This window comes from Sebastes umbrosus, chromosome 10 (genome assembly GCF_015220745.1).
Source record: "Sebastes umbrosus isolate fSebUmb1 chromosome 10, fSebUmb1.pri, whole genome shotgun sequence".
NCBI classification, from domain to species: domain Eukaryota; kingdom Metazoa; phylum Chordata; class Actinopteri; order Perciformes; family Sebastidae; genus Sebastes; species Sebastes umbrosus.
Genome location: NC_051278.1, coordinates 14,966,126 through 15,068,764, shown reverse-complemented (window position 1 = coordinate 15,068,764; position 102,639 = coordinate 14,966,126). Strand labels below are relative to the sequence as shown.

The 102,639-nt window shown below is 42.8% G+C and overlaps 4 protein-coding genes and 1 long non-coding RNA gene across 8 annotated transcripts; 3 read left to right on the top strand and 2 right to left on the bottom strand.

Moving 5' to 3' along the window:
* The first annotated feature begins 23,737 nt into the window (after nt 1–23,737).
* Nucleotides 23,738–51,793, top strand: jag1b (jagged canonical Notch ligand 1b). Of its 2 annotated transcripts, XM_037783323.1 has the most exons (26): nt 23,738–24,108; nt 24,405–24,710; nt 31,016–31,067; nt 33,486–33,743; nt 34,237–34,297; nt 36,424–36,554; nt 36,651–36,770; nt 38,804–38,917; nt 39,005–39,118; nt 39,212–39,325; nt 39,730–39,776; nt 40,215–40,388; nt 40,785–40,935; nt 41,852–42,016; nt 42,136–42,249; nt 42,396–42,509; nt 42,689–42,802; nt 43,257–43,373; nt 44,147–44,174; nt 44,587–44,672; nt 45,259–45,372; nt 45,466–45,575; nt 47,968–48,207; nt 48,830–48,961; nt 49,212–49,353; nt 49,900–51,793. In XM_037783323.1, the coding sequence occupies exons 1-26, from the start codon at nt 24,052–24,054 to the stop codon at nt 50,373–50,375; spliced, it is 3,651 nt and encodes a 1,216-aa protein (XP_037639251.1). In that variant the 5' UTR covers nt 23,738–24,051; the 3' UTR covers nt 50,376–51,793. The 2 variants fall into 2 exon arrangements, with proteins under 2 accessions (XP_037639251.1, XP_037639252.1); XM_037783324.1 differs by lacking the exons at nt 23,738–24,108; nt 24,405–24,710 and adding an exon at nt 25,582–25,620.
* Nucleotides 51,794–52,448: 655 nt separating this feature from the next.
* Nucleotides 52,449–91,972, bottom strand: LOC119496199 (SLX4 interacting protein). Of its 2 annotated transcripts, none has more exons than XM_037783327.1 (8): nt 91,885–91,972; nt 90,499–90,559; nt 82,887–82,976; nt 82,082–82,208; nt 67,972–68,049; nt 65,214–65,302; nt 54,179–54,285; nt 52,449–54,084 (listed from the first exon to the last, which is right to left on the bottom strand). In XM_037783327.1, the coding sequence occupies exons 2-8, from the start codon at nt 90,523–90,525 to the stop codon at nt 53,334–53,336; spliced, it is 1,269 nt and encodes a 422-aa protein (XP_037639255.1). In that variant the 5' UTR covers nt 90,526–90,559; nt 91,885–91,972; the 3' UTR covers nt 52,449–53,333. The 2 variants fall into 2 exon arrangements, with proteins under 2 accessions (XP_037639255.1, XP_037639256.1); XM_037783328.1 differs by lacking the exon at nt 91,885–91,972 and adding an exon at nt 91,747–91,860.
* On the top strand, nt 58,262–87,665 carry LOC119496202. Its single transcript, XR_005208665.1, has 4 exons — nt 58,262–58,565; nt 84,242–84,418; nt 84,728–84,930; nt 87,421–87,665. It is a non-coding gene; the product is annotated as an uncharacterized LOC119496202 (long non-coding RNA).
* A 208-nt stretch (nt 91,973–92,180) lies between the features above and the next one.
* mkks (McKusick-Kaufman syndrome) lies at nt 92,181–96,444 on the top strand. Of its 2 annotated transcripts, none has more exons than XM_037783326.1 (4): nt 92,181–93,369; nt 93,728–93,909; nt 94,339–94,449; nt 95,333–95,513. In XM_037783326.1, exons 1-4 carry the CDS (start codon nt 92,382–92,384, stop codon nt 95,477–95,479), a joined length of 1,428 nt encoding a protein of 475 aa, XP_037639254.1. In that variant the 5' UTR covers nt 92,181–92,381; the 3' UTR covers nt 95,480–95,513. The 2 variants fall into 2 exon arrangements, with proteins under 2 accessions (XP_037639254.1, XP_037639253.1); XM_037783325.1 differs by lacking the exon at nt 95,333–95,513 and adding an exon at nt 95,541–96,444 and having other exon boundaries at nt 92,182–93,369.
* A 930-nt stretch (nt 96,445–97,374) lies between these two features.
* Nucleotides 97,375–102,358, bottom strand: srd5a2b (steroid-5-alpha-reductase, alpha polypeptide 2b). The gene is made up of 5 exons (XM_037783331.1): nt 101,046–102,358; nt 99,251–99,414; nt 98,300–98,401; nt 98,065–98,215; nt 97,375–97,961 (listed from the first exon to the last, which is right to left on the bottom strand). The coding sequence occupies exons 1-5, from the start codon at nt 101,321–101,323 to the stop codon at nt 97,895–97,897; spliced, it is 762 nt and encodes a 253-aa protein (XP_037639259.1). The 5' UTR covers nt 101,324–102,358; the 3' UTR covers nt 97,375–97,894.
* Nucleotides 102,359–102,639: the final 281 nt, after the last annotated feature.

Here is a 102,639-nt window from a genome sequence, read left to right as displayed (position 1 = left end):
CAAATAGACCATAAAGCAGGGTATGCTTTAGGGCGTGGCTACCTTGTGATTGACAGGTCGCTACCACGGCATTGTCCGGTCTGGGAGCTGTCCATGTTTTCATCTTACAACTTTAACTCTTTCACAAACCAATGGGTGACGGCTCGGTGACTACGTCCACTTCTTACATACAATTCTATGGTCGGAGGATTTTCACAACCACACTTAGTTTTGTATGTTAATTCCTTTTTCTTGTAGACCATTGGCATTTTTATCACCGTAACTCATAAACTGGTGGATAAGATAATGACCTAGGTGTTGCTTTTGTTCTTGTTCTACTACTGTATTATGCCTGTAGTGAACTGGCTTCCTTTTATCCTGTCACCATCCATTACAATCAATGTACTGATGTTTGCACTAAATCTCTCCTAACTGTGCACAGACAGCAGCAGAAAACCAACGTGGTTGAGCAGCAGACACTGACAGTTCTGTCCATGAGAGCCTGTGAGTGCTTACTCCAGGACTTTTGATGGTTTTATGTTGCGTCTAGACTTTAATAAGTGGTTGTGTTTTCCTGAAAGCACACCCCAAATCTCCCCTGAAAGTCCTATGGCGATGCTTTAGTAATAAAATACTACATGCATGTGTTGTTGAGCCGGACTCAAATAAACATGCTCCTAATAGACCCGAGTGTGGCAAACCTACAGAAAGTGCCTTGTCATCAGAAACACCACTCAGTGTGTGTGTGTTTTTCTGTGTTACTACATCCTAGCACATGCTTTGAAGAGGTTTTTTATGAAGTAGACGTCACATGGGAATACTACAATGTAGAAAGTTATTTCTTTCTTCTGAACTTTCTCTGTTTTTAACGTTTGAAGTCATCATGGGAGCATTGGGATGCATAAACAAACCTGCTTTTAATATTGAGCAACTGAAGTTCGACCTCTGATCTACTGCTTCGTAGCTTTAAAGCCAGACGTTGAAACTTTTGAAAGGACTGACACGTTCTTCGTCTTTCAGATGAAAAGTTTAATTCATAATTAATAAAACACTCTCTTGCTCTATTACTCTGGTGCAATCTAACTATAATGCGAGGAATCTCTGTCTGTCTGTCTTTCTGTATGTCCTTCGCATATCTCGAGAACCATTCTTCTGATCGACTTCATACTTGGCGGGTGTATTGCTCAGGACCCAAGGGAGTGCAATGTCGAATGTGGTGCAATTTGACAAGATGGTGGAGCTATAACAATGGACTTTACAATTTGGTCTGTAACTTCTTAACCATGGGTTCAGACGAATCTATCCACGTTTATTTGCGTCTAGATTGATTTTCTGCCATTTTAAATTGTGTCCAAATCCGATTTTTCGCTACTCCTCCTTCACATTTTGAGCAATCCTCACAAAATGTGGTGCAGATCATCTCTTGGCCAAGCCTGAAAAAGTTAGTATTTTGGATTGTTGTAGTTTCATACATTTTTGCTACTTGGTGGGTACAAGCAGCCATACCTTGGTTCTCGACAACACTGCAAGCAGCACTTGTGGGGGCCAAGCAATCATCCCATTCCGGACAAGCACGCACTCCAGACAGGACTGCAATAGTTTTAAATAATGTATGATCCATGAGAAAATAAAAAAAGCAAGTTAAATACTGTAAGCTGACTGCTTAGTTCAGATATAACCCTACAGCCTACTACCAGTAGTTTATGAATCATCATTATAGACAGACTGAGTGATACACATTCATCTACCATCTGTGGCTCACCTATGACCCAGTCCTATTATACCTTCTAACCAGATGGACCATCAGATAGCCCCTCTCCTGAGACTCTGTAAATGTATAGGCCTAAGTCCTCCATTCAGTGCTGACCTATCGTTAACCTGCGAGGATTTTCTTCAGTTGTCAGTGAAAAGTTTTTGAGTGGGTCAGATTGAATTTCTCCTTTTTCTGACATTCAAGTTCAAAGCAATCATGTCGAGTAGGTAGAGAGGTCCAAAAAATAATAGAATTTAAGAGGTGGTTTGAACATTTTTCAAAAGAACCACAATGGAGTTATGATGAAGCATAATGATCATTTCCTTGCCGCTCTAAGCTTTGAGGAGAAAAAAGCGGACTGAGCTCGTCCAAATTTTATTCCTTTTTGGCTTGGGTGAAACCTGTTGAGGTGCTAATAACAAGACGCAGACTGTCCACAGACTCGGTTTTGACAAGTCCGCAGTCTCCATTTCACTCAGAGGGTAGGTCACTGTAGAGATGAAAGCCGGGAGAGGAAAGGGGAGGCCTTTGGTGTTAATCAGGTGCTGATTGGCAGCTTAGGAGCCTTTAAGAGCTTTGAAAACCCGTAGAGAAAAGAGTCATTATCCACGAACATCACTGCATTTCCTCCTTATTGTTGTCAGTGGCAGCACTGGGATCAGGTGTTCCATCATTATCCTCTTTAGTTCAGCAACACCTATAGGGAGCTCCTGTTTCGTTAAAGTCAAACTGACATTTTGCTAAGAAATCAGTTTATATATTCTAGGTGTTTGTTGCAACTCATTTACTTAAGTCAAAAGTATATAGCGCCCCCTATATTAGTGTATGTGTGCATGAATTTTGGTTCTGCGGGGGAACCGGCTTAGGGGCCAACATAGTAAGTAGTTGCTTAACCCCATCTGTGATTTTAGCACTCCTTACAATGCTCTGTGACTCCAAACTTCACTCCTTGTGATTCACATCAGGGGGTAATGTGCTGAGGTTACAGGAAATCTTCTAGGAATAATTGTTTTGGGGAATATTTTGGCTGTCTGGTCATTTACTATCACCACATCTGGACCCTTGAAAGAGAGAACGCTAGCAAGCCATTGTTTCTGTAGTGCAGGACAAATACAACACTGAGTGTGCAGGATGACTCAGCAGATGTTGAAATAACATGAATGAAAAGTAACATCTAGTGGGAATCAGTGCTAATGCTAACTAGCTTCCATTTTGTGAGTGGAAGGCAAACTTAAGCTTAACAGAGTGTGCAAATGTTGACTGCTGTATAGCGACAGATTTCTTTAATCGTTCTTGGCTTAAATCGTAGCATTCTCAGGATATAACGTGTGACATCCAGTCAATAGTACCACATGTTGACAGCGTGTTTCCTATCAGTGCCGACCCCCAGATGTCAGACAACCATTGCCGTGGGAAACGCCCACCCAAAGGCTTGTAGCTTCAACGCTGTTTCCAACTTTTAAATCCCTTTCAAACCTGCAGGAAATTTAAATTTAAGTCTGACTCTTCTTTACTAACCCAAAACCTGAGGTGTAAAAAGATGTCTTCCTATGCTAAACCAAACCATCCAGCTAAACACTGTGACTGAACCTCAGCGGGGACAGGAAGATCACAGTCTTTCATGCCCAAATACAGCCCCGCTCCAATAAATATGTTCTCGAGATCTTTTAGGAAATGGGACACAAGTTGGCTAATTGGAGGGGTGGCAGGGGTTAAACACTTCCCTCAACGTTTCAATCTGTCACTCCACACTGCTGCATGCTGGGACTAAAGCCTGGACCAGAACGTGGGAGTCCATCTGAGCCTTTCCAAGGACACTAAATTGTAGACACCCCAGAGAGGCTGCCACTGCCGCCTCAGGAGAAACACACAAACCAGCTGTGTGTCACAGACACCCAATCCATCACCTCAGGCTACATCCACACTAAAACGATCTCTGTACACACAGGCGTTTTTGCACCGTTTTAGAAATAATCTCCGTCCATGACATGATTGTTTACATACATTGGACATGCCGGTGTAAACCGGAAGCAGAGTTGTCGACTCTTCAGTCACCATTTTATGTCCATCGCCCTCCTCAAAGCCACAAACCATGCCTTCAAAGGTCCGCTTCGTAGGGCTGATGACGCCGGTGTACTCGCAAATCGCTTGATTAATAGCTTGCTTCCTGCATGCAGGCAGTAGTAGCATTATAAAATGCAGAATTTAACTGCACAACAGCTGCTAGCATAGACAACAAGGTCAGCAACGTCTGTAATCCATTATCATTGTTGAATTAATCACTGGTAGTCGCACGGTAATCACGGCTGATGTATGTCATGTGATAGGGGCGTAACAAATCAGGAAAGGACACCTCGTGCGTGATGAGACTCAATCAAGAAGCGAACGTTGGTGTCTGCGTCATCGTTTTCAAAGTCTCAGTTTCTGCCTGTTCAGACTAAAGCGCAACCCCGGAGTTTTAAAACTAAAACGGCATCAGCAGCATTTTCAAACATCTCCGTTTTAGGAGTTCTAAATGCCGAAGTAATGTGGACGCTACGCAGTAACGTAGCAAAAGATATGTGTTTTAAAACAAAAAACGAACCGAAAAACGTATAACTGTGGATGTAGCCTCAGTCTTCATATCCCTTCACTGGTCTATATAAATTATATGTATTTATTTATTTATTTATTTATTTATTTATTTATTTATTTATTTATTTATTTATTTAATTTTTTCAAATTGTTAGCCACCATCATTTATGGTGAATGGTAAATGGACTTGCATTTATATCGCGCTTTTCTAGTCTTCTGACCACTCAAAGTGCTTTGCACTACATGTCAACATTCACCCATTCACACACATTCATCTGATCATTCAGGATCTAATCTAAATACTCATTCACACACCGATGGGTAAGCCTTCGGGAGCAATTTGGGGTTAAGCCACAGCCGCCCTAACCAATATATAACCAAGGTTAACAGGAAGGAAAATACATTTTTAAAAAAATGAATAAAGGACACACAACAAATAAAAAAAAACACTAAAAAGGCTACAGACATTATATCACAAAAAATAATAAAAGTGTAATAAAAACTTTAAAAAAAATACACAACCTTATATACCCTCCCTCATAACCCTCCTGTCTATTGAATTCATCATGCCATCACTATACTAAAATCTCAACTTAAAATGTGATTTCTCGATCGAAACCCCACAAACTGTAACGAACACATTTTCTCAATAATCGCTGTTTCATTTCCGTCTAAGCTAATGTCATTCACGATAGACTGCCAGCAGAGAGTTTTCCTCTTTATGCTGTTGGGGCCTCACACTGATTGAAGTCTTGTTCTTGTAGCTTAAGTCAGCCTGTTTTAACCCCAGGCCCTTGCAGGATATGGCATGAATTACATGTGCACACCTCACTGCTTAGATTGTAATCTTTTGATAATATACAGCCAATTTCCCCCGTGTTATATACAGCTGATTGGCACAGAGTTAGTGGAGCACATAGATATAAAGCCGTCCACGCCTTCCTTCACTATCACACTACTTTATGAATGTGGTAGAGTTTAAACAATCAAGTAATGAAGCCTCTCATCAAGATGCTCTGCATAGTTTTCTCCTACCCGCCCCTTTGTCTCACAGACTAATCATTGTTTCTCTTTTAATTAGGCAAACACAGTTCTTTGTATACACAATTATACATTTATAAATTACACTTTGATTAGTTTTCCACTAAGATGTTGCAAGAAAGCAGTGGAGATGGCTAAGGAGGGAGGGGGCTGTCACATATTTGCTGCTGTCTTTCAATACTAAATGAGGGGTGTTTTCTGTTTTTGGCAGTTTGTTTAACCACTTATATGATTGGATTGCTCATTAATTCTCATTCTGTCACGTCCCAGCATTAATCATTTTTTTAACTGAGCCTTTAAACTGCCACCCTCAACATCTATCTAATGATTTAATGTTGACATATTACACAGTGAGTTGTTTTTCCGCCACTGATGTATTCTGATGCTTTGATGCAGTGGAGCGTTGTAATTCATTTTAACCAAATTAGTGCTCCGCGTCATATTAGATTTGATATGGTGAGGCTCGGGCACATTCTCTGAGTAGCGTGTCCTGAAATGTGTGTGTGACCCTTAACTACAGTTTGTTTTTTGTGTGTTTTCAATGACCAAAACATGTAAAGTAATATACCAAAAAGTACTCTTTATTAGTAGGAAACACAATGACAACCAAGGCTGCTTAGTAAGACGTGAGAATGTCCAAGATCCTTATCGTTGTTATCATTAGCTTTCCCCCTCCCCACCGCAACACACCACTTATCTTGCTAAGCTGTCAACTTTGAATTGGCTTTCAGCATGAGGCCGAGGTAAAGAAAAGTCAGTATGTGCAGTTTTTTTGCTTCATACTGCTCTCTGTATGTGTTATTGTGCTATGATTTCCCAACTCTGTGGCCACTAGCCTCAATAGCCACAACCCAGCTGAGAACTGGTCACCACACCTATAGGAAACACACCCACAGGACATGCTTTACGCCTCAAAATATTGAAAACATTATTCACATCCTTGTGTTGGATAAACAAATATTTTACTGGCCAAAAAAATCCATCAACTTACGTTAAACATCCAGAGGCTTTTGCAACACAATTGCTACTGGCTTTGCTGTAACTCTGGTGAAACAAATAAGAGAGTGAAGGTCTTGCAGCTCTGCAAATCGTTGTTTACTTTTTGCTAATATGCAAACATTATCTCCTCATCTTTTCTCCCAAGAAATGTACAAACAGTGACAAATGCGCCTTCATTCATCTCACTTCATTTATCTCTGCAAATCTTTGTTTTTGCAAAGTTTACTTTTCTGCAATATTCAAACTGTTTGTCCTCACAACTAGACTAACATTTCCAGTCTGGTTTTCATATAGAACATTTATAATGCTCTTAAAGCAGGTGGAAACTCAAACCATTTTATGCCCACCAGGGGAGTTAGAAATGTACACACAGAGTCACAGCATGTTAAGGTCAACTCTGTCTCCAAAAAATTACATTCATAATCAAGTCAAGTCAATTTTATTTATACAGCTCAATATCACAAATCACAAATTTTACAGACAGGAGCCCTGTATTCTGAGAGCCTCACACGCATGGTAATCCTGCTAACAGACAGACAGACAAACCAACGCCTTCAAGGCGCTTGGCCTTGGCGGAGGCAATTATGTAAGTCATCAGAGGGACCTTAAAATCTGATCTGACACGGATCCGGAGCCAATGCAATGAAGCTAAAACTGGTGTAATATGGTAACATTTTGTAGTTGTAATTGAAGGTGCTAAATGCGAGATTGGGAGCATTTATATTGCCTCCACACGGCTCTCAACATGGCGACGGCTGAGCCCGGTGGCTCGCAGCTAACGGTACTAACAGTGCAAACAATGCAACAGTGCTGACAGAGCTAACTATTTACCTAAGGGGGAACCGGAGGGTGCGCAACGCTTCTGCTACGATGCCATCGGTCAGGACGGCGTTATCAGCTGTAAGCGCTGTATGAGAGCAGTGCAGAGCAGTGCAGAGCAGCGGCAGCGAGCTAGCCAGTGGAGCACTATGTCAACAAAGTGAGGAGAAGATCAGATTACAACACACACAGAGGGAGAGCGACTTCATTCTCTGCTCAGATAGACATTACTCCTCTATATCTTTGCAAAAGATATGGTGGAGTAGCAGCAAATAGTTGTTTGCTGTTATATTAATGCTCTGGATCCTGTATGGGGAACCTTTAAGATTCATGGAAACATGCTGCGATTACATGTTTTATTGTCAACACGAATTCTCAGCGGTATAAGAATGTTACACGGAACAAATTAAAGCCAGTGAACATAAATCAAACAGCAAATACATGTTTTCTCAAACATATTTGGCATTGTATTGTAAACGCTGTTGATTTGTTCATTTACAACTACTTCTCACTTGCATGTTCCAACTTTAAGACCAGTGTATGAATGGTTTGACACAGGGGAAGGACGTAGGCCAGCTGTGGTTCTGATCCAGCCGTTCACTTGTGTGGGTCCAGACAGATCAGTGTGAGGGAGGTGCTGCTGCTGCGAGGCTGCTCCACCTAATCCCAGGCTGCATTACTCAACCAGTCCAGTCAAACAGCACACAGACGCGGGGACTTCCCCTTCCCTCCAAAGACGTAGAGGAATACTGTATTGCCTCATGCACCACTGAGGTAATATCATTACTTCAGCAAAGTCTAACCTGAATATCGTCTTACTAAGTGTCCCAAACCAGATTGAGAGTATATATGCAAGGACCAATTTGTCCTAAGGAAGTCTAAAGCAATGACACTTGCATTATTGTTGCATCTAAATACATCTCACGGTGCTCTGTAGCAAAGTTTTCTCTGGTTGTAACATTAGCCTGCTGAGAGAAAGCTTTACTTTGACTCCTGCCAATAGTATCGAACAATGCTTTTAGTCATTTTTATGTTTTCCCCCAGACAGATACCAATCAAACCTTCTTGAGGGAAAATCTTTCACATGGGTGTGCAGCAGCTTCACGAGCTGTCTCTTGCACGCAACTCTAAAATTACTACTATCCAGTGTTACTGGCACTCCTTCAACACCTTCAGGGGGTTGAGGGGTGTCATTTCTAAACAGCTCAGAACTATGTTAGTAACAATATTCAAATCTGTTGAAATGTGGCTCATAAAATCCACCACCTCTCATCATATGCAGTTTATAGGGGCATTATTGTATGTAAGTGCGGTTTTTCTACTTTATTTTTAGCTTGAAGAAAGGTGAGAAGTCACAGTTTGAACAGAATCTGTTTTATAATCCTTTCCATGAAGAAATGTGACACTTAACAAACTTTCATATCGGATGTTACTGTGTGTAATAAAGACACTGGCAGGTTAATTCCTCTTCAGTGGCATAATGAGGGAAGAGACTGTGTAAAAAGTAGAAACTGGATCTGCACTGACATATTTCCCTCGATAGATAAATATGAACTTGAAGCAAAGCGTTGGGTCTATCTCTGAAAACAAACAGGGCCATATATTTCACTTGGAATAACAGAGATCAGCTGTATCAACACTGGTCCTCCTACTGCAGCCAGCCACCTCAAGTGAGAAACCATCGAGTCTGAGAACCGTCCTCTGAGTGCTTTTGAGCAGACGGCAAAGCTATTGTCATTCAGCTGAGTGAACTAATCATTGTTTGATACCAATGACTATCTGGTTTAATGACCAATCTCAACTCAATACAATAGAGAAATGTCCCGACAAAATAAAAGAATCTACAAAGAGACAGCTGAAGAGCACTTTACAGTTGTTATGATTTGATGGCAGTATTATGTTAGCGAGGTCTGCCTTACTTTTCACTCACAAATAATCTGACTGCTGTTTGCACTGGCACAGCTGTTTGCATTGCCTTTGTTCAGCTGTCTGTGCACTCCCTCCCTTTTCCCAGTTTGATAACATAATACTCTGAGTATGTTTCTAAAGGGTAATAAAATGAGAGGGAGCCGCTATCTGCTCTTTGATTGAGCAACACCACATTTAAACGCATCCCATGAACCTGGAACATTTTTACCAGCCAATGTTTTCTCTTTCTCTCATACATCCTGAAGACGTGGAGCGTGCAGCGGAGTTGAAAGGCTCAGAGAATTATTTTCTTTTTAAGGCAGAATCCACCCTCAAAGAGATTCAGATTTGTTCAGCCTTTGATGTTGAACATTTGTCATTTAATAACAGTAAAAATAGACTGCAACCATGTCAAAGAGCTACAAGAGAAACACCTAAAAAATTGTGTTAATAAAATTTGTTTGCATATCAAATGCATTTTGTTGTAACAGTGCAGCCCGGTCGCACGGAAAGGCGTGTGAACGATAATGCACAAGGCAAAAGCGTGTAATAACAATGCCATTCTTGCTTTAGGCATGTTATTTCCACACCATGTAGTCTGTACTTACTGCAATGTAAATGCATCCGTGTGAATATGCTACGCTCAGAGGCAGAGCTAGTGGCGTAGAATAAAAAGGGAGAAAGACCTTTTATGGCAGGCAGGAGGGTGGATGGATGGGTCCAACAAACACAGGACTTTCAACCAGGAGACTGGTGTTTGAGATAAGTGTTTGTTTTGTAAGTTACGTTAATAACGTTTGTGACTTGTTTGTAGGGACGTGTTTTCTGTACCGATGTTACGTTGTTTCCAACGGGACATTCAACCAGGAGGGCCGGTGTGTTCAAGACCAGTGTTTGTTTTGTAAATTACATTAGTGACTTTTGTCACACGTTTTGCAGTGATGTTTGTGACCTGTTTTCCGCACTGATGTTGCGTTGTTTCCATAAGGATTTGACTTAGTTTACATGCTTACGTATTTTAGGGCCAAAAATTACGTTTTTTTAAACCTAGCTAAGTGGTTTTGTTGCCTAAACCTAAGTGAGTGATTTTGTTGCCCCCTGCTGGTGCTGCACCTTCATACACGTGTGTCATATTCACGCCTCAGTGAGGCAAAATGTGACACTGACACACTATCCTGGACAGGCGGGTCTATTACACGCCTTGCCGTGACATCGGGTCATAATGCCAGAGATGTTTTTATCAACATAACAAGGAAGCATTTATATTTAATATGTGTGCAAACTTTTCACTTCCAACACAACATTTCACCAACAGGGTGGCCTTTTTTTGTGTTGTTTTTCTACCTTAAAAGACCAAGAAGTGTTCAAAAACCATGGGTAGCAATGTTCACATCTGTAGGAAACACAATGATTTTGCGAGACTGCTTAGTGTAAAGAATATCCAACTTTCACTGTGAGTCAGCAAGATCCTTACAATTATAATTATGTCTCCCCTCCCACCTCAACACACCACTTATCTTGATAAGCTGTCAACTTCAAAATCAGCATACTGCATGTGACCGAGGTGAAGGCACGCTAATCTTTGCTTCTTCTTTTTTTTTCTTTTGCTGCATTTGTTATTGTCTTATAAATTCCCAACTCTGCGGCCACTAGCCTCAATAGCCACAACCCAGCTGAGTGCTGGTCACCAGACCTATGGGAAACACACCCACAGGACATGCTTTATGCCTCAAAATATTGAAAATATTATCCACATTTGTGTGTTGGGTAAACAATATTCCAGTGGCCAAAAAGTGCATCAACTATACTGTTTATTATTCAGAGGGAGTTGCAGAAGAGCATTACTAGCTTTCCTCTAACTCTGGTACATCAGCGTAGGGAGGAGGTCAGGGTAGACGGGTGGGAACACCAGACTTTCTTCCAGGAGACAGGGGTTTGTATCCCGTTACCAGAAGTAAACGTTAATTTATTTGTCATGTAACTTCCGTACATAAGTTACGTCTCTTCCTGAGTTATTTTAACCCAAACCACGATCTTTTCCTAAACCTAACTAAGTCGTTTTGTTGCCTAAACTTAACCAAGTTGTTCGCTGTGAAGCCAGAAGTTTATTTTGAAAAGACTGGACGGAAATTGACACGTTGCTGGACAATTCGTAGGAAAACGCACGAAAAATGAGGAATAATTTTTCGTAAGATATCATACGAATCGTTGTATGAGGATACGTTGCATCATGACAATCTGTTGCTGCTTCCCACTTGTCTGTATCATGAAATAAGTGACACTGACAAATGATGTCATCTTGCTTATAGGGGACCTGTTTTGTCTTAAAGTCTGTAGGACTGAAATATTCACACCAACCCTGCAGAATGTATTTCATTTGTTTTCCCCCAACAATATCTGCTACTAAAGCATATTTCAGTTTTTAATGATAGTGTTTAGGCACAAGAACATCATACTCTCTGGATTGAAAAAAAAAAAACATTGCCAGTGATTATAATCCAGGTGTGGCAGAGCAAATTATAGTATATAAACTTACTTTATAGGAGACGGGGCTGCTCCTGGATGTGAATGGGGGAGATGGAGCTGATACACAAAAATTGCTTTTTATCTCATAGAAGGTCAAAGAATTGTGACCCAGCAGATCCACCTTTGACCTCACAAAATCATTGTTATTGTCAAGACTGTCTGGTCTTGTGTGCCATCAGTAAAGTTGCTGCAACATGTGTTGATTGATGACCGTGGACTCTATTTTAGAGTCTTATTTGTAGCTTTGGGAGTGAGTTGTTAATGTAAACACATCTAGACTAAACACATACAGTAAGAAAAGGGGCACAAATACTCAAACTTTGGGAGCTGCAGCCTTCATACAAGCATGACGGCGTGCTTAGTCACAGACCTGCAGGCTATAGTCTCGGGGGGGGGGGGACTCTGTGTTTTGTTTCAATCATCAAAGCTATTGGGTTTAGGGTCTCCTCTCTGTGCCTATCACTCAGCAACACTCATGGCCACTCGGACCCTGAAATTTTACTCCGGGCTGCTGAGAGGAGCGGGCGGTGGGGCTGAAGAAACGTCTCCTTGGCCTTGCTCTGCACTGCCGGGGGTCACTCTGCCATTCTTCTGTTACACAAAAGACTTCTTCAAGTGCCTGTCTGACAATGGCCTTTAGATCACTGGAGCGTAATGATTGCTGGTTAACGTGAATGCACTCCGTATTAATTGAGCCAGAATTAATATGAAGTTTTTAGTGTTTTTTATGAGTTGGCAAGGAAACTTGTTAATGGCGTCGCGTAACCATGACTAAATGTTCATGTTTTCTTTTTTTGCATAGCAGACATTATTGTGGTGGCCTCATTCTGAGCCCGTTAATGAGCGCAACCTCTCACTTTCAACCCGAAGATCTAACATAATGTCACTCGCAAGCGCCTCATAATGAAAGCGCACAAACCACATGTCCACAATAGCAGTGAAGCATGATTTCACAAGACATGCCTCTCAGTTAGCACAAAGGAATGTCAGATGTGCTGACACAAAAGATCTCCCTTCTCTCTCCCCCTCTTGATTTACATAAAGCATAATAATGCACCGAGGGAGATGAGACTTTCAAGAATTTGCACACCACATTAAAACACACTCAGGGATTCTTATTAGGTCAGAATGAAAAACATTATCAAATAAAAATAATTAGAACAAGATTTGGAGTCTATGGTTTCCAGACTGTTTTTGTTTAGCCGTCATCATAAACAGAGTTAGCTGTGTCTGTCAGTGAATTAAGAAAACACTGGGCCCCTTCTGCTGCGCCGACCTCGATTCACAGATCCTGTGAGACTTGCCAGCGGTTCGCTCTCTTTCAGCACAAGTCGACTCAGCCAGTGACAGACAGGCACCCTCATGTCAAAACACTGTCTGCTGCTGCCAACCTATAGGCCGCCCCAGACAGCATGCAGCGAAGCACAGTCACCCTCAACATCACTAACATATTTATGTATACAGTATGTTTGTGTGTATGACAACATATGCAATACATTAAAAAAGAAATATGTTGTAAGACAAGAAAGCAGCCAAGCCTAGTCAACAGTCATTTATGTATACTGTTAAATGGTTTGTGGTGCTCTTCCATGCACTGTTTTCTCTCAGCCTTTATCTTTTAGCTCCTCTTTCCAAAACTACTTTCACTTAAAAATTGAATCTGTGCATTTTAAAACTTTGAGTAATTTCATTAACATATGCGGCTTTGTCACGTTTTACTCATCAACATTTCAATATGATTTTTCTCTCCTTCCCGTGTGCTGCTAATTGGAGCACTTTGCTCGGGTGTTTTGGGCCATTTAGTGTGGAGTAACCACGAGAGGACAGAACCAGGCCGAGATGCCAGTTTGCTGCAAACTGACACCTCTTCAAAGGGCCGCGAGTCTGCCAAGCATGCAGAGGTATCCTCTTTCTGACCCGAGTTCAAAAGGCAAGACTCGCTCTCACACTTAAAGCTGATTGGATGTTTAGCTTGACAGCGCTATAAAGGAAGAAATAGCAACATGTTTTAGACTTTTAGACATGCTCAAGTTTCTTTTAATTCAAGATGAATTAATAGAGCAGGATACTGGAATACATTTGTACTCTTCAACTGTTTCTTTTTGTACCTGTGTACTCTGAAAGCAGCCAAACAAATGCAACCCATTTTCTGGGTGTCTATTTTATTCCCACTTCAACCACAGGAATGCTCTGAGGTATAGGAAGAAGGAAATTATGAGCCTGAACATTCCCATTTCTCACTTTTCATGGTGCCTTGGATGCAGCGCTGTTGTGCACAGAATTTCCCTGCCTTCACATGGTGTAGGAAAAATTATGTAGCCAACATGTTCAACGGCAGAAACATGGAGAATTGACTTGAGGATAAAGGAATTGGCAATTTTCTATCTTTAACAGTGCAGCCCGTTCGTACGAAAAGGTGTATGAATGCCACAATAATTCGCAAGGCATTTAGCGTGCAATAAGAACGCCTTTCTTGCTTTTGGCGTGTCGCCATGTATTCTGTATTGACTGCAGCGTTATGCCCAGCAGAGCTAATGACGTAGAATAAAAAGTGAGAAAGACCGCTTATGGCGGAAGGGAAGAGGTGGATGTGCCCAACAAACACTTTTAACCACAAGGCCGGTGTTTTGTTTTGTAAGTTACATTAGTGACGTTGTTTATGACATGTTTTCCGTACTGATGTTGTTTCCGTACATATTTTACATACAAACGACACGCAAAAAGCTTAAAATGCGTACTCATGAATTGTAATCTTTGCAATATTGTGGTATTTACACGCCTTCCTGTTAGACCGGGTTGAGTAGTGAGAGTTGAACTCATTTCCAGGTTAGCTAAAAAAGAATTAAAGAAGAAATATGTAGAAGAACTATGAAGAAGAACTGGGAACGAGATAGTAGTGTGCCAGTATTTTTTCATTCTTTTGAACCGATTATTTTTACCCAGAACCTGCGAAAAAATCATGGAGGTGCGTGTGTCCTCTAATGATTAGCTAAAAAGGTGAAAACTATGTATACCAACTTTGACCGCATGCCTTTTGAATTGAACGGGTGTATGATTAATTAACTATAACCTTGGACTCAATTTGCTCAGCCAATAAGATTAACAAGAACAAGACAGCAACCGCAATAGTCTAACCAGAGAGTTATTTTCTCTTACACCAACAAAACAAGCAGCCTGCAGAGTACAACCCAATGAGCCAAACTGATAATTTGAAGTATTACACATTGCAGTACAGTATGTTGTCTGTATGACACCCACGCATGCATTGCCTGCATACTATTTGTCATCATGCTGTGTGGAAAATATTGCTCCCACTGACAGTTTTATGATTACTTCACACAGCATTTTGAGAGTCATGGCCAAGAAAAAAAAGAGATGGCAATAAAACCCTCCTGTTGCCTATTAAGTTATAGTGAAATCTAACCATACTGAGGTTTACCATTGATCGTGTGTCACGGCTCCTATTGTACAGACTGAACAGAAGCATGACATTTTCTTTGTCTTCACAAACTTTTTGAAAAATGTCACATTTTTCTATAATACAGGATATGGTAACGACATAAAAGGTCTAAGTCTGTCAGCTCAAGTAAAAAAAAAATCAACAGTCAGATGTTAGTGTTGCAGCTTTCATAACTTGGCCGAGGCTGCACATTATTCAGTTGCAAGTTTGTTTAATGTCTTTGCCTGTCTGCAAACACAGTTTAAAATCAAATGAATGTGTTTCCTTATCGGCCTGTTTTTCATGTTTTGTCGTCAGACGTACATTAAAACTAAATTATAATTGAATTAACTGTTTTATCAATATATTGGGAAACTACAGTCACTGTATCCTGAAGGTAAGTGTGCTTTCACTTCAGTGGAGGAACACAAAACACATACATACTGAGCTGGAGATCCAACAAAGCATTAGTTAATCCAGTTTAAAGCAGTTATAATCAATATTTTTATATTAACAATGAATCCCGTGACTACTTGTATATGAAAGGTGTCACTTAGGGTGACGAACCCACACCATACCAAGTTATTACTGTGGGTGATGATTTCTCATATTCCCAAGTTGCCAAAAAAATCAGTTATTATAGCTCACGACAGGCCGTGGCATGTTGTGATTATCAGAGCTAAGGGGCGTTGTTCGGCCTGACGCGGCGTGATACTGAAAGTGCAAAGGTTAGATGCGTCATAGCAGTGGTATGTGGAAATTTTGTCACAGCTATGAATCAATCGGGTTGCTTGATTTGAGCTACCCGTTTTCATAAATTGTATTGTATGAAGCTAGTGCTAACAGTCGATTAGCTGGAAAAAGACTGGAAACAGGGAAACAGTTAACCTGGCTCTGTCAGTAGTAAAGTCAGCCTACCATCTCTAAAGCTCATTAATTAACACGTTACATCTCATTTGTTTAATCTGTTTTAGCGTATGTATAAGACGCACAGGGCTTTCAAGTAACTACAATATAAACACACCTGTGTCAATATTAAACGCTCAGAGAAGCGCTCCGGGAGTGTGACGACGTAGTTTAAAGAGCGAAAAAACACAGGGAGGGTTGGTGGCTCCAACAAAAACAAAAACACCGCTGTTTGTGTCACCTGTTCACAATGTTAAGTTTCATTTTCGCTTCACAAACGCTGTAATTTTTAAGCCAAACCATGTTGTTTTTTCCTAAACCTAACTAAGCGGTTTTGTTGGTTAAACCTAAGCAAATGTTTTTGTTTGAATCCACAATGTTAAGCACGTGTTTACTGCGACCGAAAAGTGACGCCGAGGGGTCTGACGAAGCGTCAGTATGTGACGAGTTGGAATGAGAACGCGTTGTCTGTACAAAAATATAAAAATGTAAAAAAGACAGTTTGACAGGCAGATTTTTTCAGCCTGCTTTATGCTAAGCTAAGCTAATTGCCTGTTGACTGTAGCTTCATATTTAGTGCACAGACATGAGAGTGGTATCAATCTTCTCGTCTAACTCCCGCCAAGAAAGAGAATAAGCGTATCTCCCAAAATATCAAACTATTTCTTTAAAGTTGTAACGGATGAGTGTTTCAGTATAGAAAAATTCGGACAAAGGAAACTGAGGATCCAACACATACTCAGCTCTGTTCTACCATTAGACCTTTTAAACTAGCAGCACATTCACAATGGGAATGAAAGTAGGCTCATTAGTTTAACATTAACAGGTAGTTGACATGCTCCAGTGAAGTGGACCCGTCCAATATTCAGCTTTGCCATGAGTCTTGTAAGTGAGCTGTTCCCACATCTTTCCCTGTTCTTTGTGACTGCTCCACTTCTCCTGCAGCGCCGTCAGACACACGTCTATAAACAAACTGAATATTGTCCTTCCCTTGTTAGTTGACACTGTATAATCTAATTGTCAGTATATTGACTCAGTAACTGTTAGCGTTGGGTCTGTGCCAAGCACTAAATATGACAAGAAATGAGTTTATTGTTGTATAAAAGCAGAGCACACTTGAACTATATTGTAATTAATTACTGTGAGGAAAAGCGCAAAGTAAACATTCTGACAGGCTCCTTCTATTGAATTCAAATCTCATATTGGTCATATTTCTACTTCCTAACACCGCATATTACTTTTTAATGTCATACATCCAGTTTCCTGAAATAACATTGTGGCTTTCAATCTGCAAACGTACAAAAACAACATCAATTCAAACCGCCTCACTCAAGAGTGAACAGATTGAACATGAAAACATATATCAGCTCGCAAATTCCTGTTCTATCTCAAGACTCATTCCTGGTGTGTGATCACACTTTCTGTACGTACGTGTGTGTGTGTGTGTGTGTGTGTGTGTGTGTGTGTGTGTGTGGGAGAGCCGGTGGATTTTGTTTACTTTAGAGGAAAGTGAAATGCCGAGGTCGCCTATATTAAAACTGACAGGCCCATTTGGAAGCAATCATCAAATGTGTCATGGAAAAACCGCTACGTCATGGTGCGAGGGACGTCAAGACGTTGCCAGCATCAATATTTTTCCTTCAAGCCTGGCAATGGATGTCGTTTTGACTGGGCTCATGTACATCAAGTTCTGCAGGTCATTTTTTTTCAATAAGAGGATTAATTGTCTCTCTTTCTTTTCTCTCTCAGACATGATCCAAAATGTAACGTGATCGACAAAGAGGGACAAAAGAGAGGAAGAGTTTTATCAGCGTCACCTCCTCCAGATAGGAAGTTCAGGTAATTAGCTGCACTCACCTCAAGCGAGGGCCAATATCCTGTTTGAAGAGAGCACTGTTCTGACTCACTGATCCTCAGGGCAACTCACACAGGCCCTTCGAACTCTGGGAGACCACCTTGGATGGTGTGATGGGCCAAGGATCTAATCTTCCTGCCTGAATAGTTTGCATCCTCCCACCTGAGACTTTGTCACATTGATCAATGATTTAAGCCGTAAACATTCCTCGGCTAGCTTGTTCACGAACCTTTTCCACAAAATCGAATCAAACACACTTTGACTTTACGCACACAAATCACTTCATCACATGATTACAACGGTCAGCTCAGCAGTATGAGACCTGGTATTGTTAGCACTGCAGCCCTCTGGCCTCTTCTCCCCTCAGAGGATCAAACACCTCCCTGGCCATTAAGGACACACACAGACTGATGATCCATTCAGCGGTTCTTTACGCAGCGTGCTGATCCAGTCTCTTGTGACGCTGTTGATGTGCACGCTCGAAAAAGTAAATCCATGACCTACAAATCAGGGGAAATATCCACGCTGAAGTACTTATATACATGGCCTTAAATATAGATCAATAAGATCACTTCCTGAACAGATTTCACAATCAGCAGATGGATTTATTAGTAGTTTTCGCTTTTGAAATCATGCTAAAATCACATATCTGCTGGTGGCTGGTTTGCTTGCTGTTACACCAGAAACGAACCGCACCAGAGTTCGCTTGGAAGCTGACCAAGACCCGGAATTTCAGGTGGACCAGAGTTTGGTTGTTTGATCCGCACTAGAGTTCGAATGAGCTTTCACACCAGCCCAAACAAACCGTAATAACCGGGCAAATGGACCTGGGATTGTTTTAACCAAACAAAACGGGTTATGTGTTAAAGCAACCTTAGTGACCTGTTTTGCTATAGCAACGGGAGTGAATGCAGAGAGAAAAAAGGCATAACTGTAATCCGCTCGCAGGAGCAATTGATGATGATTTTCTCCATTAGTTGGTCATACATGTATATCACGGCTAGTTAGCAATACAACCCAAATTTCTACCAAAGGTCAGTATCACTTTAACTGTGATTAGAGGTTACTGGCGACTCAGAACTTTATCCAGCGTTATCTCTGTCAATTTTACTGCTAATGAAAAGATGGAACGCTGAAGATCTTGCCGTTCTAAAGGTGTATTGGTTGTCATTCTATCATGAAGGCAAGGGGGTGACCCTGAATTGACTATGCTCCTTTTATTTGTTTTTTGAATTTTTCTCAGGTTAAACATTTTTTAAAAAGCACCCTTAGAAAATAAAGAGGGAAAAAATAGGTCTATGATTTAATCAGCTTGAGCACAATTTGCAGCACCCTGATTTCTACCGTAGATCTTTTCATATACATACATATACAACATATAAACCTATGTCTGCGCCAAATGTGTTGCTTTTATCGCAAAATGCACAATTGTTATGCTTAAATACCCTGCTAGTAGTTCTCCAGTGCCACTGACATGCATACCACTTTGGGAAGAAGAAAAATGAAAGAAAGACAAATAGAATAAACATGACATAAATGAGTCACCCACAGCATCACCACAGCAATTAAGCACAGTTTGAACCAATGAAAATCAAAACCCAACCTAACCTTCTATAATCCAATTTTTACTTAACGTAGCAGCTGGACTCCCTGCGCACTAACCGCATTGAGGTACTTACCACAAACACACTCAGACATCAAAATACCATCACCTCACAGAACGGGCTCTCGGATAAATGTTGAAAGTAACAAAGCGGCCACCTTTAACAGTGGAAAATAATATTTATCTGAGCGCCGATTGCTGATACCATCTGTGACACGTTCTGTAAAAGCAGCTCCCATAAACACACCATGTAAACACTGTGATACTTTTAAATGGCCCGACACTGAAATACAGAGAGATCCTCCCCGTCTGTCCTCCTCAGATGTGCTTCTTCACCTCGCACATTTTTCACTCACACGCAGACGGACTGACTTTACTGTGTAAATTCACTCTAATTCTTTATGCTCGCACATCTCTGGCTTTCCCACCATGACACTTAAACTGTATATCATCGTAGAATTTAGCTGTTGATCGTCATAACACCACCACAACACCAGATAGATGAGACGAACATTATTAGACCATGTCGTGCGTTCGCTGTAAACCTCAAGTGATAGTGTTTATCTCATTCACTTTGTTATAGAGAGTGGGGAGGATGGCGTTTTCACTGGAAATGGCTCCTTCTCCAACATAGAAAATTCCAGACTGACTTCCAAACTAGTTGTGATGTGTGACAGATCGGCTGACGCAGAAAAGTAAATTAGCCTTTTCTCTGTCACACGGTGCTTTCTTGTTTCTCACTGTTGACTGTCCACAATAGAAGTCCTTGTTGATGCAACATAGCGAATATAAGAATACAAGAGGGAATTACTCTGTTCTCTGTCTCTGGGATCCCAGGCAATAATGTGATTAAAATAAATGAGATAAGATTTAAATAGAAGGCCGGTGGTTGTAAATCTTTTTAGGAGAGAGTGCACCACAGATTTTAGTAAAGGTAGGGGGGAAGGGAACGCACACTAAGCACCTAATCCACCACATTCTTGTTAGGGGTCCGAGTCTGAATTCAGGCAGGCTTCAATGCCATGCACTGCGACAGGAGGGGTTGCAAAAGGCTGAGGTAATTGGATTGGAATACGGCATTGAGTGTCAGACAACAAAAGAGATCCATCTCTCTCATGGCCGTTCAGCTCTTTTGTTGCCGGCTGGAATTTATTTGGTCATTCACTCTACTCTTCCAAGCCCGGTGAGGACAGAAGAACAGGGGCAGGCCACCAGGACCGGCTCAGTCTGGTGGTCTCGTATGCGAGCCAGTGGAGTCACAGCGCCTGTGCAGCCGCTGTGCGAGGATGTGTGAACGCCACGGATCCCCCAAAGCCCAGGGGTCATTTGTGTGATCATTACCATAATCACATTAAGGCTGCAGGAGATTAGCACCATGGCCTCAGAGGAGAAACCCTGTCTGTGCTCCATGACGACTACAGACCATGCTTACAGGGAACAGTGAACATGCTGCTTGGATACCTAGAAGCTGTGTGATAGACGGGCAAAGAGGCAGTTAAGTGGAAGAGCTGGATAAAGCAAAGGAGGCATCTTTCCTTGGCTTGTCCTTTGTGCAAAATGTAGTTTTGCCAAAAACAGAGACACAATTAACTTTTTAAAAGTGTGTACGCACATTTTGTACGTATTGTATAAATATAAATGCAGGAAAATACTTTTTTGGTTAATATTGTGGTACTGAAACTCATGGTCAGGTCAGACATTTTCTCTCAGAAAAACAGGCTATCAAAATGTATCCTTCTTGCGGACCAATTGGGGCTGTCAAAGTTAACGTGATAATGCATTATAACAAATTAATTTTAACGCAACTTCCGTACCCAAGGAATCCATTGGTACCATCCATGTCATACTAGCTTGTTGCGAAGGAGGCTAAATAATGCATGACAATCATGCGATTTATAGCTTTTAAATATTTTAATTGATTGACAGCCCTATGATCAATAGATTAATTCAACAAGATGTCAAATGGTCCTTTTTCTTTCGCTTACGTTCATCGTCATCCCAACACGAGCATCATCCCGTCACATCCCCCCCTCAATCCATCTGCAATCTCTAGACTCAATTTTGGCTTTTGGCATCAAGGGGAAAAAAAGCTCCCAAGGGTTAAAAACTTCTCCAATTAACCCTAATTACCCGGAGAGAGCATTTCAATGAGCCCTGTAACCTGAGATGTCTATCAGTTCAGCGACTGAGGCAGGCGGAGAGGAAGCCGTACCTTTCATCTTGAAGTTCAACCACAGGAAACGTGACATTTGAATATTGACAGCAGTGATTTAAGAGCTTACAAGCTTTCCTCTTTGAATATAAATACATTTTACCACAATAATACTACACCTACTACTACTATTAAACAAGGTGTTTCAAGACATATACTTAAGGACATCTGGGGCTCTCCCTGCAGAAGCTATGCTTCACATCTTTGTGTCACTGAGGCATCTAAACTAAAGATAAGATAAGCTTTGCTGCCGCGGTGAAAACAATGAACTAGACCTTGGTAACTTGCACAGTTTCTAACAAAAATAGTAAATAAATGCCATACCTTTGTGCTTATCAGGTCCAATTGCATACAGGAGAGATGTGTGACACCGTCATAAACAGCTATAAAGTGTGATGGTGAAACATTACATAGTTACTGATTGATGCAGTCTTCTCTCTCTGCAATGCCACAGTTCCCAACTGTGTTTCCTTGATTGTGACCCATTGCATGACCTGCGTAATTGGTCCACACAAATCACTAACCACAGGGGCAGAGGGGGTTCTCATCCTCTCATATGGATGTTTGTGTGTGTGTGACTATGTGTGTGTGTAGTCACTGATCCAGTTCACAGATTACCTTCTTGCAGAGGTACACCCGGCCGCAATTGCCCTTTGACACCAAAAGGATACCGGGGAAATAATATATTTCAGCAGTCTGTTAGTCTGTTTCTCTCAGTTTAAACTGAGTTTAAGCTATAAATCTGGTCATTAGGGGTTATTATCCATCCTTGCGTTATGTTTGGCCATAAACTACTGGGTTGATTGTTTGAAACAGCCTCAGAAAAGTCATTTCAAATGTGTGGCATTCCTCAGGCAGGCATAAAACCTGCAGGTCTGCCACTCTTGGGCACTGTTGTGTGCACTCCTGATAACATCATGTTGACATTCAGAGTTTATTTATATTCCAAAAATGACAGTAATTTGTTGTTGAAACTGAAAAATATGCTGAAAATGTGCATTTTTCTACTATGGAATAAAATGTTCTTTATCCAGGGCTCGCATTACATGAGGAAAGATGTCTAACATACCATGCGTTTATCAAAATGCCCTTGACTCAGCCACTGGCCTTGATGCTCATTTTTGCAGTCCACATGATTTAGCGTGTTACCTCATGGTACAGAATAAAAAACAGCTAAACTCAGTCTACCTTTTAAACCTGCAGTAGTTAAAATGTTTTTGGCATCATTGGGTAAAAATTCCATAATAACCGTTCAGCATATTGTAATTCAAGTGTTCTGAGAGAAAACTAGACTTCGGCACATCCTCATGGCTCTGTTTTCAGGCTTTAAAACTTTGATCAAACGGTCAAACTAGGCAGCGCTGATCAAATATGAATCAATATTCTGTTACTGTAATGCCTATTTCTCACCTCAGATCAGCGCTGCCTAGTTTGACCGTTTGATCGGAGTTTGCGAGTGATTGATAGCTGCTCAGAGATGGCAAGGCTCCAGCTCAACTCTGATTGGTTGTTTTCCTCTGGTCTGTGAAATCTTGCACCGCTGGACACAGAGGCACATCATTTTTTTCAGATTATTTTTTTAATATATACATACATTTGCATAAAGCAAGTATATTTGTCCATTCCCATGTTGATAAGAGTATTAAAAACTTGACAAATCTCACTTTAAGGTACATTTTGAGCAGATAAAAATATATGCGATTAATTTGCGATTATTCAAGGACAATCGTGCAATTAATCGCGATTAAATATTTTAATCGATTGACAGCCCTACAAAAATATATTTTTTAAATTATATTTGCTCCTTTAATTTTTACCCACTGCAATAACAGCATAAACTGTGGTGAGTATAGTATGCAGGATGTAGGTAAGGTAAATTGATGCTTTTCTAAAAAATTAATTATGTTTAAGTTTGTGGTTGTAATGACTTGTGATTATCAATATGGCTGCAGGACATCTCCAGTGTTATTTTTCCACCACATCACTAAGGTTCAATCTGTGAGTGTATGATTATCCCCATAATGTGAGAGGAGGCGGTCTCTCTGGGTGCTGCTCATGAATATGGAGGCTCAGAGCTCTGCAGACACTCCCTCCCTGTTCAACTTGTGTATCCAGCTCCAGCTCTGGCCAGCAGTCAGTCAGTAAGTCAGTCAGTCAGCAGTGGGCTCGGCTGCCGCATGGCCACTGTGTAAAACTTTCTTCTTCAACAAACAACAAGGTGGAAAACTGTCTGGATAACGGAGAAGAGCAGAGCAGACGCTCAGGAAGAGCTTCAGGAAGTGGTCGTCTATGAATCTGCAACGTGTGCTCCGCTGATCAAAGTGTTTGTTTTCCTCACTCGTGCATGTTTAAACCAGAGAGAGAGAGCTCTGGTGCCGTGTGTCGGCCAGACGACTGACTACTAACAATCGAGTGGCAACAGCAGTCCGGAGGAGGCATGATTCTGAGACGGGGCTCAGTCGTTGCTGCCTTTTTACTCTGCTTTCTGGCCAAGGTATGTGGATCTCTGCAGGGTCATTCAGTTCAGCTGTTTGGATGCACTTTGGATGCATGTTTATGTACATGTAAACCCATGCGTAATGCAAAAACACACTGTGCGTAATGCAAAAACACACTGTGCGTAATGTAAAAACACACTGTGCGTAATGTAAAAACACACTGTGCGTAATGCAAAAACACACTGTGCGTAATGTAAAAACACACTGTGCGTAATTGTCTGCTAACCAACTTCTTCTTCTATATATATAATGAGGTTTTTTTCCATTGCATTCACTCTTGTGTCCTCAACAGGTGTCAGAGGGATCGGGACAATTCGAGTTGCAAATGTCCTCGATGCACAATGTGAACGGAGAGCTGCTGAACGGCCTGTGTTGTGATGGCGCTCGGAACACGGCGGATAGAAAGTGCACACGGGACGAGTGCGATACGTTTTTCAAAGTTTGCCTGAAGGAATACCAGTCGAGGGTTTCTGCTGCAGGGCCCTGCAGCTTCGGTATGGGATCTACGCCTGTCCTCGGAGGGAATACCTTTTCTTTCAGGAGCTCTGTGAGGAATGACAAATCCAGGATAATTTTGCCCTTCAGTTTTGCATGGCCGGTGAGTTGGACACTTTCTTTTTCTCTCTTCTTCTTGAAATGTTTGCAGGGCAGTTATGTGCAATTAGTCAGTCAGTCATTCCCACTCCCATGAAAAGTGGATCTGTGAATTACCCATTTGAAAGAAACGACCCCCTGGTCTCCTCATTATCTGCACCAATTAACCAGGTGCAGGTTTTTTGTTTTTCTCCACGCCTAGACCTGTCTCTTCTATCTAAATAGGGTGTTAAAAGGGCTTCACATCATCATAAACACATCAGTGTTAAGAATGTAGTGGGACATCTGAAAAGGTGGGTTAAAAACCACCATTCACCAATAAGATTAAATATTCTAGTTTATTTCCTCCACCATAAATACATTTTAAAAAAACATCATAAACACATCAGTGTTAAGAATGTAGTGGGACATCTGAAAAGGTGGGTTTCAAAACCACCACATTCACCAATAAGATTAAATGTTCTAGTTTATTCCCTCCACCATAAATACATTTTTTTGCAATGCAATCTTGAAAATGTTCCTCATAATAATTCCTCCTTGTCTGGCTCGACTCAACTAATAAAAAAAAAAAGTTGAGATAAAAAGCTGCATTTTCCCAGATTTCCTCCTCCTCCTCCTCCTCCTCCTCCTCCTCTGCCTCCCTGGCAGCTGCTCATGTTGCACAGTTCACTAACTCCAGAGTGAAAAACCCACTTTCTGGTTTCCTCAAGTGTCAGCTCTTCTTCGTAGAGTAAATAAATGGGCCTGACAGGCCTGTGGGAGAGTTGTAGCTCGGCGAGAAGATATGATTTGCCATGCTGGAGCACATTTCGATGCAGTGAAAAAAGCAGGGACTGTGCACAGACTGGCTGGCCCCACAGCTTGGCCCGCAAACTCCTCCACTGTGCCTGATGGGTGAAAGGCACAGTCCGCTGGTATGTGTGTGTCCAATTACATCAAGGCCTATTTTTACCTCAATCTTGATGGAAGTTCTTGTTGTAATTTCAAGCAGCGATGGCCTGAAACGGCCCGAATAAGTGAAAGAACTGGATGATGATTGCTTTTTAAGTTCATTTTTATGTGCGTTACCTGTGGGGCAGAACAGATCATTTAGATTTGTGTTTTTCCCTATGATCCGATCGCCAGTAAAAACAGTGTTCTCAGCAGGGTAGCATGCAATTTGATATGTTCTGTATTTTTTATTTGCTCTCCACTTAGACACTGGCGCCTCGCACCTTTTTTAAAAGACAAAGGTTTCTGTTTGTGTTCACGCCATGGCAGCACTAACTTGGCATGAACGCTCGGAGCCAGATTAGTTTCATCTTACAGGTTGAAAAGTCCTTCCTACTTGAAAACAGCACTTGTTGACATTGAAATTAAACCTGGTGCCGTTTGAGTTGTTTTTTGTACTCATTTCTTTTCGGTTATTTTGATAAAATGGCCTACATGTCCTAGACCTAACGGAGGATGTTCTTGTCATTAATGGCAGGAGATCCATGGAAAGACCAAATCTAGGAGGTTGTAGAAAAAGATGATGTGTTTTGTTGTAGTCAATTTCACATTTAGGCCTAAATAAATTAATTTATTTCAACTCTAGTGTAGGAAACGGGAGTTTGGAGCAGCCAGGCTGAGATTGGGTAAAGAGCAGATTCTCTCATCCTTCACTTCAAGTGCTTTACTTCAGTGCACATTAACAATCGTCAGGTTAGGTATGATATCACTCTTTGTCCTTTTCATCAGTTGATTGGCTGTTGTGGACAGATGGCAGTGTGGTGCAATTGGGTTGTCGGGTACTCCGAGTTCATGAAGCCTTTTTTGCCCCCCCCCCCCCCCCCCCCCCCCCCCCCCTTCATCCTCTCTTGTGAGCTGCATGAAGTTGGCCTCTTGTCCAGGCCAAGGGCTTTGTTTAAGTCACGCTCGGTTGGACCCCAGGCATTTCATCGCTTTAACCTTGCCACCCACAGTAACTGCTGCACTTAATGAGGCTACACACATGTGCTCCGATCAGGTAGGGCAAGAGCCAGGCGAGGCATCCATCTGAACGCCAGCGGCTGAACATCTTTAACGTTAATCGTTGTTTTAGAGCCCTGCGTGGATTAGCCGATGTCTGCTTGGTGCTTTTATTCCACAGAGAAGTGAGGGCCCTCGCAGTGTATCAAGCAGGGACAATGGTGTGCCCTCAGTGACTACAGTGAGGATTACAGAGCATAATAGAGGCAGTGCAGCTGTAATGCCAGCGCAGGGCAAGCAACAGGAAGCAGTTGTAGTAGACTCAGCAGTGATGAAGTTGGCTCTCAGGCACACTTTGCCTCTGTGGCCACCTCAGCATATTTGCCCACCTATACAAAGAAAGAGAAGACTTTTCTTAACTGGATTAGAGGAGCTTTTATAAACACTTCCCAACTAGTTTCTTTCTTGATTTATCTGGTCTTGCATCTCAAGCCCTAGTTGATCTGGCATCCCTGCTCGAATCTGATTAAATTATTACATTTAATAGCTTAATTTTCCTCCACCTTTTCACTTATGCAGGCGTGTTCTCACAGACACGTAGGCATCGCCGCGGTTTGATTTGTTGACAAGCCTGAGCGGCCTGAGAACTGTGATCAGGTGAGTCGCAGCAGTCAGACAACAATAGTCAGCTCAGCCCGGAGGGTAAACGCCGCCAGCAGCTCTGGGGTAATGACATGTTTGTATTATATAGTCTGCTCTGATGTGGCAGTTAAGTGCAAATTACTCCAGTGAAAGAGGGAAAATAAACGTGTTTTTATTTTTTCCACTCCCTACCTCACCCCGTCAAAGGACTTTTTTTAGTGTACTTGCAGTGTTGTGTCAGTGTGACGTTACATAATGGCTTCGCTGCTTATCACAGTTTTACCAAGCTGTATGGAAGCGTGACATGCATAGAAAATGCACTTAATTGGGGATCCACCTGTGCTTTGTTTTTTTTGTTTCCCTTGATGGTTAACAACCCTAAAAGACAGATGCTTGTTTAGTTAAATGCTCGATAACACTTTCATTCCTGGTCCCGAGTTCATGCTTTGATCTTTGTTTGCTCTGCGAGAGATCCAAAATCTGTTTGCCGCATCTGTTGTATTAGTTGGCAAAAGGTGAAACTCTTTCATCGGGGTGAGGTTGAGTCGTGTCCCTGTGCTGACGTACCTCGTTAATAAGCTGTTGTACACTCTTTCTCTCCAACTCTTGTTGTGATGAACATCTCTTGCCAAACAATGCATTCCTTCCCTCCCTCCCAGTCCGGCAGTGCAGCCAGTGGCTTTAATGGCGAATTATGAGTTGTCTTTTCATGACTGAGCCTGTGTTTTACGGCAAACAGGGGTGTGTTACTTAGAAGTCCCAATCATTGGTTAGATCTCAGTTTGATACCATTGAAGTGATTGACTCAGAGAAACTGATACAGAAGGTCAACATCCCTTTTGACTGTGCTGTTTACATTTCCTGTGTGCCGAGTGTAGGCCTAGATCAGTCTAATCTCTTGTGCCTTGCCTTTATTTAGAACTTTGGCTTTTGCCTGTTATTCCGTGAGACATGTCTCTCTTTTTATTTTGTTGGATTATCTTGTACCGGTACATCAGATGGCTTCATTTTCAGTTGAGGCCTGTTTCTCTGTGTGTGTGTGCGGGGGGGGGGAGGAATTCCCCTACTGAGAGGATTCAGTAGTGTTCTTTGGCAAGACATTGTGATTCGAACTGGAATGATCTTTATCGCTTATGTTACATGTCTGTTGGACAGTGTCTGCTTGGCCAAGAAAAGATAAGAAGACATATGGCCACACTTATTGCACTTGGACGTGTGTGTGTGGGTGTGTGCGTGAGGGAGTGTGTGCTCTGTAGTTCAAAGAGAAGTTGTGAGTCAGCTGGGAGCCTGGGAAAAGTGAACCTGGCAGTGGCAGACGGTTCCAAGCTGATAACCGCCGGAGAGTTATGGCGTGTTAGTGAATGAGGAGTCAGGCAGTATCTCACTCTCTGGAAGCAGTTATTCGGTCTGGAACTAAACATCCCAATAATGGCGAGGCTACTTGTTAGATCAAGCCACTACAACATCAATGTTGGATAATACAAAAGGCTGTGGATCTTAAGATGTAGTTTACTTCATGTGAACAGTAGGTGAATGGTAAACTTTCACCAAGGCCACTATGTTTTTAGAATTTGTGTGGGCCTCAATCATGTTTATGTGGTTCTAATACGTAATCAGTCTTTGATGATGCTGCAATAGCTTCCATGTTGAGGCAAGTCCAAATCGTGCAAGATATGGGTGTGTCATTTTGTTGCAGACCTGCCTTTTAAAGAAATAAACCAATAACCCATTACACTTTATGCCTCTTCTCTTGACAGCTTTCTACCACAAAATTATTTAATTTTTTTTTTTTTTTCCATCAATCCTGGACACGATGTGAAGTTTCGATGTGTAGCAGGTGAACCAGGCTTGTTGACATTTTCACTTGGCAGGGATCCATTGTTGCTGCCTGTAAACTGATAATGGGCTGTTAAAAAAAAAAAGAAAGATTGTTCGAGAGGTCATTGAAGGTGACTGTAGTAGGAAAAAAACGACGTCAATGTAATGTTGCAATGGTGACTAATATTAAAATTTCATACGCATTCAGTGATGTAGCGTTTGACTTCCCGTTTTTAGGATGAGCTCACCACGCTCACTGCGCCCCAACCCAAAAATATCAAAAAAATCTATGTAGTCATGCAGGTGGGTGTGCAGACACTGGAATGATGCATTCAAGTGCAGTTGCAAAGGCTGAGTAAATGACTCCCCTAATGGGAGTGTTGGACACATGACGTTAACACCAAAGACAGAGGACTCTTGTTCTTGGTGTTAATATAACTATCTGTAGGTTGGGTCCTAGTAGGGGGTGAGAAGGTATCACATTACCACTGACTCATTCCCTCTGTGTCAAGCGATTGCAGCCAATTGTGAATCAGGATCTCCTTTAAAGACTGCGTTGCTGATGAGCACTGCATTTCAAATAATAGCTGCCCTGATTACAGTGAAAAGCTGGCACAGGATGAGATAAATGCCTCCTGGAAAGATGGGAAGTTGAATGGCAAAACAAGGTAAAGCCATGAGAAACGTTCCAGGAGTGAATCATACTCCTGTTTTCTTTCTGTGGAAAGTGAACAGGGGGTTTCCTTCTAGTGAAGGTTTGTTTACCATGAAGTCATCGCAGCGAAGAGGGCCATAGTGGCAACGCAGAATATCTGAAATGCCTCCACGCAGCGCTGCTAGGAGCGAGCATGTGTGCGACTGTAACAAGTAGGTGTTTTCTAGTGGACGCTGGAGCACTTGTAAGTGGATTACACTTTCTCACAATCGCATACTTTCCCTCTGACTCTGTCCTGCGCGCTCGCAGACACATTGTTCGCTCCCTCATGACTGTGGCACAGGGCAGCGCGAATGTGTAAGCTGATATTGGTGTGAGCGCTACCGACCCTGAATCAGACAAAGCGTTTTTGGGAGTGCTGAAATCAAGACAGGTCCTCCAGAGTGTAGCACTCATTCAGTCTCTCTCTGCCTTTCTGCCTTTCACCATTCGCCACATACACTGTTTTTTTTGTCTCTTCATTTTTCTACCTGTCTTGACTTCGCCTATAAAGCAGCAGCCTTCAGCATTTGATTATTTACACCATTCTTAGCAGAGGGCACTAGAGGTTTATAAATTAGCGTTACATTGACAATCCCATATACATTGCAAAACAGTGTGCTTTGTCAGAACATTGGAGATCATCTACTGACTTCTCTCACCACATTTTATAAATATGTGGAAAACTATTTCTAAAGAGAGCGTGGCTAAGCTGAAGACATATTTTTGGCATTGCAGGGTTAAGTATCCTTTTCTTTTATGCTATTTGTTTTATTTTAACTTACTCTAGTCATTAGTCCAGTGCAGCGCTGCTATATCAGGCTGTTTTTTGGTGCATCAGACACCCTCCTGCTGGGTGGGTGTCCAGCTAGACCAGACCACAGAGACCTCTGCACCACCGCCAGCTTATCCTCACTTAATCAGATCAACAGGTCCTTTGTTAGAAGTTAACAGTTAGCAGCTTCTGTCCCGTTGTAAGCTACCTCAATGAGAGGGAGATGAAACTTCATTGGCAAGGCTGGTGGGAATCTGTTTCAAATTAGTTTGCACGGCTACTAACAAACAAAAGGTTGTTAACTGCTCTGTGGCTCTCTCGCACAATGAGTTTTATGAAATATTTATCACTTCATCATTAACGTTTATAGTTTTGTTTTATGATACAGTGATTGCTTGATGATCCTGCTCTTGGCTAACACTCTTTGTATCTCTTGTCTTGTCTTCCTCAGAGGTCTTACACTTTGATAGTGGAAGCCTTGGACTTCAACAATGAAACCAGTGGTGAGTATGTGTCCTTGTCTGGCATCTCCATCTTGCCTTCCCCTCTCTTTTCTGTCTCCCCCCCCTCCTCCCTCCCTCATGGCAACGTCTGGGAGGAGTCGTGTGTTGAAGGTCAGAGAAGGAAGTTTATTCTTCCTGAACCCCCTGCCCTCTTCCACATGGTCCACTGGGTGTGCATGTGTGTCTGTGTTAAGACAGTGTGTTGACAGGTGCCTGTAAGGCGGGAGAGCAGGACGGGGAAGCGAGGGGGACGAAGAAGAAGAAGAAGAAGGAGGAGGGGGTGCAGAAAGAGAGAAGGAAGTGTGGCGAGGTAGAAGAGGGGAGGAGTACAGAGGGGGCCGTGCTGCCCCCCTATGAAAATGTTTTCATTTAGCCGATGACTGATGGCAGGTGCTGCCAGCCAGGGTCGGGGTCACACTGTCTCACTGTCACTGAGGCGTGAAACACAGAGTTCATCCGGCCGCCCAGCCCGCCGCTGCAACTAGCCTACAGTCACAATGCCGGGGGGCCGAGGCCTCTGAGCTGTGCTCACCCGTAGGTTAAAGTTACCTCTGGCACAGGTGGGCTGCAGACTCAGCTCAGTGTAAGACTTTTAGTACTCGAAGACCGTGTGCGTTCTTCCCACGAACACGTTGTTAACATGCTGAATCTAAATTCTGGTTGCCGGGTTCGGTTTCTGCCGTTAACTATGCTGGGATTCCTGCTGGTTGGCGGTCAGATTGGCGACAGCGTGGTGAGGGAGGGCCCAATCCGATTCTTGTTTGCGCAGGTCCGTTCGAGGTCAACAAGGTTTCGGTCTTTTCTGCTGTATTTGCCGCTCCCCAGAGAGCTATTAGGGCATTGGTGTGAAAAGCCCCCTGAATGTACACAGTCAATGCTGGTTAAGCCCCTCTGAGCTCCACCAGGCTAGCTCACAGCTCCGATAGCTTCATATGTCTGTACTATCCTACCTGATGGTTAAATGGCAACTGATTCCTAATCACAATTAAAGGCTTGATTTTAGTTTTATGTAAATTTTAATATTTAAAAAAAAAAAATCCTATTCCAGACCACTTTTCTGTGAGTGTATATCCGGTGTTTGATAAAAGTAGTCCCTTTTTACAGCTTATAAATGTAGATTTTCTCAGTATAAAATGAATTTGATGCTCAAGCACGACCTCTCTAAGCTTCAAAAAGCTTGTCTGATTTATGTTTAGCTCCGAGCCAGGCAGCAGGTAGTAAGGATGTGCTACTCCTGACACCGCGGGTCAGCAGTCGGTAGAGAAATGCCACACAGCTGAGCTCTGGATTCCAGACCACTGCGAAATGTTACCGGGCACTGTGATTTCAGGACGCCAAACCCCCCGACCCCCCCCATACACAGCACAGCACAGTAAATAAATGACAGCAGGCCGTTCCCCCTCTGCATTACATTGCATCATACTACACAGAGGAGCGATTCACCCAGCGGTCAGCCACCTCTGCTCATGTGAGCGCAGTAAATAACAGCTTTGACATATTTTTCATTCTCTCCCAGGTGGAAGATTTAGATATCAGGTAGCGAGTGCTACGTGTGCGAGTGAATGAGTGGTGTTAATGCGCAGAGCTCATATATGTATGTGTACAGTGTAGTGTCTGGAGACTGGGCTGAGCGTGTTTGCTCAGTTTGAGTGTTTGCTCTGTGTGTGAAGCTCATTACAGCCCTTGGCTCCCAGGGCAGTCCTTGCCCGTTTGACAGAGCCGTGACCTCTTCTGTTTGACATGAAAATAAGTGGGTTTCTGGGTCCAGGTCTGTGTGTTTTGAAGTCTCCTTTGGTGTTGCACAGTCACAACATCGGCTCGGCCATCTGAAGTATAGATAGATACTTGTAAGTGTGTTGGCTCGAGGCCTTTTTGACTGCTGTTGCAAGAATGTATATGAAGAAAAAAAGTGCTGATGGCACACTGGCAGGCTTCCCAGCAGTGACTGTGGCATCGGTGTCCTCCTCACACTGTAATTTATGGCGGCTGCGGTTCTGTCCTCGCCTGAGCAGATGCAGAGGGCAGCATCCGAGACCAGTAATATCCTCAAGCTGTAAACCTGAGAATCAGAAACCAACTAGGGAGAGTTTGAAAGGGAGCGTGAGAAAAAAAGCAGTTAAGAGTGCTCATTACAGGCAGCCTTTTCCTTTTTTCTGCACTTCCTCCTTGTACTTTTCTTCCTCTCTAGTTGCTTTAATTACATATAATCTGCTATCTAAGAGATCTTCTGCAATTTGTGTCCGAATTTTTGGGGCATTTTTGGGTTCCCACTGTATGATCACGGAGAACATTGCACCTCCCAAATATGTAATGTAGGATGCTGCATTCCACTGTTCCCTCCCTGGCTCAAACATTTGATGAACATGGAGAGGAGGAAAAAAAATAAATAAATTTGTTATGTTGATTGTGATGTTTTAGGTGCAGATGGGAAGTTGATAGAGAAAGCCTCTCATTCCGGCATGATCAACCCCAGCCCGCATTGGCAGAAGCTGACCCACAACGGCCCCGTGGCCCAGTTTGAGTACCAGATCCGGGTCAGCTGTGACGAGCACTACTACGGCTTCGGCTGCAACAAGTTTTGTCGGCCCAGGGATGAGTTCTTTGGGCATTACACATGCGACTACAACGGCAACAAGACCTGTCTGGAAGGCTGGTCCGGACCTGACTGCAACACAGGTAAGCCGTGCTGAAATGGCAGCATGAAGTGATGGAAACACTGATGAAGACAGCAGCTCGAGACAAATTAGTATTTATGACTCTGAATGAGTCTTCTAAATCTAGCAGCCAGACTGTAATCTGTGATTCATGCTGATACACTGTCTGCTGCGTAGTTTGCGTTGAATGAAAGGCTTTGTTTCCCAACTCCCGCAGAATTTTTCCCTTTCCTTTTCCATTCAAATAAAGTCATTGCCTGTATGACCAGGAACAAACTTGTATCCCCAGGAAATCAGAGTGGGCAGCAGTCAATTCATTCTTATTAAATATCTTTACTGTGTTATGGCAGGGCAAGCTTGGCTGTCTGTTGATAGCAGTCTTTGTTCACGCAGGCTGAAATGTCATAGAGGGTTGTAATTATATCATTTACTGCTATAATTAAAACGTGCTAAAACACATGGAGCCAAGTTTGAATGTGGTTACCAGGCAGTGATTATTCTTCTTCCTCCTCTAGCAATATGTCGACAAGGCTGCAGCACTGAACATGGATCATGTAAGGAGCCAGGTGGATGCAAGTAAGTGTCTGTGTGATTTACAAGTCTGTTACCAATGATTTTGATGCAGTTTTACTATGTAAAATGTCAAACATGGTTTGCTCAAGTGCTTTTACTTATTATGGAGGCCCGTGCCAGAAGCCTGTGGTGTGGATTATTCCGATATGTAGGGATTGTGTCCAAGCACCAGTTCTGTCATGGCATGGATCTTTCCCTGTACATGCTCGGTTTTCTGGCCAAGAGACTATCAGTACCAGGGCTTTAGCAGAGATGCAGGCTGAGCTGCTTGTAAATCTCCCATGGAGCTTTGGACCGGAGCGGCCAGTCTGAGAAAAAGGGAGAGGCTCAACTGCCAAGACTCCCATGTTGGAAATGTAGCCTATGGGTTTCCCCCTAATGAGTGTTATCAGTCAAGTTTTCAGATGAGCATTAAAGTGTATTGTTTGTGTAGCTAATGGCTTCCTAATGCTGTTTATGCACACAGCCAGAGGAAAAGCCAGGCGCAGATGGATATCAGAGCTTGGGCATTGTGTTGCAGTAACAGTTGTATCTCATCCTCATCCTGGAGGAGGCCCTGCACTGCCCGACTCTTCCCACAGCTCAGGCATCGGTGGTTGCTTTCTTAGTTGTCTGATTTGGCCATAACTCAAGCACAGGGACGAACAGCTATGTTGTTTTTCCCAAGCTCTTGACATCATCAGGTTTCTTGTGAGTGCTTGTGTGGCCACTGGCAGAACAAGAGGTTGAATCGCTTTAGTCTCTGCACAGGTGTGGCTGTATTTAAAGCTCTGGGTTTAACTCTTGTTTATACGCACTCTGCCAACAAACTCTCCAAGCAAGCTCTACTACTGCTGTAGTCGGTGAGCAGTTTCCCATCGTTGGGCTGTGGCAGAGTGTTAAACAACAACAGTACATAGCAACATTGGCTGCCGCCTTGTCACTAAGTTTCTGTCAGCAACGCCACAGCTAATGACGCTCCATGGGATTTTCGTTTAGCCTGGAGTTTTTAGTGATACCCGCAGCTTTCATTGGTACTAGTAGAGTAATAACAGTGCAGCCGTGGACTTGCCACAGTATCAAAATGGTTTGAAAAGCATTAACTGCACGGCCACAACATGCATATTCTGAACAGAGGTCTGTTTTCATGTCCAGGGTTAAAAACTTTGTCACATTCCCCAGTAATTTGTCTGTGTAATAACCGTAAATGATTTGGGATCCTGCTCCGCTTCTCATGGAGAAGATTAGCACACTTTTAAGAATAGCCTCTTTAATCACAGACCAAGGTTTACTTAACCACCGCGTTTATTTTTACAGTCCGTCCGTTTCTTGGGGCTAATCAGTGCGCCGCTCCCCCCAGAGGGACACTGTTTCCTGTCGCTAGGCTCCACAGCAGCAACTGTATCGCCACCTCGCCACCTTTTTTAAAGAGCCGACTTATCAGTCAGGCTGGATTGCCGTCTTAATTATGGAGCCCTGGAAGAAAAGGGCAGCATTATCAGTGTAATTATGGACCTGGACATTTCAGTGGTCAGCAAAGCTGTGGTCCCCTCCTCGGCCTCGAGGCACAAGCCCGACTCCTGACTCATGGGAACCAGGATGAGCAGCAGTGTAACCCTCCTCTCTGCGAGGGACTGCCAAGCCACAGGCAGAGTGTTGTTAAAGGGAGCGTCTGGCCGCATGCTAATGTTAGCTGTGCTACAGGTCCCATTGGAGCTGTAATTTACTGTTTTGTTTTTTTCTGTTTGGTAACATGCTAAATACTCCTCTGTTTCCCTGTCCCCAAGTATTGTTTAAAAGCTGTTGCATAAACACCCTGCTGCTTAAGATTCATTTGTGGTCTTTTAAGACGCAGCCCAGTTGTTGTGAGGGCAAGAATACTGGCTCTTTGTTTGTTTCATTCGTGCAGCTCCATGCTGTATATGCTAATGTGCAGTTCATTAAGTTCAGATTATTGCTTGTGAAGGAATTTGGAATAAACAGAAGCTTAAGATATTAGCATTTTCAGGGATTATCTGATCTCGCTGTGTGATTGTTGTACATTTTCCTGAATGTTCTGCATGTGTCGCCGTGGCATGTGTATTTGGGCTGTTTTGTATTTGATGTCCCACCTCCGAGGCTGACGGCATGGCTCTCTGTGTGTCTTGCAGGTGTCTGTATGGCTGGCAGGGCCAGTACTGTGACAAGTGCATCCCCCACCCTGGCTGTGTACATGGCACCTGTGTAGAGCCCTGGCAGTGCCTGTGCGACACCAACTGGGGCGGCCACCTTTGCGATAAAGGTTAATACCCATCTCTAATTTCAGTTGCAGTCAGTTCAGGAGCGGCCCGTGTTGTGTCAAAACAAACTAAAGCCGTGTGAAATGCTCTTTTTGCAGATCTGAACTACTGTGGCACTCACCAGCCATGCCTGAATGGAGGGACGTGCATCAACACAGGACCTGACAAGTACCAGTGTACCTGCGCTGAGGGCTACTCTGGTGCCAACTGTGAAAGAGGTGAGTGTTGGTGATCTTCTGCAAGATAACTTTTAGCTGTGTTTGTTATTGTTGGCAAGCGTTAAAAGGCACTCCACCAGTTTTACAGATACAGTTAACTCGTCATAAGTACTCGTCAGCCTGTGAAAACAGTTTAATGTCTTCTGTAGCCAGGTTGAGAGCTTTCTAAAGTCTGAGAAAATAACCCTGATGACGGCATCATGGATAATCTAATATAAGAGGCTATCAAGTTGCATTGTGGGAAATGTAGAAACCAGTCTTTGTTAGGGCTGCACGATTTTGAAAATTGCGATTATTTTGACAGGTATTGCGATATGATTTGCGATATTAGAGGGTATGATCATTTTTACATCATTATTCTCATTTTCATTGAAAAACATATTAAAATGTTTATGGTGTGATTTTTGTGGGGATCTGTACCAAACAAAGATGTTTCTTAAGGCTGTAGAATATCATGTGTAGGCCAGGATATCTCTGCAGCGCGACACACATTTCTCCTCCTCATCCTGCGATTTGAAAATTGCATCAGGCCATATTGCCAAATTGTGCAGCCCTACTCTTTGTGGAGGTTGACTCATAAGAGAGACTAATGGTCACAGACATATTGTCCTCTGCTGCTTCTATTTTGAACACTTAATCTGTCTTTCGCAAGTCCCACAACTTTGTGGAAGTGCAATACTAAATCACCCGACTGCTCCTTTTAAGGCTATTTACATCTTCAGTGACTGAAATAAGTCATGTTGCTTTGGCTAAATCTTATTTATTTTTTTTAATTTTGCAAACAGAATGGAGGCTCCAAGATGGCCAGAACTTCCCTTTTTTATTTTATTTTTTTATTTATAAAACGATCTACATTTGGAAGCTAAAATCAAAAATGTATTCTCATGGGGTCTCAAACTCATGCTTGCAGTTATAATAAGTGGGCAGGTTCTGGGCTTTCTGAGCTTACAGACAAAAAGGTCAGAGGTGCCTTGAGTTTGTAATCAGAGGAGGTGGTAACTCGGCAATAATCTTGTTTCCACTCCAGCGTGAGTGGCCCCCAAGTCAGGTAATCCACCGGTTTGATCTTCAGGGGCCGGTCATCCCTCCGCTCCTCAGGCACTCGAGACAGATGGGTGTGGTGCTAAGGTTCAGCTGCTGCGAACACTTACCATGGAGATGATGGTTTTTTCCTCATTAAATCTGAGCCTCGCGGGGTGCTGACAGCTTAACTGCAGAGATGTCAGGAAACCGTGCCCTTCCTTAACAGGAGGTCCTCGGACCAGGGGAGACGGCAGGCTATTGTAGCCCAGAGGCCCCAGGGTGCAGCGCCGCATCCTCTCCCTCCTCCCCACGGCATACCAAGGCCCGTCCACTGATCACCTCCAACTGCCTAGTTATACCCACAGTGAATCATTCATTTTTGATTCATTTGGGACCCACTCATCCTTAACTCGTCCATAAAGGAGAAACTCCAGTGTAAAGCCCCCCCTCCCTCCCCTCTCTCCCGCTCGCCCTCCCGCCAGTCTCTCATCTTGTGCCGCCTCTCAGAAGAAGAATGGCGGGGAGTCAGAGGGAAGTCACGGTGCGTTGGTCAGGTCAACTTAGCATGAAAGATGATTTCCTGGTGGTGTGGTCTGCCGGGCGGGTAATGAGAGTGAGATGGGGGGATTTTGAGCGGTCTTTTGGGGCAGGGGAGGAGGAGAGGAGTAGGTGATGGGTGAGGGAAGTCGACCCCTGGGTGTGCTCTCTCTGCTGACAGAGCTGCCTGGCAGAGGAGTGCAGTTTTCCAGGAATGAGAGTCAGAAGCTTAAATGCATATTTGCATCTGATTTGTTTTTCTTGTGAATAATAGGTCAAATGTAGACCGCAGGATGTCACAGTGAAATATGCTCATGGCAGCTCCTCAATAGCCGAAAAACATCAATCTAAATATCAGATTATCAGCCAAAAAGGCTAAAATCACAGAATAAGTGTCATAAATTGACAAATTGAGTATCCAAATGTGGATTTTTCCTTTTTATAGTGACTCACATGGGTGTTTCTTTTTCTAGCTGAACATGCCTGTCTGTCCAATCCATGCTCTAATGGGGGGAGCTGTTCAGAAACCAGTCAAGGCTACGAGTGTCAGTGTGCGCCAGGCTGGAGCGGCCCCTCCTGCACTATCAGTACGATTGCACACTACCTGCACCCATTAAATGTCAGCACCCCTCATAGAGAAGATCAGGTTGAATAACTTGATTTCTTCTGTTTAGATGTTGACGACTGCTCTCCAAACCCCTGCAATCACAGAGGAACCTGCCAGGATCTGGTCAACGGTTTCAAGTGTCACTGTCCTTCACAGTGGACGGGGAAGACATGTCTGATCGGTGAGCCACACAGCCTCTGTTCCTCTTTCCACCACGTCACTCCTGTCAGCTGCACATGCAAATGCCACTAACCCCTTCTCTCTCCCTCTCTAGATGCCAACGAATGCGACAGCAAGCCTTGTGTCAATGCCAACTCATGCCGCAACCTGATTGGTGGATACTTCTGCGAGTGCGTCCCCGGTTGGACGGGGCAGAACTGCGACATCAGTGAGTTGAAAGCTGTCAGCTGCACCTGTCCAGCTCCTGAATCCTTTGTTTATTTATTTCTGTTCAATCAGTACAGGCTGAATTCAAGCTGTAATATGAAGGCGTAAAAGGCAAACAAGTGGAGCCTGCTGTGTAAATGAATCTGCTTTATCATCATTATTATTATTATTTAGTGTGTGGCCAAGGCTGCGATCACAATCCCAGGACTAGTTTCACTTGGCAGCAGACAGGATTGCTCAACACTGTGTGTTGCACTGATTGTGCAGCCACGTTATCCAACTCTCTCTACCTCTGACAATGTTTTTAAAGGCCCTTAGCATGGGAAACATAAAGCACAGGCTTGTTATCAAAGACAGACTACTCAGTCAAGCTGTTGAGAACTAATCCTCATATTTGTTTTGCAGATATTAACGACTGCAAGGACCAGTGCCAGAATGGGGGAACTTGCAAGGTATGTGTCGGGTCAAAACGCTTAATCTGGCATCGCTGCTTCGTTTGTGTTATTGTCTTTTTGTCGAAGCTCGAGACATTTACAGTCATTATATAAATAGCTGCTGTAAACCGTGCTCTCCAAACCGACAGTGGGATTGTTGTGGAATTCCTCTCTGAAATCAGATCTGAGGGGAGTGGGTTCAGGGGGGTTTCTAAGGGAGGGACACAATTCCTTGACCACACTAGATTGAATTACCATAAACATTATTGTGTTGAGCCCGTGCCAGGAAAATGTGTTGAAATAATTGCAGAGCTGTGATGATGTCCCTCCGAAGTTGGCGCATTCTCGCTCTGTTTTCTGGTTTGACAGTTATTGTTTGGACTCCACCCAGTCAAAGCAGTTAATCAAATGTGGTGCTGCATGAGGTTCACCCTGCTTTCTCTCTCTCTCTTTCAGGACTTGGTAAACGGCTATCGTTGCGTGTGCCCCCCTGGCTTCGCGGGAGAGCATTGCGAGAGGGACATCGATGAGTGTGCGAGCTCGCCGTGTCTGAACGCCGGGCGCTGTCAGGACGAAGTGAATGGTTTCCAGTGCCTGTGCCTGGCTGGCTTTTCAGGAAATCTCTGCCAGGTGAGACACAGCTCCAACCACTACCCCCCCCCCCCCCCCCCCCCCCCCCCCCCCCCTTTTCTGCCAGCATTGCTGTATCTTCGGGTTTGCTGTAAAGTTTTCCTGCCCCACCCTCTTAAATGGCTGTTGTTCCACAGTCCTCTTTTTAAAAGGGAGTGCTTTGTTGAAGCTGCTCCTGGCTACAGCGGGATACATTCCTCAGTGCTGAAGCCCAGACTCAGAGGACGGCTCCTATGTCTCTGCCTTGTTTTCCCCTTCCTCCAAGTGCTGTGCGTGTGTTGTTTCCTGGCACAGCCTGTACGGAGGATGCTGTGGGTTTTGCTCTGTTCAGTGTAGCAGAAACCATGTCAGCTATCAGGTTCACCACTCTCTATTCAATACCTTTTTCTGCCCTAGCTGGATATCGATTACTGCTCCCCTAACCCGTGTCAGAACGGAGCGCCCTGCTTCAACCTGGCCACAGACTACTACTGCGCTTGCTCCGAGGACTACGAAGGCAAAAACTGCTCTCACCTCAAAGACCACTGTCGCACCACCACGTGTAAAGGTACGTCTCCTGCCTGCAATAACCACAAGCTTTGCACTCGTTGTCTTTTTCCAGAACATTTTGGTAAGGCGATCTACATGGCGTGCTGTAGTAAAATGCTGAATAAGGCCAGGTCTTCACCATTTGCCTGAACACTTTGCCCACATTTTTCCCATGAGGGCAATACCTATATTTTAGTTTTGTGCGCTTAAGTTTCTTGGCCAAGGTGAGCAGGTTTTTTTTGAGTGTTGATTTTTTGATGAATGCCCCCCTCCATCTCCTCAGCAAAGCTTTTCCAATGATCCTCCCCTCCTCTGAGTTCCTTGAAAATCTGGCAAAAGGCTGATAGCACTGTGTGTGTTCTTGGTAATGGCTTGGTGGGCTACCTCTTCTCTCTTTTCCCCCTCAACGACTGCGCACATTTTTCTGTGTGTGTGTAATTAAGTGAGTGGACCAACCACGGAGTCAGATACCAGACGGTGAGATCCTCTCTGCTCTTGGCAAGAATTAAGTGATTACAGGGGAGAAAATTCACCCCGCTCTCCTAACCTGATCAGACAGGGGGAAAGGAAGGGATTTCAGTGCAGAATGAGAAAGATCACTCTGAATTGCTTATGAAAGCATAACAGCTTAACGCTGTTTCTCCTATCATTCATTTTTTTCTTACAGTGATACTGTTTTTCTCAGGGGATTTTTAACCAGCTTATTGGCGTTATCATCTGTAGATCTTAACATCTTCCTCTCTTGTTCACTCTTTGTCACTTGTTGGCTCTCACTCCTTTTTCAGTATAAACTAGCAGACGTTTGTTCTCATTTCATAACAGCGATCAATCAAATTCCCATCCGTCCTTATCACGCAACCACATTTTACGATTTGGAATGAGGATGTTTATTCAAACAAGGTTCGTTATTGTCTAACTGTCTCTCCTCTCCGCAGTGATTGACAGCTGCACAGTCGCAGTGGCGTCTAACAGCACGCCGGGGGGAGAGCGCTACATTTCTTCGAATGTGTGTGGACCTCACGGCCGGTGCCGGAGCCAGGCCGGTGGCCAGTTCAGCTGCGAGTGCCAGGAGGGCTTCAGAGGCACCTACTGCCACGAGAGTAAGACCAGACTCCACACAATACATAATACAAGGCACAGCTGACTGTGACAGATCAGATTGGCCTCTGCAAAAACACTCACAATTTTCTTGTCTTTCCAAAAAAAAAAAAAAAAACAGACATCAACGACTGCGAGAGCAACCCGTGCCGCAATGGAGGCACCTGCATCGACAAAGTCAGCGTGTACCAGTGTATCTGCGGCGACGGTTGGGAGGGCGACCACTGCGAGATAAGTGAGTAATCCATGACCTCCAAATAAACCTGCACCTCCCTCATGGGATAGAGCAGTCATCATCAACATTGTATGTGACATTATAAAAAGTGTGATGTGTTTGATATGCCGCCCATAAATCACACTCCCATCCAATGTCTTTACCAGACATCGATGACTGCAGCACCAACCCCTGTCATAATGGAGGGACATGTCGAGACCTGGTGACTGACTTCTTTTGCGAATGCAAGAATGGCTGGAAGGGAAAGACGTGCCACTCCCGTAAGAGCCTTTTTTTTGTTTTTTCCACACCCGTGTAGTCTGTCTGTGCAGGCTCATGGTATGCGCTTATGGCTGTATATAATTACTTCTATACCGCGCGTGTGTGTGTGTGTGTGTGAGTGTCTGTTCATTCTGAATAATGTGAGTACACACCTTAAGATTTTAAATGCTTCTTGCAGGTGAAAGTCAGTGCGATGAAGCCACATGTAACAACGGCGGCACCTGCCACGACGAGGGCGACACGTTCCAGTGCAAGTGTTCCCCAGGGTGGGAGGGTACGACATGTAACATAGGTGAGTCACACAGCCGCGGCGGTTTGCTTCAATGCTTCACACACACACACACACACACACACACACACAGAAGACTGCTTTGTGGGAGAGCTCCGTCTCAGATATTAATCAGATCTGTCAGATCTGCGAGGTCCACAAACAGTTTTTATCCCTTCACTCTGTCAACGCTGCCTCTCCTCCCATCTCCCTGCTTGCCCATTTCTCCCTCTCCCGTGAGTGCTGACAGATATCCGCTTAAAATCCCTGATTGCGCTGACAATACACTTCAAAGTCGTGGAATGCAGATTCCCTCAGAGAAAACGGAAACCCGATAGAAAAAAAAAAATAGCCAAACCAACAGCAGTCTCCTGTGACTGTTTTAAGGTTTATGAGCACTGATTTTACTGATAATCCTTAAAGATGGGGGAAAAAACTCACTGACAAAACCTTTTTTTTTTCCTTCTCTTTCTCTCAGCCAAAAACTCAAGTTGTCTTCCAAACCCGTGTGAGAACGGAGGTACCTGCGTGGTGACTGGGGAGTCGTTTACCTGCGTCTGCAAGGAAGGCTGGGAGGGTCCCACATGCACCCAGAGTAAGTGCTCTTTAAATTGTGTTTGGGATAAGGGTGGACAGTTACTGCTATTAAATGATGATAAACCTCCTGCTACCTAGTGCAGAGGTGAAGTCCTGCAACTGATTAAATCTGACTCTCCCATCCCCTCTTGATCCGTACCTTTTTTTTTTTATCTCTTTATTCTCCCTGGCTGCTGCCGGCCATGAGAGGAGAAAGGAGGAGGGAGAAAGGGGCTCAGGAAAGTGGAGACAGATGTTTCTCCCCCCCCACCCCCCCCTTCTCTCCTCCTCCTCGTCCAACACACACCCGTCTCTCCCCTCTCGTCGTTGCATTCCTGTCCAAACAGTGACATGTCGGCTTGTTCTACAGCCCTCCTCCATTTCCCTGGGATCCCTGCCCTTGTATGCATGTACTCCAAAACATAAATTCCCCGACTTTTGTAAGGGAGGGAGAAGCAGCCGTGGTGGGAATCTGGGTGTGGAGGTGTTGTCGGTGGTGGCGGCTGCGGTGGTGGTGGTGGTGGTGGGGGGGGGGGGGGAGCTGGAACTCATTTTTGAGGGTGAGAGTCGACTCGATTGTTTGCTCTGCGTTGTTAATAAGGCAGAGCAATCAGGCGGCGCGGAGTCCAGGCCCGACCGGCCCAACACGCCTTTGCACACACAAGCTCAGACGTGCTCTTTGCGTGTCATGTGCACTAAACACTCATACATGAGAGAAAAAACAACAACACACTCACTACTTTCTGTCTCTTCTCTCCCTTCTTTTCTCTCTATTTTTTTTCTCTCTCTCAGATACCAACGACTGCAGTCCCCACCCATGGTAAGTGGAAGCCTAACATTTCCTGTAGATTTTGACAGATGTAAACAGGGCGCTCCTCCTGTATCGTAGCCTCACCTGCGGGCTTTTTCTCTCTCGCCGTCTCAACGCTGAGAACCAAGCATACAACCCTTCCCTGTCATTCCTGGGATGCAATCAGCTAACTCTCTTTTGTGCACTCCCAGGCACAACTCATATTTAACCACATACCACAGAAGCTCACTCCCATGCACACTTGCACAATTAAAAGAACAAGTTTGATTGCCTTAGATGAGGAATTATTATGGTCTACTAACGCGACTATTTCCCATCCAAAATGTGTTGATATAAAAGAAGAGATGATAGATGAGTCTGTAAATAGCATGGGGGTATGCTGACGTACAAACTGACATCTCAATCACTTTTTTTTCTGCAGCTACAACAGCGGAACCTGCGTTGACGGGGATAACTGGTACCGCTGCGAATGCGCCCCAGGCTTCGCTGGTCCAGACTGTCGGATCAGTGAGTATTAAAAACTGGATCCCTGTTTGAGCCGTAAGTTAACGCAGACGCAGGCCGCGGGACCATCGCAGTCGCTCCAAATGGAGGGTCTAGCCGGCCAATTATCTGTGTGTTGGGCTGCAGGCCAGGCCGAGCCATTTCGGTGTCACTCCACCGGGCCCTGCTGCTGTCCCCGGGGGAAACCGGCTTAGCAGGCCAACAGCTAATCAGCCATGCTCTCTGACACTGATTACACAGATTGTTTTCCCTCTTAAAGGCTTTCAGATGGCCACATTCTTTCCCATTGCAAACCCTTTGTTCTGCTAAGTCCAGCCTTTAGCTCCTGCATACCTGCTAATGATGCTGCCTTTAATAAAGCTGCATGGGGCAAAAAAAAACGTCAAGGACTGATTTAAAGCATGTTTGCTTGTTTTTTATTAACTGGCGTGTATGTGTATGTACTGTTCAAATGACACATGACCTCCAGTCCATTTAGCCTAGGAATTAGATTTGTGTGCTTAACCCAATAGTTGTGCGCCGTCTGGCTGCGCTCTTTATTCCAAAAAGGAGCCACGTCTTAACCTCTCGCTCTTCTCCTCTGTGACAGATATTAACGAGTGCCAGTCCTCTCCATGTATCTTTGGCTCCACCTGTGTGGACGAGATCAACGGATATCGCTGCCTGTGTCCGCTAGACAGGACTGGACCCCACTGTCAAGAAGGTAGAAGTCTTCACAAGATGATAGAGCACAAATCTACATCACAAACACACCTTCTCTGATATATTTCTAATGCCGTGGTTCTATTTAACACAGTGACAAGAAGACCTTGCTCTGTTAATGGACACGCCACGCCTGATGGACTCAAATGGGAAGACGACTGCAACACTTGCCACTGTTCGAATGGGAAAGTTGTGTGCACAAAGGTAGGTCCAAACAAACTAACTCTGTATGCACTAAATGTAGAAGTAAGAAAAGTATTTATCAGGGCTGCCAAAGTTAATGCAATAATAACACGTTTACGCAAATTTGTTTTAACGTCACTAATTTCTTTAACGCAACTTGCAATTTTTAGGTTGTAGCGGGCTCAGTTTTAAAGCTAGAGTGGAGATACTGGTATCATATGAAACTAAAACACAAGGAATCAATTGATACCAACCATGTCATACTAATGTAGCTTGTAACTGCGAATGAGGTTAAACAATATTCCAAATTTATGCTAAATTTTGGTGAGGAAAAACTGGCATGGCCATTTTCAAAGGGGTCCCCTTGACCTTTGACCTCAAGATATGTGAAAGAAAATGGGTTCTATGGGTACCCATAAGTCTCCCCTTTACAGACATGCCCACTTTATGATAATCACATGCAGTTTTGGGCAAGTCTTAGACAGCTGTTGTTGCCTGTTTGGCTTGAGTTTGCCATATTATGATTTGAGCATATTTTTTATGCTAAATGCAGTACCTGTGAGGGTTTCTGGACAATATTTGTCATTGTTTTGTGTTGTTTATTGATTTCCAATAATAAATATATACATACATTTGCATAAAGCAAACATATTTGCCCACTCCCATGTTAAGACTATTAAATACTTTTACATTTTGAACAGATAAAAAATGTGCTATTAATTTGCGATTAATCGCGATTAAATATTTTAATCTATTGACAGCCATAGTATTTATGATGGCTCTGTACAGCTGTGAAGCACAATGTCATTGTTTACCAATGGGAGAAGGGCTGTGGAGAATAACCGTGCAATAAAGAGTTATAGACCCAAAGGTTGCGTGGGCGGTTGCGTCTCCACGATCCTCAGAGATCTCAGGTAGGGCCACAACAACAACTCTCTGTCACAGGGTGGAGTTGGCTTGGGAGTGTCAAATTCTATACAGAGATGATGCAGTTTGTTTTTGAAAGGAAACACAATGGCACCGTTGGAAATGGGTGTCAGATGCCAGTTCAGAATCTCCCGAAGTCACACTGGGCGAAGATTGGGTGATATACGGTAGAGGCCTGAAGTAGCGCTATCATTATCATGCTCGTCTAACCACCGGATGAACAATGGCGCCTCTCTGACTGATACTGCTGCCTTCAGGAACAAAATGCATCATGGGGTGAAAATGATCTATGGCTGTAAGGTACAGGCTGCCAGGTTAAACATAGTCTGATACGGGAACACAATTATATGTGGGGTTTTTACCGTACTTTTGCTGACAGTAGCTCGTATGTTTCATGCGGATTACTGAAGCATTTCCCTTGACATACAATGGGGGAAATAAATCTTTACAGAGCCGCTATTATCCTGAACTGGGACAAACTGGTGCCATTAATTATTTTTCTAATCTGTTTTCTGAGAAATATGTCAGCCGTTTGGCAATATTTCAAATCCAACAATGAAAACTGTATGTATTTGTTCATGTTTTACAAAGGGTTTAAACTGAGCCAGGCCATACAACAAAGATAGTAATCATATCACATTCATTCATGGTCAGTAGTAAACAGCTGTTAAATAATAATAATAATAACTATATATATCTTTTAGCACGCTGGTATCGGATGGGTACTCCGTATCGGCCGATATTGCAAGTTCAGGTATCGGTGTCGGGAAGGAAAAAATGGTATCAGAACATCTCGTTACTATTGCAAGCAAGCAGGTTTGGCGATTCAGTGGTCCTAACTTGCAAGTTACGTCATTCACGTGATGGGCAAGCTCAAACAAAGTGCTCTCAAAGCCGTTATTATTTTGCTCTTTAAATCCTTTCAGTTTTGGAGACCTTGTTTTTCTTCAAGTGTAATGTAGCCTCCATTTTAAAGGTGGTGTACATATTAAGAGCAATAATAAGGGCACGGTCCAAGGGCAAATGTTTTTTCACACTTTTGCTCGCGTAGAATGGAAGTTAACGGGAGGCAAGTACTAATTTTGCGTATGTGTGACCGCCCCATAAACTTCATTAATCCCCAAATTCTGACTTTTTTATTAACAGCATTTACTTGTACTTTTACTTTCAATACTTAAGTACATTTAATATCAGAAAATTACTTTTGATACTTAAAGACTTTTACTCAAGTAATATTCTAATAGGTGACTTTAACTTCTACTAAAGTCATTTTCTGGTTACATATCTGTACTTTTACTCAAGTGTGGCTTTCAGGTGCTTCATCCACCGCTGCTGCTTACAGTCTGGTTTAGAGCTGGGTGTTGAATCTCTAGTGTTCAAAGTGGTGAACCGACAGACCTTCATCAGCCCTGTTTTATATTTGTTTAATTAAAAAGGTCTGTGACATTACCTAACACTGTTTCCTCTGTCATGTTTTTCTCTCCAGATGTGGTGCGGCCCTCCATCATGCCACCTGGGTGCCAAAGGTCGAGGCGGGTGTCCTTCAGGCCAGAGCTGCATCCCCATCAGGGAGGGCCACTGCTTCGTGAAGCCGTGCCTCGGCCTCGGAGAGTGCTGGCGCTCCAACCCTCCCCCGCGTCCCACCAAATGCCACCCCAGCTCCAGTTACCAGGACAACAGCTGCGCCAACATCACCTTCACCTTCAACAAGGAGACCATGCCTCAAGTGAGTTACCTAGGCACCAGGGAGGGAGAGATTGAATTAAAGGGTTTCGGGGTCATTTTTCATGCCTCTCCCCCACCGCCACTCTTCAAATGAATGGGAGCAGCAAACTGTGAAAGATCAGGTTTTCAGAAGAGCTCAACCATCCCTCCCGGGCAAAAGGATTTCTCGTCTTAAGACTCCTGAACAATTCAGTCATGTATTTAAATGTGTTCCAGGAAGGAAAAAATGTGGGGATATTTCTTTCTTTTCTCCCTTTGTTTTTTGTTGACTGCATCCAAGTTTTGGTGTTCCTGAGAATCAGGCATTCCCGACTCCATGCCAATCCCCTCTTAACCCGACCGCACTGCGAGATTAATTTCAGGATCATATGGATTTGAGCTAAACAGGACCACTGGCGACTCTGTCACCACATAGGATCATCACTCGCCAGTTGCCTAACAAGCATGACAGCAGATTGTGACAAGCATACAAGCCCGTGGTTTTTAATCTAAATGAGGTGGATCCCAACCATGTTGAACCTGCTGCCAAAATGCAGGCCCAGTTCTTCCTTTTTCCTTCTTGATTGCCGTTTCTTTTTCCATGTGCGTTAACATTCGCTTCATTTCTTCTTCTCCGTGTCCAGAGCTTGACTGTGGAGGATGTGTGTAAGCAGCTGAGGCGCTTGTACGTAGTGAAGAATTTCTCCTTGGAGCATACTGTGTCCATAACCTGTGACCCCTCATTCTCAGCCAGCAACGAAATCCACGTCTGCATCGTAAGTACCTCCTCCCACTCCCAGTCTGCCATGTGTCTGTCTGCCTCTATTCAGACATACTCAAAAAATCCTCTTTGATTTATAGCCTGCAGCGTACATTCTTAGCAGCATTAAGACATGCTCTAATGAGATGTGTGGTTGATATAGGCTTGGTTTGTTTTGTGTCATCAGTAGACTGCATGTAAACACGATTAATGGCAGACGAGATGGAGCAATTAAACAGATTTCACTTTCTTCTTGGCACTTATAGTCTATGGAGGACCATCGTTTGGACCGGAGCCCCATTAAGGAGATCACAGACCGGATAATCGACCTGGTTAGCAAACGCAATGGGAACAACACCATCATCACCGCCATCGCAGAAGTGCGCGTGCCAAGCCCCAGCAAAACTGGTATGTACCGCCTCCGAACTCTGGTCGTTGCTTGTGAAGTTTCCCAGACTTGCACACAGTGGGTGGGAGGATTCTGCTTTTCTGAGACGATCAGATTAGATCGAGCCAAGCCCTTGAGTGTGACGGCGATGCCGAGCACCAAAGAAGTGAAAAAATATAACTCCCGCATAACTCAGGCCGCCCAGGTCTGCCATCTCATGTCAGTTGTAATGGAGCTTAGAAAGCTTCTAGCCAGGATGGAAAGAGCAGAGCTGCTTGGCTACCTGGCTTTAGATTGGCTCGTAGTGCGACTGGCTGGACTCGTAGTAAGACTCCCGCATGTGTCCGCCATTCATCAACGCGGTGACAGCAGACTGACGCCACGGCCAAATAGAAGCAGCCTCCTCCCTTGTCCAGGGCTCAGAGGTCAGGTTGCACTGGCAAAAAGCATGCTAATAATTTAGCGAGCTTGACGTAGTAATATATAATAGAACCCTTTGTGTGTTGTTTGACTTTTCACTTTTATACTCGTGGCGTCTCTTTGACCGTCTTCTTTTCTTCCGTCAGACTACCTAGTGCCCCTCCTCAGCTCCGTCTTCATCGTCATCTGGGTCCTCGTGCTGGTCTCCATTTTTCTGTGGTGCATGCGCCGCCGGCGGAAACAGAGCAACCACAACGGGACGACGGCCGTCAGCGCCGAGGACAACACGACCAACAACGTGCGGGAGCAGCTGAACCAGATCAAGAACCCTATAGAGAAGCACGTGGGCCTCACGGTGGCCATCAAAGACTACGAAAACAAGAACTCCATCATTGCCAAAATAAGGACAAATCATCCCGAGGGGGATGAGGACGACAAGGAGAGGCACTTGCAGAAGGGCCGCTTTGCCAAACAGCCAGCATACACACTGGTGGAGAGGGATGAGAAGACGCCCGTCTCCCAACCCAACCCCACATCCAAACACCCTAATTGGACTAATAAACAGGACAACAGAGACTTGGAGACAGCAAACAGCATAAACAGGATGGACTACATTGTATAGCAGACAGCTGTGTTGCTGTGCAACCAAGCCTTATGCCTTCACACCCCGGTGGTGGGTGAAACGGGGGAGCTTTGGCATGTGTAGTTAGCAAACTGTCGTGTCAGTCGTGACCCCACAGTATTTTCAGATATTCCCCGTGTTAATTTAAGTTTTGACAAGCTGGCTTACACTGGCAGTGACAGTTGCTTTGGTTGGCTGGAAACACAAGGCACTGGTATACATTTCACTGTAGAACTAGTCGCAAAAGTGTCCTCCTCTGCATTTCATTTCCCTTGTTTTTTAATTTAGTGGACACATGGAAGGGGCTCCTGGTGTAATTGTTGTACAATGACTAAAACTACCCGACGTGTTCAACGCTAGAGCTAATTATTTTTAGTATGTGTTTGAATTCTTTCCAGTTCTGTTTGGAGAAAGTGCCTTTTCAGCTTTAGACTTCAGCAACTGTCAAATGAGAAAAAAAGATCAACTTTATTATTTATTTTTATTTTTTGGGAGGGGGAGGGGGAGGGAAGGGTTCAATGTCAGCCGTTGCTGCCAATATGAAGAATTTATGTCGATTTAGAACATGTAGATATGTACATTTTTTTATTAATCATTGTGTATATTTGATTTATTAACTTAATAATCAAGAGCCTTAAGATATCATTCCTTTTTATTTATATGTTCTGTCTAGTTTGAAGGTTTTGATAGCTGTGGAAGCCTACCATTTCTTTCAATGACTTAATTTTCATTCTATAAAAGCCAAATTTCAAAGAATTTCAAAGAAGACAAAGGATGGGCACTTTTGGCCTGAAACACTTTTTTTTTTTTTTGTTTTTCCACACATTTGACATTTCATTACTTGTTGCCAGGACCTTGATTGAAGGCAAGTGAGGTTAGGACAACAAAAGATCACGGCTGCTGCGTGGGATGGACATAGTGGCAGACATATTGCTTGCCACTAATGGATAAATACTTAAGGGAACAAAAATCCTTCAGCGGCTTCAGTTCAACCCATTGACACATTTCAGAGGCTGTCAAAATCCACCAACTTGCAAGGCAAGTCACGTCAACATGACACGCCAGAATTCCCATCTGCTTTAGTCAGCGTAATATCCTAAACTAGGCCGTGAGTACTTGAACAGTCGGGGGGCAATGGGAACACTGTAGAATCAGATAAAATACACTGCCTTGCTCCGCAAGAGTCTGCTTCATTTCTGTGCAAATTAGTTTCTTTTTAAAAAAAGTGAGGCTCTTAAAAGACAAACATGTTTTATCTCATTTGTTAACCCTTTTGAGATCATGGCAACATTTTGTTCTATTTTTGACTTTGTGTTATGAACTTGAGAATTATGTGTTGATCTGGCAATATATTTTTGAAAGTCATATTTATTAAATATTTTGTATGAAAAGAGAATTAAAGTTGTCTTTGTTCTGGAGAGCGAGTGAAGAGTCAGTCTGTGATGCATCAAGCCGAACATGTCGGAGCGTATGAACGCCTTCTCATGCAGCTGACGTGGGAACTGCTGCTGGAGACACATCATAGACTTGTGCAAGATCTCTGTCCAAATGTGTTTACAGCTAATTACGTTGTATTAAGTCAATCCTGGAGACAAAATACCCTCGCTCCTCATGATCCTCAGACAATGTCACCCTTGTTGGTCTGGTTAAGTAGCGGGCTTAACTATAACCTTTCAAACTAGCAGACCTGAGAAGCCCACGTAGTAGAGATGAACTGATTTTACGTCTCTGCAGAATTTGTTTAAAAGGATTAAATCCAAAGCGAGAGATTATCGTCACCTCTTAAACCGTACAAGGACTTAAAACAGTAGGGTCAGGTTCACTAATCCACCGTGTTGTCTCTGTCTTGATAAGAACAGAATTGGCTCCTGCGAGTGACTCATCTCAGGTTACACCCGCTAATACAGACAGAGAAGTGCTGCTTTATTAGTAACATCACTGTTGGACAGACCTTCGATGTGAAATTGCCACGAGCATCAGCCAGTCTGGACTGTGTGGGAGGAAAACAATGTGCAGAGATCGACATGTTATTTCATGCTGGCTGTTTAAACAAAAATGATCCACAAAGATTTCTTTTTTTCTGGGGAAAAACAAATTTATTTATATCATAAAATGTCATTCCAGTAAAATAAAAATAAATCGGGAGTAATGTATTCAGGCATCATCAAGTGGAACATCTTGGGCTTTTTCATTGGGGTATGAGTTGGCCCCTAGTTGCCCCGTGCTCTATCTGGCCCAGGGCCAGTTGAGTTTTGGGGCGACGACAGCGGCTACATTTAAACCTGTGATACCGTAGACGTCCTTCTACTCCAAAATAAAACCACTAATATTTCAATACTGCTCTTATATCCACACATATTTGGTCCAAGTTCAATACAAAAGCTGCATAATACCCTCAAATTTAAAGATACATTTCAGGTGCTTAGCAACTCAGTATTGAGCAAATTGTATATGAATGAACTCTAACTACATTTTTGAGAATGGGGTGATGAAATAAATCTGGAAACGGCAATCAATCACACCAGAGCTTCAGCGGGGAAACTGGACAGTTTTCAGACACGTAGGAGCCAGTATTTTCAGACTGAAAGCCATGACGTACTGCGCGGCTCCTGCCTGTCTGAAATCCCCAATCTTTAACACAAAACCAAATCTAAACTCCAATTAAAGGTTTTTTGACTTTCATTCGCGAGCCTCTCTTGACCACCACTACTTATGGGTGGAGGCAAACTCTGTTTCAAGTATTTGACAAAGCGTAACTGAAAACGCTCATGTATCAATTGCCATAATGTGTTCGGCATTTGATCCGTGTGTGTGCAGCACATGTGAAAAGAACAGACGTTGTAGTAAAATGTGACACGCGTACAAATGCATGCCATGTGAGGTAAACATGTAGCCTGACACAATATCATGTCTATCTCTGTGGCGTCAGGCATCTTTACTGTAGCTTGTCTCTCCCCCTCAGGACCTCTTCAGTCGTCGTAATCTAGAGGTTCTGGGCGCATTTTCACTCCCCTCCTCTCCGAGTGTGGATCTGGAACTAATAGAGGAGCCTGAGGATGCAGGCTTGACAGATAGGCCCCTCAGACTTGCGGCCAGCCTGTTTTGGTTTGTCTGTGCCGTGTTATTGCTTGTGAGGGGGAGCCTCTGGGCCCGTTTCCCTGGAGTAAGCAGCTCTACTTCCAGTGTGGTTTTCTTGCGCTCGGAGACTGGGAAAGCCTTGGACTCTGCCTTGGCTTCGACTGGAGGAAGGGGCGGCAGAGGAAGAAGGTCATGCTTGGATGTTTGTGTGCAGCACTCGCTGGAGTGAGTTTGCGTTGTGGCTGGAGGTCTTCCAAGGCACGTCCTCTTGGCCCTCTGCGGGTGAGGGTCTTCCCCTTCATCGCTTGGCGTGCACCTCTTGCTCTTTCTTGTCTCCTGACTGATTTCATGTTGGCAGAAAACTACTGAGGCCCCGTTTGGGTTGATGCTGTCTGGAGGACTGCTCTCAGTCTGCTGCTCCCGGGTCAGGCCCTGCTTACGAGTATTCCCAATCTGAGCCACGGCTTCCTTTAAGGCACTGTGGGAAGGCACCTCGTGGTCCTCCTCTGGGAGGGCCTCCTGTCCGGGGCTCGATTCGGACTCTCCAGCTTCAAGTTCCCTTCTTTGGTTTTTGGGACAGGCTCTCTGGTCAATCTGCTGTCCATCACCCATGACACTCGCTTGTTTGGCTCTGAAAAAGTTAAAGAACAAGAGGATATGAACAGATACTCGAGTGTCCTCTCTGACCGGTGGGGTTGGAAAGTTCTGCATTAGATCATACTTACATCTTTTGAAGCACAGTCTTCTTTGTTTTCGTGGGGCTGTTTAAAGGCTCTTGGGTTTCTCCCGCTCTGGAAAAATATTCCGATCGGCTTTGTTCGCTCAGTTCAGTCTAGAGAGGACAAACAGAATCGGTGTAAACAAAAAATATTATTCCTGGCATCCCCTGGAAAGGTCTGGCTTCACAGCAGACTGCTGTCATCATCTGGCATTGTCGGACATTAAAAAACATCCACTACACTGCTGTAGAAATGATAAGGAATACAATTCAAATAATCCAATAAGATAAAAAGATAGTTTACAAATATTTTTGCATTACTATTGAACTAAACTATGATACAGTACAAGAGGAATGTCTAAGTTACACCCCAGATGGCACAAATAATTAGTCGCCCACTTAATACTGTCTCCACCTCAAAGGCTTCAGAAAGCAATCACCGGCCCGTCATAGTGACACGTGTTTCATAGTCTCCGCTGTCTGAGGCTTGGAGTGATGCTTCCAGCCTGAGGCAGGATTACTAAACACCATGTGACACCATGTTGACAAGTAAAAACAGTGATTAAAGAAGAATCTTTAATACGATGATGGGACCAGGCTGAGGAAAAATACAACGGAGACATGTGAATGGAAAAATGCAAAATAGAGAGGAGGACAGATGATAAGATAAATACAAGTTAGTGAAAGTAGCCTCGTGGTTAGTCGACTGTAGCAGCACTTTGAGTTGCTGGTTCAAAGTTCAACATGCCCTCATACCGAGGGGACCCACTGAGGCAGAACAGGGAACGGGCCAAAGATTGGATCTCACCAACGTGTGCCCTCAACAGGCCACTAATGAAGGTTAATCACAGGTCTGTTCCTTGGCTGACCTGGAACAGACTCTGGATTTATGAGAAGAGAACAAGAGACGCTGCTGGTAAATTGAGCAGAACTTAAAAGGTTGAGAGCCCGACAATTTATCGTAAATTAATACTGCATCAAAAAAGTTGGTGGGAGAATATCAGAGTAGCTCTGGTTTAGAGATTGAGCCTTTGTTCAACCAGAATAAGCAGACTGCAGGTGAAGAGCTTCATGATTTGAGTGACATGCTTTAAACTAACAAGACTAAAGGCCCTGACACACCAAGCCGACGGTCGGCTGTTGGACACTGTTGGCTAGTTTTTTCAGTGTGTTCCGCACCGTCGGCTCTAGTCTGCTCATGTCGGAGTTTTTTCGGCCGATTTAGCATGTTGGAGCTCGTCAGTGAGAGAAATCACTCTGATTGGCTGTGAGGAAAGCAAGCCTGCTGGTGCACTTGATTAAAGGTCATGGGTTCACCAAAGTCGTGAGGATTCATCCTTTCGCCACCATGAATGCCTGCACCAAATTTAAAGGCAACCCATCCGGCAGTTGTTAAAATACTTCTGTCTGGACCGACCAAATCGAGCTATCCACAAAGCCATGTCTAAAAACACTCTGTAGACTAATTGAAGTGGGAAAATACAACCAGACAGAAGTTAAATCTTGGAAAATTCGAGGTTGTGGCCACTATGTTTAAATATCAGCCATTTTTCACATCATTATTATTCCATAAACTGGTTGGTAATATGATCAATGTGCACTCTTAAGATGAGACAGAAAGTCGATGTGGTAAGCTCTGGCCTCAACCAGTCGCTGTGAAAAAATCATTAATGTCTCACATGTCATGATACCAGCGACAACATATGACCCGACAGACAAGGAGGAAGGAGTAATTGTCCCAAGCTGCAAGGGCAAGCTGGGGCATTGTGGCTTTGCCCTGGGTGTTGAGACGGAGCTGCACTCTGGTCTGTGGTGTGGCGGACGGAATAAAGAGGCCAGACGGAGGGAGGGTGGTGAATAAGGAGGATGGGCTACAGGGAAGTAGGCGGATACGACGAGAAAGAAAGGACAAGATACTACAGAATGAATTAGAGGGGAGTACAACAAAAGAAGAGGCACCCCCCAGAGTCATATCGTCTGACCTCAGCAGTCTCTCCAGCGTGCCCACAAACACAAGAATCCTCACACAGGAAGTCCTCCACAGGCCGCCCTTTGTGTAGCGATGGAGTCATGCTACAGTGTGGGCAGAGGTTTAGTCTTTACGCTCGTATCCAGAGCTACAGCGTCGGATTTGAGACAGTGACACACATACAAACATGCATTTTGCCTACGCACTCACACACCCACCCCAACAACAACAATACTGAGAAAGATGTGGGTTGCAATCATTTGCATTGTAAGGCCTTGATATGTATTCTCATCTGTTTAATATGAATAAATGCCGTTTGAAAATGAACTTGAAAGAAAAATCAACAAGAAGCCAATGGGAGGCTCTCTGGGAAAGTTTTGTGCCTTTCTGTTCCTGTCGGCAAGACTTCAAAAGAGCAACAGAGAGAGAGAGAGAGAGAGAGAGAGAGAGTGGTGGAAAAGGAAGAAGCATGAAGAGAGGAAGAGGTTGGATATACATAGAAAGTAGACGGAGAAAGTCAGACAGAGAGAGAGAGATGGTGCATGAATTATTATCACCAGGGGTCCCGGGGTCGGACTTTCTGTATATAGCAACTAGAGAAGAAAGTAGAGGGTTTAAAGATGGAGAAGGGAGGGAAAGAGAGAGAGAGAGAGCTTGAGCATGAACATTATAAGTATCACAAGCTATGTGGATAAAACAGTAAGTATTGTGTGGTCCAATCTCATACGGAATGATGCAAACTCGTTGGAGAGTATTCCATGAAACAGGAGGGAGTGTTGGTGGTAAATAAGAACTTCTACCCACCGCCGCCGCCGCCACCACCACCTCTCCCTCAGCAACAAGGGTTTAACCCCCTCTATCGCCAGCCAGTCTACTCGCCCCCACACAAAGCTGCAACATACTTCTCGTGATGCAACACGTAGAGCAGACCGACAGTGCCCTCCCCAGCCCCGGAGCCTCCAAAACAACACGGCTCCACCACGGGAGCTGCAACACGACGGCACATCTGGATGTCAGATTATAGAGATAAGCCTGGCAAAAGGGCGAGGAGAGCAGAGAGAGAATGAATCATTTGGTTTAAAAGGATACCGGTGCAGTTTCTCAAAGCTTGCCCCAAACTCTGAGTGACTCCTGGACACAACTTCAAAAAGATAACCAACTACAGGCTCCATAAAATACAGGGAATGAACTGTTTTCTCCTCTGCCATCTAAAATAAGGTCGGAACACAAGATAGGAAGATTATGTTAGTTATCTTTTAAGGCAGCTGCACTTGAAAGTAATGCACCGATACAGCCGAATAGTCTCTGAGTAGTCTAAAAATACTCCACTGCTGGGATGATAAAACCACTCTTAGTATCACTCACTATACATATATATCCTTTATTTAACCAGGTGAAGAGTCATTGAGATTAAAATCTCTTTTCCAAGAGCGACCTGGCCACTTACCGACTTTACCTTTATTTACCTCGATATACTTTACATACTGTTTTACAAACTCTTACACCTGTGTATATCTACATATTTACTACTTCACTTCACATACCAGCTACATTCCTGTCTACACCTCTGTGTGTATATATATATAGTACTTCTAGTACTACGTATATAGTACTTCTCATTATTACATACTACATCTGTGTACATATATTACTTCTCATCATGCATATACACACTACATCCTGTTTACAAAATTTACATTTACATTACTATATTATATTTAATTATGTTTATATTGAAGCCCAATATTTTAACTGCACTTTAGCTTTCACTTTGTATCATTTTATACTGCATTTTATGTCTTAGATTATCATTTTGCTTTTGCTTTAACTTGTGTAATTTCCCCTTTTATATAGAAATATTCTGAGTATTGTTGAAGGAACCTGAGACCAAATATTTTCATTGCCAATCAATGACTTGCTTTGCTGGAATTGGATGAATGACAGATAAAAAACCTTGAACCAAAGACATTTGCTTATGTAGTATCTTACTCTATGTTAACATACATCACGAGTTTGGTCTATATAATCTACATAAATATCCATGGACATCAGAAGTGGGCCCTTATTGTAGCTTTTATCCAATCAGATATCCATTCCTGTGCTGTTTCCTGTTGTTGATTGTCATGTTCTTCAACCAATCAGATTTCGAGTTTTCCATGTTGGGCGCATTCGTTGACACGCCGAAGCTACGTCGGCATTTTTCGTGTGGCGTCCGAGCGGACCCGAGTAGGACCGAGCGGACCCGAGGCGTTCCGAAGTAATACTAGCTAGCTAGCACGTGACGTAGCACTATGCCAAGTACAAGTTCTGGGGTTTATTTAAACTTTTACGTTTATACTTAGCTCTGTTTTACAGTGTTTTTTTATGGTAGTCATTGAACTCTAGAAAGGAGGATGGCCTTGTCTTGAATTGAGGAGCAGCTTTGGTGAGTTTAATGATCTTTTTATGTATCTTTATTAGCTAGTATTGCTTACTTTACATCGTCTCTGCTGGTGTGAATGAATTCAGATTCAGTGGCCTGGCTGTGTCTCTGAGTGTGCGTTTTGGCAGGTGTGTTTTGCTTGGTGGTCCTATATGATAGTGCTCTGGTATTTAGCACAAACACAACAATCCCACATGTCTCACCTGTGGTGCTGAAACAACAGCTTGTCACTGTCTGAATGAGCTGCATTCATATTTTAATACACATCCCTGTTTAATTGAGGTTTTCCAATGAAACTTGGGTGCGGCTTTGTGTGCAGTAAGCAGGAGAGCAGTGGTTTGGCCCTAGAGAAAATGTTGTTTTTGAAAGGCTAAACGCCAACAAATATAGATTGAAGCAGAATATTTCATTAGATAAAAACATGTTGTGAATTTTGTAAATGATTACATCTGTCGTTTTTCAATGGAGTGGACTGAGACTATTAAACTACAGAGATGAGGACTGATCGCTGAGACTAAGTCACATTATTCCTTTCTGTAAAGGTTACTTTCACTGTGAATAAGGTGTGGTTAACTTCGAATGACAATAGGAGTAACCGAGCTAGGCTTGCCGTGCGGTAGTCGGTGTTGCACGTGGTTGGGCATACACCGATTTCATTACTTGCTCACCACCCCCACCATCGTTTTGCTTTTTTTTCTATAGAAATCAAACCCATTTAGTTCATTATGGCGTATCAGCGGCATGTTATCAATATATAGTCGGATGACGGACGCTACAAACTGAAATTGAAAGTGTCTGCTCCGTATGGAGTCTCAGCACAGAGTAGCAGGAGGCAGATTTCCCACACAGAGAGTTGACAGACAAGACGATGGCGCAGGATTTGGTGTCAAAGCGAAAATCCAAAGCACCTATTTGGCAATACTTCGAATTTAAACCCGATGCTATAACAGAACCATAACATTAATGAGGCAATCGGCGTGCGGAGGACGGAGCGCTCACATCCAGTGTGCATGGCACCGCCGCTCCAGGTCAATCTGTGTAGCATGTGAGCTCGCCATGACCACCCGCTGCTTGGCTAGTTCTATATTTTGTGTGCAGAGAATGATGCTTTTGCCCACCAGTGCTAGGCACATGTGCCTTTGTTAACAAACACTGGTTGCACCTGTAGCCATAGCTCTAGTGTAATGGTGAGGTTATTCAAAGGCGATTTATTTGCAGGAGGATAGCACTGAAGGCCAAGGTCGAAAATAAACGGCCCGCCACTCTCTACAATATAATAACAATTTTACTGCGTAGAAACATTCAGCTTTTCAGGAACCAAGAATAAAAGGCTTTTTTGCAGTTTGACAACCATGTATTTTTAGTTTATCTAATGGGGTTTTGCAAGGGTTTTTTAAGAGCCAAAGAGGTCAGAGCTCTTTCTCAACCCATCATGGAGGCATTGCAAATGTTAACTTGAAGTTAAAACATGAAAATTACCAGGGAAAAACAGTCAGAAAACAGGTCAGCATGGAAAGCTCTGATCAACCATCAACTCATATATGCTTGTGTGATCCTCCACAGTAGATTGTTTGTTCTTGGATTACTCTAATGTCTTTGTATCTCATCCAACACACACAAAACCAGTGAGATGCCATTCTATAAAGCCAGCCATTCACTCATCTGTCACAAGATAATGATTCATACCACTTGAAATAATTGAATCCCCTAAAGTATTCGAGTTATAAAAATGAAATTATTCTCTCCACTGGAAAGCCTTTGAACAGCTCTATGATGGCACAACTAAGTATACAGAATCCTTAAACTGGCACCAAGAAACAACAACACTATTTAACTGTCAGGGCAGACATACCTCCTGCAGAGATGTTCATGAAAATAGTTCACAAATTCCCCCCCGTCTCCCTCCTCCCACCCTGCGCCCACAGAGGAAACATGCCCTGTTTGTCTAAGCTCACCACATCTTCCCTGAAACAAAGTCAACAAACACGCATGGGCACATACTTGTCTCAAAAAGAGGACAGTTTTTTTATCCCTGAACAATGACAAACCTTTTTGGATCCACCCATGTTTAAGGAATAAGTCAAGCTGTTAACTGTTTGGCCTCACTTCGTGGAAATCAATGACAGCAGCTTAAGACAGGATGGAATGAAGGGACGTGATCGTGTGCTGTAAAGAGATCACAGCCGTGTATCTGGCCTTGGTGCAGAGGAGATCAGCAGACACTGGAGGCTTGGGAAAGCGCTGCTCGCTAGCTGTTGCGAGCTGTGAAGAACAGAGACGTGCTGAGGTCATGAGTAAACACACTGGCTCGTCCACAGCTCAGAAGAGGGGGGGACTGGAAACACATCTGCTCTGCCTTTGATCCAAACTTCTGCGGCCCAGCACGCCACTCACCTCAGCTGCCCACTCTGTGCCTGACTAGAAAACATCGGCCACAATCCTAAACACTAGCTCTTCCTTCCCATGCTGCCCTCCACTCTGTTGGTGCTGACTCACAATAGGAGCAACTTTTTATGAGGGACTTAAATCTTCAAATGTCAAGAAGAAAAAACATTGAGATGCCTTTTGTTTGCTTCCCACGCAAACACAGTAGTTTCTACCTCTGCAGAGCAACAGTTGGTTCTCGGTTTCTGGGTTGTAACAGACCGAGTACATCAGGCTGATATTCGTCTCTTAATAAATCAAATATCCGACCGTTACTGTCGCCCCCCCCACAGATGAGATGGATGTCAGGATACATTTTACTCAGCAGCTCCAGACATGACAGTCATGACTTTAAATGTGTCAGCATGCTCAAACCAAAGCACTTGTCTGATGGTCGAACGGCATCTGAAACCCTCTCCTAGTTTCCAACATCAACAACTTCTGTAACTTTTGGTGCGTGAAGGGGAGAAAGTAAACAGGGTTCAGGGCTCCAGAGCGCGACCATTTTGGTTACATATGTGACTTAAAATCTGTCAAGTGAGACTAAACATTTTCATTGGTCACACGGGTGCACCTGACATTTAGCAGGTCTGTCTCTGTCTGTATGTGTGAAACAGCGCCCTGTACTCCTGGAGCGACTTCACAACCATAAAACATACCGATAATTCAAAATGAAGAGAACTATTGATTGGGTTTTTTTGCCAAGAAAAATGCTGCGGTGCCCGTTACCCCTGTCCTCGGCCCTGAACGGCCCAGCCAAGACCCAACATCATCGGCAGAGCACCACCTGTCTCCCCGGTCCCCGGTCCCTAGTAAGATGCCTGATCCTGATCAGAGGCAACTTAACCACTAATTTCTTCTCTGCTTTGATGTCTGGAGCCCCGAGGGTTACAACTTTTTTTCCATTGTTTACACAACTATTTCTTTCACTTTGCGTGTGAACAGCCTAGTGTAACACTAGAATGCCTTCCAGGAAAGACTGTCTGAGAGAACAATTAGCACGGCAGGCTTTTCACCCCAGTTTCAGGTTTGGAACAGCTAGAAACACAACGTGGTTTGGTGACATGGTTTGTTTTGAGCATAACCTCCTTAAGGCAACAAGCGACCTGTAAATCCATATATCCACATTTTATCACTTTTTAAGTTTTTATGGCAAACGTGTTAGCAGGTTAGAAAGTCCAAAATTCACTCTCTTTCTAGTTCTGTTGTTATCTCCACCAGCCCCTGAGGGGAACATTTCTTATTTGCTGCTAAATGCTCAAATATGTTCACCTGCAAATCGCTAAATTTGTCTGTCTGTTGTTTGGTGCTGGGCAGGTAGTGTACAGTGGGTCTATCGGAGCTTTTTGCTGAAAACAGATGCCTGCTTCTGCTGGAAATGGTGTTGATGAGAGCTGTGAGACTGAACCAAAACAGTAAAGTTGTGGCCGAAACGATATGCTGAAAGACACTCCGTACAGACAGATACTTCGTAGAGTTGAGAGTAAGGCTGCACGATTTTGGAAAAAATTGAATTGCGATTATTTGGCTGATATTTTAATTGTGATTTGATTTGCGATATTACAGGGAATTATAATTTTTACATCATTATTCTTATTTTCATTGAAAAACATATTAAAATGATTATGGTGCGATTTTTGCAGGGATCTGTACCAAACAAAGATGTTTTCGTAAGTCTGTAGAATAGGATCTGTAGGCCAGGACTACACTGCAGCACGACAATATTATATTTAAAATGGTATTTTGACAGACATTTTGCCTTTAACAATATTGCAACAATATTGCGATTTTAACAAATACTGCAATTTGAAAATTGCTGTAGGCTATATTGCGATTTTGATTAAAATTTGGATTAATTGTGCAGCCCTAGTTGAGGAGAACTGCGGAATTGGGTGATAATCTCGGTGGGTTCATCACTATGAGCAAGCCCGTTCACATTACACATAGTTATTTGATCCATGGTTGATATAAATTTAAATTGAATGCTGTTTCAGAGAAGATGTAGTAAATCTGCACAAAAAAATCTAAACCCAAAACCCAAATCCTCAACCCAAAAATGTAGGTTTCAGTATTGACTTTGAGTACTGAAAATCAATGATAATTGGTAACTTAGTTCCCTCTAGACTACTGGAAATGACTAAACCTCCCCATCTCCTCTTCAAACTGAACCACAGCTGAAAATATGACTAATAAGAGATACAAGAGGCTACAGCATGCTCCAGCGTGGGAGACATTGGACATTCACAGGACAAAAGGCCAACCATGATGTCACCTTAGTTAGTTCCCTCACAACATAACCCCCTGACCTTATGAGAAGTGCTAATTTGATGAGTCTACATTTCCACTGCGGTTGAGGATTTTTGTTAAACAAGTCACACAAACTGAATCCTAACTACAAAACCAAAACCTCCCTAAACACAGGGAAATGTGGCATTTTTTTGGGACTAGCGGGCTGGTGCTGTCAAGAGTTGTGGAATAAAAAAGCACTTATTAAGCACATGACCAACTTTGACATAGAACTCCAAAGGCCTCATTATTTTTAGACAGCAACATTATTATTACGTCTTACATCAGCTGTGACTCAATGCATACGATTTTTTTTTTTTCATTTAGATTTTCTACTTTTTTGGCAACGCTTAAAATGCAAAAACTCAGTTTCTGACAAATTAGAACAGAGCGAAGGAAGTAAACAAATAATTGTTTTTGTCATGTGAAAAACTTTAGCTCTGCTGTCTGGTATCTTTCCCTTAAAAACCACGTTCGAGGTTGGGCTAGTGAGAGCTCCACCACAAGACTCCCACCCTCCAATTCCCTCTGCTTGTACTGTATGAGCCCAGAGAACCACATCCTGAGGAGAGGAACGCAATCGACAGCAATGCCTCCTTGAACTGGAAAATTGGTTACACAATCTGAACTTTTCACTGACGACTGTGTTGCTCCACTAAAAATATTACAATCACTGCTTTCATTGGAAGCCAAGCTGTGGAGAGTGCAGAGACATTTCAAAGGGAAACAATAGCAAAAACCCCATAGAAAAACAGCAGGCCACTGATCATGGGATGTGATGGGAGAGATGTCTGTCCTTGATGTGAGTGCCAAGGTGAGAGGCTCCACCGCCATTTCCCACAATACTCTGGGGAGTTTGGGATCAAATGAGCACTGGCCAAAGGACATTTGTCCGTAATGGACAAAAAAGAACTACAGTCGAAGGTCTTATGACATGGGCAGTACACATAATATACAGAGCATGGACTCTTACAGGGAAATACCCACTGAACCCAACTTTATCCGAGTCTAATCAATCAAGGCACATGACATTTAACTGCACACAATCACATTAACTGAATTCTCCCTTAAAAATCCAATGTACTTGTACCAGAATGATGAAGCATGTTGTTGTAGTTAGAGCTGCAACGATTAATCGATTAGTTTACTCTTACTCCTCTATATCCGTAAACAAAACAAGACATTTGAAGTCATCGTGGGGTTTGGGAAACAATGATCGACATTTTTCTCCATTTTCTGACATTTTTAGACCAAACAACTAATCAATTAATTGAGAAAATAAGCGACAGATTAATCGATGATGAAAATAATCATTAGTTGCAGCCCATAGTTCTCTTGAACCACGAATAATATGCTGTCAAACCAGAATACAATGTATTAATGATATATTATATTAAGTGTATACTAAGTGTTTACACTTAAAGCGAGATGGTTAAAGGGTAGACAAAGTCCAGATTTTTATATAAGATGAATATTATGGTCTGACAATGTCAAGATTGACAGCAGAGCCACAATGAGCTTGGATAAAAGTTGAGTTGAAGTATATACACTTTCCCAAGAGCTAAAATGTACAAAATTAGTTTTGGCAATTTTTTCGACTACCCATTAATGTTGAGGTTTACAACAATCCCACGTTTGAGTTTGACCAAAAAAAACAACCTAAATTGTACAGCTGGGGTGAATAGACAGAATGTGGGAGCAGGAACTTTTTGAAGAAGGGGTGACTCTGCACATTTGGACCCCACCTCACTATCCAACCCCCTGCCATCCTCTCGTTTTCCTCCTCACAAGGCCCCCCCCCATCCCTCTGGTATCGAGGATCAGCATATATAAAGTGAGAGTACAATTTGGCAACACATCCCTATAATAACACACAGACCCACGCAGGAGTTTTTGCCAGGCGACTGGAAGAGGAAATAGAGGAGTATAAACAGCACTCACCGCGGCCAGGCTCGGGTTTCCATGGTGCGCTGAGGCATCCTCTGGACAGCTCACACACACAACGTAGCGTTCAGGAAACACACGCAAATCTGAAGTCAGGCAAAGAAACAACACAGACTATGCTAGTTAATAACGTGGGCTCACCTCTAATTATGAGTCAAAGAAGGAAATGTGGTGGAGGTTTGAATTTACATCTAGAAACAGTATTTACTATCCCTCAGACCAAAGAGAAAATGGCAGTTTACAGATAACTGTTGAGCTTTATGAGCTGCATAAACGGCATGAAATATTAGGAAATTTTATGTTAGCAACGACTCTTGGGAGCAATATGACTGTTTCATGTACTACAAAGACAAAGACCATTTACAACGACAATACTATAACATGTATTATATCATGATAATAAATCTAAGCGCTCCAGATTAACTGACTTCAACATATCACCTCAACTGGACAGCCAAACCGGCCAATATCTGATCTATGGCCTGTTATATAGTCTCCTGTATGTAAAGAGCTTGCATAGCGATGGAAGTGAACATTTTGAACATTAATGTGCATAATGAAAAATACTGATGAAGAAGTAACTTCCTGCGTGAACAAATAACAGGAGCATTACAACATACTCCGGTATTCTTTATCCACTCAGCTTACCACCCTCTATTCAAAGGGTTTACAGCTGTGGGTAATTTAGTCCGTAAAAGATCATATTCCTCCTCAGTGGCCATTTTTTAATACATTGGTTTTGCTTCACTTGTGTGTATCAGTGGTTAATAAACACAGCCAATACACACACTTTGGCTTGCATATATACCACACACTTGCATTGGTGTATGCACACCTGGTGGAGAGTATGTAACGAGGATGAATCAAGATGTCTATGTCGGTGGGAAGGTTTGGATGTCAACTGATTGCTCAACAACTACTTGCAAAATTACCATGAAATTTGCAGTAGAAATGATTGGCCTTTGAAGATGAATTCATCACATCCATTCATCCATAGAAATAAAATAGTAGTAGAAGGGTCATAGAACTGTTTGCTGTGGTAATTTGACTAGTACAAAAGAAAATGGCGATAGTTTTTAGTTGTTATGGTGACAACAGAACACACGTCAATGGGGCCGTAAAGTCTGTGGCCTGTAAGAGAATGGACGCAGCTCCCGTAGGACAGCTGGCTGGCTGGCTAGTTAGCTAGGTAACTTGTCCCCAGACCCGGTGCTGCCGCTGGACACCAGCCCACTGTTAGACTCGTTTTCTGTAATCAGTGTAGCACCAAAGCCTGGCGGAACCAGCCCAAGAGCTAACCAGCCATCCGTCCGCTATGCTACCTTGTTAAATTCCAGCATGCTTAAATGCCACACTGCTTACAGAAAACGAGCTGAACAACGTTGTCACTCATTTGGCGTTAACAATTTGCTTTCCTCCGCTGTGAGGTTGTTAATTTTGATTAATTTAGGTTTTCTATGTGCCTCGTAACGTTACTACTCCACTGCGCATTTACTCATTGTTACTGCAAAACTTCACCTCAGGGAGACTTGCTGCAATTCGGTTTATTTTATGCGGAAGTCAGCCCGCTGTCTTTATGGCAACGGTACACATAAAAATGGCCCCCGCTCTGACCATGCTGCTACGTTGATTTGAACGGGAATGTCCGTTCTACTCCTACTGTATATTCCATTTCTATGCATTCATCTATGTCTAAACAGACATGAAACTCTAATAGAAAGATTGTAATGAAATTTACTGAGCAAATTTGTGCTTTCCAGAGGATGAACCCTTTTGATTTTGGATATTCCACAAGCTTTTCTCTTGAGCCCCCTTACCCTAGTCAAATTTTAAAGTTTACTGAAATGATATCCCATAATCTAATAGACAGATTGCCGAGCATATTTATCTACAGAATAGAATAAACAACCCCCCCCCCCCATCCCGTTTTAATGAGCTCATGGCTGTTTCTGTAATGGCAACCATAGGACAAATTTTACAGTTTTTGTCCAACTGATAATAGCCTGAGAATAGAAAAAGTGTTGTTAGTTTGTGTTGTGGGGTGAAATGAATTTGAGCCATATCAGAAAATATCACTGCACTCTGATTGGCTAATTATAGTAAAAGTTTTAAAAAGTCTCATTGTGTTTTAGCCTCGTAGTCTTCCTAATAGGATTTAAATCGTACCATTTTGCCATGTATAACTAGCCAATCAGAATAAAGACTTTTGTGTTATAGCAGATTGAACATTTTTACATGACCTGTCTACTATGTACAGCTAACTCAGTGGACCGAATTACACAACCTTTGACCCCAGGAGACTGGGTATAATTTGATGTGTAACGGACCTGCTGAGAGAAGCCGTCATCTCAGCCTGCAGCAGGTCAGTGCTGCCTTAACATCCAGGCCCCCAGGGAACAGATATTAACTTTACTGACAGGAAGAGAGCCATGTTGGTCCCATGAAAAGGTGGCCAAGGGTCACAGGCACTAGATGGGCCATGGAGATAGATTCTCACTGCCCTCCATAGACAGCCCTCCAATCTCTCTCTCCCACTCTCAGTAGCCTCTCAAGGGAACCACTTAATGGCCGCCTGTTCTCAACAACACCCCGAGCAGGTAGGGACAGGACATAAAAACAAGTGAGGGGGAGAAAAATCAACATGCACACCACAGATGACTTTCTCTTTCTGTGGGAAAAGTACATGCTATTGATATGTCTATTTCTGATTCATTTAACTGGAAACTGATTCTTTGAAAAGATGGAGATTACGTACCACCATGGAGTTGCTTGACTGCACATCTGAGGTTGATGTGTCGCTTCAGAAAATTGGCAACCAGGTTGAAGTTTTTCCCTATAAAGAGAAAACAAAAAAGAAATATACTTACGGGTAAAAAAAAAAAAAAAAAAAAATGCAGAAAGATACCTAGGAAAAAATATTGTACGTGACACCATTTCCAAGGCTTGAAGATAAAGTAGATAAAGTGGTTAATCAAAGGACATACTATGCAAATGTTTTTAAACCCCTCATATGATGAATTCTACAATTGGCACTAGTTCCATCACATACTGTAGAAGCGAGGGCTCTGGGTTCAGATCATATCACGGTTTTGAGTCACGGATCGGATCAGTAGAAAAAAGGAAGTAGATATAACTATAAATATCGGCTGATAACGATCGGCAGTAAAACTTTATTTCACACTATGATGGTTTGAGAATGAACTGTGTAATTAATCCATGGTTCACATGCGTTCTGAACCGTGGGGGGGATCCCTAAGGATCACAGATCAACTACGGTCTGTTACACCACTAGTAGAAGCACACTTGGCTAGGCTATGCTGGACTTCAAGTGAATACAGGAATAAAGATCAAACCTGTAAAAATACAGCAGCTCTACTTCTTTAACATAAAAAAAAATAGAATTACCGCACTACGGTTGTATGCCTCCGCCAGACAGTCAAGTTGCAGTTTACATCCATGTCTGTCCAAAATGTCATCACTTCATCTTTTTATCCTATTGGACATTTGTGTAAAATTGTCATAATTAGCGTGTTTTGTGAGGTCACAGTGACCTTGACCTTTGACCACCAAAATCTAATCAGTTCATCCTTGAGTCCAAGTGGATGGACGTTTGTGCCAAATTTGAAGGAATTTGTTCAAGGCGTTCCTGAGATATCACGAGAACGGGACGGACGTGAGGTCACAGTGACGGCTGTTGCCGGCTCAGAGGCATAAACAATGCTCATTCCTACACATTATTATACTGTTAGCTCTATATGGTTCTAAATGCTTAAGATACATCTCATCAATTTCCTGCTAACCTTACTCAGTCCAAGGGCCAGTATACTACAAAACCAGCTAACTCATCCTTGGATTGACAAACTATTTATTCTGTTTTAACCGACCTCCCAGTTTGGAGCAAGCAGAGAAACCACCTCTGCTCTATTTGTCGTGGAATGTGTGTCACGGTATGTAAGATGTGCTGGGCAGAAACCGAGGCCTGTTGCCTAATCTGGTAGGAATTTGTTGACTTAAAGCAAAGGTCCTGCTAACACGCTATGCAGTTGTTCTTTGTAAACAGGACAACAGTTCTGGGAGGCTGACAGAGCCTGCTCACCCTTTGGTACTGTCTTGGTACCCTTTTCCTCTTCTTGTTAATGTGACTGTAAAACTATACCCTGCTTGACTTTACCACCACCTCTCCATTATTTTTTTTTCTTATTTGGCATTCTCATATTGCTGTAGTCGTGTGAACACCTCATTAAATGCTGACTATGGGGCTTTAAGTATTTTAACGTCAATTAAAGGATTATATGTTTTCTGTAGTTTGAGAAAATCCTGACCTCTTGCACTCAGAACTCCCTGGATAATGTCAGAAATGCACTGTCATCAAGCTTAAAACCAGGGCTTTCTTTGTCTCTGAAAAGCTGACATTTTGGGAGCGGGGAGGTTTTCACCCGTTGGCAACAACACTGACAGTCACTCATAAATAAAACTTAAAACAAACTTGAACAAGTCTCCTCTAAAAGTGTATCTACAACTGGAACAAACATGTTCCACACGATGCGTCAGCATACAACACACAGAGCAGACAGCAGGTTAACAGCGTTGGCCCTCGTGCCTTTGTGATCATTCCCCTTTCGCTGTTAGCTGATGTCATCTCAACACATAAACATCTTCAAAAAGAAGCCCTCTCGTGATTCTTTGGATAATGACATGCAATTACAGAGGCAGTGTGTCACAAAACTGCCACAGGTATACACTTACGTCCACTGGTCAGTGATTAATGGCACCACCATGGCTTTCTTTTTCTTTGTGTTTGTAGCTGCATTGACAACCAGGGCCCCCACTTTGGCAAACACAATTCATACTTACAAATATATACAAACATATAAATCAATATAACAGTCAGTCAAATCTATTTCAAAGAAACCAAGCTCAGTCTGTCAGATTACAGAATACAAACTTTACAGTTAAAAGTTAAGTCCAATTAAAATAAAAGGTGAGAAATCAAAGGGCTTTTGAAATATGGATACTCGTTTGTTGCTATGATACTAAGCAATTACAATCAATATTTTTCTGAAGATAATAGGGAAAACATTGGCACCTAGGTGACAGGCTATAACACTTGTCAGTTTAGTGCCTTTGGGAGTGCGTCTGATCTTCAAAAGCTATTATGTAGAAATTTTGCCTCCAGTAAAATTCATGTTCGACAGCGTAATCAAAATTTGTGAACATTCGTTAAAGTCTCTAATCTGCACAATAGAAGGGAGACTTCTAGGTCAGTGATGGCCTCGCCCTCTTTATTTTTTCATTCTAGCCATCTAATCAGGGACATTAACCTATACAAAACAAGTAGGGCTCCAGGAGCTTGACATTGGGAATCCCTGCCCGGCAGCAGTAGGACATTGCAATAGAAAGGCCATGAGACAGCTTTAGGTGAATGATAAATAGGGATTTGTAGGAATCATTTTACATCCTCTGTTTTGTCAACCAAGGGCTCAGGTAACTCTATAACTGTAACTCTATAAATACAGCACAGTCTGTAAGTATAATGGAAATGACGTGTGTAGTAACTGTCGTTTTTGTCCATAATGTAATTAAATAAATATACATAAGTGTGCAAGAAATAAAATGTTTCATATTTTGGTTTCGAGTCCTTTGTATAAGCCACGTACATTAGCTTGATAACTTCTCTGGTGGTGCTCTTCCAGGCCTCTAAAGGCCCTGACACACCAAGCTGACGGACGGCCGTTGGACAGTTTGGGGCCGTCGGTGAGCGTCTTCGGCTTAGTTTTCGTGGTGTGTCCCACACTGTCGGCTCTAGTCTACCCGTGTTGCAAGTTTTTCGGCCCATTCAGCATGTTTAATCGACGGCTTTAGGAGCTCAAGCCTGATCTTCAGCAAGTGAAACACATGTTGGATTGAAGTCAGGTGATTTACATGGCCACTGAACAACAACAAAAATGTGTCAAAGTCCAAATTCTTATGGACTATGCTGTACAGGGTGGATGTCTTGTTGAACTAGGAGACGCATGTTAATGTTAGATTCATGAGTACATATGCTGTTGATGTACCTCCCTCACTGAATTGTCTTTAGCGTTGGGGTCCGTGCTTAATTACTTCCAAAGGGAAATTGCATTAACACACTGTATGGTATGTCGAGCATGTTTGCAGTTAACAATAGCAGCATTCCTTTATTGGAAAAATTCTCATATCCTATTATTCTTTAAATAGCAAAGCAGCGGACATCTATCGCCCATTCTGGATGTCTACCCAGAGAGGAATGCAGATCTGTATCTCTGTTTTGTTTTCTCTGCCCATTCTGGGTGCAGGAGGGAAGCATCTTTCATTGCACATTCATGGCGTTCTATTTTTTCAGAAGCTTTGATTTTGTCCGTTAGTCTCTTTGGCCTCATTTCTAGCTCTACAACTATTCTCATTGCTTTCCCTGGTGGGCTGAGCTTGCCAATTCCCAGGACAAGTTTGACAGGGACGTCTGGACACAGAGTTGGGAACCAGTGCAAACACCGCGGCCCGAGACATCAGCTGTTGCTCCAACTTTATAACGTCCTGCACAGCGCAGAGTTGCTCTTGGCCCTCTGCCCGGGTTCTCTCGTGCTAAGCTTACATTCATGTTTCTCTCTCACAAACAGTTTGCTAGTGCCTCCTCTGGGAATGAGTGGCCCCTTTCTGTGGCAACTGTGGCCCACAGTGGTGCAATAGCCAAATCTGCAGAGTGGAGACTTTAAAAAGGTTTCATTTGTACTTCCTGCAAGAGAAGATGGTCTTGCTTAATTGTTTTGAAACCTGACGCACAACAATATCATGGCAGGTCAAACCGTAAACAAGCCAGCACGCCATGTTTTCAGAAATGTGGTAGATAATAACATAACCGCTTGTATGGAGACACTTATATCATCTTGTAATATACCACAGGACAACTGCAGAAAAAAGACACAGTCTCCACAAGGCTGGTGCCAAGGGTAGAATACTGTACTTTCGACACACATGCACACGCAAACACACACACACACACACACACACACACACACACACACACACACACACACACACACCCCTGCAGCTTTCACCGCTTCCTGGGAAAACAATGAGAGGAAAGAAAAGTCAACAAACCAAAAGGCATCCAGAGTGACTAGGACTGTAAAATGGAACAGACAGGGGTGAGAAGCATTCAGACCGGGGTCAAAGGTAACCCCCCATGGAACAGACTTCATTAACTTCAGTTATATCCTGAGGAGATCATTAAAACAGCCATAGAAAACATAGCCTTCTTCTTCTCGCCATCCGCATTCCTGGCGGCCCATACTGTTGTGACTCCTGCAGGAATCCATAAGGATTTCTGCTCTGATATAGGGGATTTTCTGGAGTTCCTAGCAGGTCTTGGCCCTGCATGAGCCTGACCATAGTATGGTCCAGGGCCTTTAAAGGCCTTGACACACCAAGCTGACATTCGGCCATCAGCCAATTTGTGGCCATCGGTTAGCGTCTGTCGGCCTAGTTGTTGCGGTGTGTCCCGCACCGTCGGCTCTAGTCTACCCATGTCGGAGATTTTTTGGCCGAAAAAGCATGTTGAATCAACATTGAGAGAAATCACTGATTGGCGGTTCAGCTTAAACGAATCAGTGCATGAGAAGAGAAATGGGAGTGAGGAAAGCAAGCCAACGAGTAAAGTCAAAAGATTTGACTCGAGATCTAAAGATCTCGTCTGGTCATTCCAATACACGGATATTTTCACAATGATATGGCCATCTAGAATGAAACTAAGTTGTGCGTGAGAGTGGTGTGAAAATGGTCGGCAAACGCCGCTTTATTTCATGTACGTATCATAATAACGGCTAGTATAGCTGCTGTCCTAGATCTTCCGGTTTCCCTTTTTTGAATGACGAATACAGACGACGCCACCTGCTGGTATGTTATGAGTTATTTCCTCTAAGGCAGGCTCAGAATGTACGTGTTAGTTGGTCATCGGCTGTAGTCTTTGCGGTGTGTTCAAGTGCAACTTTTTGGTCAAGACAAAGGCGACTTGAGGCGGCGCAACAGTCAGCCTTTTATTATCGACTCCGACCCAAGCCGTTCTGTGCTACTGTTGAAACATTGCGGTGTAACATGGCGGACTCTGTGGAGAGGGGACCCGCTCCCTATGTAAGTATGAAGGGCTCATTCTAAGCTAACGAAAACACAACAGTTCTTATTTTCAGGGGATTATACACTAATGAAAACATAGTTATGAATATTATATTCCATTTCTGCCAATAGATCCCCCTAAATGTTACACACTGGTCCTTTAAATCAAAGCCTTATTAAAATCAAAACTTAAATAAATAAGTCTAAATAAGATGGTTCCCACAGATGGAAGATTATTTTAGGGAAAAAATGACTCTCTGTCAGTTAGTCCAAATGTTTCCACCAAAAATGGAAAAAAGAAACCTCTTCAGGCTGCAGTATTATATATCATTAATGCGCTTAAATTATGCCAGCACCGCTTCAAAAACATGGCACTGAGAGGGAGAGAAATCTGATTACCCACCAGCTGCACGTAAACGCAGCTTTTACAGTAACCTGGTTATTGCAGTGCATGTAAAGGCATTCTCCGATTTCCGGCGGTAACCTGATTTCTCCCATTAACCATGTTTCTAGTGTGCGTGTAAATGTAGTGACTGTGTGTCAGGAGGATTGCTATTCCCACGCAACCCCTTTATGAACAGGAGTTGAATCAGCAGGACAGTCAGACATCAGTGCCTGAGAATCCTGCTCTTTTGACATCTCTGCTTTGATGTGGACCCCCTCCCTCCGTCCTCAAGTGTGGGTGGAGAGTTGGGGCTTAGAGCGAGAGAGAGGGGTGGAGTGGTGAAGGATGAGAGAGCTTGAGGAAGTTACCCATATGTAAGTGGGGGCTTTCCTGGAAGGACATCACTCTCTGTGTGTAACTGTAACTACGGCCGTAGCAGAGCACTGTGCCTTATCATCCTGCACAACGTCCACCTGAAACAATATTTGCACATGAGTGTTCAATTTAACATTTGGGTGACCCCTTCATCGCAGTTACAAAATACGCCGCAGCATGGTAGCTCAGGCCAACCCATAATGCAGCATGTGACTAAAGTGGTGGGGAGCATTTTGGAGCACAGAGCAATTATCGTGGGGAAAAAAATCTATTTCTCAGAAACATAATCTGATGAGAGAAATGCAGTCACAATACAAAATGTCACATTTAATCATCATTATATCTTAATTAGCCCAAGAAGCCACAAATCTCTTAAAGTGCTGCCTCTGTTTATATTAAAGAGCATTCAGGATGAGGAGGATGCAAACTGCTTATTCTGCATTAAGCTCCTTTGGATTAATGTTGTGCAGAGCAGTTTGTGGACTTGAGTTATGTACTGTGCTGGCCTTTTAAATCTCAGATCAGGATCTCATTGGAAGCAGGCTGTCTCTGCCTGCTGGGCCCTCTGCAAATCTGCTAGTCTGTGTTTATAAATCCAAATAGGTGAACCATGGCACACATGGCAATTCTATCTAGGTTTTGCTACCAGTGCCTAATGATAACAGGCTGGTTCAAGTTCTCAATTTGATCTTATTTTATGTAATTGATGTACGTCACTGACCTTATGCAAAAAAAAAAAGGGCCTGGAAAGCATTAGAGGTCTTATTGATAACTAGGGATGCACCGATACCGAATCGGATATCGGGCCGATACTGGCTCAAATAGCTGGATTGGATATTGGTGACAATGGGGCGGATTTATTCAATTCAATTTTATGTTTATATTCCATATACATTATATACTGGAATTTGAATTCCTGTTTAAGTTTTGACCTATTAGTTGATGCATTAAAAAGATTTACACCTGAATTGTAATTCCTGATTTTGAAGATTTTTTTACCAAGTTGCTGGTGTACGATTTATTATTTTAATAAATATCAATTCAGTAAATGTATATCTATGTATTTATTTGTTACATTTTAATTTACAAAGTTAGGAAAGCAATATTTAAGTCAAGCCTGATGTTGCCTTATACATTAAATAATGATCCCAGTCACTTCCACACAGTGAGGAATACAGCTTATAAATTAAACACTGGTAGCGGATTGGTACGCGGTATCAGCCGACACCCAAAGCCCAGGTATCGCTATCGGGACTGAAAAAGTTGGATCGGTGCATCCCTATTGATAACATTTTTATGTAGACGAATTTATAAAAAATAAAAATCTACAGAGCCTTTAGAAAGGTGCCAAATAAAAGTATGGCTTTCCCTAAAAAAAATTATGATTGTGAATTAATCATTTTAAAAAATTTGGCGAGTCCAAAATTAGCATTTTGTTTATCTCTGGAAGATATCCGATGTTTGGTTCCCACTTCTAAAAAGGCTTGTGAGCCAATAGTAAAAGGACGTTGGTATCACATGTTATCTCTGCGTCATCAGTTAATGTGGAAAAAACGATAATTAGCTGAGATTGATGGTAAGTGCCTGGCAACTACTTGTTGTGAAGTAAATGCAATGAAACGGGGGAGGGAGGATGTGACATCTAGTGGCTGAATGTTATCAGTAGCACCTTTAATGTCTGTGTTGCTTTTGTTAAGGCCATCCTAGGCTGGCCTTTCCTGACCACACAAGGCACATTTGGCACACAGCACTACAATGACATCTGTTCACAGGAAAAACCACAGAGCTCACAAAGAGCACAAGACCGAGGCCTGTTTCTCAAAGTGAAGCAAAGAGCAGAGGGAAACAACGACATCCTCTGAAACTTTTCAGAATTTCCTAAAACAAGGCATTCTGGACATGCTGAACACTTAGCATGAGTCCTAGAGAGTGTGTTTGCCATCTCCCAGACCAGATTGTGGTGAATGGGAACAGTCACATGAATGTGATCCGTGCTCAGGCTCAGGCTCAGGCCCTAATTATATGGGAAAAGAGTGTGGTGTGACAGCTATGGCGGGGATTGCGGTTGTGTCCTAAGAGACTGCAGCTGACCCTGCGGAGAAGGAGAGAAGGAGAGAAAGTGAGAAGACATAGAGACGACATGAGGAGAGCAGAGAAGAGCAGACACGGAGGGCACAGGAGAGGAGATAGTAGATAAATGTGTAAAAAGAGGAAGAAAAAGAACAAAAGTGTGTGTGTACTGTGCAGTAATAGGAAGGAGAGAGGGTTAACATTGGAGTCAGACTGTCCTCTGTGTTGCTGCTGAGTAAGGCCGGGGGCTTACAGAAAGGATTTAAAGAGCCACAGCAACACCACAAAGCACCAGGGGAAAGGGGGTTGCCCAGCAGGGGCCAGGGGAGGGAGGGCGAGCGGGGAGAGGGGCGGGCAGGACTGGCTGGAGTGGCTACTCTGATCAGGATCCATTTCCAGCCTGGGCCTTGGAATTCCTTTGTTCCTGTCACAGGTCTCCGTTTCCCCCTCGCCTTAATCCCAGCCTGCCTCACGCCCAGTAACACAGAGCAGGGCAGGTAACTCTGCCACATGCATGCCTCTCTATTTACAGACCAGTCCCTGCATAACAGACACTCACATAAATAGTAATAGCTGTGGTAGCACTGGGAAGAAACAAGGTGGGTTAATGCAGGTTGTCACTTCAAAAGTACTTCTGTGGGTTCAGAAAAGTGTCGGACGCTGAAAGGTTGGCATGTACCAATTCTGCCTAAAATGGACATCCAACACACATGGAACGGTTTTGATGTTTTTTGCATTTTGTATACAGAAAGTCTTAGTCACATTTCGACTGAATAGCTTTTCCGAATTTGTTTCGGCCTGGGGCTTCAAAGAGCCAGAGAAGCCAAACAAAGCTAAATGTATGACAGGGCAGTGCAAAAATTAACCATCTCCCTTTTAGTCTCTACACATCCTCCACATTCTTCACTGGGAGGGAGATGGTCATTCGTAAACACATTCTCCAACAGTAAAGCTATCCAGCAACACTTGTGCTTTTCCCGCAATGGCCGTGGCCAGGCTGCCTTAAGCCCCCTTCATGGGGCTGCCAAGAGGAGTCAGTGGTACACTGTGCAGCACTCGCAAAGCCCTCTCCCACGGCTATTAGTGACCATTCATCTGGGGAGCCTGGGAAAATGCCTCTCCAGCCTGCCGTGGCCATGGGGAAACAGGCTGGCAGGTGTTCCCTCCCCCTAAGCCCTGGCACCTGTGCAGGGAGAGGAAGAAGGAACCAGCTTTGCCATGGGCTAAAATGGACCCTAGGTACCACTTTGCCAGGGCTCCTCTAACTCCTCTCGCTGGTCGGAAGTTAGCCTCTCAAACACCAGGCAAAACTACACCCAAGCTCTGCCTCACATGGAGAGATCAATGAGGCTGTATCGATACGAGTAGTTGACGTAAGACATCTGGTAATGTGCTTTGGCAGTTTGAAATGGCATGTTAACTAAATCCGTGTAAAATGGGCCTTCTCAGTTTACACTCTACACATACACACAACTATATATGCCATTATGGACTACAAAATCAATATCCCCTTGAGGTAAAACAATACTTGACCAAATGAAAAAACAAGATGGGACACAATCAGCAGTTTAGTTAAACAAAATCTAATCTAATACAAAAAGTAGTGAAATACATCGGTGAGACAATCGCTTGGGGACGGCCATGTCTGAAGTGAAAAGCTTTGCTTTCTCGGATTGTTTCCTGCAGAGCAGTGGCATCTTCGTGAGGACAACTGTGACACTCTTTCTGTCTTAACCGCCAGCTTCATTAAGGCCGGCCCACACTAAAGGATTTTTCAAAACTGATACGATTTTGAAAAAAGTGAGAGACCCAACACATAACGACATGTTATGTTAAATTTGACAGTTCCTGTAGTGTGTGGTGAGCAACAATTTGGCTAAAACAGCACACCACACACAGTTTCCATTCATGAACGACAAAAGTCCTGACTAAAAAAAAAACACTCCTAACATACATCACACCACAGGCAGATCTGGAAAGATAATCTTTAGAACAAAAAATCAGTGCTTTGCTGACCATTGTCGGGAGGAAGGAATCAGGCCCAAAATTGGCTTAATTCCCGTGTAGTGTGTGCCCAGCATTACTCAGAATATCATATCAAATGACAAAAATGTATTCCTCAAAGCACAGAGAACCTATTATCTCCTCATTTCCAATCTGTAATTATTACTCTGAGAAATATGGGTGTGTTCAACTACACGGTCTACCAGGGAGAATGCAACAAGCCTCTCCCAAGCTCCCCTTCCTTTCCTGGGCTTCTAAAGTCCAGCATGTCCATCCTGCTTGTCCAGAGCCAAGATGTTTGGTGGGAAAAGTTCCCTCTGTTCATCTCTCTAAAAACATAAATAAATCACATCACTATGAGCTAATCATGAAGTCTCAAGTAGCCTGGGTAAAAAAAATAAGATAAGAGGGGGGCTGGGGGATGACAGTTGGAAATTAGCCTCTGCAGCTGAGATACAAAGAAAAGGATTTATGTTGGCAGAAGACATGGGATAAACTCCTCTCTGACCTGTTCACTGATGGGTGCTGTACACACACATATGCACCCAACACAGCATACATACATAAATAAATACAATAACCCATAGAGATAACTCCGATACAAACACTTGCACTGAAGGGCCTTGGAATACTAAAAGCTGTTGATGGCTCATTTGAAGTGCCAACAGCTGAGGCTGTTACGCTGTTCTTACTGCTGTCTGTTGGCGGAAGCCCCTGTGATTTCACACTGGCACCAGCTCAAACACCGCCTCATACAAGACCCACAATCCCCCCACCCATACCATCCCACACATAGCACCACACTCCATCCGCCTATTCTTGGCCCAGACATCAGTGCCACCCCGCCTGACACCTTTCTCTATGTGCAGCAACAACATGCATGAGCACGTGTTCCTGCACATACACAAGTCTCACACTCCAGGAGCTCAATTCTGCTCTCGTATAACATAATGCTGCACAGACACACAGACACAGCAAATAGGTCTTCTGCTGAAACAGATACACGCGGAAAACCAGCTTCCACTCCCTGCTATGGACAGTCCTGTGAGGATTAGCATGTTAGCGTTTGACCTGCTTGCAGAATAGACGACCCCAATACTTAATACCCGCCCTGAGGTTTGCTGGGCTTCCCTCCCTAAGCCTATAGTCTGTCCTTCCCTTTTTATGGCTCCTGCCTGCCTGCTTACTTCTCACAGTCACAGTCTCCACCTTTACTGCTACGCCGCCTCCCTCTCGTGGGACAATGAAAAGACCAAGAATGTGATTACACTCACTTAAGACCTTTAATAGGACTAGAGCACATGAACTGTGTGGGCCTGTTTGAGGCGCGATACCTTTTCATGTTGGGAGAGGGGAAAATTCTCCAGTATGGTGTGGAGTCATGTTCCACTGGTTACATTCTTTTTGGCAAAGCTGCGAGGAGCTTAATCATTTTTACATGCATATTTCACTGCTGGAATACTGATAGTCCCCTTGTTCACACAGCGGAGTGAATGTGTGCGCGTAAGTGTGTGTGTGTGGAGTCTGTGATCTCCATCATTAGAGATGTCTGTCTCTCCTCAGTCTGTCATGGGGAATATGAGACAGGCTTTTCAGTAACCATACACTGTCAGCCTGTTCACACCTAGCCCAGGGGGAGGATATACAGTATCTCTCCAACACACTGTCGCTGCTTTTGATTCGCTCTGTTTCGGACGTGTATCAGCATCTACTGTATGTGCATGCGCACACACATGCATGCAACCAGTATGCCTGCTTATGATGACTATAGAGCCGTGTTTCCACTGCATGGTACGGCTCTGCTCGACTCGACTCACTTTTGGTCCTTTTCTCTAACCGTGTTTCCACTGCGGATACGACCCCCTCAGTGTAGGCGGGATTCTCAGCTGATCGCTGTAGTGGCCGGAGCAGGAAACTGCCGTGACATCATCTTCAATGAGACACTCGCTGAATCCTTTCAACAGCAACCAAACAGAGAAATGTCTGCACTTCGTCAGTTGTACAGCGCAGTGTACTTTGTAGTTTTGCAAGCTGCCATTTTTTTAAATCTGGGTGGAGTGAATTAAAAATTGTGGTCGCTCTTGACGGCAGCTTGTTTATAGAGTGCTGCAGGGATGACGTATTTTTGTAGGCCAACCAGGAAGTTAGAATCACCCTGGGTTCCCTCGACAAAAAGCCAATGGGATTTTTCCATTGGATTTTGGATTATTGCAGAAAATACGCTCTGTGGCAAACACACATTTATGATGCTTATAATTTTAGTTTAGCAAAATAATCTCCACAAATGAACACCACTTTTATGATTTTTGGAGCATAAATGCAATCATCAGACGAAAAAGCTAACATTAGGCTATAAACGAACTACACCATGGTCGCATGAGGGCGAGCATACACAGCGAGACTGTAAAGGCGGATGAGTCGGCGTGATGACATTTAGTCATTTAGCCACTTGTTAGCAACCGCCTTTTTTATTCACGTACATATTTTATATTGTAGAATAAAACGTTAAAATCTCTTAAGCTTGTGTTAACCACAGACCTTATTTCAGGCATCTAACTAAAAAGCCATTGACTTCCAGACGAGGGAACCGGAAGGGCTAAAATGCTAACTCATTTCTGGGTTTTTGGACTCATATTCCTGCAGCCCTCTATTTATAAATCGCAGGTTTATACAGGATGTCCCGTGTCGCCGTACCAAAAATGGAGGAGTTGTATTGGTACCATCCACAACATTTGCTAATGGTAATGCAAAATAACCGTACTAATGTGTAACAAACTGATCTGAACTGGACTGCTTGGTGGAAACGTGCCATATGTTTATCAAGAATATAACAAAGGTTGAATAACATGTACATCTGTGTATGACAACAAATGCACATGTGATTGCACAGTATAAAAGTGGATGAGAGGACTAAAGTAGCGTGAGAGGCAGAGCTGCAGCCACAGGAGAAACTTTATGGAGCCAACTGCCCTGTAATCCCACTCTCAGTCAGGCCTGCCCTGCTGAGTGAGCCCAGTTTAACTGCCCTTAACTGCTACCTGTGACAAACCTGTCTGCCTTACAACACGCAGCTGGGGGTTCCTCTGAAGCTAGCCTTACACTGCTTCAAAGGCATGTGTGTGGGTGGCTGGGGGAATGTACTTGCATTGGATAAATAGGGATGAACCGAATTGGCCCACTCACATTGGAGCATGATTAATTGATTTTTCTCTCCGTGTATATGGTTGTATATCTGTCAGGGCAACTGTTTCGGGTGTCATCCAGTTAACTACAAGTACAGATAAACACAGGTGTGTCATTAAGGGTAACAAACATTAGCCATTTTGAATGGACTTAAATTCTGTGCCAAGTTAAACAGTTCAACACAATATAAAAACTCCTATCAGCTCTTGCCTCCAGGTCACACCCTGGGCGTAGAGCGCCACCGTGTCCCAACTGGTTCTGTTGTATTTCCTCCCACACTCCAAAAGGTAGCCATGAACTACTTTTCAGACTGTTGTTGTAACTCCATTCCCATCCTCTTCCTCAGAGCTCCGTGGCCCACCTCCATGCACACAGTCATACCTCTGCACTGAGTTCCAAGTAAATGAATTATGTTTTGAGCTCACAGCCAAAGTAAACCATTTTACTTATTCAAGAGTTGATGACAGACACACCTAAGACGTGGAAAGGGAAGACAAAGATGACTACATTCCAGAGGAATGAGCAACAGGGAAATCAAAACAGAATAAACAGAACTCCTACTCATTACCGAATAACCATTTCAACTAATGCTCCGCGTAAACATGTGAAGAAGCAATGGTAAACACAATAATGGACCATAAAGCAATAAATGATAGCATAATAAATACCATTAAAGACTATTTGGCTCTAGGGCAGTGTAATGAGGGTCACAAAATGTTACCTTTCACAAAAAAGGCTGAAGCAGGTGCCAGCTCCTTTTTCTGTTTGGGCTGTCTTCTGTTGTGGAGGGACTCGGTGTACTGCTTAACCCTCTGGTCCACAGCATCTCGAACCAGGGCTGTAACCTCCTACAAACAGTGTGCAGATATTTCAGTACAGCAACATGTTGTTGGACTGTTGAGAGAACACAAATTGTGATTTGACTTTACAAGTAAAGGCTCAGACACACCAACCCAACATCAAAGAACTAGCGGCGACGAAGGCCACCAGTTGTGTCGCCTCATGTCGCCTTTGTCTTGGCCAAAAATTTTACTACAAGACTGCAGCCGACAACTAACTGTGTAACTATGTTCTGCGCCTGCGTGAGATAAAATAACTCTCCACACCAGCAGGTCACGGTAGTCTGTATTTGTCATTCAAAAAGGGAAGTCGGTGTGTTCAAGTGCAACTTTTTGGCCAAGACACAGGCAATGTGAGGTGATGCAATCACTGTCCTTCGTCGCTGCCAGTTCTTTAGTGTCGGTTTGGTGTGTCTGGGCCTTAAAGATGAATGACGAGCACAGGCAGACAATTGGACAGTAGAAGTCTCAAATGAAAGGTCAGTAAGGCAACTCCACAAGTGGCTAGGTGGAGACATGAGAACAGTTTTGCAACAATGAAAACCCCCTAGAAGAAAGGACAGAAGGCTCAAAGTCATTTTAGATTCCACGCTGCTGCTGACTTTTGAAAAGGCCCCCAGCAGAACAGAAGCCATATATTCACTTGCACGCTTAATCACATGCACGCCGTTCTTCCTGCGTCTGTACCTCGATGTGGTCAGTAGTAAACCAGCTGGCGTCCCCTTGGCCGCCCAGGGGCAGAACGTGGAGATCCACCAGCACGGCAAAGTTCCCACACTGTAACACAAAAGAGGAAGGACAGCCACAGGTTGCTGAGGGGCATTGAGCTCAGAGACAACAAAGGAAATCAGAGTGTGGGTGATTGACAGCGAGACAAACCACAACGACCCCCTGCGTCCTCAAACATCACCCCAGGCCTCTCACAGCAGTCTAGCCATCTCTTTACCAATCTCTTTACAAAAAAGTATGGCCCCGTCTGTCTCCTCATATTTCCCCTCTCTCAGCGTAAAAACTATCTTCTTGTTCTATAAGCTTCAGCAATACAGTCATTGCCTCAGGTCAGAACAGGCTGTGAAAAGAGTGTAAAGATGTAGCACATAAATTGGGATTATCCTACTTTGTATCAGAGTGGTGGTAAAACTCTTCAGATCTACCCTAAAGCACTCTGCAATGTTTCTGCACTTCTGCACTACAACTTTTTGAGTGCTGTAGAAAGCTGAGTAGAGGGCTGCAGAGTGGATTCCTGGAGCGCTACGTCATCGTGTCAATGACAATAAGCTACAAGGGACAGGGAGGCCAGAAATGCCGCGGCTGGTTAAGTTGCCGTTACATCTTTCTCAGGCTGGCCTGATTATGGTTTACACATGAGTGCAAAAGCTGCCCGCTGCAGAGAGCAAATGGATGTGGGTCTCGTGTGAACTTCGCCTCTCCCTGGACAAGGAAGTAATGGATGGACTGAGACCACCCACGACATGACACAGAGGAGCAACAAGAACTGCCCTAAAACCCACAGTGATAATGCTGCAGTGCAGAAAGCATTGAACTGAATGGGGTAGCAAAAACAAAGTCGTATAAAGACAAAACCAGACAGGCTCGCAGAGTAGTACTGGAAAGGAGTGTGTACAAATAGAAGAGGTTATTCATTTAATAACAGGGAATATAATGCACACTAAAAGCTTTGTTCTGGGCCAGGCTCATCCCCTGGGCCGAAGCATTGCAGACAGAGTGACTAAACTCTACAACCCAGACTTGAGGGATGTTCCTACGGCCTCGCTCTCAGGATGACGCGAGACAAAGAAATTGACAGGGTGTGTAGGGGAAGGCCCCCTCTACTTACGGCCTAATTCTAGACACAAGCCTCCCAACTCTCCAGTTGTCACCTCCTCTTGTTTAAAAGGAGTTTAATTCATTGTTATAAAACTGAAGTTGGGAGCAGATCAACCTGACATATTTTTCTTTTTTTCCATGAGAGCATTTTCCTTTCTCATTGTCTTTCTGCAATAATAAATGAAGTAAAGCTGCTTCCTTACTTCTACTTGCAGGTCAACTAGAGGAGAGGGCGCCCCCATATGACTGATCAGTGAATGTTTCGGTCAATTTCAGTCATAGCTGGCACTGTTCTTCTGCAGGATGCGTCAAGTCCTATAGCACTAATGTGTGCCAGCTTGTACTTAACTATGTCTCTGCATCAGTGAAATTGTCCTAAGCCTCTAATAAAGGTAATGCATTAATCTGTGATCCTCTGACTCATCACAACATATCTTGAAATGTGTGAGAACAAAACAGTCCAAACATGAAAATGTGATAACCATAAAATAGAAAACTGTGAAATAGTCTGTACAAACTTTGCAAAAATAATAAACAAAAGCTGTTATACAAAAGACACAAAGACAGGAATGCCATGGAGCAGAACAGAGCCCCCCTTATGTGCAAGCTCCTCATGTATAAAATGTATGCATGTTGCCTGTCAGAATCAGCTCGTCCCTACAGATCAGTATTCTCTCCATCCTCTGCCCTTTGTCTCACAGCGGTCCACGGATGACTGGTGGCCTCAGCTGACTGCCTCCAACAATTACCAGTGTGTGGGAAAGCCTAGCAACAGAGGGTCAGACCTTGTCAATCAAAACACAAGGACCGACTAATGGATGAGCCCCACTGTGGATTCTTGGGGTTGGAGTTGACACACGCTGGATGGATTTTGACTTCTTGACACCTCAGAATGGCTTTAGGGGTGAGTATAGCAACTCCGCCACTATGCATGAGTTACCAGTTTAAGAAATATAATGGCCCTGCAATAAATCTTGTGAAACATATAATGTTGACAATGTGTCAGAGAAATGTTAATTGATCTCCATGGGAATTTTGTGGTCATAGTTAAACCTGCAGTAGGCAGAATGTTTTTGACATCATTGGGCAAAAAACTCTGATAACCTTTCAGCATATTTTAATTCAAGTGATCTGAGAGAAAACTAGACTTCTGCACCTCCTCATGGCTCTGTTTCCAGGCTTTAAAACATTTTTTGGCCAATCACAGGTCATTTCAGAGAGAGAGCGTTCCTATTGGCTGTTCATTCAGCTGTCAATCAATCTCGAACTCCGATCAAATGGTCAAACTAGGCAGCGCTGATCAAATATGAATCAATATTCTGTTACTGTAATGCCTATTTCTTGCCTCAATATTTTCAGAAAACATCTCGTAGTGTACTGTTTAGCTGTAAAATGACAAAGTTTGCTTCGGCTGATGGGCGGTGCTTTGTATTTCTTCAACTGATCTCAACATGCCTAACAGGTCACAAACTTTCTCATTTTACAGCTAAACACTACACTACAAGATGTTTCTGAAAACATCTGAGGTGAGAAATAGGCATTACAGTAACAGAATATTGATTCATATTTGATCAGCGCTGCCTAGTTTGACCGTTTGATCGGAGTTTGCGAGTGATTGACAGTTGCTCAGAGACGGCAGATTCCAGCTCGGCTCTGATTGGTTGTTTTCCTCCGGTCTGTGAAATCTTGCAGATGCCATTAGGAGCACATGATTTTGTTCAGATTACCTGTCTCATGCACTACTATCAGGATATAGTGACCGTTTTATAATAATAACTTTTTTTAATCATATTTGCTCCAATCTTGCCTACTGCTGCTTTAATTCACCTCCATGGACATTTTTAGGTCACAGTTCATTTATAATGAGAGGTGTTTCTGATATTTTGTCCCCTGCATGTGTGCACATCCTGATAGGGACCACAAGATCAATCTTCTAGGGTACATGGCTCAAAATTCCACGAGCTAATGCGAGCTCAAAAGAGCGACACACAAGGTTAATTTGATCAATATCCTGGAATGAAGGGAGCAGTGTAGGGAGTGCAGACCAGCTGGGTGAATCCCCTAAAGTGGTCTCTGAGCTTCTGATTGAGTCTGTGTTTTGGGCCGAAAGCCAGACATCTAGCAAGCCTTAGACTAACTTCCTTTTATCACATTAGAGCAGCAGACAAGGCTCAACTAGGAACTGGACATTAATGATAAACATTGGTCTGCCCCTCACACAAAAACAGCATGTGATTCCCTGAGCTTCTAAGAAAAAGGGGATTTTGTCAGGGAAGCTAATGCAATAACACTAATAAGAAAAAAATTCATTTGCTCAGCAAAACTGGGGATTATGTGGAGGGCCAGATTTCCCGTTGGAGTATCAATCTTTGAGTCTAGGCTGGATGTTTAGGTGCAGCTATCAGAGCTTTCGTAAAGGAAGTTTGTGTTGAGTGTGGCAGATAAGACACAAAAAAGCAGCAGAATCTAATTTTACACAAAGGCTGTGACTACAATCACATCATGTGGTCTAAATTTGTCAACTCACAGCACAAAGAGTGACCAGTGGATCTCTAAGCTGAACTCTGCCATGAACTATGACCCCAGCTAAGGCCCCTCTTTAGTGAGATCTCTGCAAGCAGCCTAATACTTTGTTGATGCAGTAATACAGACCACAAGAACCTTTTCTTCCATGAGCAAAACAAAAACACAGCAAGATTAACAACTTCAAAACTCAGCAAATACTACCACATATGCTTTACTCTATAAAACCATCTCTAGAGTACCATCAGCAGGACCCTGAAGGATTTAATTTACCCCACACATTCATTTATCAAATTCATGAGCTCTCTTATTTTGTGTTCTTTGCTTTGACGCATTTAAGGCAATACTAATGTTGAAAAGAGAGGTTTGATAAGGGGCCAAACTCTAGAGGAAGTTACTCCTTTCATACATACTAAAGTGGGCCAGCACCGCTTTGTTCTCCGCCTTGCAAAGGCTTTTTAGAGTTATGAACAGAGGCTGAGGGCTGAATGAGAGGCAGCAAGGAGCGCTACTTAATACCAAATCCTTTATTGTGCCATCTTTTGTGTGCTGTCACACAGTGAATGAATAGGACCAAGTCTTCCTGCAGGCTAAGCTCAACTTCTCTATCCTAATTCTCCCCACTGCCAATCTGATAACCGTGACCTGCAGGAAAAAAGGGTTAACAAAGACAAAAGAAACATTTGAGACCGACGCTGCCCACGGTCCACAGCACGACATGAGAAAATTCCTTCATATTTTCAGTCAGTAAATAAATAAATCCTGACGCAAACCCACCGGCGGCTCCTTTCCCTTTCTGGTCTTCGGGGCTCTGGTCTATATCACTCTCAGTTCCCAAAACACTCTCTACCTTCCCTTATCTCTCTCCCAGACCCGGCTCTCCATCCTCCCGCCTGACTGTGCTGCTCCAAATTGGGCACGGGGCCCAAACTCTGCGAGCAGCTTCACCCGCCTCTCCACCTCGCTGCCCTTTGCCATTGCTATCGCGCCGTATAAGAACCAGACCTTCTCGGACTGCACTTAGCTCAGAGGCTAACACTAACCAGCCACAGATGTTTACATTGGGAGAGAAGGGGCAGCAGATGCGGTCTCACTCAATAAAACTTGCATATCTCCCTTTGTCTCTCTCTTTTTCTGACTCTCTCTCTCTCTCTTTTTCTGCAAGTCTGCAAAGAACCCAGGGGAGCTCTTTAGATCTGTGGGTGTGACAATCTTGCTCTCAGGCTTTATTTCCCTCATTCCCCAGCTCTCTCTGTGTGCTGTGAGTCACCTGGGTTTCCCCTTTTCTCTTAAAAAAAAAAAAACAATTCTCTTTTCCAATTTTTCAAACTGCCAGATACTGAGAGAGCGGCGGGGCTCGAGACTTGATTATTATTGAAGCGAATGTTATTTACAGACAGTTCGTGGAAGTGTTTTGTGTGCAAAGCTCCCTTCATTCAGGTGAATGTTAGCACACCTGAGTCCTCTTTATTTGATGATAAAAAGAGACACAACCCAGCAGTGGAATTTCAGTAGCAAGAACAGACAGGAATATCTCCAGGTAACACTCGGCAAACAAAACGCAGGCAGACATCCTTGAGAAATTGGTAGATAGAGAGAAATAGCAGGCTGAGAAGTGTTTGGCCTCATTAGGAAATGTGAGCGCTGTGCGGCAATGTAGGGCAGTGCTGAGATGAAAGGTGGCTTTTTTTTTTTTATACTTGTCACTTTCTCTTGTGAAATTCCCAAAGTTAGAAAATGTCAAAATGTTTCTAATCAGTATGCGATGATTTTGTTCAAAGGCGTGATGTGTGGTCCGATATGAGCTCATCTACAGAGTGACAACAACACTAAACAGCACATAAACCTCTGACATTAAACTGCTCTGTGATACCTCAATCTTTTTATTCTTAAAACACTTTGTCTCAACCTACTACATTAGACGGTTAGAAAGTCAGCAGTGCATATTGCTAATAGAAGGCAGATTGCGGGGCTCTGCAGCGGTAATGTCCTGGCAGACAGCGAGCGCTTCAGTGGATCAGTGTTTTAGCCTGCAGGCCCTTTTCGGGAGGTCTGAGAAGTGGCAGGTCACTATATAGTCTAAGCCTCTTTAAGAAGGAGCATACCAGCACCTCCTGCAGTTTCACAGACCAGGGAGGGAGCTGCTTTGAAAACATTTTAGGAGAAAGAATCATAAAACACACTGCTGAACAGCCTACTAAACATGGCATGGTGAATCCAAGAACATAACTCATAATTGCTCCAGTGATCTTTGCTCTCTGTGCTGAGTTTGTGAAAACAATGTCTCTGTGCAGATGTTTAATATTCTTAGAAGATAAGTCATTTATTAAAAAAGGTAGTGGTGTTTGTTTCGCGAAAGAGGAGCCCAGGGTAGTGCCTTGAACGCTATTGTGTAGACTGATCCCTTCTAACATACTTGTTTGTGGTTAGTTGGTTAAGCATGGTAGAGGCTGTGTGCGTTTTCTCAGGCAGAGTAACACAACAGTATCATTATGTGCCCAGTGGGAAGGAACCCTCCGTGAACCTCCAGGGTTTTACTCTCCCACAACCAGCTGAGGGGGGTGGTGGTGGTGGTGGTGGGGTAGCCTGTATGCAGGCATGCATATGAAACAAATAAAGGGAGTGAATGCAATATCTGGTCAACTAGGCACACATGGCATTATGGAGGATGTGAGAGATCAGTGCAAATGTCTGCAGCCCTCATCCAAAACTCTCAATAAATGAAACATCAACAAAAGGGAGACCGGCGGCTTTTCCTGCACTTAACAAAAACATCTGATGTGCATTATTCCTGACAGAGCATCAGACTGAGGATGAACAGCCTGGATTTTTAATAGAATGCGTTTCCTCTGTTCTGTATGGCTGTGTCCATTAACAACTCTCAGGGAGGCAGTCAGGAGAGATTTGCAAAAATGTGAGCAGAAACTCTGAATAAGGTGTTCTAAAAAGGATGAATAACAACATCAGAATGTGGAGGCAAGACAGTTGAAACATGTATCTGTACTTCCCTCTAGTGGCCAAAGAATTTGCTACTTAGAAGGACAAAACAATGAATCAAACCAACATGGAGGGTGTTGCAACAGAATATTAATACAGTAAATGTTAGAGAAGCAAGCATATATTCCTGTGTTGCATATTTTTCCCTACTGCATAACAGCTGGTTTAACATAGACCAAAATTTCTTACGCCACTTGCTGGAACTAGTCATGTCTGTAGCGTTTTTTTGAGGGTAATACAAAAATGTTGTTTATTACGTTTTATTACGCTTTAGTGAAATGCAGATTAATTTTAGTCTTGTGTGCATTTTATGTGGGGAAACATTTAGTTTTAAGTAATTATGAGGCTTTGTGATCAGTTAAAAGCACCCAAATGCGTCTTTGCTCAGAAACAATAGATTAATTTCACACATATGACATACAGTATGGTCACAAGATACTAAAGAATATGATTAACATGTTTATATGATAACCGTTTACTTTTGGTCACCTTTTTTTGTGATTAGACCATCTTCCTTTGTTAAATGTGTTCATGCCAAACTGGACACACAAAATTGCAATAAATATGTTATAAACTCTAACTTAGTACCAGATTTGTAATGTACCATGGCTACAACATTGAATAAAGTTTGCAGAGGAAGCGAAAATCTAAAATTGAAAGTCATAGAGAACTAGTCCAAAACACAAACAGACAACAGCTCTTTTGCTAGAAAATATGTTTGAGCCTTAATATGCAATTTCCTCTGTGTATGTTCATTCTCAGCTTTATTCAAATGGTAGGATCACAAAACTAATGTAAAGCCTAAAGTTTTAAAAGCTGTTGCACACAAAGAGTAAACATTATAATATATAACACAATACTATTTAATATAACACTATAATATACAGTATATTACTTTAATATAAAACTGCATTACATGGGTCTGTATGCTGTATATTTAATTTTCACTCACCTTAATGACAAATTTGCGAGGAGCCATTGCAGTGAACACAGCAGCAGTCAGCTAGTTTCACCTGAAACAAGTGTATTGTCATGGATTACACACACATATTACACATAGTAGCATAAAAACAACACAGTATATAACACTGGCAGACAGAGTTAATCACCTTCTTAAATAATAACACTAGCTGTCTTATTTTAGACACTTATGGTGTGTCTAGCGACCTTACCGTGCTATTCATATCTTGCAGAGATAACTTGGTAGGTTTGTTATCAGTTAGTTACACAGCATTCAATTTCTTACAGACATTTATCAGGGTTGTCTTAAACACAAGACACTGTAATGTTGGTCCTAACGCTAAACTACACGAGTCTTGATGGTGAAACAGTTATTAGCTAACACTGGTTAGATAACGTTAAGCTTTGAACTTCGTTCACTCTAATGTGGTCAGGTAGTGCAGACTATGGTGCAGACCCAGCTAGACTACATTAACGTTTCCTCTTCAAATGTAACGTTTGCTCGATTAAAGCTTAAAGGTCCCATATTGTAAAAAGTGAGATTTTCATGTCTTTTATATTATAAAGCAGGTTTAAGTGCTTTATATAAATACTGTTAAACTATCAAAACGTTCATTATACGGAGAAATACACACAGCCCGTATTCAGAATTTAAAACAAGCCGTTATTTAAGATAAGATTAAATATATTCCTTTATTAGTCCCGCAGTGGGGAAATCTGCAGTGTACAGCAGCAAAGAGGACAGTGCAAAAAACAAGATGCATCAGCTAACACAGTAACAAAACATGAACCATTTAAATAGAAGGAAGTATAAAAGTAGGAGCAGTATATACAGTATTGATAATAAACAGACTATTAACAAAATTGCACAAGTTGCACAGTGAGAATGAATGAATGAATGAAATTCCACCTCAAAATCAGGTTATTGTACATTTGTGATGTTACAATATTTAGACCATTACACGGTTTTAAACATAAGCATTCTAAATGTGTCCCAGTTTATTCCTGTTGCAGTGTATGTGACACGACATCAGCTGACAGGAAGTAAACATGGACCCAAGCTGTTGCCTAGCGACGCAATTCTGTTGCAGTTCCGTTGAAATGCACTAAAACAGAGCGTTTCAGACGGAGAGGGTAAATACAGGTATATTCAGACAGACTATGAGGAACATAAAGTTGTTTTTTTTACATTACAGCATGTAAACATGTTCTAGTAGAAACACAAGATACAAATATGAACCTGAAAATGAGCGCGATATGGGACCTTTAAGCATTTTAGAGGTAGAATAACGAGTAACGTTTATGGAATAAACACGTTTGGTGGATATAAACGTGTTTGTAAGTAGCTATATATGAAAGTTAACAACAGATTTCATACCGCCAAATGTTTTGAATGAAGAGAAGATGACGTCACGTTTAGCGAATGCGACCGTTTATCGAATAGGACCCCAATGCTGTGCGGCGCTACCATGGAAACGACTTGCGCATTTAAAAGAGCCTGTATTAAACCTCGTCATTAAATGTTGTCGAATTGTACCTAAATATAATTTGTTATATAATAAAATAGTGTATATGAAGTCATCATTGTTTGATTTGTTTTTAGTGTACTATACAAAAGGAATGTTTCTCAAGATTTGTTTAATTTTAGTCAGGCAATGTAATAAGCTTCACTATCCGAGTCGTTGTCAAGCAAAGGTGATTAGCTAGCTAGCAAGCATGGAAGCAGCAAAGCGGCGTTGTATATCAGATTTCCTTAAACAGACAGTCTAAAAGGACACAATAGTGGTTCATAAACTCACTAACGTTATGCCGAGCGAGGTCTGTAACGTTACTTCGTCGATAACGGTCTTAAAGTGAGACATTAAAGCTTCATCAATGCCTCGACTCGTCCAGAAGTCTCCCTCTGTCTGTGTGGATCTACCTCTGGACAACTCTGACATCTCTAACAAGCTTCATCTGCTGAGGCAGCTTCTGAGATCTTGTTTTGGCCCAACAGGCAGACTAAAACAAGTCCATAACAACATTGGAGGGCATGTTATAACCACTTCAACCTCCTCAGTGCTGCTTCCAGCCATTTCCTCCTCACAGCCTTTCATCAATCTGATAAAAACCTCCATCCTCAACCACGTCTCTCGTTTCAGTGACTGTGGTTTGTTTGCTGCAACTCTCTGCTTGTGTCTTATTGAGCAAGCAAAGCAGTCTGGTCTCAGAGGAGCTGTGGCTATCAGGGTGAACAAGCACTTGCTGGGTCTGTGCATTAGTTACCTACAAGGAGAAGACTGTGGCTGTAAAGTGAAGCTTGACTTCTGCAGCAGCCACAACTTGATCACATTAGCTCGCAGTGTTATCTCCAGCAAACCAGCATGTGTGCTCACAGAGCCAGAGGCACTTCACATCAGCAAGTTGGCCGTGCAAGCTTTTTTGCTGACTGTTCCCTGTAACAGCCCAGGTGTAGTCAGTCTTGGCAAAATAGTGACCGTCTCTGTTGAAGGCCACGCTGTGCTGAACTCTGCAGTGTTTCCGGGTCTACTGGTGGACACGCCTGATGTCTTTTGCCTTGACAAGTCAGAGAATGTGCATTCAAATCCATTGCTGCGCGTGGTGTTGTTCAGTGCATCTCTTGCCGGAGACCTTTCTGAACTGGGAGATGGGATTATTGAGGTGCACCCAGGTGTAGACACAGACATGCAGATACTGGATCAGCTCCTGGAGCTCGGCAAACAGGTGGTTAAAGATGAGGTGAAGCTCTTTGTATGTCAGAAGGTCATCCACCCAGTCCTGCAACAATACCTGAGGAGTCATAGTGTCGTAGTGATAGAGAGACTGGGAATCACTCTCATGGAGCCACTCACTCAGCTGACAGGTAAATCCTGGGTGGATCCATTATTTCAAATTAATATTATATAGACAAGCTCCTAGAAACCACAGGACTTTTAAATTTGTTTTGACATCCCAAAGTTTCCAAAGATGCCAAATGGTTTGAATATTTCACTCAATATGTATGATACTCAGTAGAATGCAGAATTTATATGAAGATATTTTGTATCTAACTTTGAAGCAACTTAAATGCTACTAAGTGCTTTACAATGTTGGCATTCTTTCAGGTGCGAAATTGTCAATATGCATATGTTTAATGTACCGCCCAGGCAGGTATATCTTGTACTGTTACTGTGTGTGAGGTCCTCTTTAATTCTTTAATTTCTGTCCGCTTTAAACAATAGGTGCTCAACCTGTGGCCACATTACACACCAAAATCCCAGCCAAGGCCTACGGGACAGTGAGAGATCTCAGTATAAGGCAGTTTGGATCCAAGACAATGCTGCATTTACACCCTCCTGGGGAGTCGGCGATCTGCACGATGATCCTCTGCCACAGGAACGAGACAATGTTAAGCGAGCTGAAGGTAAGATAAGTGTTGGGAATGTACTGTTGGTTTCTAGAGAGAGAGAGAGAGACGTATGGATGGATGGCAAACCATTTGCCTGCTACATAATAGATTCACTCCTAACATCAGATGGATCTCACTCCCACTAAGATATGCAATCTCCACTAGATATTATTCCGTAAAGCATAAATATGATTAATAATATATGGCTCCATAAATCTGATTGGTGTGAAGTTAATTTTTCATTAAAGGAGCCAGGGGGAGAGATTAAATTCTTCTGCAGCACTTTTGTTAAAAGCATCTATCAACTGGCATCTCAGATTTTTATTTAAAATCACATAATAATTGCTTTGACACACAGACATCAGCTTTGAATGTCCATTAGTGTTGCAGGCAAATGTGACAGCTGACCTGATGTGTTCATTTCTGTCTATGTGTCTGTTAAAGGTGGTGTGCCAGAAGACTGAACATGTGTTGAGGCTCACCCTGAGGGACCCAGCTGCCTTACTTGGAGGAGGATGTACAGACACCCACTTAGCTGCTTACATCAGACACAAGGTGAGATCCAATGTTTAGTCTTAAACCAGCCCAATTTGATTGATTTCATGTCTTCACAACAGTCTCATTACAACTGGTGCTGTAGCCAGGGTTTAGAATTTTTTGAGCGTCAAACATTTAATTTCTTGCATTCTGGTGAATATTTATGGACCAATTTATGGTTTAAATGTCTTTTATTTATTTAATGGAAAACACAAAATTCAGGCATTAGGTGACAATTCAAAATCTAATGGAATATAATGCAGAAAGGCTCACAGGCATTCTGTATTGCTTTCAAATATTTATTCTCCTTTAGATCAACTTTTCTCATCTAACATTATCTCTGCTGAATCATCACACATGTTGTCATGATTTACTCTTCCCTCCTCTCTTGTGCCTTTTGTTTGGGGAAGTAACATCTTTAAATGTGCATGTGGCACCTATTCATGTCAATGATACATCAATTAATTTTAATTCATTTATAAACCCCTGGATTTTAAAAGCTCAAATGTGTTTCAGCAAGATTTCTGCTCATGTTCAAAACTTTCTGCACAACCAAAACATGTCCCACAGATCTGTGTTATCTGAGAAGTGGAGAATAAAGTTGTAATATTTTGAGGAAAAAAAGTTTATATTATTAATATTAATCAGACCGACACACAGCCCCGTGTGGGAAGGGAAGTGGCTGTGCGTTGCTCAGAGTGCTCCGCAACTGATGAAATGATCCCCGTTGGTTGTAGAAGTCAAAGATAACACCAAATAGTATTAAAGAATTGCAAAACAGAGTATCAATAGCTTTCAATAATATCTTCTAACCCTGTGCATATATCACCAAGTACAATTTCAGTTTTCATATAGTTTTTTGTGTGTGAAATCGATGCAGTGAACTCCACTGTGCTATTAGATGTGCAGAGTGCACTGGAGACACCGCGGTGACTGCCACACCGGCTCTTCTCCAGTCACCTCACCCGGCACATCTTCACCCCCACAGATAGCTGTCAGTTTCAAGCGGTTTCACGTCATTCTGATGCAAAGAAACAGTGGGCTTTGACCTCATAGCTGCTACGGCCATGATTACAACATGTCTTCATTATGCTATATTTTCATCTTAGAGCATGAATGAAGTCACAGAGACTGTATCGGCGCTAGGGTGCTCACAGACGGAGCACCTTCGTGGCGTGGAGGGATTCTGTCACTCTCTGGAGTCGGTGGCTGCAGCGCTGCAGCACGATGGTGGGAACTCTTTAATGGATCTGACTCATGCTCACCACTGGACTCAACCTGCAGATGTCATGAAAGAAGAACACATGGAGGATAACTTGGGCTTCTGTGGCTGTGGACTGGTGGAAAGTAGTCCAAATCAGAAGTGGACTTATCTAAACACTAAACACCCAAAGTTTTCACCTGCACCTCTGTCTGGAGTCACTCCTGTGCAGCCACGTGTGCTCGACTCCTTCACGGCTAAACTCAATGCCTTGCAAGTTGCTGTGGAAACTGCTAATCTTGCACTGGATGTGCGATATCTAATTCAAGATATGAACTAGCAGAACTCTCGGAACTCTGGTTTGTGATGATCGAAATGAGGAATGAATACTGTTTTTATTTTTCAAAAAGTAATATTCTTTTTAAACACTAGATGTCAGCATTGCCTTGAGTGAAAATCTGATTGAATCCTGCTGCCAGTCAGTGGGGATGTCTTGCCTCTGTCTTGTTGTTGTCTGGTGATCTGTTACCCTTTTGTGAACTTGTAGGCTACTAACTGTAATTTACCAGCCTTGCTCTCAGCACACATATATGTGTGTCCTCTACGTTTGATGTTTTGTCCGAAAACTATTTTTTCTCCATGCAGTCCAACATTTTGTATTCACCAGCCATCTCACCACCACTTCCAGCCAATAACACTTAAACCTTGAAACTGACATTTAAATTATGTTTGAGAGAGTATACAAATTTAGTGAATGAAAAGGATTAAGCTCTTGGGAACAATAGAGTGCTGCAGGGATGACGTATTTTTGTAGGCCAACGCGGAAGTTACCATCGCCCTGGGTTCCCTCAACAAATAGCCAATTGGATTTTTCCATTGGGTTTTGGATTATTGCAGAAAATAAGCTCTGTGGCAAACAAACGTTTATGATAATTACAAGTTTTGTTCAGCAAGATAATCTTTACGAATGAACGCCACTTTTATGATTTTTTAAGCTTAAATTCAATCGCCAGGAGTAAAAACCTAAAGCTAGTCTATAATCTAACTACACCACGGTCGCATGACTTCACGTCACCACCTCTAGGCAAAGGCTAGTGTTCGGCGTGATGACGTTTAGTAGTCTCATTTAGCCACTTGTTAGCAACCACCTTTTTTGAGACATGTAAAAGCTTCAAAATTCACAAGTGGGGTATTTATTTACTGACGTATTTTATGTCGTAGAACAAACCGTTAACATCTCTTAATCTTGTGTTAACCACAGACCTTATTTCAGGCATCTAACCAAAAACCCATTGACTTCCAGACAAGGGAACCAAGCCTTCTCAGTTGCAGGCCCCAGTCTTTGGAACAAACTGCCACACCACTTCAGATCTGCTCCCTCTGCGGAGTCTTTCAAAGCACAGCTCAAGGCCCACCTCTTTTCTTTGGCTTTTGAATGCACTTAAATTGTGATTACTAATTGGCCTTTTATAATGCTCATAGCAGGTGTTTTACTCATGGATTTTATCTTGGTCTCTATCTGTGGATATGTGTGATTTTGTTGTCTGCTCTGTTGACCTGTTTTTATTCTGCCTGTGTGTCTGTAAAGCACTTTGGTCAGCTCATGCTGTTTTACATGTGCTATAGAAATAAATTTGACTTGACTTGAACCGGAAGGGCAAAAATGCTAATTTATTTACAGATTTTGGGACTCATTCCTGCATCACTCCATTCATCAAACCTTCATTATAAAACAATCAACCCTTTTTTCATTACATTGGGATATATCCAAAATATTACCAGTCTAAACCTGCTGATCGGTAAGATAAAACTCACAACCTGACAGCTATGAACATTCAAAGACTAACCTCAGCTATCAATTGTTTCATTAATGCCTTCCTGTTCACATTGTTTTGACAGGTTGTCAGTTAGACAAATAGTAATGTGAGCCAAGTTACCTTCAGTGTAATGAGATGAGTTATTTGTTCTTTTGCAGTTTGTACATTGTGTATCAGCGTAAAAATAAACTGCGATTGCATCAATGTCTTTTTGCAAGTGTCTTCCGTCGCAGTTTACATTGAAAGAAATGAACAATTAATCTGTGCATGCATAATGGTTTTGGACAATGACTGCAAGCAAAATGAAAGCAGATTATTGTGCGGTAAAATGTAATTTCTGTTTAAAAATACAACAATAGGAGTGCTGAGTCATGTGCTTGTCTGCTGCTGCTGCTGGTTCAGTTATTATCTGCCCTTAAAAGATGACAGCCAGGTGCTTTTTCTCTCAGAAGATAAATGGAATCAAAGCCTTTCGTAACTTGGGATAGTTTTTGAATTTCTCCTTGTAAAACCTGTAACAAAGGAGCAGAAGATAACAACTGTCACTCAGAAATAGCATATGGTAATGTAGGTAGTTTGACATGTGTGTGTCAGGACTATTCATTAGTGTTGTACCTGTGATGGTGATAGGCTCTTGGTCCAATAAAACACAGGCTAAACAAGGCGAATGAGAGCGCTGGAAGGGACCAGGTGGCTACAGCATAGCCAAACCACTCCACTATCTCTCCTAAGTAGTTGGCACCAGACACATATTCAAACAGTCCTCCTGTAGGAGAGTTAAGAAGAACACAGGTCACTACCTGCACATAGTGGATGAGAGCTTATCCAAGCTTGATCTCTGTTTTCTTACCTTTAGGAATCTTGTAAACTACTTCCCCTGGTTTCCTCAAGTTGTGTAGAATAAAGTCACTATGTACATTGATGGCCATTCCAATGTAAAACAGCAGTAAACCTAGAAGACAATTATACTTGTATAGTATATGTTATTGACTTTTAATCATTTCAACTTATGGTTTTTAAGTTGTAGCAGACTCAGTTTTAAAGCTAGAGTGAAGATACTGGTATCATATGAAACTAGAAAACCTAAGGAATCCATTGGTAGCAGCTATGTCATAGCTTGTCAAGAAGGAGGTTAAATAACGCTAAAGCTAAATTTTGGCGAGGAAAAACTGGCATGGCCATTTTTAAAGGGGTCCATTGACCTTTGATCTCAACATATGTGAATGAAAATGGTTTCTATGGGTACCCACGAGTCTCCCCTTTACAGACATGCACACTTTATGATAATCACATGCAGTTTGGGGCAAGTCATAGTCAAGTCAGCACACTGACACACTGACAGCTGTTGTTGCCTGTCGGGCTTGAATTTGCCATGTTATGATTTGAGCATATTTTTTTATGCTAAATGCAGTACCTGTGAGGGTTTCTGGACAATATTTGTCAGTAGTTTGTGTTATTAATTGATTTACAACGATAAATATATACATACATTTGCATAAAGCAAACATATTTGCCCACTCCCATGTTGATAAGAGTATCAGATACTTGACAAATCTCCCTTTTAAGATACATTTTGAGCAGATAAACAATAAATGTTAAATATAATGTTAAAATAATCGCATTCATTTGTGATTAATCGCAATTAACTATGGAAAAACATGTGATTAATCGCAATTAAATATTTTAATCGATTGGCAGCCCTATTTATAATGTAGGAAGTACATAAAATAATACAATTCATTAGGACTTTCATATTTAAAAAATGAAACATTTTATAAAGCAAAGAATGAATTGCTCCTACCAGTTTTAAAGCGATAGTCAGCTGACCATTCATCATCAAACTGGGCACAGTGCAACAGGTAGTGTCCCTGCAGGAAACCATTCAGAGAGCAGAATAAACCTGCTAGCACCATCGCACTCCGTGGGAAAGGCCTTCCTCTGGTCAGTAGTGAATAGACAAATGTCCTATGATTGGTGAAGAAATAGTAGATACAGCAGGAGTAAAGAGGAGGGGGATAATAGTGCATTTTATCCATGCTGGTACATGCAATGAACATGTTTTACAGAAAGGCAGAGAGATTTCGTACAAACGATTTAGCATTTAAGTGCAGGAAAATAAGGCACCATTAAGCCCCATTACCAGTGCATTCCTCACAGCCTTCAGATTATAGCAGCAGGAAATCTCCTTTGCAAAGCTCCTTTTTCAGTGTCTCTGTCTGAAAATGTGTTTTTTCTTGGCTCTTCACTTACAGTGGCTAAATACACAATCTACCTATCTAGTAGCTATAGGTACAATGGCAACATAACATAAAAAATAATACATTTTTGTTTTCTGTCAAGTACAAAATGATAGGTCACAATCATTATTACTGTACATTAAAGCTGCAGTCGGTAACTTTGAGCAAATATGATAAAAAGTTATTTTTTATAAAACTGTTACTATATCCTCACAGTAGTGCATGAGACAGATAATTTGTGCAACATATCCTGTTCCTCTGTGTCCTCCTGTACTCCTAATGGCATTTGCAAGACCGTGCCAGAACAAAAACAACCAATCAGAGCCGAGCTGGAGCCTCGCCGTCTCTGGGCAGCTGTCAATCACCACTTGCGAAACTCGCAAACTTCAATCAAACGGTCAAACTAGACAGCGCTGATCAAATATCAATCAATATTCTGTTCCTTTAATGCCTATTTCTCACCTCAAATGTTTTCAGAAACATCTTGAAGTGTACTGTTTAGCTGTAAAATGGGAAGGTTTGTCGAGCCAAAATCAAGCGCCGCCCACAAGCCGGAGCAAATGTTCTCATTTTACAGCTAAGCAGTACACTACAAGATGTTTCTGAAAACATTTGAGGTGAGAAATAGGCATTACAGTAACACAATATTGATTCATATTTGATCAGCGCTGTCTAGTTTGACCGTTTCGCGAGCAGTGAAGTGACAGTTACTTACTTACTTAGAGATTCCTTGGGTCCGATTGGTTGTTTTCCTTCGGCACACTGTAAGAATACCTTCTTTTTAATCATGATTTTTATTTTATCCTTAAGAAAAATGACTACAAAAACCTAAACCATAACAAATAAAATCATATCTACATATAATGACAGATAGTAACTGTAAATTGAAAAACAAAGTATTCAAAAACAAGAGAGGACAAAAAATGGTAATAATAAAATAATAATAATAAAGTAGAGAAAATAAATATAAAATATTAATTCATATATTAAATAAAAATGATAACTGTAAGAATACCGTTGATGTTCATACTTTACACAAACAGGCTAGTAAATATGAGACAAATATAACAATATAAGTCAATTACGAAATGTAAGGTGTAATAATATATTGTTGGGTATAAGACAATACAAAACTAAATATATTATGAGAAAAAATAGAAACCACATCAAACCACTGTGACAAGTAACAGGAATTAAACTGAACTGAATTTGTAAGTCAAATGTGAAAAATGATCTTGTCTAGTTGCTTGTATTCTGAATGAATTGGATTGTGTATCCTACACACAACTCCTGATCAAGTACATTTTCACACTTCCTTTCACATACACATTAAATGACCAAAACTCTCTTTGCTTTTACCTTTGAAAGTAGTGCATGCAAAAGGTCCCAAGCAGCAGGTACTTCCCCGTACTGGAGGGTTTGTGCACGGTGAGCATTAAAAGCAGGGGGATCAGGAAAGCCGGCATCTCCTGGAGGAACCAGGCTAGTCTGACTGGGACCGTCTTAGCAGGAGGAGACAGTACCATCATGTGGCGCCCATAGGAGGTCTGTGTCTTCCTGTGATGGACCAACTGCCCGAGTCCTGACAGGATCATCCCACAGCTCAGATAGCTGACCAAGTCCCCATAGCAGTGCATCTCGCAGTGTTGCAGTAATCCTTTCCTCTTAGAACTAACCTTATGCGTCTGTATGAAGTTATATGGATGTAAATAGCCTCTCTGACTCCTCCCAATGCAAAACAGGGAGGTGTGTCAGCCTGCTGAAATGCAAGTGCTGCCTTTTTCACAGCATGGGTACAAACATTGCTGGAGGTGATGTTATGAATATCCTGTCCACTTTGGAATCTATGTGCTATGCGATTTTAAAAAGCTGAATTTCCCAAAAGCTGCGTTTGGAGTGAACAGAATTGCGTACCTTGCTGAAAACCTCCTCTGGTTGTCCATCCTGTTTACAGACACACAAAGAAACATCTGCCCCAACCTCAAATTATATAGTTCAGTTTGTATTTGCACGTTAAGGTAGGTGTGTCAGGAAAAACTGACTAAACTCACAAATAACTTCACAATAAAGTCATCAAAGTCCACAAATGCTGATTGCATAATAACCAGACATGCCTGTACTACACAGTCAGTAGAGGAGAGTTTAGTTTACAGCATTCAAACATGTTTTAAATTGTTTGTGGTTTGAAATGAACAACCCAGTGTACTTTGAAGCTATAATTAGAGTACAATAGTGAAATGAATATGATCTTACACAACAATCAGTTTAAACAGGACAATAAAATGTTCCTGTTCCTAGATCATCAGACCTGTTCCTCCTGATCTGAGCACTGACTTGCCTTTACGCCTCAGTGGAATGATTCAACAGCAACTGAATATTTGCATGAGGATTAAATCTGCCTGGAGCTTCTGTAATAACCTGATAATTATTACAGTTTGAGCTGTGATTGTGCATGACATGAAAACTGAACTGTGTTTGACATACATACATCCAACAAATCACCAACGTATTACATAAACTCGGTGTGTCTTGTTAACTTGTATTATCAAGCCCTGTGCCTCCAGCTGATGCTGCTGGTCCCGAAACAGAGAGCAGAAGAGGACTCCTGGAAGGCAGCAGCATTTGGTTGCCCTCATTGTATAGCAGGTTTTCCCTGCATCCAAATTCATTCATTGTCATTCAGTTTTTGCTCCCTTTAAGTGCAATTTATTGGCACATCTTAGTTAGTGACGTTTCGAGCAGATGCTCTTCTTCAGACTTAATAAATCTGCTCACAGACGGCATCTTAAAAAGTAAAATACCTTTTAAGATGCCGTCTGTGTGCAGACCTTCTTCTACATTTTTCATTATGTCTTTTACTGGTCCAGCACCAGCCTACTACGGTTTTGGATGTCCACTTTAGATTGTTTGTATTATTTTGTTCACCCCAACTATGGTTGCGTTCAAAATGGCA

Coding starts and splice junctions, on each gene's coding strand:
- jag1b (XM_037783323.1), top strand. CDS start 24,052: ATGATTCTGAGACGGGGCTCAGTCGTTGCTGCCTTTTTACTCTGCTTT. Junction 24,711..31,015: donor CCTTCAGTTTTGCATGGCCG/GTGAGTTGGACA, acceptor TGTCTTCCTCAG/AGGTCTTACACTTTGATAGT. Junction 31,068..33,485: donor CTTCAACAATGAAACCAGTG/GTGAGTATGTGT, acceptor GTGATGTTTTAG/GTGCAGATGGGAAGTTGATA.
- LOC119496199 (XM_037783327.1), bottom strand. CDS start 90,525: ATGGCTCCTCGCAAATTTGTCATTAAG. Junction 82,977..90,498: donor CTCGCAAATTTGTCATTAAG/GTGAGTGAAAAT, acceptor TTTGTGTTACAG/TGTGGGAACTTTGCCGTGCT. Junction 68,050..82,081: donor TTCAGCCTTTTTTGTGAAAG/GTAACATTTTGT, acceptor TTCTCTTTATAG/GGAAAAACTTCAACCTGGTT.
- mkks (XM_037783325.1), top strand. CDS start 92,382: ATGCCTCGACTCGTCCAGAAGTCTCCCTCTGTCTGTGTGGATCTACCT. Junction 93,370..93,727: donor GCCACTCACTCAGCTGACAG/GTAAATCCTGGG, acceptor TTTAAACAATAG/GTGCTCAACCTGTGGCCACA. Junction 94,450..95,540: donor CTGCTTACATCAGACACAAG/GTGAGATCCAAT, acceptor TTTTCATCTTAG/AGCATGAATGAAGTCACAGA.
- srd5a2b (XM_037783331.1), bottom strand. CDS start 101,323: ATGCACTGCTATGGGGACTTGGTCAGCTATCTGAGCTGTGGGATGATC. Junction 98,402..99,250: donor TGACTATCGCTTTAAAACTG/GTAGGAGCAATT, acceptor ATTGTCTTCTAG/GTTTACTGCTGTTTTACATT. Junction 98,216..98,299: donor AGTTTACAAGATTCCTAAAG/GTAAGAAAACAG, acceptor ACTCTCCTACAG/GAGGACTGTTTGAATATGTG.